Source organism: Osmerus eperlanus, chromosome 15 (assembly GCF_963692335.1).
Source record: "Osmerus eperlanus chromosome 15, fOsmEpe2.1, whole genome shotgun sequence".
Taxonomy (NCBI): Eukaryota; Metazoa; Chordata; class Actinopteri; order Osmeriformes; family Osmeridae; genus Osmerus; species Osmerus eperlanus.
The window spans coordinates 9,935,078-10,079,256 of NC_085032.1; the positions used below are offsets into that span (position 1 = coordinate 9,935,078).

The 144,179-nt window shown below is 41.3% G+C and overlaps 1 protein-coding gene across 2 annotated transcripts; it reads left to right on the forward strand.

Annotated features, from left to right (window-relative positions):
• The first annotated feature begins 16,957 nt into the window (after positions 1 to 16,957).
• Positions 16,958 to 109,801, forward strand: LOC134035142 (cadherin-18). 2 transcript variants are annotated; one of them, XM_062480002.1, is made up of 12 exons: positions 16,958 to 17,260; positions 69,703 to 70,261; positions 77,886 to 78,180; positions 82,316 to 82,435; positions 93,196 to 93,363; positions 94,164 to 94,351; positions 94,714 to 94,967; positions 96,804 to 96,940; positions 99,056 to 99,177; positions 100,712 to 100,829; positions 106,038 to 106,289; positions 109,235 to 109,801. In XM_062480002.1, the coding sequence occupies exons 2-12, from the start codon at positions 70,028 to 70,030 to the stop codon at positions 109,756 to 109,758; spliced, it is 2,412 nt and encodes an 803-aa protein (XP_062335986.1). In that variant the 5' UTR covers positions 16,958 to 17,260; positions 69,703 to 70,027; the 3' UTR covers positions 109,759 to 109,801. The 2 variants fall into 2 exon arrangements, with proteins under 2 accessions (XP_062335986.1, XP_062335984.1); XM_062480000.1 differs by lacking the exon at positions 16,958 to 17,260 and adding an exon at positions 57,758 to 57,920.
• Positions 109,802 to 144,179: the final 34,378 nt, after the last annotated feature.

Below are 144,179 nucleotides of genomic sequence, written 5' to 3' on the forward strand. Positions count from 1 at the left end.
ACACTCGTTTTTTGGGACAGGAAATCAGAAAATGTGTAGCCTGTGTTTTGGGACAACAAAAATGTCACATGCCAGATGATCACTGTTTTTGAAAAGCCTGGCCATCTCTGGCTGAAGCAGATTGTTTTTTAATCTAGTCCTTCAGTGAGGAAAACATGGCACTAAATTGCGGGCGACCTGCATTGACCTCCGTCACTCCCGCTTAGTCATTAGCAGATGCTACGCTCATTTATCATCATTTACACGTTTACAGAGCAGACCATCATGCCGTAATGAACCCTTGTTGGAGTCAATCCTTTGTCATCATGACATCTACATTTTGCAGCCTCCATGGGCTGTTCAATAGAGATACTCATTCTTTGGGCCTCATGTACTAACGCTTTTGCGCCCACTTCAGGCGTATTTGTTTCGCAATTGGCGCATAAAAGCATGGCGAGGTATGTACAAACATGCCGCACTGAGGTAAAAGCGCAGACTGCTTGTCGCTGGAACTGTAAATGGCAAATTTCTTTTTTCCGTGTCATGCATATGCATTCACGGGAGGGTCAATGGGAAAGTGGGAGTTTCTCATAAAGAGATGGGAGGGGATGCGTTAAGTGCGCCTAATTATGTATTCTGCGGTATGTACAAAAACCGCCTGTGAAAGCGCACCTCAATTTTGCGGTGAAAATTCTCCACCTGTTAAAAAAAGGCGTAAACCAGGATGCGCATATGCCTCCTAGTGAAATGGCTGCCGTATCCCGAGCAAGACGAAGACATAGGCCAAATGATTTTTGCCACAAGGATCACACTTTTTGAGTCGATTTCGTAATTCGAAATCATTACGCGTTACAGATTAAGCAGCCATGCAATATTACAGTTACTGGAAGAAATCAAAGATGACATCGAATCTCCGACTCAGCGTTCACATTCCATTCCAGTTGTTCAACTCCTCGCTACATAACAAATATTGGCATCAGGATAATTTCAAACAGTCATCGCTGTTTTGACTTTGGTGGCTGATCCATGATAGAAAGAGAGGAGGCCCATTCAATTGCACGTTTAAATGCTCGCAATGTACGGTATAGTGGGCGGAGAAAGTCGCTGATTACCCGATGAACTACAGGTTTCGTAAATACGACATAAACTGAAGTATCACAGCGTGCGCAGTCTGCGGTTTGGCCATGGCGCTATAACGCTACGTTTGCGAATGTACGTACATGAGGCCGTTTGTGTTTTAACTAGAACAGGCCAGTTTCAACATAAAAGTACTGTATGTGTATGGGTGGTACTCAGATAAAAAATTAACTTTGATCAGGTCAGGAATTTAATGGCTATAGCCAAACTGTGGCTTTGTACTTAGTATTCTGGTTTTAGGCGTTTCGGAGAAGGAAGTAGACAGGGCTTCTGTATTACTCAACAGTACCTGGTGAAAAGCATTATGGGTAAAAGTAATGCACTTCAGTATTCCAGCACAGTCCTGGAAGTGTGGTAGGGTGGCTTCTTCCTCCACACAGGAATGATTGATTTACATGACAAAAGCTGTATTCAGAGCGTGTCTCTTTCTGCAGCTATAGATTTATGGATGCAAAAATATCTTCGGAGGTCAAAAAAAATCAGCATAGAATTTAGAGAAGCTAGGATCCAACCACTTACTTAAACCAACCGTAGTGTGTGAGGCCCTGAAATGTTATTGATGAGAGTAGGGAAATGCATCATAAAATATGTAATCTTACGGAATATGATTTATAAAAGCGCAAGAGCTCATTAAAATCGTAACACCTTCAACACAACCATTTCACAGCCAATGTGATACTCATTGGACATCCCAATTTAAAATTTTAAACTAAATACATGTTTGCCTATTGGTCCCCAGTCACACTCTATTTGCTCTTGTTGGAAATTGTATAGAAACTTGCTTTAGTCCCACATTGCATCCTCTACAGTTTGAACGAGATACATAATTAAGGGGAGTCAGGTGGCAGAGCGGTTAGGGAAGCGGGCTTGTAATCAGAAGGTTGCCAGTTTGATTCCCGGCCGTGCCAGATGACGTTGTGTCCTTGGGCAAGGCACTTCACCCTACTTGCCTCGGGGGAATGTCCCTGTACTTACTGTAAGTCGCTCTGGATAAGAGCGTCTGCTAAATGACTAAATGTGAGTCACACATGAAGGGCATTTTTTTTACATGAAATTATATTGTGGATGTTCTATTGTACTAGTGGGAAATAAACTCTCAGATGATGTAGGCAAGTGCAGCAGTATATGAACAGTGCAGCATAGCCCAGAAAAGTGCTGATCCAAGAGATTGCAAATGAGGACAATATGATAAATCTGTTGCCAAAAACAACTCTAGATAATTTAACCTAATTATTTGCTATATTGTAAACATTTGCATTGCAGTATGTTAAAGGATCACTGTTTCCCAGAAGCTCATCATCACTGGCACATTTCTCATTTAAGTCACAATTTCATGGGATACAGATTGTGTACATTGTATCTGACTATAACTTTATTTGACAGAATGGCTCTACTAACCTAAAACAATATCCATCTTTATCATAATGACAATACATTGTCTGGGTTGTATTGTATCGAATAGGAATTGGGTTGAGAAATCAGAAATTACATACCACAAAAACCTGTATCAGAAAGTAGATGTTACGGCCACATACATCTCGTACATTAGAATGTAGATTTTCCTGAAATAGGGACTGTTGTGATGCGTAATGTGATATTTTATCGTGCCATCCTCAATTGAATCAATACTCAACATCAATTACTCTATGTCCCAATTCTTCTCTGATTTATATTATGTCTGTTCAGTCAGTGTTGGTACATCACCAGCTCTCTCGATGTAAATGTATTATTCCCAACACTTCTGTGACCTAAATGCTTGCAATTCTCAAATAATATTATAATGTGATCCAAGAAATCTATATGCAAAAGGGCATCCCATGGCACATCCAATTTTGAGAGAGCCACAGAAATGAACTGGATTACCATTACAGAGCGAAACTTTGCACATTTGAGGGATTAATTTTTCTCTGCAGTTCACAACACAGCCAACCTCTCCCCTCCCTTCCTCCCTGCCCTGACTGACTTCAGCCATTGTGTTGCATAAATTCAAATAAGTCTGTGAAGCCTTTCTTGTCACCAAAATGCCGTTTGTGCTGCTTCTGAGGCACTATCATAGCTGGGTGCTTAAGCCCAGGCAAGGATTGTCATGATCAGTCTTTTTTTGAGGTACCAAAAGTATAAATATGATTGAATGCATAACAATTACAACAAAGTATTTTTTACTTGATGTGTTTCATAAAAATAATATCAAACCAATTACAAATAGAGCAAAAGAGCAATTTCTGTTGGGTACTAACGCAGAGTTTGAAAGCACTTTTGATTGTGCACAATTCCAGAAAGTTTAAACAGACAACTCTAAATTGATGTTTGTGCAGTTGTTGTTTTTTACATATTGGGTTGTAACGGGATGTGTCACCATGGTTTGGTAGCAATCATATTTAAGAATCTCTCTGACAGAAACCTCTTTAATCAAGTTATGTTCTTAAGAGGAATTCCCAAAATTAAATCAGAAGTGATTGGATCAGCCTCCAGTCAGTTAGAAAAATGAATTGCTTGAGCTATTGTATATTGCTGCTAGCGACAGTAGCTACACCAACCCAACAGTACATATCAAAACATCCCGATTACACATGTCCAAAACCCAAACTAATTATTGAAACAGGACTTGAACTCTGAAGATCAGGATAGTTGAACAGAATAGTTTACCAGAATAGTTTTCTTTTGAATGCCTGTAATTGTAACATAACCATAGCTGTTAGCTATTGAATATTATCTCAATGTGCTTGAAACACAACAAGTTCACAGTACTTAACCCTTGTGCTGCCTTCGGGTCACATGACCCAAAGGTTCATAACGAACCATCGTTGTGCCTACCCAATTTTACCCAATACAAAAACAAATAAAAATAATTTTCTTTTAACCTTTGCAATGTGGGGGGTCTGAGACAGCCCAACGGTTAAAAGAAAAGGCTTCACTTTGTTTTTGTATGCGGTAAAGTTGTCGCAATACGACGGTGGGTCACAATGACTGATGGGTCAGAATGACCCGAAGAGAACACAAGGGTTAACAGAAAACTCCTATGAAACCCATTTTAAAACAAGGCTGCATTTTATAATACAAATGTGTGCAGGTTGCGGCGACCCCAACACATGGTGTCCACGGTGATATTTTTCCTCTGAATTTTCCCACACTGTTGTCCTTCCTCAGAGGGCAGCCAGGAGCAGTAATCAGCCACATCAAGGCAACAGAGAGTCACGTTCTCACCCCATCCTGGCCAGGGACATGGGCAGCAGAGCAATCTGTTCTGCATGTTTTTAGTTTGGAGTTCTTGGCGGAGGAAATTTGTGAGCAAGAAGAGAACATACAAACTCCAGTCCCTGGAGATAGCCAAGTAAATGACACTATGCCTCTGTAGGCCTATACCACTAAAATCCATACACAAATATCCATGCTATGTAGACTTTGGTTGATTCAACTGTGTGTTTGCATAGTAACCATGTCTGCTTATTTCCAAAAGGCTGAGACACAGTGTCACTAAATTAAATACAGGCTTGGATTACAGCTTCAGTCACTCGTGTATGTTAAGTTACCGGTAGTCTGTTTCTCTGGATACTGATTTTTTTCTGCTTCCAATGTGTCCCAGTGTAACAACAGGCTTACTGTAGTGCTGTATTTTACCCTCATGTGTTTTAGTAGTTATAGTCCTCCTCGTAAATCTGGAGCACTGAAAATCTCACAAAGCAGGGTGCTGCCTGGAAGCGGGCTGAAAATATTTTCATGTCAAAAGCAATCTAACCCTGCTTAGATGTTGAAATACTTTTGTTTCATTACATTTACATGTATTCATTTAGCAGACGCTTTTATCCAAAGCAACTTCCAAGAGAGAGCTTTACAAAGTGCATAGGTCACTGATCATAACAACGAGATAGCCACAAAACATTGCGAGTAGCCAAAACATGAAGCACACATTGTGAACAACCAAAATAAGTGCCAAAGGGAAGAACCATAAGAGCATGTAGTTAAACAAGTTACAATTAAACAACATGAACTGCTATAAGTGCAAGTGTACCTGTGGAAAAAAAAGCAAGCAACAATAATAAAAACAATATATCACAGCGAGTACAAAAATGTAAGTCAGTTACCACTAACCACAAGAGCAACAAGTCTCTAAGCAAGAGTCATTGTGATCCTTGAGGAAACTAACATCGGGTCAAGCGAACCATTCCTAAGTACCGTTGTACTCCCGGAACAAGTGCGTCTTGAGCCTTTTCTTGAAGGTGGAGAGACAGTCAGTGTCTCTGATGGAGGTGGGGAGTTGATTCCACCACTGGGGGGCCAGACAGGAGAAGAGCTTGTGTTGGGACCGGGCGGTCTTGAGCGGTGGGACCACCAGGCGGTTGTCTGAAGAAGACCGTAGGTGACGGGTGGGGGTGTAAGGCTGCAGGAGAGACTTGATGTAGACGGGTGCAGTCCCGTTCACTGCTCGGAAGGTCAATACCAGGGTCTTGAATCTGATACGGGCCATGATAGGTAGCCAGTGGAGAGAGATGAGGAGCGGGGTAACATGGGAGCGTCTGGGTAGATTGTAGACCAGGCGGGCCGCTGCGTTCTGAATCCTCTGAAGGGGGCGGGTTGCACATGCTGGGAGACCAGCGAGCAGCGAGTTGCAATAGTCCAACTTGGAGAGGACAAGTGCTTGGACTAGCATCTGGGTGGAGTGCTCAGACAGGTATCTCCTGATCTTCCGGATGTTGTAGAGGGTGAATCTACACGACCGGGAGACCGCAGAAATGTGGGCCGTGAGGGAGAGCTCGTCGTCCATGGTAACCCCAAGGTTCCTGGCAGAGGATGAAGGGGTCACCGTCGCAGATCCCAGGGTGATTGAGAGATCGTGGGAGATGGAGGGTTTAGCCGGGATGATGAGAAGTTCTGTTTTGGCGAGGTTCAGCTGGAGGTGGTGCTCGGTCATCCAGGCGGAGATGTCTGTGAGGCAGGCCTCAATCCTAGCTGAGATCCCCGGATCGGTCGGGGGGAACGACAGATACAGCTGCGTGTCGTCAGCGTAGCAGTGGTAGGAGAAGCCATGGGAGGTGATGATTGGTCCAAGTGAGGTGGTGTACAGAGAGAAGAGGAGGGGTCCAAGGACGGAGCCCTGTGGGACACCAGTGGAGAGCTGGCGAGGGCCTGACAGTTTGCCTCCCCAGGAAACCTGGTAGGATCTTCCCGACAGGTAGGATGAGATCCACTGGAGTGCAGTGCCAGTGATGCCCATCTCAGAAAGTCTGGCGAGCAGGATCTGGTGGTTAACCGTATCAAACGCTGCAGAAAGGTCCAGCAGAATGATGACGGATGACCTGGAAGCCGCTCTGGCAGACTGGAGGGCAGTGGTGACTGAAAGGAGGGCAGTCTCTGTGGAGTGGCCAGTCTTGAAGCCCGATTGGTTGGGGTCAAGCAGGTTGTTCTGAGAGAGAAAGTTAGACAGTTGGTTAGATACAGCACGTTCAATTGTTTTCGAAAGGAAGGGTAACAGTGATACCGGTCTGTAGTTCTGGAGAACGGCAGGGTTAAGGGAGGGTTTTTTGAGTAGAGGGGTAACTCTAGCCTGTTTGAAGGCAGAGGGGAAGGTGCCAGAGATAAGAGAGGAGTTTAGGACATGGAGAAGAAAAGTTATGATGGAGGGGGAGATGGTTTGAAAGAGAGGGGAGGGTATAGGATCAAGGGCACAGGAGGTGGGGCGATGAGAGAGAATGAGGTCAGAGATCTCTGCCTCAGACAGGGGAGAAAAAGAGTTTAGACATTTAGTTGGGTCAGTCATGGAGGGTGAGAGGGTAGAAAAGGTGGGTTTAGGGAACCGACTGCTAATGTCGGCGACTTTTTTCTCAAAGAAGGAGGAGAAGTCGTCTGCTGTCAGGGTGGAGGGAGGGGGTGGGGGAGGTGGGTTGAGAAGGGTGGAGAAGGTAGAAAAAAGTTTGTGGGGGTTTGAAGCAGAGTTAATTTTGTTCAGAAAGTAGAGGGTTTTAGCACCAGTTATGTGAGAAGAGAAGGATTTGAAGAGGGAGTGATACTTATCAAGGTCCAGACCGCCTTTGGACTTGCGCCATCTCCTCTCAGCTGCCCGAAGGGTGGACCGTTCTTCATGAATAACATCCGTAAGCCACGGGCAGGAGGGAGAAGATCGCGCAGGCCTGGTTGACAGGGGACAGAGAGAGTCAAGTGATGCAGTTAAAGTGGTTAACAAGGTGTCGGTGGCAGTGTTAGTGGGGTGGGACGAGAACTCGTCAATGGGGGGGAGTGTCGTGGAAATTTTGGAATACAGTTATAATGTGTGTGTTTCATATATGAGGAACGGAAGTCTAAGAAGAGTCAACTCCATTTGGTAGAGATGCCATTTGCAGTTTATGACACCTGGGGGGAAGAAACGGCTGGTCTGGAGACAATGTGGATTCAACTGTATTCTTATTGTGATCTGCTGCTCTGACCCTTCCTGTTGCATTGGGTGGGGTTAATCAAATACTTGTTTGAAGTGCCCACACAAAGGACAGTTGACCATTTGACTGGTGAACCCCTGTGGTTTTACTATCTACTGGTTTGGGGAGAGAGGCCACATTAAAGAACCGTGGGAACTTGATATGAAGTCAAACTGTCACCAGAGATGTATTGTTTCAAACTGTCACTGAGCAGTGCTGACCAATCAACAGAGTTCAGAGGAATCATTTGATCTAAAGTTTATATAAGGCAGGGTTTTATGATTGTTCTTCATCACTCTGGCGAACGACCTGTGGCTAGCACTTCCTTCGTTATGACTGATCACAAAGTACTTTGTTAAATCTTGATTTGTACAAGCAAAATAAATTTATTGTAACCGCCATCTCTTGACTATTCAAATCTACACAGTGCCGCTAGAATTTTTCCATATCAGGAGGGAGGATGTTACAATAGAGGAGAAATGGGAGGGGGATAGGGAGCGGAGGTTGCGCCGGAAAGTTACAAGGGGAGGGGAGGTAGAAGGAGTTGGAGGGAGAGAGATAGAGAAAGCTGTTTCAAAGCTGTTTACTTTAGTCTTACTTAACCAGTGGGTTTGAAAATGTACTGTAAATGTGTTTGTGTGCAAATGTGTGTGAGAGAAAGACAGAGGAGAGAAGAAACCTATAAAAAAACGGAAAAAGTGAATACCTGTTAAAATAATTGGTAGACCAAATGTTTCATCTGTCACTGTAGACCTTTTTCTGTTCAGTCAACACCTTATCATTGATAAACCAACTATCCTTACTACCTGAATTGTATTTTCATCATGATAGACAATTATCCGGTCAATACAATTGTCAGGATTTTGTATTATTGCATTTATTTAGTTAAATTACATACATACATATATTCATTCAGAGACAGACAGACACACACACACACATACATGTTTTAATAATCATTCATTTAAAATTAGGCTTTGGCACTGTGTGGTTAGATATGAAACTTGTGGTTAAGATTGGGCAGATGCTCAAAGTCCCAATTTATCCACAATCCCTCAACTCCAATTGAACTTCCTTTATGGCACTGTTCTTTAATTTCTTCAAAACATTTGCTGTATAAAGCTCAATGTATTTCAGTGTAAATCTATACAGCACATTATTCCAACGTGCATCTTGTACAATTCAGAATTGTTTTCCACTGACAATGGACTGGACTAGGAATCTGGACATAAATGTAACAAACCAATTCTAGGCCAGTCAGGGCAGGGCTCTGCAAGCGGAGAGCATTTACCTGCCATTATTTCACAGTGAAGAGGAAAGTACAAAGGGACTGCACAAGCACAAAGAGAATATATCAGTATACTCTCAAGCACAAGAACAGTAATACCCGCCAAGAGGCGAAACACAATGGTGACAGTTTAAGAGGACGGCATGTTACAAAAACACGGGCATATAATGACCACTGTAGACGCCGGGCCAGACCCTAATCTCCCCAGTTGACAGTGGAAGTGCCTCTGCATATTCAGAGCCACGGGAAGCTCTTCTACTGTTCCTGAGGTCTATTTTCCCTCCAGTGTTGTCACACAATGTAGAGGAAAGCAATAGAGACCTGCCTACTTGAGTCAATGCCCACCTGTCTGCACACCGGGAAGCATCTCAAAGCTTTTTATATAACATATAAAAAGTATTATATATAACATATAAATATTATTCTAGTCTAGCCTCCTGCATTAAGCCTAGACCTGGACTCAAAATAACTTAGACTTGACTCAATCTCTGTCCAGGAAACCATATGATCAACTCTAATCGTGAAACATGTGTTTGCGTGAGTGTGTACACGCGAGGATCCGAAGACAACTCGCCAACACCAAGGTTGCAGGTGAGGTAGGAGACGTCTACACATTCACGCCTGGCTATCATTAGTGCCAGTTGTGTCCCAGCAGGCCGATAGGAGGCAGACAGCCATGACAGTCCTGGCTCCACCGCCTGACCCTGCAGTGTGTTGACTAATGGCCCTATCGTCGCTCACTAAATCTCCCAGGCAGAAATGTGTCGCCCAAACCAAAGGGCCCAGGGACGAGGGCAGCAGAAACCCATGTCAGTCCCACCCACGTGAATGCGTCCCTGATGTGTTCTTAGCATGGCTGCCTGAGACCCATTTACTTGTCATGGTGAAATACCCCAAAAATGAATTCAGGGATTATCCCCATCAACGGAACACACTAAATGCTAACAATTATGAATTTACTGAAATTACTGCTATACACATTATTTTCTTCCAATAAAACAAATTCACACAAATGAAAAAGCCAATAAATGGTATTCTAAGCGAGCACACACACACATTCAAACACACACACAATCACTACCATGTTTATGGATAATGCACTCTCACCATGATTGAGCCAGGGGGGATTTGGAGAACCTCAATTAGCTGGGGGTAAAGTAAAGTACAGGGAGATTTTTTTATTTTTTGCGAGGTGAGTGGCTGCTGGCTAATACAGTGGGAATGGGTCACTGATGTGGGAGTAGGGAAGGCAGAGAGGTAGTTCCCGATGCTACTGATTGGCCTCAATCATAGAGGGTGATTGGAAGGCAAGATGATGGAGGGGCTCATCGGAGAGAGTCTGCCTGTTCTCCGCTCTGCCTTTTTAGTACGCCTCACAGATTGATTTATTTTTGCTGGTGCCTTGGCTTGGTTGAGAGACAGGTTGAGAGAGAGTGTGTAAATAAAACTCGGACACATACACACACACAAAAAAACAACAAGATGTAAACAAGAAACAAGCCCACATCTTCCCCTCACAAACTGACAGTTGTGTGCACATGTTAACAGTAATGAAAGCAATTAGGAGCAAATAACAACACAATCAGAACATCCTGCAGGAAAGTACATCAAATAACCAGCTCTAAGTACACCACATTTTACGCTTATTGGGATTCATTATCCAGATAATTGACATGTATTTCAAATGGTTGCATTGAAAATAGCTTTGTATTTCAGAAAATAGGCTGACAGGACCTATACCGTACAGTACAAATTTATCGTTATCGCAACAGGTAAAAGCTAAGCTACATCAACAGTACATACAATCTGACAATGACCTTTGGTTTTGTTAAGAGTACACAGAAGTGAAAACACAAAGTGTTTTCACTTCTGTCACTCATCACATCGCCATACCCCTGCCAATGAACAGACACACTGGTCAGCATAATCACCCTAATTAATTATAGAGTGAGTCGTCGGTTCTTTCTGGAGATATGCAAGTCAGCTCTGCAGGGAAACACAACTTCAGGTGGAAATGTCGCACCATGATTACATTTTACTCCACAGAGGAAAACCATCTGCATCCCCTTTTGGTGACTAATTCCTGTGTCATTAGTAATGCATGAGGTCACTGTTGAAGGAAGACCTTGCTATTTAAATAACAGTTTTTAAATTTAGATTTAGAATAAGTTTTGTTATGAATGTATTCCATTAAATATCAATGTCACTTATTGGATTGTACTGTACATCCATGTCAACAGTTGTAATTGCAGTTTTCTATCAATATCTATTTATTCAAGCAACCATAAGCAACAATCTGTCCATCTGCAAATTGAAAATGGGTATCTGCAAACGAAGGCCATTTCAACAAAAAGGCAGGAATATTTAATATCCCATGCTAAGAATAGGTTCTTACATTTCAAGTTCCAAAATAGAAAATAAATATGTTTGCACAATTCAACCTCAAATGCAAATCTTAACAACTGAATTGTAAGGCCCTGTCAAGTCCACAGCACATCTCGAAAGGTACATCATCATGTCAAAAGCATTGTCCCAATAGACTTGAATAAGAATATCTTATTCTACTTTCTACAATCACCCTGGGATCTGCGACGGTGACCCCTTCATCCTCTACATCCTCACTGCCCACATTGCTGCAGTCTCCCGGTCGTGTAGATTCAAGCTCTACAACATCCGGAAGATCAGGAGATACCTGTCTGAGCATTCCACCCAGCTGCTAGTGCAAGCACTTGTCCTCTCCAAGTTGGACTACTGCAACTCGCGGCTTGCCGGTCTCCTAGCATGCACAACCCGCCCTCTCCAGAGGATTCAAAACGCAGCGGCCCATCTGGTCTTCAATCTACCCAGACGCTCCCATGTTACCCCGCTCCTCATCTCTCTCCATTGGCTTCCCATCATGGCCCGTATCAGATTCAAGACCCTGGTACTGACCTTCTGAGCGGTGAAAGGGACTGCACCCGACTACATCAAGTCTCTCCTCCAGCTCTACACCCCCACCGCCCACCTACAGGCGGTGGGGGTGTAGAGCTGTCTATCTTCTTCTGACAACCGTCTGGTGGTCCCACCTCTCAAGAGCGCCCGCTCCCAACTAAAGCTCTTCTCCTGTCTGGCCCCCCAATGGTGGAATCAACTCCCCACCTCCATCAGAGACACTGACTGTCTCCCCACCTTCAAGAAAAGGCTTAAGACGCACTTGTTCCGGGAGTACAACGGTACTTAGGAATGATTTGCTGGACCTGATGTTAGTTTCCTCCAGGAACACAGTGACTTACTGAGGGACTTGTTGCTCTTGTTGGTTAGTTGTAACTGATTTGACTTCTTGTACTCGCTGTGAATTATATTATGGTTGCCTGCTTTTTCAACAGGTACACTCTGGCACTTGGTTCATATTGTTTAATTTGTAACTTCTTTAACTACATGCTCTTATGGTTCTTCCCATTGGCAGTTATTTGCTTTTCACAATGTATGCTTCATGTTTTGGCTCTCCGCAATGTTTTGGGGCTATCCCGTTGTTATGATCAGTGACCTATGTACTTTTGTAAAGCTCTCTCTTGGAAGTCGCTTTGGATAAAAGTGTCTGCTAAATGAATAAATGTAAATGTAATGTACTTTCCATATTTCTTTCAAAAACTGTTTTTACAGACAACTGGCATTTGTGATGAAAATATAAACAAAGTTGTGATTATGGTTGATAGTCTAAATCATTTGTGAATGAAGGATGACAGGAATGGATGCTATATAAAGAAACTGGAGAAAACAATGAAGAGGTGAAGGAGGGGGAGAATTGGAGCGAGCTCCAGGGAGAAGCAGAGACATAGTGAGGCCTTTAGAGAGTTGTAAAAGCATTATGACAGCTTTCAACAGATATTGTCCCTGCTGCCCTAACACAAGGAGGCCAGACCATACTGGTTCCCTAGTTACCTGAATGCAAGGCTATTGGTCCTCAATACAACTCCATACAGTTATACACAAACAACACAAGAGCCTTGGTTTCAAACTGGATACTTTATAGTAATAGTGAAAGTGCTCTTTTTGGATATTCTTTAGCAATGGTTTAAATATAAACATATAGCTAGTATGTATTTGTATTGGTTAATACATTTTATGGTAACACATTATAATAAGTCAACGCTTTTTGGCATTTACAAAGTGTTAACCAATAGTTAATTAATCCTTTATAAAACATTTGGAAACATTAACAATACATTATTAAATAGTTAATAAGTTTATATTAAACACTATGTTGATCATTAATAAACACTGTTTAATATTATGGATTTTATTCATAATACAATATAAGGTGTTTGATAACTGCATTATCATACTTTAAAGACAGCTTGTTAATATAGTTGCAAACCAGTAGTTTAAAAGGTGTTAGCGGTACATGAGCTGGTATAGAAAGCATTAGCAAATGGTGAACAAACCATTTACATTACCTTTACAAAGCATGAGTAAATCACTAACAACATATTAACTTATGTCTTTAATTAAAGTTCGCCAAGTGGAATACATTATGTACACTAATACTTAGCAGATATCTTAACAAGTATTTTATAAAGACTTACTAATGATGCAACTTCTGATTAGTAATGCAAGTTATAAAGCATTTACTAACTGTTAGTTAAGGCTTTTGCGTGACCTAATCTAAAGTGTCAACTATCTATGCCTTATTAAACATTTATAAGTTATTTATTAAGGTATTCTTGTCCATTCTCGAACCTCACATTCACAAAGGCTGAACATACGTTTCTCAAAAGGAAACAGACACAACACAATGTGATACTCAAAATTACTATTTTATTGAAGTAACGACAGGCATGTCTCACTAGTACTTACTACTTAGCTCTACTACAGTAACCGAGAGTGACAGCGGTCGATACGTTAAAACCTCAGTTTGATAGCTATTTCCCGGCATGACCGAACGGTCGAGGTTAGTAAGTTGTTTATTATATGCCATTTTTAGCTCTTTCCATTTAACTAAAACATGTCGTTTTGTTCAGCTCTACTCAAGTCTTCTCACGGTGTGTTTCAGGTGTTAGCACCTAGCAACCAATCTGAAATATGAGCAACCAAACCTAGCAATCTGCCTAGCGCTTGTCGTTTATCTCTCTGTGTTCACACTTTTCTGCTCTTTCAGAAAGTTAAGAATTTCCTCGTCGCTGTTGATGTCTTCATTGTCATCTGGATAGTAAAACTCCTCGATCTTCATTTTGAAGATGACATCAGCGGAGGGCAATATGAATACGTATCAGACCGCAGATGAGGTCAATACGCCATAGATATATATAGACCATGAATACGCGGCTAGCATGACTACCCATTAGCCAATCAGAACGCTCGTAATGTTGTCGCAATTGAACCAATATGCTGTTCTTATTGGTCCAGAAGACGTTCTCAAAAGAGTTGTTGATATGTTGCCTTGGAGATGTAGTGACGTCACCAGTACAAGTGCAGCTGATTGCTCTGAGAAGATGGCGTCTGCTCCAGATTCGCCGTGTTTGATTTGGAATCTTCCCACATATTGTTGTAGTATATAAGAAACCAAATGTTTACTCTTCGACAGGTCAGCAAACGCTTTGTCGCCTCAATTTGTTAAAACGATTTGTTTGTAACGTTTTAACAAATCTCTGCTTTCAAAGGCGTTTGCAGACCTGTCGAGGAGTAGCTAAACATTTGCAGTTTATTACAGCCATTTTTTGGAAAATAAAATACAGCCTTGGGTAACCAACTTTTATACCAATTCTAGTGTATTGCTTCTTAATGGAAATAAAATACTATTTTATTACCCAGGTAAATAAATTAACAGCTATTTCTTCTAAAAAACAAAAACACAAAATCTATATAGTCTATAAATACTTAATAAGGCATAGATAGTTCACACTTTAGATTAGGTCACGCAAAAGCCTTAACTAACAGTTAGTAAATGCTTTATAACTTGCATTACTAATCAGAAGTTGCATCATTAGTAAGTCTTTATAAAATAGTTGTTAAGATATCTGCAAAGCATAGCCTAGTGTACATCATGTATTCGACTTGGCATACATTAATTAAAGACCTAAGTAAATTATTGTTTTTAGTTGTTAGTTATTTACTCATGCTTTATAAAGGTAATGTAAATGGTTTGTTCACCATTTGCTAATGCTTTCTATACCAGCTCATGTACCATTAACACCTTTTAAACTACTGGTTTGCAACTATATTAACAAGCTGTCTATAAAGTATGATAATGCAGTTATTAAACACCTTATGAATTGTATTATGAATAAAATCCATAATTGTTAACAGTGTTATTAATGTTCAACATAGTGTTTAATAATAAGCTTATTAACTATTTAATAATGTATTGTTAATGTTTCAAAATGTTTTATAAAGGATTAACTAACTATTAGTTAACACTTTGTAAATGCCAAAAAGCGTTGACTTATTATAAAGTGTTACCCATTTTATTTTTTCCTTTTTTTTGACAGTGATGTTTATGGATTTAACAACATTTTGTCTTACAGTGTTATTTCCCAATAGGTAGATAACGATATTTTTGAGTAAAAATAACTCCATCTAGCTAAGATGCAAATGAGCACAAGCAGTGATACAAGCGGTGTGAAAAAGGAGAAAAAAAAACACATCCGTGTTGTTAAACAAGTGTCTTAAAGCGGCAACGAATCGTTGCAGGGAAGCAGACATGCCCCCTCCAGAGTGTCTGTGTGTTACCCCCTCCACGGTTGGATTAATGGGCCAATTGATCAACAAGCCGACTGGCGTATGCCGGAGAGCGCCTGATCACTCACCTACAGCATGGCCCCCACACAGCAGCACCAATCAGCGCCTGGCTGGGGGGAATGATTACAGACGCTCGGCTGGGCCAGCAGAGAGGACCCACCGCCGCCTTGCCCGCCTTCCTGCCTCCTCGCCTGTCCCCGACAGACTTGATGTGGGAGGTGGGGGCGGGGGATGGGGAGAAAAGCCTTCACAGCACGAGAGGTATAGATGGGTTCAACAAGGCAGAAACGTACCATAGGGGATGAGAACGCAGGTGTTAAGCTCAATCACAGAGCCAAGGGCATGCTTGGAGGGAGACAAATGCTTCTCAACTGCCGTCAATATAATGATGCACACCTGAAGAGACATGGCGGTAGATGTTATAGATTGAAACAAAGATTGGGAGGTCTGTGTGTGCGGGTCTGTGGACAGCTCGACAGGAATGAAACATGAATACCAAAGGCTAGTATTACCAGTTATTGGATTTCAATATGGATGCGTTGAGCAGTCTCGTGTACGTGTGGCTCAACCACGGAGGCTCAATCATCAAACTGCTTATGGTAAACGACAAAGAGGAACACACCCTCAGGAGTAAATTACCCTAAATATTACACTCCAATCAAAAGCCAATTTCTACAGTTACAGTAGTAGACCTCAATCTGTTTGGGGGATACATATTCAGGATATTGAGGCTTGAAATGAACTAGTCTTGTGAGTGACAGTGTAGACATGTCTGACACACTTTTCACCCCACATTTATGATGAGATTACCTTTGAAGGAGAAAATCATTTTTTGTTCAGACTCAACATTTGTAGCCACATTTGTAGGGCACATAGCAGGAATACACCACTAGACTGGTATGTAAAACCTTGCACCCAGTTTAAAGCTATTCCCAGTTTACACCCAGCTTAAAGCTATTCCCAAACATAGAGAGCGCCATTAAATATGTTTGACCAAAACACATAGCATACCTTGTGTCTTGGTCTGCTAAAAACCTGCAGAGGGTAAAAACTGCTATTGTTTTCCTAAGTTGTGTCTACCCTGGGATGCAGGCTGCAAGGAATACTTCATATTGATTCTCTGTTTAAATGGAAGACTGTTATAGCTTCCGTCAGGCTAGATTGATTATACAGTTGGGGAATGAGTGTGTGTGCAACGCACCAGGAGGGAGTGAGCGAGAGAGGTGGGAGGAGAGACACAGAAGGAGAGGGAGAGAGCGTTAAGAGAGAGTGAGAGAGAGCAAGGCGAGGAGATGAGTGTTCAGCCGAGGAATGTGTTCACGTACTATCCACAGCTTCTCATCTTTCCTTTCCTTTGTGCTCTGCTTCTCCTATTCTACCCACCCCCCCCACACACACACACACACACACACACACTTCCCATCCCACCCCTGGTTGAGCAGCCCGCTTGCGCTGCTTCGCTGCGACCCAGCCCTTCCGTGGACAGAGCCGCTTGATTCATGTGAGAGATGATTCACGCCCCACAATCCAGGGAGTGAGGGCGGAACAGGAATCCCTCTCTTCACATCCATAATTCAGCGCTGCTGTCTTTTCGTCCTGCTCTTTTTGCTTCTCCTTCCTTCCTTCCTCCTACTACAACCGCTGTCGTCGCTGTGGTTACAGCTGCCACTGCATACAGTAGCTACCTGAGGTATCTGTCAGGCAAACCTGGGGCTCAACTTTCAACACTCAGGTAAGAAGGAAAAATAAAGTGTTCCAAGTCTCAGGGCAGCTTAGCCGAGGAGACTTTGACATGCCATGCTCATGGTTTCAGTCTTTTGAGTGTTGATTGATTGTTGTTGGTTGTCTTGCCAGTTTGGAGAAATTAGAGGTGTATCATCATGAAAAGTCCTGTGATTCTTGTGAGTGAGAGAAGAAAAAACATGGTCTTGTGTCGATTCGGTCTCCACCCTGACGCATTGAGTGAAATTAGATCATGTGGGTGCCTTTGTCTGTTATAAAGTTATACCCCCTCCTTCCCTCCCTCCTTCCCTCCCTCCTTCCCTCCCTCCCTTCCTTCCGTAGGTATGTATGTATACCAATACAGCAGGGAGGGCAGCAGCTTCCTGTCTGTGTATTCACTCTCTTAACTCTTGGTGGAGCTCAAAGGAAACCAGACAGCGGCACCTCTGTACGATAAGAGCTGCTGCGGGAGGCTATCACCTCCTCTTCCTCCCTCTTAGTCTTCTTGTCTTTGGGACATGGTAGCTGAAGTCCCGATGCTTTACAGCATGTTTGCAGAGTGTTTCTACTTCTAGGTTTAGGGTGAATGGGCATTGAGTGGGTCTTCGTCATGCATAGGAAAATGTGGCTGCCCACTGGGGCAAACACTTACATCACACCTAAGTGAATATGGAGGGGGAGAGGAGAAAACACCCGCTGGTCCTTTGGTGGTTTCAAACTGTGTTCCATGTCGATTGATAACTGCTTGCTACCGTCACGCATGCTCTTATTTTGGATGATGACACGCGATATGCAGGCAGTGAGGAGACTGCTGAGGGTGGGCAGTGGGGTGGAGAAAAGGGCAAGTTGTGATATTTTTGTGAGATGGTCTCATATTAGATACCCGGGAAGGTGTTGGGTGCACTAAAGCCAAAGTCAAAGGTAGAACTGCCAACACTGTGGGACTTGAAAGTGACTGTGACTGAGATATCGTCTGGATACTACAGTTGAGTAAAGCACACGAGACGAGACTGGAATAAGGTTGTTGACAGTAAAAAGAGTACATGGATATGTCTGACCAAATATCAGTGCTCTCTTTACCTTCTCTGGACCTCAGCCAGGTTGATTAAGCGACTCCCACAGTGTCAAAATGCAATGTGAAGCATATACTAGCAGACGATATGAAATATTGACATCACTTCATTTGTGAGTGGGATGTCATGGCTGAGGCTTGCTATTCTCAGATGCAGTGTTTCGCAGGTCCAGGGTTGTGAATCACATATAGTCGTTGATTAAAATGCCCTCAGCAGATGAGTACTATTACACAGCTGCTACTTGCCATCGGAAGGCAATAAGCGAACACGAAGGCAAACACAATCCAATTACTGACTGCATGCTTTTGTACTATCAGGTGTTTAAGCATGTGTTTTGACGCTGTATTCTTTTTTGAACTGTACAGGGGCTGCGTATCGTAATATGCAGTTGAACGTAATTTATCTGCTCATTGGTTGCTTAATGACTCTTCTTATTGATCTTGGTGTGGTGAGAATAAGCTAAACAAGGCTTTCATACTGAAGTGGTTCAGCCTTCATTAATCCTTGATGATCCATTCCAGTGGAGGTACATAGCTGGGGGGCGTGTGATCAATGAGTGCAAGTTGCAAATACGAATGTTGTGAATCAGACGACCGGCCCTCACTTCCTCTAGCCAGACCCCATGCTAATGCATATATGGCTTAATGGTAACAGAATATTACCAGACACTAATCACACTCATTTACAAAGTGATTTAGCCTCCACATGATAATGAGCAGTCTTTCTTTCTCTTCTCTGTCTCTGTCTCTCTCTCTCGCTGTGCTCTGTCTCTCTCCCCAATATCGTTCTCTCTCTCCCTCTCTTTCCTTCTCTCAGTTCATTTTCTTTTCATCGAGACTGCAGACCATTAGGGAGATGATTCTCCTACAGATTTCACAGCAAGGTACGACACTGAGACAGCAGTGCTCTGGCTCTGAATGTTCCACATGAACAGTCTCTTTGGGTGGGAAAATCACATTTTACCACCAGCTGGCTGCAAGCCTTATGAGGTATTTTATGGAGGTGTGGGAGGGGGGGGGGGAGATATATATATGGGTGTAGTTTTGAAACTGTCCTAAGGTGGCACTGTTTTTTCAAGTAAGATTCATCCCACATTACACTAAAATTCCCATCCATTTCCATTGGTGTCTATAGATGAAAGAGAAGAATAGAAAGTTCTGCCAGTGATTCAAAATGTAACAGTTTCCAGCTTTGCAGTTATCTTATTTCATTAGCAATTCACTCACAGATTCACTCACAGATGCTCTATTTTCTGCACATCATCAATGTTTTTGTGAGAGGGACAGCATCAGTAGACATTGCATGAAGAAGAGCTAATTCTGGTAGCATTACATGACACCTCTGCAATGTTCTGCCTCTAACTTGCCTCTAACTTGCAATGCATACAAATGCAATGTCAACTTTGGATGGTGCTACCTAGTTGTCAGACATCAAAGACCTGTTACGTAGTAAATCTATTTTAATCCTCAGGAGACACGTATTTGCAGCTAATGGCACATGAGAAATAGGTTTTGCCTCTCTTTGCCAGTTCTCAATTCCCATTAAATACCCTTCTACAACCTATTAGACAGTTTATAATCATTCTCGTAAGATATTAACATGCCGGCTGCACCAAAAGCAGTGTCAGTACGATATGTGATCAGGGGTGGTTTTACAGTATCTCAAACTATTTGTCAGCTATCAGTCCATGACGATAAAGATCACAGGATCTGCAGGGCAATTCATCGCCATATTTTGATACCCAAAAGTATAGTGCAGCTCCGCAGGCAGCAGCAGTAGCTATCTGTGTGACCTCATTTTGTCATATTCAGCTCTGTGTTGAGTCAGTCCCCAAAAGACGCCCTGGGATTTGAAACATTTGTGAACACAGAAATCCAGAGAGCACCAGAGGACCCAAGAGCCACTTTACGTGCTTTAGTGGGGATAAGAAGTGAGACAGGGTAATAGTGCATATCCATGGCAGTGTTATAACACGTGCCCAATGGTTTGAGTGGCTTTCTAACTGAGACCAGACAATATTGAAGATGGCCTCCATCTTTGCCTGAATAATGATGCCTGAATGAGGATTCATCATTATCCTCCATTTGCAACAGCCACAACCTTAGGTAATTTCACACAGTGGTTCCTATAAATAAAACAAAGTGGCCTTGAGTAGGGGGAGGGGACTCATATTCATGTGGAGCTACAGTCTATAGCCATGACCTATTCTGTTTGGCCAATGGGAAAGAGAAGTATGCCAGTATGATTAATGGGGATGATTACCTACTCAGAAAATGTGGTTTTCTGGCCCAGCAGCTCCACTTTTTATGACTTAAACCTGGGGCAAGATGCTTCATCATGCCTCATATTCTGCAGACAAACCTCAAAGACTCTATGCTGGAATGACCAAATACAACCTATTAAGCGTTTTACAGCCGGGCCACTGGGAACCGCAAGAAAACTTGACGTGGTTTATAGAGTTGGTTATTATCAGCAAAGTCTCTATGGGTTCTGACACTAAGTCAGTTAAAAAACACACTTAAGATCAGTATGTTACATCAAACATCCATTTGAGAGTTGTACGGGGTGTACATATTCTGTCTGTGTTTTTCACCCAAGAAACTATTCAATATGAAAGAGCCACTGACCAAATAGCTCAGTATCCTTTTGTATGTTTCCAGGTTGAAATCAACACATCATTTGCAGTGTTCAGAAGACAGCCCACTTGCTGTGTGTGTATGTGTGTGTGTGACAGTGTCCATGTGTGTAAAAGAGAGAGTACTGTAGGCCAATCATTAACCCACAGTTAATTTCTGTCACACAGTGCAGCTCTCATTAGAACCCAGGAGTACTCCCACCCTACACTAAACGACTCCATCTTCCACTGTGCCTGAAAGGTTAGCCCCTTAAAAGGTTACGTCTCCCCCTGACATTTAGGTTGATGACTTATTTGGTCTTGTGTTTCGAAGACTAGCTTGTTGTCGCCACTTGGTATTAGTCATGCTTTACACGTTAACAGGATAGAAGCGCCATGTGAAGAGACCATTTGGGACAGTTTAATAATGGCTGCCTTGTAAGTGACCCGTCAACATTGTGGGTGGTGCATCAGCTCACTGTGAAGATAATATACATGCACTTATTGCAGCTAGTATATATATAAAATGTGCATACAATCTATACACAACTGCACAACTGTGATTCTTGTTTTTCATACCATCAAGCTCAACACAACGTTTCTTGTACTGTTTATCCGCAGACATTAGAGATAATAATGTTTTCAGAAATGTGTTCTTTCCAGAATGTCATCTAGGAATCAGGCTTAGGAACAAAAATATCGGATGTGCTTGGCAGCTTGTTTTCCGTACCCTAAACAGCTCAACAAGCCTATTTTTGCTCGCCGAGTCACTCAAGCTTGTGGTGCATGACAGGAAGTCTTGTTGTGGAAAGCGTGGACAACAAGGGTTTGTTAGTGTTTACCTACGGCACAATTCCTTCCCTTAGGAAATGTGTGCTGTGATGAATGGTTTTGTGAAATGTTGAACTATTATGGAGAATTAACATGCAGCCTTTTAGCTTTCACAGCAGCCGTTACAGGAAGTTAGATTTATGTATGTGTATGTATGGTGGCTGTAAGTCATTGTTTTGCCCTTTTGGTGGTATTGGATGACTCTTCAGTGTGTAGTATACATTGTTGCCATGTAAGCAAGGAAGATTCAGTATCAGTGGAATTGGTTTATGCACATTTACAGATGACCTTAAAATGACCCAATTCTGCCCTATCTCAGTTACAGTCCATTCCACTGAAATTGAGAGATTTGGATCAACGTTTTCAATGTTTTTTTTTATCAATATTCAGTTTCTTTACAGAAATAAAAGATGCTGACAGATTCTATTGTCTACTGGTAATATAGGATGAATTATTGAACATTCTCTTTATTGTAGAAACTTTTATTAGCCTATTAATAAACAAGGCTAATAGAACCATTGATTCTACAAGTAAATCTTATTAAAAACCTTTACGAATGACTGTAGATGTTTCCAAAATGTTATCATTGTGGGGCTTTTTTGGACGCTGTACTTTTAATATTAAATTGTTATATGCATAACTCAAAATCCTAAGAATATCAAAAAGATAAGCACAATTAGCATTGAGTCCCATATAGAAAATTGAAAGCTCAGAGGCAGTTTTATGGCTCCTATCCATATAGACTGATGATAAAACATTATAAACCGTAAGTTATTCTTAAAGTGCTGAAAATGTACTTTCCCACTTTGAATTAAGTCTCTAGGCACAAGGACTTTGCTTGAAAAATGAAACTGGTAACTTACAATTGAACAATTCCGACATAATATCAACCCATTACAAAGTGATGTGTGGTAGATAAATGACTTAGCCACTGAGATAAAAGTTAAACAATCAAGTTCAGAATTTCATTGATTACCAGCCAGTCGAACAAATAAAGATTAGGTCTCAAATCGTTTTAATCTAGTTAAAACTTACATTCTAACAGAATCATTGTCAACACCATGTCAAAAGTCATTCTACTGTAGAAGTAAAGTGCCATGATGTTAGGAGATTGATGCACACAGTTTGACTATTTAGTCCAGGAAATGAGGAAAAAGGCATTATGACATTCTGCAACAGGTCTGGAACTCCTGTAGGGATTTTGTGTATGAAGACACGTAAGCTATGCTGACTGACTAATGTTGTGTTTTGTGTATCATTATAGAGAAACAAACTACATAAAAAAGGTATATTTGACCTCTTGGGCCTACATAAATGTGCATGATGATACAGAGGCATAGCCGGGATGTCTTTTTGAATGTATTCCTCAGCCTAATGACTGCCCATCAAGTCTTGGAATGGCCAAAATATGTCCCTCTTTATTACTCATGAAGCACTACCGATTGTATTTCTCACCCTTGAGCAGATTGTATTAGGTTCAAACTATTAGGACTACAGCGCCACTGATTTCCCTGTAGGCACCGGTTGAACTTTAATTAATCTTTCATCTTTGCCAAAACCACTGCTTTGAGGTGCCTTAATGTAACACGCCATAGGATATTAAAGAGTGGAAATGACGAGCATTTGAGTTGACTAAGGCAGTTGAACCTGGGTCAGTACATTTCTGATGAAGTTTCATTAGGATGGAAAATTGCATTTGAAAAGTTCATATTTCAGGGCAGGCAATGATGTTCTCAAACTTGATCTCCGTGTCACATGATTGTGGTTTGTAAATAATTAACAGTTGTAACATTGATGATTATCAACAAAATACACATAATGCACTTTTACAGTAAATTCAATGACATTTTAAAAAATTACATGTACTCTATGTATGTAATGAAATCTCTTTTTTAGAGAGCTATAGATCTATGGTCACCAGTTTTCCAGAAACACCTGGCCATCTGACCTTGGCTTAGGAATTCAATTATGGTTAGCTCTTGTCAATAATAAAAAAATAAAAGGATACAATGAACTCCAATTGCAATATTTCATTAGACACATTTCATTACCGCTCTTTTGTGTTGCACTTTTCTCTCATTTACCATAACCAGTAAACTGCCCATAGGAGGTAAATGTGTATACTTCTGTTTTTGCAAGATCCATGAAACCATCGCTTATTGCAGCTCAATGCATTTATATTTATTTCTTGTGAGATCCATGGCTCCATCACTTGGTAAAGCTGAACATGAACCCATACATCTCAACACATGAACTTCACGCAGACAATTAACTTTCAATGATCTGTAATAAACTTTGTTAACACCATTATATTAGTGGCAATAATTCATTTCACTGATAGGGATAACATTTTGATTACTGTTCCTGCAAACATGTGAGGTCAAACACAGAAGGGTATGACATTTTTAAGCTCATTCAAGTGTGCCTGCCCACTGGCCCTCCGTAGCTTGAAAAGAAAGAGCAATGACAAAATGAACCATGTTTGGATAGTCACAGCTCAAAAGAGTCAAATGGACAGTTAGCAGTGTTGTGACAAGGCTCACCATTATATTGCGGTCTGATGCAACTGCTCTGCAACTCAACTGAAAATGTGACTGACAAAAGTGTAAGTGTAGCACTGGGGTGGACCATCATTGGCTTTATCCTGTGACCTCTGTAGCAATGTCTATAGTCATCTGAAGCTAATGAGCTAATAGGCTTGGTTTTTGTAAGCCTCAAACGTTGCTGCAGTAATACTTAGATGCAGACTACCCAGTTCAAACAACTTGATCTGTTTAACCATGAATGGCCTTGTCTTCAGAATCCCTAAGCTCATTGAAAATAAACATGTTGCAAACTTTGAAGAGTGGGAATTTGCTATGGATTTATTTTCCTTTTTTTTTAAGCACGCGTTTGTTTATCTCAATGGAGTAAAGGCCAGTCATGGTGACAGCATGTCAATTTTTAGATCAATTGTTGCCTTTCTGCCTCCAGTCATTGCATGGCATTACCATAGTAATGACTTTAGGGTCCTCCTTAGAATGTGGACTAGCACTCTGACCAGTAAGTGTAAAAGAAATTTGAACTAAACAGAAAGATAAAATAGATGACATTCATGCTGAATTAGAGTACATCACAGTATACATCATTCTATAGTTTAAGTGACTTAAATGATTTAAAGCGTACTTACTTTTCACTTGAAATGTAGGCCCTGTATGTGGTGAAAATATAAAACTGGTTGTGTAACTGTTCTACTATAGTAACCAGTATTGCCATATAACCAGTCAACAAAGGAGTAGTAACCAGTATAACCATATAACCAGTATGGGGGTCAGATGGCTGAGCGGTTAGGGAGTTGGGCTATTAATCAGAAGGTTGTTGGTTCAATTCCCGGCTGTGAAAAATGACGTTGTGTCCTTGGGCAAGGCACTTCACCTTACTTGCCTCGGGGAGAATGTCCCTGTACTTACTGTAAGTCTCTCTGGATAAAAGCGTCTGCCAAATGACTAAATGTAAATGTAATGTATTGCATACCCTAAATATACAAACACTATGACAATGTTATTCCTGTAAAACAAGAATGGGTCTAATAACAGAAAAGAGCAGTTGTTTCACCCAATGTTTATTATTATGACAGTCATTAACCTGGCACAGATACTATGTAGAAATCCTGAGGAACCAACATAAGGCTGTGTCAGTTCAGAGTACAGACAGTGTTGTGCGGAGGGAGGAGGGTGGGGAGAGATGGAAGGGGGCACTGATTGAAAAACAATTCATTAGAAAAGGAAATGTGTACGCCCATTCACAGATGGTGGTGAGCCTGCCATTCAAGATGGGAATTGAATCCAAGGAATGTCCCTCCGGAAAGAAGCCTGTCTTTGCTGCCAGTCAGAAATTTGGCATTTTCACACTGTAAGGTAGGCTCATTGGCTCCATCTCCATTCTATGCACATAGGGACTATCCATGGTCAAATAACTTCTAGGTAGCCATGGCAATGTTATATTTACAGTTGAAAGTCCAGAGAAATTTACTGAGCAGCAGAAAGCTGCAACATTGTCCTGAACTCATCGTTTTAGTTGAATAAAGCTTGATCATCTTTTCAAAAGTGTGTATACGTGTGTTTGTTTATTTGGCACAACAATTATTATTGATATGTCATACAGACAGGACTTTTGCATTCCAATCACTAATGATTTATTTTCTTGGCTCATGATGCAATCAGTAAGAGAAGAGACATGTAAATTATATATTTCTTTGTTTGTGTTATTGGGAAAGGTACAGTCTGTCATTTCATCCTTCCTTTCATTGTTCCAGGCTCTGTTTGACAGCTGTGTGAGACTATGTGAGATCCACAAGACATCACCTTGAGTCACCTTAAACCAGGATGACTAGCTGATTGATTTCTCTCTGCCAAATCAATATGTCCTTGTTCATTCCAGCCTGGCACCGCATTCTGAATAAGTATTGCCCATTTTCCCTTTATTTGTTTTGTTAGTGCAAAAAAACAAAACAAGCGACAGTGGGAGACAATGACAGGAAATTATCAAGTGTTAAAAGAATGCCACCCCATCCAAAAGAAAACCTTAAACCTGATGAATAAGAACTCTTTTGAAGTCTGTCTTGCTATAACATTCAAGTTTCCCACATTACAATAAGTATAGATTATACAAATCACGTCATGAAACAAGTCAGTTTGTGCCACTGCCAACCAACAGGCGGCAGTACAAACATACGGTCATGTGTTGGAGCAAAGCATTGAACTTTTTTCTTGGTGGAGGTAAAGGATATCGAAATCGAAAAATACACTGAGATTTGGAACTATTTCTCAAAAAGCCAAATCAAGCCTAATCATTATCGCCTGTCTGCTGCATCAAATTAGGCCTCTCTGAGACTCTGTGGGCCTCTGTGAGCCTCTGTGGGCCTCTGTGGGCATCAGGGGACCTCTCTGGGCGTGGGCATACTTGCCTTATGTGTTGTTGTTTTTTTATGTGGATGGCAAATAGTTTTATGTGAGAATAAGAAGTTAAATGAAGAAGTATGTGAGATGATGGAAGTTGGACAAGTAGCAAAGACAAATGTCAAAGGAGGAGGGCGTACATGTGACCAAGGATGTACTCTATCCATGTGATCCGTTTTTTCAGATCCTCTGCATCCCTTTGATGACACCACCCATGTAGAGGGGTTTTTGCAAATCAATCACAACTCCAACAATTTCCTTGAAGGAGGTGATTGCCTATCAACCCTTACCCCAAACCGAATTATATCTAGCCAGAGTTCCTTGCTCGTCATATTACATGCACCTCACGTACGGTTTCTTGAACAGTGCTCTCATGATGATCATTGATCCATTTAGTAAAGATTAGAGAAAAATAAAGAGAAAAAAGAGAGAGCTAGAGAGAGACAAACTCTCTCTAGACTAGAAGGTTCTATATACTGTACATTGGAACCTTATGTAATCTGTTTTTTATTAAATATCGGGCAGTAAAAAAAAAGATCAAATGAGATTTAGGTTCTTATTAACGTATATGTGCGGCTAGTCAAGTCTACTCTTTCTGGAATTCATCACATCCGGTTAGGATATGATCGGACAACCTAAAATGAACAATACATTATCAATACCTTATTAACAGCCATTGCATACCTGGATAGATTACACTGGAGCATATCAGCGTGAGATAAAGTGTGATTAAATCTTACCATATGTTTACATCAGTATGCATTATAGACTTTATGATCCCTCATGGAATTCCGGGATGACTGTTCAGCATTGCCATTGACACTACCTCTGCAGCCTCAAGCACCCTTTGCAATGTTTCAGAGATCAGCCTGTGAGTCTTTCCTGTCATGAATTTTGTGGTTGTGGGTAGTTAATGTTTATTTATGTCCATCGTTTTACTATCCATGTCTGTTTCACATTTGATCTTAGTAAACAATATGGTAAATAGGTTCCAGTGCATTGAAATGTCGACAGTGCAAAATTTTCACATATCTATTGATGTGCATTACCATGTGGTCTCAGAGGAGTCCAGTGGTGGAAGCTGCAGGCACCGTCATAAAGCTGAAATGAAAAGTAATGAAAAGACATTATTCCTTTATGCTGATCCTTTCGGCAATGGCTCGGGGGCACATCTGAGGTAGCAGGTATTGTTTGAGCCATGCTGTGCACCACAGACAGAACACCTGCATCTTCTCGCTGGTGTGCACACCATGCATTTTTCATCAATGTGAATCATCTGTTATTTTTCCCCTCACTAAATTAATGTTAAAACCCCTAGTGCCTGGTGTACAACAAAACATGCATATCTTATGATGTTTAAAAGAATTGACTTGAGCAATCGATGCCTGCTGATATACTTTACATTTATAGGCCTGTTCCCTTAGAGTACTTGCCATGGGCAGCATGCTTATGGCAAGGACACAACCATATAGTTCCCTTGTGTGGTATGTGAATACATCTATCAAAAATGATGACATCTGTAGGTACACACACTTTGAAATCAATCAAACTTATGAACCAGATATTGATTACAGTCATCCTATTGGTTTAGTCTCATATAACAGATTTAGACAAGCAAACACTTTACTAGATGTAAATTATTTTGGTCATGTGAGACAGAGTAAGCTATGTCAATTAGTGTTAGGATCATTTCTCAAGTAATGCACAGAGTTGTCGGATTCAAAGAAAGTACAATGGTTTAATGCTTGCCAGCAAGGAGACAAATCTGATCGCAATACAAAGTTTGTCTGAATCTCAGGTCTTCATGTAAGACCTTTTAAAACATATTGGTGGGAGTCTTCTCCTCTACATATCATCAGGATCTCCTGATGTCGTAATAGCTCCTTCACATAAGTGTCAAGCAAATGGTCAACAGGCCTTGCGTCTCCACCTAGTCCTTGTCACACAGTATCTCCTTAAAACAACCAAAACCCCCAACATCTTTTAGTCTTAATAAATGCTCATCCTTCCCCCAGGGTGATAAGAACGCCTAGAGTTTAGTTTGGGCGGCTCTGTTATCTGCTGACAAAGAATGCTAAGCATCTGTACTGTTCAGTATAAAACATCACATTCTTAATTTCTCCGACAATTAGATTGAAGATGTGCAAAGCTTTATTGAGACTGATGAAGAAAGTGTTTTGTCTGTCTCTTCATTAAAAGAGTGACTAAGTTCAGTTGAGTTCTGAATATTAATAAGTATGTGCAAAGCTTTATTGAGACCCAACCCTGTGTGTTTGAGGACGTGGGATGAGCTTGGAGTTATCTCTATCGAAAGGATTGTTCTAAATGCAAACTTTCGCTGTAGTCATTCTCCTTGCTTGTATATGCTGTGTTTTTTCAGACTGAAGTCAGATGAGATCTATGATAGGTTCAGCTGTGCTGAATGTCGCTAGGTTTTCCCTTTCAATATTTCAGAGAACTTAACCCTCACTGAAGGTGTGATGCCATAAAATCAGATGTGCATTGGTACATTTCTTTCATGCACCCTCACCATCCCTAACCATCATCTCAACAACAGAGCTGAACTTGACTATAGCATTAGCTCAACTAAAATATAGCATAATTCATCAATGTGGAATGTGGGAAGGGAAATGTATACATCTTGCACACTCATCTCTATGAGCATCTTGTAAATAATTACCTGCTTCCACCTGCTGCTCATACCTGTTGTGACTGGTGAGTGGAGATTGTGGTTTCTACATGCAGGCAGGGGCATCGGTGAACACCCACTGAGAGACACAATGAAACACTTGTATGAAGCCATTCTCTGTAATAGCTAATCTCTATTGCCATGGGGAGAGAGAGGCTGCTGTGTGTGACCCTTTAGGGCTCAATTCAGCTCTTGAGGTCTGTGTGGTGCCACTAGAATTTGTCCATGTCAGTCTGGAAGTTAGGAGGGGAAATGGGACTGATTCCATATTCCATATCCCCTTCCTGTAACAGACAAAAAGGCAATACATGTGCAGTTAATTCAGAAATGCTGTGAATTGTTTTGTCATATATGTCATATATGTTTCACAGACATTAGATTATTTAGATATGTTTTGTCAATGTGTTGACATATGAAAATAATTACAATTTATCTTGAAATGAAAATCCAGAGGACAAATATAATGTATGTCTCTGTTAAAGTAATTATATGAAACAGCAGATGTTGAATATGTCATCTAAACTATTAATAATTAATCTCACTAAACAAATACACACACAACACACAGTGTACCAGCAGTGGGCCTCTACTGAGTCCCTATATGAATGAATAATTTCACTGATGTCAATACAACCATCTACAGTCATATATAAAAAAAAGAATCAATAGCATGCCTTAAGCAATTTTTTTATACCAGGAAACCATAGGACTCAAAATAGAGATATCCATTATTGCCACACGAAAGGAGAGGAGAAGCATGACAACTGTATTAAACATGCCTGTGTTTGTTCACTTATCCCATGTGGGACTCTAGGAAGTAAAGGCTTAGCATACGATGCGTTGGAGTCAGTCTGTCAGGCTCTCTATCTCCCCGGGCAAGAAAAAAAGCAAACTTACTGTAGACTCTGACCCTTGTGTTTATCTCTGATCTTGTCTCCCATCCCTCCAATCTCTGTGAGCGACAGACTCAGTGTTGTAGAGGATGGAAGGACCTCAGGGAGGACGGTCCTAAACGCTCCATGTTTCCATAGCTTGCTATGTTTTCATATTCCATCTCTTCCCATCCCTTGGTGAGGAAATATACTTTGCTGTTCAATGTCTGCCTTGTGACGGCAGGGATGTTTTCAGACAGTGTGGCAGTGCCACAAACAACTATAGAGGAGAGGGGGTGTCATGTTGTGTAACAAGTCCTACACATTCAAGGATGAGAAGTTATGTATTGTTGCATATTCTTTTCTTCTTTTATCCCAAAAATGCATTAACACAATGTTGTGTCCTACTGTATGGATGTAAAAGTGAATAGCAAAATTGTGCACAAAAACTGACAGGTAATTGATGTGTCCTAGCAAGATAAAACTCGAACTGGCCAGGCCTTGACAACTGAAATCCATGACCACTCCCGCCACACCTTTTCAAGTCAGTGATGGATCACAACACATGACTTATGATTCTTCCAGCAGAAACCTTTTGACATTCCCTGTCCTGCTTCGAGCCATGCCCAAGAGTCAACGTCCGCCTAAAATACTGGTACAGAGCCATTCCACAGTACCGCTGAGCAAGAGATGAAGACGGCTGGGTGGGCTGAACAGGGAGACAACTAATGTAATTATTTTCTGTCCTCCTTCGTCTCCCTGCCTTAAACTGATTGCAGGAAAGTCACAGTAGCTACAAACACACACGCACCCGCCCCTTTCCCTCATACACACATAAACGCAAACCCCTCACAGACACACTGCTGGAGGTCAAAACAAAGCAGGGCAGCCGATATGAGAGATTCGGATGACAGAGGTGTACGGCACTGAGCTGTAAGAGCTATGGGGTGGAGAACAGGGGAGATGGATATAGTAAATAATAGCCCTCTCATTGATAAAAGATAGCAGCTGACAAATCAGAGACTTTCAGAGGAGGAAGCCATAAACTCCGAGAGGAGGCTAAGGACAAAGCACAGTGTGTCAGACTGGAAGGAAAACTGGAGTGAAACAGTTTACAAAGACAAATGGCACAACATGGTTTCAAGAAGGACATATTGTCATAAAAAATGCACACATTAAAGAAAGACACATTGAATCAACATTTACATAAACAATCCCACAAAATGTCCCTTTGACATTTTCACCAGCAAAATAACAAATTTTCTGCTGTGACTCTGTGACACTGAAGCAAATACTATTGTGTGCCGGCTTGCAAGAGAATGCAATCGCACTACATTGTTACCATGCTGAGACAAGCTCCATCTGTTTCTTTGTTTACTTCATATCCAGTTAACGTGTTGAGTCACACAACAAGCAATCCTTAAGACTGGTATCTGTTTGTATTTGCTCCCATATTTAAACATTATTTCCCACCAAATACATTTAGTTGTTTATGAATAACCAAATACTTCATAACATTTGCAATAAAGTATACTTAAGTGATTTTCAAAAGCATACATGCTATATAGTTGAGTAACAAAAGAAGGTCCCTCATTAACATACATGTAAAACATGAGTAGAATGAATCCTGTGCCATCCACAATAATGAGAATGACAATAACACCATGGAATCCCAAGTCATAGAATCATATTTTCCTAGAAACTAACCACAATCTTAGGCAGTTCTTTTTTGCTGGTAAGACAATTCCTTGGAGAACTAACGTCTCTTTTAGCTCTGAGCAGATGATGATGATCTGCTGCTCTGCGTTCTAGCACGGCCTATTGACACATGCTATTACGACGTGTTTAACGAATGACCTAGCACGTAACCCTGCTGTAATCGTCTGTATTAGCCTCACCAGAGCAGACCTCTTCCATCAGTATGTGGCTCTCATGGATGGCTCCCATCCAGCCCTGGAGACTAGAGACATCAACCCTCACAAAGGGGACAGAGAAGGAGTTAACAGCATTGTATTTAAGCATCATACATTGCAATTAGGCATGCAGAGCTGGCAAGTATTTCCACTTCCCATGTATTGGCCAACCAAGGGTGGTGGAGGTGGGGGAGGGGGGGTGACTGCGGGGCAAAAGGGCGATGTCTGTGAGAATCAGCAACAAAGTCATCCGCCGTTTAACGCCAGTCCAGCTCCCTTGCTTTTAAAGCAGATCCCTCTCCCAGGCTCATGACCTTGTCTAGTTAGTGAAATTAAGTAGCCATGTGTAATTTCTCAGGCTGCCAGAGCCGTAACTTCCTTAGGTGTGAAGGATGCAGAGAGCCATTCACTGTTCAATGAAACTGAACTAAGTCTCTTCTTGAATTCTGTGCCTTTGAAAATAAACATAAATGACAGCGATGTAGTGTAGGGAAAATAGTCCACAAGGAGTCCACAACCGCAATTTCAGCATTGACGAGTATGAATAACACACCCAACAATTTCAGACGTATATGATTGTATTAGAGGGAATGCTGGAATAGTAGCACACCGTGCACTATGGACGAAGGGGCTCGTAGCAAGCTTGGTAGCAAGGCCGAGCCTGTCGCGGAAGAGGCGGTTAGCCAGCCAACCCTGGCATCCTGTGAACACAAGCAAGCATCATTCTCTGGAGTAAGGTGAAGATTGACTGAATAGGATAGTGGCCAGTTGGAAACTCAAGGTGTGGCAGATGAGTCGTTAGGGTGACGGCTGACAGGAAGCAGGAGCAGATCCCCTGGGGGTGCCTGAATAGAAGGGGAAAAGCTAAGAAGGGGAGGGTGGGAGGGTAACAAGAACGTGAGAACCTTAGAACAGGATGGGTATATATATACAGAAGGAGATAAGGGGAAAGGGGGGAGTAGAGGTGTGGTCTTCTCAAGGAACTTTAGTTATGTCTAACTACATTTTATGAAGAAATTACAATAATTTTTCAAACTGAAAATAGTCTCATTTAGTATGACCACTTTGTAGCTGAATGCTGACCTCAATGTTACCAAAGATGGCAAAGTAAACTGCCCTCACACAGAAGCATACAAGTATCACCTCACAAGAGCACTAGCCTTGAAATGGAGCAAAACATAGTTTGAATATAATGTAATTTAGACCCGCACGTCAGTCGGCCTGACAGCTTCATCCATCATTGTCAACAAAGGGTACATCAATACAGGCCTCAAGGTTTTGCCAAATGATACTTGGAATGTGAATGTCTCACTCAAGTGTCTGAAAAGATTGTGCGAAGAACAGAGACAACACTAAGTTAGAGTGACAGAAAACACCATGCTGTCCTTATTTTGATTTTGATTTTAATCAATGTGGCTGAGGACCATCTAAGAGACAATAGACGAGGGTACCAAAAGGACGGAGACAATGCACCTAAACAAAGTTACTTTGCTTGTCTGGTTTCTTACAGTTGCTTGGCTTGACTGAGAGAAACCAAACAGATGGCTGTAAGCCAAAGCTGGCTAACATTTGAATGTTGCAGTTGTCTTTGTTAGAACTGAAGTATAATTAGGTAATACAGCAGCTATACCTGCTGGCTCTGTGACTATTGGATTATCAAGACTGTATGCATGCTGACTGGAGCTGACAAGGCAGCCTGTTTGTTTTCTCCCTATCATCAAAAATGTTAGATAGAAGTTGTTCTATTCACGTTTTCTTTTGAACAGGATCAAACCCCGAAAAGATCTTCCTGAGAATCCTTGATTAATACTTTTTTCAGAGACTTTCTTTTGCTTTTAGCTAAGGTTCATGGTAGCAACTTCAAAGGCCTCACCTGCCTTTCATCATTTAAAAGCTGATGATTACAGAAACCAGTCAATTAAAGGAAATTAAGACTCATTACAGGCTAAACACTTATGCCAATGTGTATCCGGACATATACTGAACAGTTAATCAAGCTTGATCTTTATTTAGAGTGAAAATGTAACCCAAAATTGTCTTCTTGGCATCTCAGTTGGTTCTGTTTTGTTTGATTGAATCTTTAGAAATTCCAGCTTCTGTAGTTTACTAGGGTGCAGGTGACATTGTTAATGTGGTGTCCTCTCTCCCAACCTCTAAGCTTGTTAACAGTGTCCCTTTGAAAACACTTTTCTGCCCCCTTGCAAGTCTGTCAGTCTCTGTGACTTTTGTCTTGTTTTTGTTCCACCTTGAACTTGTGCCTTGGCCCACAGAGAGCCAGGAAGCAGATTAATGTCATTCCTTTGAAATCTCAGTCACATAGCAGCACCACCTCAACCATGAAAATAAATCTCCACTTTCCCATATGTCAACACTGACTAATGTCCACTGCCAATACCCATCCAGATTTCTTTCCAAAATTGAAAAGACGTGAGAGAGCAATTCTATAAGAGCACAGTCCACTTATCTTACTACTAGTCTGGAAGTGAGTTTACAAAATGTGGTGTTTGGGGAGGGGTAAGACATGTTTGCAATTGAGTAACAGATTTTATATTAATTATAATTTATAATATGTATTTATTTTTTGTGAATGGTTTATGTTGATTAACTCATAAATACAAGGTAGACTGGGTCCATTTCATGGAAATTGTCGTTGAATAAAGAAGGGATCTTTTTAGATTTTCTCATTCCTACATTTAGTAACACGTGCAAAAGTATAGAGCCATTCATGTTTAGGAGTAATGCAGTATCATTGTGTGGTGGAAGGCTGCCAAACTAGAACTTATTTCGGAACATAAAGTTTATTTATTTGCTATAATCACAGAATACTTACGGGGAATTAAGAAAAGAGGAACAGCTTTATGAGAAAAAAAAGAATGTTTTCAGTTGAGTGACTTATAATTCAGCCAGATGTCTATTCCATAAACATAATGAGATGCAAATTGAAGTTGTCACAAATAATCAACTATGGCAGTGTACTGCAAATTATTATTTGTGAGAAAAGGTGATTTTACCTCCATGTGTTTGGAAATCTTGGACTCATTTACCTGATTCAGTGTAGATCTTTGTAGTGTAGTTGCCTGCCATTATATTTTACTCTAGGGGGAATCAAGAGCTTTGGCTGGTCCCTTCGTAAACCACCACACTTGGGGAGAAACTTGAAATGACACAGCCACAAGCTTGTTTGGTTTCCTAATACAAGCGTTCTTGTGTTGGATTTGACCCAAAATAGCAAGCTATGCTAAATACATCTTTACAGCAGGAGATAGAGGATGACACTGGAACAGTGACACATTGCAAAGAGTCTTCCTCTGCATTTTTAAGCAGCCTGTTACTTCAACATGTTATAAGAATTCAACACAGAAATGCTGCATACTGTTACAGTATGCAGCATTTGTAAGCATTTGAAGAGTATTGTCACTCTACAGTAGAGTGACAATACTCTTCTGTAACATTTCAGAGGTAAGGGACACTTGACTGACCCCTGGGAGATCAACTGTCAACTGTAAAATTGATGTGTCCGTTTTTATAAATGGTTTTGACAAGAAAGCTTGAACCTACCTCTTGGATTTCACTCACCAGTAGCATTGAAAAGCTGCATGCCTTGACCTTTTATGTTATCAACAAAAAGGGTGACTGCTGTTTGCGTGAGTCTGTGTGTGCGTGTGTGAGTATGCATGCATGTGTGTTTCTACAGTAGATGGTTGTGTCTCACAGTGTGAGCATTACAGTAACATGTCCTGACAACCTAAACTGAACAATGTATTTTCATGCAAACAAACCAGTCCTTATAAAGCTTTGTGTTGGTCTTTGATCTGAATTATTGATACAAAATCATTGATTCCATGAATTAACAAACATTTGGTGAGACTTTGGAAGTAGCAGTATTGGTCTGTGTTTGTTGGAGTGAAAAACGATTACATATTTCAAGACATAAAACCCAATTAATTCAGGTTCACTGTGTACAAATTCCATGAAAAATAACAACAAAAGGCATGTGAACAACAAACAACAACAAAAGGCATGTTAAGCACACCCTTTGTTTTCTAAATGTGCATTCATTAGACTGAGACTTGAAGAGCTGTGAAACTTCTGGCCACCAAGTTGGCGTGTGTGAAGTAGATATGTTTATTGAGAGGCACATTGACACGTAACCATAACCTACATCTCATAATATGGCTACACCCTCTGTAACCATAAGATATGTCATTTCTGCGTATCATGGCAAAACTGTATATCATTGGAAGAACTAGTAAACTGTGCTGCATGCTTGCTCTTTATGCCTTGGCATAAAATGGCAGGTTGTTTCTTGTAGATGCTAAGGACATTGGCATCCATGCTGAAATCTGCCTTCAAAATGCAACGGGTGATTAAGTAGAGTTTACTAATCCAAATAACACACACGAGTTTTGCAGAAGTAATGCCTTAAAATCCACCTCGCCCCAGGCACCTGATGGTAAATACATTTTTTAATGTGGGTAAAAAACATATTCAGCAGGCCTAGTTTACCTAATTAAATTGAGCTTGTCACATATACCAATTTGCTTCAAATTTTATAGGGTATTACAAGGTTTTAAAGTAAAAATTTTAAAGTGTGAGAAACTGAAGGATATTTGGACGTGATTGATTACATGTAGTACATTCAAAATAATAATGGCTGGTTTTAAGACAGTACTATACATGCACATTATATTAGTGTAATGACACAAAGAAGACCCTGAATGAACCCACTTTTAATTGGACATCATTAGAGGCTAACAGGAAAGCACATTTACTCATTTAGCAGACGCTCTTATCCAGAGCGATTTACAGTAAGTACAGGAACATTCCCCCGAGGCAAGTAAGGTGAAGTGCCTTGCCCAAGGACACAACGTCATTTTTCACAGCCAGGAATCGACCCGGCAACCTTCTGATTAATAGCCCGATTCCCTAACCGCTCAGCCATCTGACTCCCTAAGCAAAAAGACAAAGGACACAACACTTAAACAGACAAGAACCCAAATGTGCATCACATGAAATATGCTGGGCATTTAAAAAAAGCTATTATGTGGGAAGAATGTGTACATTCCAGTGTTTAACGCCTACATCAAACTATGAAATCAACTTTACGGTGGTTGATAGTGACGTTAACAGATGGCGGCATCACTTCTTTGCAATTTATTTAATTTATTACGTTTTTGGCAAAGTCAAAAGAAAGTCAGACTTGTTCTCAAATGCCTTTGATTATATGAATGTGTAGACAGCTTGCATTTTAAAGAGATGCAATGGACATAGAAATGTAGTGGATATAGATTTCCCACAGGATTGGCAAATCTTGTTGAACTAGGTTGGAAATGGTTTATTTATGTCAGAATGAAAAATGCCATATGGTGTAAAGTGAAAATGTGCTATTGTAATGATTTAAACAGGAAAAACTTGTTGGTTTTTCTTCTTTCAGTGCACCTTCCCTCTGAGAAAGTTATGTTTGAATGTGTTTGCAGCATACCCTTAACAATGCTGACCCATCCATTTCTCCACAAGACAAAGTAACAAAATTAATCATCTGTTTGGTGGTTTGTGTTTGGGTTTCATCTCCCACCTGCTGCCGGGTGACTTGCTGTGTCATAGCCTTTTCTTGCCAGCCCATTCATCTCCAAAGGGTTTGAAGGTTAAGCTCTAGCCACAGAATCACCATGTATCATTGATTACGGAGTAACACTGCACAGCTATGAGAATGCAAGTCACGCTGTGCTTGTTCTCCACTGTTCTTTCTAGAGAACCCCGACACATAATGGAACATGCTGGAGCTATAGATCTGTGATACACCATTGCTGTACTGTATGTTCACGTCTGTGTCAATTTAAACTTGCTTGACAGTATTTTTGTGTCTGTGGGAGTGTGTGTGTGTGTTTCAAAAGTGTAGCCCATGCCAGTACTTGCCTCAAGGACTGTCTGTTCTACCCTGAGGTTGGTTGCATATTGAATCAAATCAAATGAAATAGAGGCAGCAAGATGTAATGGCAAACGAAATCTCTGACATACAGGTACGCAAGCTCATCATTTTCAGTCAAAGCCAATCCCAGACACCCCTACTTGATACTTCCCCAATTCACACTTAGCTTACCTTATAGGGATACCTGATGTGCTGACTTCTAAAACCATATCAGTCAAAGTAGCTTGCTAACCCTCACCATTTGTATGGGTCATTATGGGACTGTGGGGTACAGGAAGCATCTCACTTCCTGTGGAAGTCCAAGATTCTGCATACACCTCCCTTAACATCTCTCCTGTCTTCTCCAGACACTCACTTTCCGAACATGCCTACTGTCTTTTTTTCCTCACTCTCTCAAACTATCTCACAGCCGCCCCCCCCCCCCCCTTCCCACACCCCCACCACCCCCATTCGCCCTGCAGCGTCTTTAAACGTTGTCGTCTGTGTTGCGGCGGTGGTGGCAGTAGACCAGCAGGGCCACTGCGGCGGCACAGTGTGCTCCATGTCAATAAGCTCCCGGCTCAGTGGAAGTCCCCGAGCTCCCAGCACGCCCGGCCTGATCACACTGCCCGAGAACTGAAGCTACGGATGTAAATAGATCTGACCGTTGCTCGGCCACAATGTGTACTGAAGAAGCACATGCACCGATCCGTACGAAGTTTAATGGGAAGCCTGGGCCCGCCAACTGAGCCATCGGCTTCTCTATAGAATTCAGTCGTTAGGAGTTGACAAGGATAACAATAAGTGGGCCAGGTCATCATCTTCAGATCAAACGTACAAAATTGGATGTTTGTGATCGGTGGACGGAGGGGGCCTTTTGTCCTTGCAGAACTGTGTACAGTGCAGGCACCACTGCAAGGGAGGGCAGCAGATCAATATGGACTACAGGCTGGCTCCTATTACCCTAACATGATAATGATGAGTGGGATCATCCACTTTGCCACTCCACCCCAGCGCAGGTCATGACTGGTCACACCACACACTCTGTTGTCTATTTTTGTGTTTGGAGTGTTTCACACAGGCCTAGCATAAAAAAACCTACCCAGAAATCCAGGCATCCCAGAGATACGTTGTCTGTGGTCAATGTTTATCTGTAATAAAACATCTTGCTTGCTTGTCTATTGTACTGTACTTGTGGTGCAATATTTGAATGCTGAGTGTCTTTCAGTTCAACTACCTTGATCATATTGGAACTGCACCCCATAACAGCAAATTCGGACATTTATGTTGTTTTTCAGAAAAAAAAGCATACTGTTTCAATTGGTTTTCAATCAGCATAGAAAACAAATTTAGTCGGTAGTTCAAGTAACCTCTTGTGCAGAGTGTTGCTGTGTTGGAAGAGCCTGTCTGCATTAGGTGGCTTAACCGTCTTAAAAGCAAATGTAATTGATAGAAGTGTTTAGACTAGCTGGGGACAGAATTAGCGACACCATTAGCAGGACTGGTTGAGTGAAAATCTGTCTAAAAAACAAAGGATAATTGGAGACTTTTTTTATTAAATCCACTGTAAACACTGACATTGGGGTTAGTCAGCTTTTGAAGCAAGACCATAAAATCCATCAGTGGGGTTCAAAATCCTGTAACCAGTTAATCACATGCAGTTTACTCACATACAGATACGTAGTTCACAGTGGAAACATACTACATACTGTTTTGAGCAGTGCATAAATCAGCATGTTTCATTCCTGTTGCTGTGAACACACAGAGGGAATTTCCAAGAACACAAACATATCCCTAGGTCCTGGGGCTAAGAGGCTTTCTGATTTACTCTGGTAATCCCAAGTGGTAAATCCACGTACTCTGTACAACGACTGAGCTATAACTGGAAGTGTACAGTGCAAACACTAAACAGTAGAAATAGAGTGCAGTAAACTGTGTAGTTATTGTGCATCTTAATTTCACTGTCTGGTAATTAGCCCTGTGTAGTGAGGTCCACAAGACCACACGGAGCCAACATCTTGCCACACCTGAAGAGTGATTCAATCACATCAGAATCAGCCCTTGTGACACCCTCAGTATGCTGATTACCCACCAAACGCCGATGCAAAGGAACCATAGAATGGGGGGGGGGACCTCCCCAATCTACCAAATCAGCCCTCCTGCTAGCTTGCAAGCTTCAAAGGGCCTGATTTAGACAACACGTCTCCAGCGACCATTCGCTATCCGTTTCGGCGGCGATTTGAACAAAGAACATACCTTGATCAGAACTTTTGAGGAAAGTTCTTGAGACTTTACCACAAGAGTACAAGGTGGAGAATTATGAGAGGGATATTTGTGTTATGTTTGTTACTTTGTTTTAATGTTGTGTTCACTGAAATATTGATTCTAGTAACAACTCCTTCTTCCTGAAAGATAACCATGTCATTCTTGGTATCTACACGAAGCTATCATAATAAAACAATCATTCAACTATATTTTGTAACTGTACCAAGATGTCCAGAACAATATTTGAACCATCGAATGATCAGCCAGAGATCAGATCACACCTTTGGTAGGTGTGAAGGAAGGAGGGGGGAGTTGAGAACCCAGCTTCCCCCAATCCACATCTGACCCCAGACGGGTCCTCCCTCGAACTGTATAAAGCCCTAAGATGACCATCAATCTCGGACTCCAGCGAAACCGACCATGGCATGAACGCCATCAGGATTGGCGTTCCAAAGGACGTCGCCAAGCTTCTCCTGAGATTCAACTTCATAGTGAACGCGTCACTATCGGGACGTTTCAACAGAAGAACCAAAAACGCAATTCCAAATGCGACTTCACTGAGATCCCGCAGACTCAGTCACATGACCCAGCGCAGCCGCGCTGTGACTTCAGATTCTTCAAATGGACCTTTGGCGCAAACCGCCCTCAACATCATTGATCAACCCCTGATCAAACGTAACTATGGCTAACGCTCTTTCCTCCTCGACATGGCATTGGCGTGAGCTCTGTTTATGATTTGTAAGGATGTAATCACTGACTGTACAATTTCTGCCTTTCTTTAAGTTAGACCATTTCATTCTGTTCATTGAAACCAATCTCTCATATCAAACCCATAATCCAACTTTTCATAAGATCTGTTTACCTTACTTGAATAAATTCATTGTAAAGATATTTTGACGTGCGTGTTCACTGATGTTACGATTGGCTCTACTCTTAGAACGAATTCATTCCTAAAGATGAGACTGATTATTACATATTAAACATAGGATTCCCTAATGTCCTAAACCAATATTAGGGTGGTGCCCCAGACTTTATGATAAATTAAGTATTTCTATCTTTAAACGAGCAAACCCCGCTACACCTGTAACATCCTCATATTGGCAACAGGTGTTGCTGTGCCACTAATATGCAGAGGTCTTAAATGTCATGCAACACTAACCTTTATCAGAAGTGACCCTGCTGAGCTCTTGTCTGAAAAGGGAATTTACAATGCCAAATTCCATACAAAAACAACTTGATTGCATTTTGTTCTGAAGCAGTGTAGGTAAAGAATCGACCTGTTGTTGTTTTTCATGTTTTTTTTGTTTCATTTTTTTGTTTTAAGGAGATAATGTAGCAGCACTTAACACTAACTAGAAATACTTTCAATTGTGATAAATAAGAAAGGTAAAAGTTAGTGACTGACAGGAAATTGTGATTCCCTGAGATTGGGCTTCAACATCATACACCACAGTAAGAGGAAATGACTTTCATTAAATTACTCTCAAATGTGTACATCACGGTTCTATGGGCCAGACAAATCCCCAGAACCAAGATTGGAGTCTAACATCTCCCACACTACAATACCAAGAAATGAAGTTCATTTTCATTTTCTGCCCATGTACTGTATGTGTCAAGGTAAATGAGATCTGAATATAAGAGGGTGGCAATGTGGCAGTGAGAATATGGAAATGTGGGATGTGTCTCTCGAAAGTATGTGTTGGAATACAAATGTGAAGCAGGCAAGTGTGTGAACAGTAGGCCCATTGTTATGCTTAGCTTAGTGAGGAAAGTTATTACAACAAGCAGATGCTTCAATCTAACGCTCCTAATCCTTCATGTGATTTGATTAGCAAATTGTCAATATCGAGTGAGGTAGGCTTATAAGTGAGTCTCTTTAGCTGGCTTGAACAAGCTTTACAAGAACCCTTGGTTGCACAATGTTTACATTCACCTTGAAGTGGTTCAAAGGCTGGGTCAGCCAACTCCGTTAACCTTTTCAATGAAAATGTCTATGCTCTCATCTTCTAACCTCTGGGCTGTTGGCAAGGGTAGCAGGTGTGTCTGAAGGACATACATGTTAAATTCCGTATCTGTGGATCTGAGCTTCAGATTCCACCATTGAGTAGCTGGATGGTGTCCCGGGGTTATCTTATGCTGGTGGTAGTGACTGTCCCAAGATCTATTAAAGAGCGAGGTGAGAAGTCAGGGAGTGAGAGGGAGGAGAGGAAGTGACACAATTAAAGCAGCCAGCCATCGCATATCCACAGTTGATTTATTACCAATTAAAGCAAATTGACTTAGCCTGGTGAGATTGTCAGTAACACTGCCTCCATTGGATCTTCATCAGTGCTTGTGCTTTGGGGTGGGTTTGGAAGAGAAATGTCAGCCGTTGTATATCAGGATGCCTGCAGATGTTGATCCAGAATGAAAACAGAAAATATAGTATTGAGTTATAATTACTCTTACTAAAGTGTGATGGTCAGGTGTCCACACACTTTGACCTTCTATTTTTTTGAGTGAGGAAGTAACAATTTCTTAATTGGGTGTGCTCAAGCCTTCGGTGAGAGCACAACCTTTGTTCTCTCACATATATATTTATTATTATTTATTTTTGCCCCCCTAAACCTTTGTCAATATTTGGCCTACATAGACAACCTAGGTGTCAAAAGTTTCGTCTTGGTAGCGATTGAGTTGCTTGTATTTTTATTTATGTTCCGTTGCATGGTTTAGGCTGAAGTTAAGTTTTTGTGGCGAAAAGTGAAGCTAACGGTGGCTAATTTGCTAGCCACAGTCACTGACGTTACTAACGTCACTACGTCACTAACGTCACGAAAACACGCGTGACTACCTTTGGCAGAACATTCGTTTCGCATCTGTTAACTTGGGGGATAGCTAGGCTAACTATAGCTTTACTGCAAGGCAGCTGCAGAAACGCCACAAGCAAAGAGGCCAGGGTGATAACTATTTACTCATTTTACTTTGTGATATGACACACAATTGTGATGTGTAATGTACAATATAAGCTGATATTATTAAGGAAGTACATCTACTTTCGGAAACAGTAGTCTACTATTTCACTGAAGTATTAGCATCATGACATTAGCCCGTGTTGCCCGGGCAACACATACTACAGTGGTCTATGATGTATCTGTTTTCAATCGTTAAAATAAACATTCCTCACATATACATTTTCGTTGTAGGATTTATTCTGACATTAGTAAACGATTTGTTGGTGAAATTACCATTACCTGTGGTTTCAAACCAGTGTAGCTCACTGCAACGCTGTAGCTTATGCGAGACACACTACAAAAACATCTACAGTACTGTACACAGCTGTTTAGGAAGTCAAACGGCGACAGAACATGTTCGGCACTCCCCTTACTTAAATCAAAAGTCTATCTAACTACTAATCTGAACTTCATTGCCACAGCCTAAACGTTGTCAATCTGTTCATGAAAATAATTAATTTCAGCCTAAACCGTACAACGGAACGTTATATCCAATTCAACCAACGCAATCGCTACCTAGAGGAACACAGCAGTAGTCTAGTACTGTACCGTAGTAGTACAATTTACCGGGGCAGCTTCTCCACACAGGGCTATATCGCATTTTGCATTGTTACTGACAATTATCGCTACCAGTGAGCTTTTTATGAATGAGCGATTTTCCACTAAATAAATGTCAAGCTTATTTACGTTCTGGGGGGCATATTTTCAGTTAGCAGATGGTACTGTTTGAATCGCGATTCTATCTTCTACTGCCGGGTAACGTTGTAGAATAATCTTCAAAGGGGGTTCTTTATTAATGAATGAATGCAATGAGTAGGCTAAATGCCTGAAAATATCATGAGAAGGGAAAAACTTAAAATGACGTTTAAGTCATAGAGATTAGGTACATTTTTACACCGGTCTGCCAAATTTATTCGTTTTGATTCAACGATGAGGCTGCCTCTTGCAGGGGAAATGAGAAGACATCTATTTCATTCTACACTTCACTCATATTTTCAGTTGTAAATGAGCAGCACAAAAACAAGCTTTTAAAGCTATGTCATCTTTATAAATAATAAGTATGCATTTTTATATAAAATATACAGAAATATCAGTTGTAAAAATGTCATTCAAAAACGGACCCCTGTGCAACCGACGCAAGCAAGCACACCCTACAATTTCCCCAGAAATTGTACCCTCTCTAGTTAATATTGTCATGCTTACTTATGTACAGACTGAGAAAAATACCCTTCAGCCATTTAGAAACAGTGAATTTTATAACTTAAGTCTAAGTATAAGTCTAGTATCATTTTGGAGACAAGAGATGGAGAGATGTGCCTAAATGCTTAGTGATTCACTGCTGCTTTCCTCTTTGAAGCAAGTGACGAGGGGAATCTTCAGTTCTCCTTCTTGACAGATTTTGTTGTTCCCATAGCAGACCCACATAAACCATAAGTGACTGGAGAAGGTTGAGGGAAATTGATGGAGGCAGAAGGTTTTTATAGGTCAAGATTCACAACCTGCCATCCCCACATCACTTTTCAGGGTGAAAGTGTTGTCATGTAGACTGGACCGGGGCCCTATTAATTTACACTGCTTCACAGCGATGTGTTGCAGAAGAGAAATATTGCCAATAATCTAGATGTGTTGTAAATTCCAAGCATTCCATGCACATATGTTTCTCTTCTCCTCTGATATGGATAAATTGAACATATCATGTAGATGCCTTGGTCATGTAAATGTTGTGTGGAAGCAGTAAATACAAATATTCATAGATTAAATGTCCAAAGTGACAAATTACTACATTACCTGAATAATAGGCAATCGCTCATTTGTGAATAATGTTGCAGAAGAACACTGAATGGAGAACAAGCCTAAAGACGGAGCCACATTTCTCTGAATTTCACATAAAGACAGCACTACAGAGCAAATGTAAGCAAAACTTGAAAACATAGTTACTTAAAAAAATGAAAGAAGCTCCAGTTATGCCAGAGAGCACAACCTTTATCTTTTCTTTGGAAATCCATTTCCAACCCTCTTATCAAAGTCCTTTTTATTCATTTATCATCCCTGGGTCTCCTTTGCCCACTGTCTGGAGGACCCACTATCACAGTGGATGTTTGCATTTGGCCAGTCATTTCTCATGTTTGTTAATGGACAACAGTTCATCTGGAGGTGACTGATTTCACAGAATGAACTACAGTAAATGAACAATTCCAGAGGTCATCCATTTTCTTCAGCTGCTATGCATATAATTTACAAAGAAAAGATAAACTTCTATTCACCAGCTTCCAACAGCCCCACCGGATGCGCTATCACATCTGAAGATGAGGCTTCTCTCACAGGAGAGAACTATGCCAATCTGAAAGCAAAGAAAACACAAGGAATTGTGTTGTCTTGTCAGCTCAAGATTGGCTAATTGTTGTTGTTACTGGTCCTGTGTTTTAAGTTAGCAAGGACCCTCATCTGAGGAAGCAGCCGATCAAGTCTCCGTTTCAGAGACAATGTGACATAATTTGTGTTAGCTGCGTGTCATTCTCCATGTGAGGATTAAGGCGTATGGTTGTCAGCTCAAATTGCAACTGTGAACTGAAGCAGAGAACAAGGCAATACAGAGCAATGTGTGTGACATAACATGAGAACACATGTGCATGCACCTATGTGGAGCTGCAAGGAACTGATGACGAAGGACTTAACATTTGTGTTAAAGTAGAAAGTATGAGATAGGACAAATAAAAACATCACATAAAGCTCATGAACTCTAACTCTCATGAACAAACTAATAGTAAGATTGTCACAACATATTTCAAAAAGCTTAAAAGGGAATGCTATTCAACCAGTTAAAGAAAGACACAATGAAGTCTGAAAACATCTACCAAGAGTGCATCAGGGTCCAGAAGGCTATTGTAGTCATCACTGTAGTGGTGGCCTCACTTAACCACATCTCTCCACAGACTCTCCTCTGCTTAAAGGCTCTTGCCATTTACTTCCCTCTATCTAAGACTGATGGACAGCTGCAGTGAGTGAGTGAGTGAGTGAGTGAGTAGCTGTGTTTCCCCGCTAACCCTGCAGGCTGGAAAGCTACCCTCTTGCAGTGAGAGCACTCGAGACTGCAGGCCTCTCAATCACATCTGGTGATAAAGCACAAACGCTCCAGGAATTTTAGATTCTTCATTTACAAACTTTGTATTTCCAAAAAGAGGTAACTGGAAAGTAACTATAACATCTAGGATTGATGTTGTCTGTGCCTTTTTCCCTCAAACAACCATCAAAAGTTTTATCAGAATTAAAAATGGTTATAAAATGTTTTGTTTGTATAACATTGTGCCGGATTGCCCTTGCATTTTGTCATGGGAAAGCCCTGGAATACGGGTAAACTCAAAGCAAAAAACTTTTGCTTTTATACTTAAATCCAGATTACCTACTTGTTGTGTCACTGCTCAGGCCATATGGTCAGATTTAGGACGGGTTCTTTACCCTTAATCTGAGGACCAAATCCTCCAGGACCGGACAATAAAAAGTCTGCTCAGTTTACTACCTGTGCACTGTACTTTGTCAATTATAAAGAGTACTTTCTTCATCAGTGTTTTAATTTCTGCTAACACAAATGGCTTTTGTGGTGTCCCTGCGTGCCCTGGCATCTGTGTCTGCACATGTTTTCCGTGTGTGAGTGTACGTGCTTCTTCTGTGTGTGCATGCTTACAATATCCTGAAGAGCTCAAACATAAACCATGTTTGTGCCAACCTCTCTGAGGTCAAAGGTCTTCAATACCAAAAAACAAGGTCTCAAAGAATTGCAGCAAGGATCTAGCATAGTCTACTGTTTTGTATTCATCATCTTTGACTCAGAGAGGTGACATTTTATGTGTTTACCATGAGAAAGTCATCCTCTGAGCATGATAAGGCAAAGAGCAGATTGCTTAACTTCCTGCAGGATTTCCTTCACAGAGGGAAAACGACACAAAATGTAGTCAACATACTACATGCCCATCAAAAGATCTTTTCAGAAGGCTGAGGCTGGAATTTTCTGGAATTTGATTATATCTCTATCCATCTGGGTAATTTGATATATGTAGTTACAATACATTCTATATGAATGGAGCAATAGCTGTACATCAATCACCGTTTGTTCTGCACTGTTCAATGGCACCGCACCAGTCCTGATATCTTCCATCAGTGAATCTGTAGCTATGTGACATGTTCCTATGACAGTTCTCAGATCCTAGCTTTTTATTTTCTGGGCAGCAGATTCTACCATCTGCCTTCAACGGCAGCAGAAGGGCCCAATAAGAACAGTCTTATTTTGGATCTTGAGGGATATTGTTCAGAATTTAAATCACCCCTAAATCCCTCTCTGACGGAATGCGTAGAGATTCTCTCAGGTCTCAAATGGACGAAGCCCCGGGACAGGGCAGCGTTCCAGGCGACGCTACCCACCTGACAGGGCCCCATAGCCAGTCCAGCCAAGCTCTTGAGGTGCCAACATTGCGACAGCTGCAGACATCTCAGCCACCCGGGTCTCTGTGACGGAGGATCTCCCCCTGCCAGGAGGACAAGCTCATTGTCTGGCTGCCTTCCCTCCACAGGACCATGGAAGATCACTGAGACTGACAGAGCCCAGGTAGAGTTCTCAGGAACAGGGGGGTGCCTGGGGGAGGCTTAAGGCAGTAGCAGAGCAGGGAGGATCTCTACAAGAGCAGTAGGTGAAAAGCCATCTGGTGAGCCTCAGAGCAGTTGGCTGATTGTTATCGCTGGGATGTATTAATTAGGGAAGCGCTGTGGTCGAATCCACATCTGGTCATACAATGTGTCACCAGTATGGATAGCCAAATTGGCATACCCACAGGGGTTGCACTAAGTAGGCATCTCATTGTCCATAACAGTGCCCTGTGCTTGTCCAGTTAATTCCCTTATACAATGGTATGGTCAACAGAGGACTCGTTTGAAATGATCACCAGCTATTCTGTATTGGAAATGATTGCACCAATAAAATGTGTATTAAACGCTATGCGGTGTCCTATGCATCGTGTGGCATAGGTGAAGGATGCTGTAAGATGGTAGAGAAGCTTTGCCTAGGGCTTGTGAACCAGAATGAGCTGCATGGGTTCCTGCAATGGTCCTCTTTATGGCAGATGTGGACCCTGTAGGAGCTCTATAGCATGGCATCAACATACAGTTTGAATTCCACCTAGTACACCAAACCTAACATAGAACATGTTCAAAGTCCATCTGGCATCCTGTACCCTAAGTATTATATGTCCAGATTGGAAGTATCATTGAAACATGGATTGGATTGGATTTTTCATTCAATGTCCCTACTACTCAGCAATCTCTTGATTTGATATATTTACCTAAAATGATGATGTGGGATTAGCCACAGAATTAACCGCCACTCTGTTAGGAGCTACAGCTCTTTACTGTGTTTTCCATAGTGTCCAACACATTATTTGCTTGGGAACTTGTCTCCAAATTCTCATACTGTCTGAGTCTGGGCTGTAAATGCAATTATTCAGCATTTTACAGTTAAATGAAGATATAAAAAACAACTGAGATTAAGATTGCCCTTAAATAGCCGTTACCGAGGATTCTAAATGACTTCTCTAACCCTTCACCTTTCATTGTATTGGTTGGACGGGTAGAGTTTAATTGAGTGCCAGCTGATTATACCGAATAGCTCTGATTCAGACATTATTCAGACAAATGTTCTGGTAGAGAATGCTGGTGTGTGGTTACACCCACAACTTGTTAGTGTACAGAGGGGTTAACAAGTCAATTGGGTCTACTGTCTAATGATTAGTCCATGTGCAAATAATAATACTTATGGTAAACTGAATGTTAATACAAAGGGCAGGTCAACAGTGTCAGAATTGTTTCTTATTGTAAGAAGTGGATAATTGTGGAGAATTTAGGAGTACAGGCAAAATAACATGGGTGCTCAAGTAGCTGGCATGTTTTATGTTGGTTCTGGTGTGATCTCAGGGCATCTGAGAAGCTCTTTGTGACAATATTTGCAAAAAGGGCCAAAAAAAATTGTATTTGAAGATTTGATGTGGTTTTAGGATTGGATGACAGAGGATTGGATTGATGTTGGCTTCACTTTTAACCTGTTGAATTGAAGGCCCTCTTTTCTCAGTGTCATGGAGCGGCCTAATGTCTAGCATTACATCACAACACTAAAGGATCCCGATGGATAGGATCAGTTACACAGAGTACCAAGGCCACTCCCAAAGGCCAATAGAGTACACGGCTAACATATTTTTCTTCCTTGAACCAACCAATCCGCATAGACCTGCGCTATTTAAAGCCTTGCTACTGGAATGTTGCATTTTGAAGGATTAAATGCCCTTGAGGTAATACACCAGTCTAAGATTGAGGCAAGGCTCACTCTGATCTCATGTTGAGAAGTGTTAATCTTGGGGTGAAATGCGTCCCTTTCCAATCCCCCACCCTCTCTTACCCGGTTGTCTGCAGAGCTGAAGTGCAACAGATGGCTTCCTGAAGTATAACATTGATTAGATATAATTGAATTGTCGAAATGAGGTTCTGATTTGTTTCAAGGAAAGCAGTTGCAGGCATTAGAACACCAATGAGCATACAGAATGTTGATTCCGTGAACTACTAGCCTACTGGTTGACCTTTGCTCAACTCGACCTACTAACTGAGCCCAGTAACAAAGTGAGAAGCTTATGTCCCAGTATTCCCTTAGTGCTACAGCACCTTGTCGAGTGTGGCTGTATTTAGCAACAGACACTGACATGCCTGACCTCTGTCAGTGAGATCCACAAGCAGGATTAGCTTGTGATATGCTCCTGATTCCTTAATCCCAGCTCTGTCTTTCAAAGATTACCACAGAAGAATCACCACAAGCAAGAATGAGGAAACATTTTCAACCTGTCCCCAAAACATCTGCATCCTGTTATCATTCAGAAAACAGCATTACAAAGGTTATTCATTTTGATCAGCAACACCATTGTTACGATTCTTTAATAGTATTGCATTTGTTGAAATAGCTGTTGGAGACAGTGGCTTTAAAATATTAATGGAGTTACTTCTATCTTTTGCAAACATTTCTCTCATTAGGTATGGAATACACCCAATGGTGTAGTGTCATGCAGGAAGTGTTTCCTAGTTAGTTTGTTCAGTAAAGAAAGTAAACACATCCAAGACGTGTCAATGTCACGCCTAAATTTGAGCTGCGGTACGACCCAAAGCCATTTTATTTTACAAGCCTGGCTTTCGTGGGAGGGGAACATAATGAACGCCACCTCCAGAGTAGGAACACATTGTGTGGACGAGAGGGACTGAAGCTGATCCCACATGCGGATTGAGAAGCTTGCAACATTGGAGATCGGTCTTGCATCCCAGTGGGAGGATATTCATACTTTCCAATCGAATAGATGCAAAAGGTGGTGGAAGACGATGAAGTCTTCCACTCATGATGCTGAAGAGGTCAGTGCCACTGGATGACCTTTGCAGAACTGCCCACTAGCTGTTAGTTGATAACATTTGGCTTTCACATGAAAGACCCAAGTAGCACGAAAGTGGCATTTAATTTAGCAGGGACAGACTATAAGGAAGATTTCAAGGCCTTTTGTGTATTTGAGGAATCTTTCCCCAAGTTAACCATTTCCTTAGTCAAATTAATTTTATATGTTGCACTTTCCCCTCAACATTTCCTTTGCTGTTTTAGTCACACAGAAATGAAACTTAGTTATATTATTTGTTCAGCCAACATCCTGAGAAATACTATTCCAATCTGGGTTAAAATACAGTTAGTTAGTGTAAACAACTTTCCAGAGAGTCAAAAAAAATGATTAGGTTCCATCACATGCAGTAGACATGCATGCCAAGTTTACTGCCTTTAGTGAATTCATAATTATTCAGTAGCCTGCTGAATTCTGTGTCCTTGGGGCATTGTCAACAATGTTAATGTCTATCATCAGATTCAACATGTTCCTGCCAACCCCAATGCCCCCATCTGACAGCTGAGGTGCACAGGTGCTCCTTCAGGACCTTGTCTTCAGTTGAATGGCATCTGACAAAACAAATAGGACTCTTTGAATGCTCTTCAGCCCCCCGGCTCAGTCATAGGGGTTGATTGGCACAACAGCTTGAGAGAGGAACTAGACTTAAGAGCGTAAAACGAATACTTCTTACTGTTTCAATGATGATGTTTTTCAATTTATCTTTAAATTAATAGAGTCTGTATAATATGCTAATAGAACACAATGTTTTTTTTTTTACCTAACTAATGCCTTGAACTACTTGTGACTAATGGCCAGAAAATCTCTAAGAAGTCTAAACTTGTCACCAGGCCTATTATTGTTGGATTTGATAGAAAGAACCAAAGACAAAGGCTGACTTCAGTGTTATGGGCAGATTATTCTAACTGTTTCATGGCATTTTATTGAATTCATTCAGTGTTTAAACATTTTCATTTTAAAATAAATTATGTGGATTTAACTTCAGAAGTACGTTTTTGTCACTTTTAGTCAGACAGCTAAAAAGCTGAAATTATCATCTAAAAAGTACCATGTTCCTTTGCAAAATTCAGAATTGAGAAAAAATGCTTCTTAATACTTTACTAAGCCTAAAGAAACCTACAGTATTTCTGAGACTAAATCTAATGTGAAAGTCACATTTTATGTCTTTTGAGATGATAGTACAAGATGGATATGTGTAGTAGTTACTTGATATCTGGCGCCTCTTCCTAGGTAATCAATGTCCATCTATAGTGGATTTGTTTTGTGTCTAATTTTAGCACCAATGAAACTGTAGATATGCTATTTAGAGTAAAAGCAGCATTAGCGACACAAACGTCATCTGAATCCCAAAAGTTCATTGAAACATGTTGCTGTGAACTATTTCAGCAAAGCCATTTACTCTGGGCATTTTGGAAAAAACGATTACCAAAAACTGTTGTTTAAGTTAGTTTCAAACATGAAGGATGTGAAACGTCATCAGACATGTAGTCTCATGTTCAGCTTTTATTACTGGGAAGATTCAATGGCTTTGTGGTTACTTCGCCTGGCCTGATCCCTGAAGTCCTGACTTGGATTTCATCTGCAGGCTCACCACTTGGACTTGGTATTGATTGTCTCCTTGATACAAAAGGCATAGTGAATCACCAGACAGCCCTCAAAGATAACTGTACACAAGCCTAATTTGAGTTTGGCTCCAGTTTGATGGATTGTGAAAAAAAGAAAAGAATAGCACTCCAATATATACTTGTTAGGCAAGGCAAGGAAAGTTTTTTTTGTATAGCACATTTCAACAACAAGGAAATTCAAAGTGCTTCACATAAAACCATTAAAAGCATCAAAACATAATGCCAAAGAAAAAACAAGATTCATAATATTTGTCATATTTGTCCTAATAATTACCAGTCAATAGTCATAATATTAGACTTTGAGGATCTTACATTCAGAGGATGTTTGATACCCTGAAACTTGACTGGGCAGCCCATCACAAGTGGTTGGTGTATCATGAAAGGTTACTAAACTCAGCTGCCCCCTTCAGAATCTGTGATACCATGACAACCTTCCCGTTCAGAGAGTTACTGGTGTGTTATGTGTGAGTCACACACAGTATGCAGCGGCATCCACTTAGGTAGATTTCAAACGAGGACATGGTAATACTGTTACTTTACAGTGTCTAGCCTGATGACTTTAGATTCTGAGTTCAGGCTGGCAACAGTGAATACCAGGACTGTAGACCTTTCTGGTGGGCTCTGTGTGTGTTTTGCATGTTACTGTACCTGCTGATGAGAGAGAGACCTTTTGCAGAAAAGGCCAGACAGTGCCTGAGGTAGTGCCAGGGGCAATGTATGACAATCCATTGTTAACTTTCCTTGTTTGCAGAGTTTGCTATAAGATCTCACTTCACCACCAGGCAATTGTGAAAACATCCCTAACAACCAGTGATACATTTCCTTTCCTATACAAATTATACAACACCATAACATTATTTTCATGACAGCCCCATGTCTCCCAGTTGCTACAAGAATCTTCCTTTAATTCTCTGATGGCTGCCAATCATCAGAAGACACCCAATGGTCTCCTGTCATGCTTCATTAATCTCTAAGAGTGGCAATTACTGCCTACACTTAAGATGTATAAGAACAACATTTATTCCAAAAGCATGTTTCCTGTCAAGGTAAGGGGGGCGGGGGGGGGGGGGTCAGGGACAAAAAACATCCCAGTAGCAATCATTATTATTCCTCCACTGCCCACTGATCAAGGTTACTCTAACGTTTTGACAGGGGGAGTAACAGTGTCCCGCTGAGCACCCCTTGACCTGCAGTAAGGCCTTAAGGTAGAATGAGAATGAGGGCATCAGAGCACGACTCATTATTGCATATTAGAGAAATATTCAAGGTCATCAGAGCATGAAGTGGTCTTTTTATGAAGACAGAAATGTCCTGTGTTGGGCATAATGACTGTGCCTTTGTGTGAGGCAAAGTCTGTGCAGTACCAAGACTTCACCAATCACACAATAGCTGCAGTAATACATCTGGGAGGCATTTTGTTTGATGGGCTGCTGACGAGTATAGTCTTTGAGGGATACGGATTATGGTAATATCTCTGCATTCGATTGGAATAATCCTTTCAGAGTAATCAACAATATATCATAAATATTGTTTTTGTTTTTGTTCCCCCTTATTAGACTCAAAACACATTAGTTTCGTTTTTACTGGGTAAATCAATCAGCGCTTGTTTGAAAGAGATTGGATTTTTCCATATACTTTGGAAAGATTCATATTCCTTGACCCAGTTCTGTAATTGTACCTCCTGTTTTCATTAGCCGTTGTTCAATCATTCATTGGATGTTCGGCAGGTCTATTAGCAGTTATCACTCTTCACTCGTCTGCCTCTGCACTCACAATTTCCTGTATTTACCCATTGCTTAGACTAGCACCAAAGTAAACTTACATGATGCCAGTTCTGTGAACACTTGAACGGCAGATGATCAAAAACGAGTTTTCCTTGAAGCCTTTGATGTTAGGCTGTTAACAAGGTCTGTCGTTTTCTGAGAAAAAGTGAAGGGGGTTGTAATGGCGGAAATTCAAGCGGCACTGTGTAGATCTGAGTAGTCAAGAGATGTGGGTTTATTACAATTTATTTTGCTTATACAGATCATGATTTAACAAAGTACTTTGTGATCAGTCATAACGAAGGAGGTGCTAGCCACAGGTCGTTCGCCAGAGTGATGAAGAACAATCATAAACCCCTGCCTTATATAAACTTTAGATCAAATGATTCCTCTGAACTCTGTTGATTGGTCAGCACTGCTCAGTGACAGTTAAGACAATATAACCCTCCAGGTCAAGTGACCAAAGTATTTTGATGTCACGGCTCTTTCTCTAAATGAGGACAGTAAAGATACCCTTAATGAAACACAAACAGGACACAGGACACAATCTTCTCGGCCAAAAGGTCAGGGCTGCTAGATCAACTGATCCATCTACCCATCTCCCTTTAGGCCACAGAACTCAAACATCCCCCAACCTCCGTGCCCCTAGCTTCTCAATCAGGCATCATAACCCAACACCATAAATACCTTAAGACCAACTGCAACATCCATTTGTTTAAACACAACCTCAGTCTATTAAAAATACATTCTTAGTAACTATATCAAAAAATGCCATCACAGGGTGTATATTTACCAAAGTGAAGTGACGCACTATTCACATGGTTTCACAGGGAAATTCCATACATACAACCCGGATGTACTTGGAAATTCTTATTCTTATTTTTATATACATTTTATTTTATATTTAAATTGTTTTATTATTAGATTGTTTAGTTCTTAGGAATAGTTAAACTTCTGTACCTTTACTTAAATTAAGATTCGTATATGTTTAGTGTTTGCACCTCCCTGCCACAGTAAATTCCGTGTTTGTATAACATACATGGCGAATAAACAGAATTCTGATTCTGATTCTGAAATACTTTTCATGAAGTAGGTCACAGACTCTGTGAATTGGTCATCTTCACACTCAATGTTAAAGTGTCATCACATAATGTACAGTACATGCATGAATTGCATATTATTTTGCCATGAGAGTTAAATCTAATTTGAATAAATCTTCAAATTATGTTTGGTGTTGTGTCAAAACTGACTGAATACATGTAAATAAAGTGAACGTATTGTAAGCACTATCAGCCCGCATCTCAAAATATAATCATGCATTCTTTCCTCTTATTTTTTCTACATCTATAAACAATCAGTTATTGTGGAAAATGGCTGGTCTTTGAGCACAGACAATACAATTACTTGACATACAATGATCTCAGCTGGAACACAATATGTTTACAGACTGAAAAAAAACTACCTATTTGTTTGAAGTCAGCCTCCATTTGTTTATGCCTGGGGAGAGAACAAAGGCTTATGAAATCACATTATTATGTACACGTGATACAATGGTGTTACAATGTATCAATGGTTGTTTATGGATGATTGCAGGTTAACCTTGATGGCTGGTCTGGCAGACATAAATTAGACAAGTTACAAGAGGCTAACATTATTTTACAGTGGCCTGGTGATGTGTCTCTCCTGGCACCTCTGGAGCTCACTGGGTTAGCCATTTGTCTGTGTCCCCAACATGTCCCACACACCCACTCACCCAAACCAGTAGCTTGAAATGAGATTCACTTGGCTGCATAATTTCTCAGTTCTGCTTAGCTGTGATTAATTGGCTAAATGTTTTTTTTTATGGAGAGGACCTACCATCTCACACATTCCTTCTGTACCTCACACAGCCTTCACACACACACTGTTAAAACAGCAAAGAGGCAACAAGGTCCAAACCGCGACAGCCATGTCTTGAGTCAAGCCTGTCTAACACGGCGTATCATTTAAGACTCTTTTGCAATTAGCTCCCTTGGTGAAATTATTTAGAGAGCTGTCATTAAATGGCTATCAAGGAAACGGACACCATGCAGAGAAATGGCCTTTAGATCAATACGCACAGAACCCTGAAAGACCCCGGGAGCAGGCTATTAGGGAGACGTGTTCTATGCAGAAGTCTTCCCTGTCAGATGGGACTGAAGCCTTTCGACCCCCATCAATAAAACATCAATGAGATCCATTCATCTTTCCTCTATAAAAGCACATGCATGAACTGTAATTGTAATACATTAGTGAAAGTATAATTATATACATAAACATATGTTCATATATAGGCTATACTGTATATTAACTTTCACTATTTATATCTTTATTATAACCATCAACTAGCTAAGTGACTAAAAAGGTCATTTTTGTGGACTGTACAGTAAGTCCAAAGATTCTATGTAAAAATGAAAGGGCACATGGAGAACATTTTCTTTTGTGAAAGCAAAATTATTCAGTTCATTGTTCATCTGACAGATCTGTTTTACAGTAAAAGGCGAGAAGAGATGTGTTTGAATTATTTAGCAGACAAATAAGCAATCTGTGTAGAGAGATGTGGCTCTAGATGGTAAATGGAACAGAGGCACTGTGTTGAGGAGTCTGTGACGTCTTTCATTCCCCTCTGTCTTTCAATGTCCGTTTCCCCCCTCCTCTCATCTTGGCCCTGGCCTACTTGTCTCTCGAGCCTAATCTGTCTCTCTGCTGAGCGCCCTCTTTGCTTTATAGACCTCCAACACCCTCAACTTCCCCCACTTTGTACATCCTCCATTCTCTCCCTCTCTTCTTGTCTCCCTAATTGATGGGTGAACACTTTGGAGTAGCCCTCCTTCCATCTCTCCCAATGTTTCCATGATCCTGAAGGGGCTCTTTCTCTCAGCTGCCCATCTCCTCCACCTCCTCTTTCACTCCTCTGTTCATTATTCATTAAGTTTCCCTTTGGACCCAGAGAGAACGAGAGCAGCAGAAAACGAATTCAGAGGCGGACTCCACAGCTAGCCCTAGGGTACCTGTGTGTGCGCGCGCGCGTGTGGTGTGCGTGTTGGCACCGGCACTCATTCGAGGGCTTGAAATTGTCCGTGCACGATTGTTAAAAGGACACAGAGAGACGTTGAGAAACAGAAAGTGTGGCAGGAAGAATAAAGATGTGTGAGGTGATAGAGGAAGAGAGAAGGAGAGGGAAAGCGAGCTAGAGAGAGAGAGAGAGAGAGAGAGAGAGAGAGAGAGAGAGAGAGAGAGAGAGAGAGAGAGAGAGAGAGAGAGAGAGAGAGAGAGAGAAGAGAGAGAGAGAGAGAGAGAGAGAGAGAGAGAGAGAGAGAGGGGGGGGGGAAGGTAGTGTGGAGACTAAGAGGCTGGTGGAAGCCTGACAGACATGAATTGAACTCCAAACTGACCAATCACGGCTCAGCTTCTCCTTGAGCTGCTGCAGTCGGAGAGCCGTAGCCGGGCAGGATTGGAGGATGGCTCGTCAAGCGCTCACACTCACTTGTTCCACGGCGCACACACGCCAGAGTGAGAGAGAGAGAGAGAGAGAAAGAGAGAGAGAGAGCGCGAGAGAGAGAGTAGGCTCTCCTCCAGCTAAGCTCTAAGCCCTAGAGAGACTGAGGAGGTAGAAAGAGAGTGAAGAAATGAGGAATGCATTGAAGGTCCTACAGCGTCTTCATAGAGCAAGAGCTGTCATGAGTGGTAATGAAGAGATTCCCAGCAGGTATGGAAGACAAATTTAACTTTCACTAAGGCTGCCGGTTTTGTACTGTTCAAAGTGTGTGAGTGAGAGCTTGTAGGTGTGCGTGTGCACTGTGTACATCCTGGTGAGTGTTTGTGAGCGCGTCGTTAGTGAGTCTTGTCAGTGCGAGGCTGCGAGCACGTGAGTTTTTCAATCTCGCTCGTGCAAATGTGTATATTAAGTGACGATAAAGGAGAGTGAGAGACGGAAGCACAGGAGAGGTGTGAAGAGGGGGCTTCATCTCCGGAGTCCTTTTTGGGGATAACGAGTTCTCCTGCAGCTTTTCCTGGCTTCTTCTGTCTCTCCCATGGCGAGCGGTCCATAAGCCTGGGTAGAGTTATGGATCGCTGGCGAGGAGGGGGGTGTTATCTGATCTGCTCTGATGCATGAGCTCCGCTCCTATGAGCCTACACAGAAATATACATGTGCTGCAAGGAAACAGGAGTCCACTCATCGATTTCAGCCTTTTATTAGAGGTCTTTCTCCACGTCCGATTCCATAACTTAACTGAGGTACGAAGGGTCTGATCAGAAAGACGTGACCCTGGAGACATTCGCCATTGAAGATAAATGTTTTCAGTCTGCTTAGCAATATTAGACCCATAGAATGTTTAGTATGCTGCTCTGAAAATACATCTGAGGCCACTCTGACACCATTTTGATTCGAAAGCATGTAGCATAGCAATGTTTGAGTTAATATTAACAAATGTTTTATTGCTGTGGGTTACAATTGACTGTTCCCCTAAGTTGATTTATTTGAGGGGTATGGTGAAGTTGGTCATTTTTGGCCCTTTGGACAAGGGGAGTAAGCAGAAGGGTTAAAGAGCATCTTTCTCAACATCATGCCAATGTATACTGGGGCTGAAGTTTCAATATCAGCTGTTGGGATTTTTGTAATACATTTTTTTCTACAAAGGTTTTTTTCACTCTTACTGAAAAAAAGAGCATCTGTCTGCCAGAATTGAGGCACTCTATATTTATCACAACTCATGAACAACAATCTCTCAATTCTAGACAGTTTTTTAAGCATTTCTTTAGGAATATAATGTCCCAATTGTCTCAACATGCACAGTCAATTCCTTCTCACTACAACCATGGACATTCAAGGAACAATAGTATGTGACCTATCATGTCCCCACTTTAGTTTAGAAGATTTTAGACCTTTTTTAACAGAAAACAAAACCATGGGAAATGGTGGAGGCTCTTGCAGGAGGCTAAAATGGCTTTTAATTCTTCTGCCGGCTCTGCAGAGACTGTCTCTGTGTGTTCATACTGTTCTTGCTTGTGTGTGTATGTTCATACTGTGTGTGTGCGTGTGGGTGTGTGTGCGCAACTAATGAAGAACTAGGCTTCCTATTAGTTGTACTGGATATGCAGAGGTGTTTGTTCTCACCAAAGGATATACTGTAAATATATAAATCCACAGAACATAATATTTATAACAGAATCAGATGGTCATGCAGTTGATCTGTCACCAAGCAGTAGTCTGTGAGCGAGGATATTGTACATACTGACTTATGTCCAGACTCATAACAGCCACATACAATCTCACTAAGTTGACATGTCAGGATTTATATCTACTGTGAAAGTACCATTTAACAATGTCATTAGGACACTGTGGGCGTAGCCAGCTGTCTCTCATTCCCTACCATAGAACATAACTCACAGAAGCACACAAGGATGTGCTAGGTTCCACTATGTTCTATAATATGGACCCTGGAGAAATGGTTCATGCCTAATAGGATACAGCGGTGACATATATTGAAGGCTGGAACACCTATGGGACTGTTAATTGCCATCGTCTCTGAGTGAAGTGGGTGGATGATCAGTGGTTGACTATTCAAAACAAAACAATATTACAACTGAACGATGTTGTCTGGATGTTGTGTTAGAGTTGGTGTGAAGCTCTGGTTTGTACTGTATGTGGCTAAATGCACTGCAACGTCCGACAAGGATTAAGTTCACCTACAGTATTGTTTTTGGAGAGCCAGCTTTGAGTTGGTAAACAGCAGGACTGAACAGCGGTAGCAATTTCTCCATCTCCTTTCTTCTTTTCACTTGAATTGATCAAATTCTAAAAGTTGTGGAAGTTCTGAGCGAGAAGGGCAGAAAAATACTAAGAACTGCAACCAGCAATGATAAAGCTGTACATAGCATTCATCCATTTCCATTGAGACTGGGAATGAACTCTTCAGATGAGTTTACACAAGCCTGTCAAGTGAGGAAGCAGGAGGGCACCAGCCCTCCTGTTTTTACACTAAACTGTCTTTTTCAACCTAAATATTTTCAGAATTGGATCTGTTTGAAGTAAAACTCAGATATGAGTTGATTCTAAAATTGAAAAGAAACGGTGAAAAATGATTTACAGAAGATTTCTATAACTTGCTATTTTTGGACATTAAGATTTGTCTCCTTGTTCTTTAGTAATTTACAAAATGCCCATGCATGGGGGACCTTTTTAAATGTCTGTATTGATCTATTAGAGGCATCAACCTTGTAAATAAAATAAAATTTAAAAAGAATTATTAAAAACCGTCAATATTGAGAGATTGCCTCCCTCTTCTTTCTCACCCATTCACACACAAAAAAGATGAAGTCTTGGCAGACACGTTTCTGCCAATCAGAACTCTGAACAACACTCATGTTTATACTGTGACAGTTGACATTAATAGATTTAATCAACCACCTTCCTACCCCATCCCCAGTAAATGTGTCATTAGAAACATTTGAATGACCTTTTGTGTACATATCTAGATTTTGGATGCATTTCTTGAGACACACAACCTATTCTGGATCCTCTGAAGTTTCAGTATGGTCGTGTCCGTTGGTTCTGCACACCCTAACCCTACGCCATGAGCAGTCGCTTAATTAACCACACAGTAACAAATAACAAAGTGGCCTTGAATAGTGTGGAGACTGAGATAACAGTACATGTGATTGGTTTGGATTGGGACGCCACAGGATATGAGCCTAACTTTTTGGTAGTATATTTATGGCTGTTTCCCCCATCTTACGTAATACAAACACATGTTAGAGCAAAGAGTGAGACATTGTGCTGTACACCCTCCTGTATGGCTTACATGCTAGATGATGTGATTCCTGGGAAAGCACAACTTACAGTCCTTATTTCTCGTTTTGACTTATGTTTAGACACAAGGCACTACACTGAGGCATCCACTGTGGTATCATGTCAGGTCCTTGCCTCAGACAGCCATGAACCCAATATGAAATGGCAGACTAATTCTCCCAATTAGCCAGCTAAAGGTCACTGAAGGCGCTGTGTAATCATGGCGGTTGCTGTCTAAGATGCAGAACTACAGAACAGTGGAAGGAAAATGGCAGCATAGTTGTATGATGGAACAAATCTTATAGTCTCCAACACGCATCATAGTTGTGCTTGTCAAATAACCTTCAAAGATTTATAAAAACATTTGAAGAAGAAGAAACTTGTATTGGTTATGCAGTGGGACATACACGTCCTGCAGGGTGCAACGAGACATACACACTCGGGTTTGTTTTACTATCCTAGCGAGGAACACCCATTCACTCCCATTCAAAATGATGTCATCCCTAACCCCTAACCTTAAACCGTAATGCAATGAGCCTAGTCTGACCCTAAACCCCCTAGAAACAGAAATTGAGTTGCAGGGCCCAAGGAAATGTCCATAACAATATATTATTTTTCTTAGTTTACTATCCTAGTCAGTTGGGGAGTGGTGAGGCAATCAGGCTAGTAATCCAAAGATTGCCAGTTCGATTCCCGGTCATGCCAACTGACGTTGTGTCCTTGGGCAAGGCACTTTACCATACTTGCCTTGGGGGAATGTCCCTGTACTTACTGTAAGTTGCTCTGGATAAGAGCGTCTGCTAAATGATTAAGTGTAAAAAATGTATCCTTGAGGGGACTTCTGGTCCACGATTACATTTTTTCCTCTGCATTTTCCCATGCTGTAGTCCTTCTTCAGAGCCAGGAGCAGTGAACAGCCACGTCAAGGCAACTAAGAAACCAGTCCAAGTGCTCATCTCATGCCTGGCTAGGGGGTCGGGGGAGAGCAATCTGTTCTGCTCCCTTTTCAAGGGGTTCTTTTTGTGGTGGAAACCCTTTTGAACACAGGTTGAACATGGAAATTGGTTATAGGAAGGCCCAGGACATAGCCTGAGCACCAAAGAGTGCTCCAGAAGGAATCAAACCCAGGACTTTCTTGCTGTGAGGCAACAGCCTCATTGCCCTGTGCTACCGTGCGACCTAAGGAATTCAGTGGAGTTACTCTGGTATAAATGTGATGCCTACTTTGCGTTTCAAGCAATATTAGAAGACAGAACAAATATCAGTTATTGTTTTGATGGGTTTGAAATGTGTGTACTTTATGTAAAAAAACTGAATGCGTTGGCAGACAAAAGTACAAAATAAAGAAATAGGGGGAATAATTGGCAATATGCTGCATGAATATTTCATGAGGCATTAGGGGAATGGATTTCCCTCTCTTCTTCATCTCTGGTTTGAGAGTGTTTGCTCAGACCTCTTTTCCTTTTTAAAGTGCTGTTAAGAGGCACCGATCATTATGTAATCTTTGTGCGTTTCTGCTGGGCACCCGTGGGATGCCTGCCAGTATTTTATTTTATTTTATTTCTTATCTCTGACGATATACAGTATGTCTCATGGATACATTCAGAAGGAGACACCTTTCACACCTGTGAGTTCATCCACTGTAGGTTCCTTCTTATCCCACCTTCCCTTCAGCTCTCCTCTACGTGAGGTTGAAGGAGAAACAGTCAACAGCTGTCTTTACCCAGTAAGATGTCTGCCGCTTTTGCAGACACTATGTTTTTCAAGAATATAGCTGAGTAGACCGAGTAGTCTGTTCGGCAATGATGCAAAGATGCATCATGTGGCATGAGTCATAAATTCAACTAACAGGCTAGCCAGTCACTCAATCACTCAATCCCCCAATCATTCAGTCACTCAGTCACTCAGTCACTCACTGACTCACTCAGTCACTCACTGACTCACTCGCCACTTTTGGAGTGGAGCAGAGGAACCTTGATGTGTTCCACCAATAAAACATCAGTGTGCCGAGCACCTAGCTGTCAGCCCGTCCGCGCCCCTTCACGTGCAATGCAGAGGCGAGGGAATGTGAGACAGATGCTAATGAGGCAGTGCCAACGCCCGTCAGAGAGGGGCAGGGGGGGATCGGGGGGGGGGGGGGGGGGGTGTTGGAATCGTAGACAATTTGCAGATCTAAACTGAATGTGGGAGCCACCACACATACACACACACACAGTCTTGCTTACCTCACCCGCTATCCTCCACACAACTAATGTATCTCTGCTGACCACTCAACACTGGTACTGCCTTTGTCAGGCAGCCAATGAGCGGAGGCATACTTGTCTGTGGAGACCCCCCCCATGCACACATACATCTTTTCTGGACACTTCAAAAGAGGAGCAGGGGTTGGTTGGGGGATGGAGGGACTGTGAAACCTTACACCTCTTGTACTCGCCTCCGCACTCATTCTCTCTCACTAGGGAATCCACCTGGCGGCGTGTATGAAATGCTAATGTAGATGGCCCTGGCACAGCTTTGAGGATGGATGCAAGGGCCTTTTCTCCTCAGTAAAAGCAAGCTGCTCCGTGTATTTAGCATGTGTAAAATGGTGGAGGATGCCAAACTCCAGTAGCCTTACCCTCTTTTTAAGCTTCCCAGACGTGAAAAGAATTCAACGCTGCAGGTGATATGAATACATTTACCACCCTGTCTTTTCTTCTTCTTCTTCTTCTTCTTCTCTCTCTCTCTCTCTCTCTCTCTCTCTCTCTCTCTCTCTCCCTCTCTATCTCTCTCTCTCTCTCTCTCTCTCTCTCTGTCTCTCTCTCTCTTTCTCTCTCACTCTCACTCTCACTCTTTCTCTTTCTCTTACTCTTTCTCTCTCTCACTCTTTCGGTATTATCAAAGGGATAATCAAGGCATGAAAACAATGCATTGTGTGGTGCAGTATTCCATTAATTGTTTTACAATGTGCCCTGTGTTCTCAGAGACATTGTTTCCTTTTTTCTGTTGACTTTGTTCATTTTGTTTTTCCCCCCTTCCTGACATGCAGCGCACCTGCATAATCATGATGGACTCTTGTCTACATTCTGCAGCAGTACTGCAGTAGGAGTGGAGAGGAAGAGAGGGAAAGGGAGAGACAGAGAGAGAGAGAGAGAGAGAGAGAGAGAGAGAGAGAGAGAGAGAGAGAGAGAGAGAGAGAGAGGGAGAGAGAGAGAGAGAGAGAGAGAGAGAGAGAGAGAGAGAGAGAGAGAGAGAGAGAGAGAGAGAGAGGAGGGTGGGGAGAAAGAAAAAGAGAGATGATGATGAGAGTTGAAAGTAAATAGTGTATTTTTCCCTGCAGTGGCCAGCAGATGGGTGCTGTCTGCATCATCCTGGCTATCCTACTCTGTATGATGTGAAACCAAGAATACAGCCATTAAACACACAACAGATGGGATGTTTCCCATCTTTTACTCTGTTCTCATTAAGAAGCCAAGCCACACATAAGACGGATAAGGAGTGGAAAAGATGTTTTTTCTGATTTACCATCTCTTTCAAAGGTGTCGTTCAACTCGTTTAACTTGGCATATCAACACGACAAAATGCATGCATTAGTGGGGCTTGCACATCTAAGGGCCCTCTCTGCCAAGGAGAGGCAGGAAGTCACTCGTAGAAGACAGGTGATCATGACTGACGCAGGGTTGGGACAGATGGCGTGAAAGAGAGACAGAGCACAAGGCGTTGTTGACTTTGGGAGAGGTGGCAGGCAGGCAGGCAGGCAGGTGTGCGGGCGGGCGGGCATACAGGTGGGTGGGTGCGGGGGTGGTGTGAGGGTAAGTGACGCATGCAGTTCTGCCCGCTTTAGTCAGGGAAAGTAAATTCAGCGACGGGTCTAATTACATCATGGCCTAGTCTGTGTTGAATTAATTACCCACAAGTGTTGGAAGATATTCAGACACCATATTGCGTAGGCCTGCATAGGCCTCTGTATATTTAGATGTGTTTACACTTTGACTAGTTTGATTTACCTTGTTAAAGCAGTCTAAGTCTGCCTTCATTTCTAAAGCTCACACCTCAGTTTCAATCCCTCATGGAAAATTCTTCAGTTGTTATTCCTGTAGGACAGGAAATTTGAACAAACTTGAAGATTTCAAGTTTTATTAGATTTCAATTTCACTCACAACATCCATAGAGAACAGGTTATCCTTTTTTGGATGACGTGAAAGCATTTTCATGGAAACTATGCACCTTGTAAGGAATCAAAACCCTCATTAACAGCAGGTGCTAGGCTGTCAGCTTCCATTAGACTTTAGAGAGATTCAGAAAATATCATTCATGCTGTTGCCAGACACATTCTTGCTGTTATGAAAATGTGTTTATGAATATTCATAATGCGTTTTGATTTTTTTCTTCTTCAGAATACCATTTCTGTGAATCTGGTAGACTTCCAAATCCAATATTTGGAGTTATATCTGAATACAAGTGACACATATATAAGATCAGGAAGTACCCTGTGTTTTTCTTACCTCACACAGACATATGACTATAATTTTAAGAAAAGAATGTATGAAAAAACATTTATTACATAATTGGTTGAATTAAATACAATTTGGCTTTAGATCAACAGGGATGGACATCTCCCAAGTAAATTATGTTTTTGTTCTCTCATCCTAACTGATGTATTTTGAGGTGTGTATCTAAACTTCACCATGGCTCTAAGCCTGACAATTACTGATCTAATACAGTTTATTAAGCCATTTCTAATTTTATGTCAACATTCTGCAGTGACACGTGGAATCTGCCGTAGCACTGGAATTGTATTCTATTATCTGATTAGCAAAAGGCTCTCTCTTTCTTTTTCTCTCTCTCCTTCAATAATCCATCATTCTCTTTGCTTTCCATACACTCTCAGCTCAAGGGGCCTTGACATGAACCTTAGAACTGGGCATATAAATGGGTAAAGAAATGGTTGTGTTATTCCATTTGAGGTTGAAAGGTGAACACTTAAGATCCTCTTTGGTGTGGCTCTCTTTCCCCATTTGGCTCTGAAAATAGAGCAGCCGTACAGTGATGTGTGTTTGATCCAGAGCCCATCACACCTGACTGCTGGTTGACATGGCAGAAGGTTGACACTTTGAAATCGAATGCAGGTGTGCTCTTGGTGGGAGGTGAAAATCCAAGCCATGAACGGCAGTCGGTAGGGTTCTCTCTCTTTCTCTTTCCTCATCCAGTCGCCTTTTCCTTCCTTTCTCTTCATCTCTGACTTACCTGCCGTTGGCCGTCTGCATCATACATTTGCATCATTAAACTCAAAACCGTCAGTCATGTGTGCATCTTTTCCAAGAACACTGAGCATAAACACACTGCATGCAGGCTTCTGAAGCCTACCATCCTAATGACAAAGCCAGCTGCTGCAGATTTCATGGTTTTCTGAGTTTGGTTTTTACTTACAATCAGCATGATAATCAGACAATTAGAGCACTGATTGAAGAGTAACTCAGGAGGTACAATGAGATAGCGGGGGAAATTACGCTCTCACACTAAATCTAATAGGCTACATGCAGTAGGCTACATGCAGGTGGATGAACCAACCTATAAGCATACCATTTTATAAAGGTATTTGATGAGGTCTTGGGACCAATATGTGAGGAGACAGCTAGGGGAATCCCTCGAACATGCTCTAAAACAATAAATAGATCCAGATAAAACTTGGAAGCTAGTTTCTGAGGATGGAGGAAATACATTGCAAACTTTCACTGTGACAGTGCATTGTGCTAGATTTGTTTATAGTTTATATGCATCCGTGATGATGTGAAATCATGTCAGAGATTTGCGATGTGGGATATTTGGTTCACATTACAGTTTTTCTCGATTGGTTACACACATTTTCTGAATGCATACCTCATACTCTCAGAACTCTACACACAAATTAAAAAAACACACGCACAATGGGCAAAACCCCTCACTTCTCCTGCAAAATTAAACTTAACATTCAAAACAATGTTATTTAATTTCAAAATGGTATTTTGTTTTCAAATGACAAACACAAACCATAATATGAATAGACATTTATAAGAACCATTTGAACACTGATGTGCTCAATGTAAAACACTATGATGAATGGAAAACACTTATTCTTCATTCATCATAGTGAGTTAGGCCTTTTTTTGTTCAGTGTTACATTTACTACAGACAGTACATACATACGTGTGTTGTAAAATATTTGAGAATATTGTTTTTATACTCAGAACACAGAAATACACGGTAACAAATATATTTTACATATATGTACACAGTGTACATCCCAACCAACACAAAGTTGCACATACAGTGGTTTACATACAAAACAACCGAATAATTTACTGTATAGTGTATACAGTTACATTATTATTATTTTTCTTTGTATTTGCCGTAATTTTATGGCGTTATTTTCTAGGACCATGTTCATGATTTCAGTTTCCTGTTCAGGAGACAGAAGGCGTTCCCGACCACCTTGTGTTGGTAATCTTTCAGTTCTGCCAAACAAATAGTAAAATACTGTAAATACTGTGTAGGAATACAAAGTAGGAATACATTTTCCAAATACTTGAAACATACTTTATTTTTACAGTCCTACAGAACAGTCCACAGGCAATACTGTACTACTGTACTCATTGAGTACTGTATTGATATGCAGTAGGCCTACTGCAATTTTGTAGTGAGAGTAGATTTCTTACCTATTCTCATTTCGGAAAGTCCCGATGATGGATGCTACAGTGTACCTGCTCAAATTTGGCTGTACTCTTTGCCTAGCCTCCCTCATTGTTAGACCATGGTTGACTACATGGTCAACCAAAGCGGCTCGGATCTCATCAGAGATTATGGTCCTTGGCCTTCCTCATCCTCGTCCTCCCTGTCCTCCTCCTCTTACTCTCACTCCTCTGCCTCTGTTTCCAATGTTGGCATCCATTGCTCAAAAACAGAAAAGGTCACCTGTTGCCCTTTTATTCTAAAGCTCTGATTGCTAATTGTAAAACTGTGTGACAGGTGTTTGCCCATGTGATGAGTCAGTGTGCGTATTTGAATGGCAGTGTGTTCTTTGTGAAAACAAAAGATTTTCTTCAAGAAAATTGTGCCAATTGTGTGTAGTGTTTTGAAAAAAGTGTGTGTTAGAACTGCAATTTGAGTGTAAAGCAGGAATTGTGCTTGTAGTTTAGCACAATTGGTTCATGGGGTTGGTGCATGAGTTACATGTTGTGGTCATTGTGTCTGAAGTACCAGTATTTGTGTGTAAACAATTGAGAAAAACTGTAATAGCCCTGCCCTAATCCCCATTGCTACTGAGTAGGTTTGCCTCTGAGTGACAAGAGTGGCACCAGGAAGTACTCCCAATAACCCATCCCAGTTGCAGCACATTCTCCTAAACTACAGCTGAGCGGCATCATTTGCATTTGGAGATTTCTGAAACATGGGGATTAGTCAAGGACTCCGAGCATTATTTTAATCCATATATTTTTAAAGGGATTCTGTGATTATCCTCCACAGAGTGTGTGACGGTTGTGACTGCATTAAAACCTAATTCCAGCATTTTCACAAGTTGTCAGATTACATTGTAGGTGATAAAACGCTAAGCAGTTGCCTTTGATGTCTGTCAGTCTCCATATCCCATGTACACTTCAAACATGTATTTTTCATTATTCTTACAATAATCTCAGTAAAAGCCCTAGTTGTACAGGAATACTTAGTGAATAATAGATTTATGCTTTTGTCAAATGGAACAGTGGTAAGGTTGCTGTCAATACTTACTTATTTTGTAGAGGATGAACACAGAGATGCATATTTGTCAAGTACAAAGGCATCAATTCAGTTAATCTTCAGCAACAGCAGCAGTTACGTATTTTGACCTGCACAAAGGACATTCCTGTAAAAAGAACTTGTCTGTGCAAGGGCGCTAAGCATTTATTCAACAAATGCAACTGTGGGCGTTCTGTAATGTAAAGCTTCTGTGTAGAACTTAGTATAGTCTACTACACTGGATGTATTATCATCAGGAATTAGATGTAGGCCTTAACAAGAGGAAATGTAATTGTACAGATCAATATAATAGAAAGATATTTTGAGGAGAAGTTTCTTTATAGACAAGCAACAAGTGTGTACAAATCCACATTGTACAGCAGCCTAATTGGCCATTTAGTAAAAGTATATTTCGATTTATCCAATCGATGGTTCTAGCTTGGATACGATACACTTTGTATGTCCTGTATTTTCTGTTTTTTTAACCAAGGAACTACAGAAACTAATGATTTCCGAATGTCACTGGCATGTCTTTCAATATTTTCACTTTGGACAGCCCTGTGTTGTCCATTAACAGGGATCCAACTTCTTTGGGGGATATTGTTTACCTTATTTGCCGCCTCACCACCTAGCCACAGACAAGCTTTGAATAACTAAACTACTTGTTACATTCAAAGTTGTTTTATCTCACCTTTGCTGTAGGTGAGGAGAGGAATGCTAAGCAGTTACTTTCTTAATTTATAGTATTTGTGTTATATTTTTACTTTGGCCTCTGTGTTATGAATTTTTATGGGTTTCAATTTATTTGGAAGAATTTTGGGTACATGTAACTCGAACCTGCATAATATTAATGTTGAGTTTCTCTCTCTCTCTCTCTCTCTCTCTCTCTCTCTCTCTCTCTCTCTCTCTCTCTCTCTCTCTCTCTCTCTCTCTCTCTTTCTGTCTTTTTCTATTTGCTCTTTTTTAGGACATACATAATGGTGTACGAAGTCCTCTACCGTCTCTGCTAAAACTGTCTCTAAGTCTTCATTTACCTGCTGTTTCATCAAGGCCTTGGATGTTCAACCACAATGTAAATAGACACGGACAGTTTCCCTGCATCAACACCTGTAGGCCATGAGCCCTAGAACATCAATCAGGACCACGTCTTTTTCAGTTGGGATTTAGCCGTGCCGCCATCCCAGACCGGTCTTCGACGCTGCGGCGGTGGCCAGTGGTGGTGGTGGAGGCGGTGGAGGAAGGACCTTCATGCACCCAGACGAAGGGATTTACTTACAAACACCCACTCCGCCATGAGGCTATCCACCACCGCCTGTCTCTGTCCCTTCCTGATGTGCCTCTGCTTTATTCAGAGGTTCTCTGGGGCTAGCCACCTCTCCAGCTCCGCCAAGGTACCGGCCAGGAACCACACCAAACTAGCCAATGGCGAGACAGAGGTGCACCACAGGCCTAAACGGGGCTGGATCTGGAACCAATTCTTTGTTTTAGAAGAACACATAGGACCGGATGCTCAATATGTGGGAAAGGTATTTATTGTCTCTTTACTTTGTGTCTCCCTCTTAGTTCAGATGGTAAGCTGTTGATGCCAGAAACCATCTCTAGCTATTCCTGTTTTTCCCCTCCTCTTCCCCCATGTTGGGTGGAAACGTGTTATTATGGCAGGGACAGGTTTGTTTGTGGAGGGGATTGCATGTTTGTAGTCCAGGTGTTTTCATTCTGTCTACTGATGTGGAAATAAAAATCTCGCTCTTGTTTGTTATTTCACAAAGAAGACGTTTGGCCAGATTACTTCTCATGACAACTCGCAATGTTTTATTCAGGTTAATTAAGGACTCCCATCCAACGCTTAGCACTTTAACTCTAGAAGAGGCACTGGAGAATTGTATTCTTTTCTGAATAGCTTTCCACATCAAACTCTTGAAACCTAAAACAAGACTCCCAGCTCTCGGTAGGGGATAAGGCTTTGTAGCAAATTGGACAATAGTCTACGTGAGTCCTAGGATGTCAGGTTGGATTACTGATGAAATATGTCATGAATCTATTACCTTTGAGCTCTGAGCTGTCAGAGTGATTGATGTCATATAGAGCAAGTGTAGCTGGAGATAGCCGGGGTCTCTCTCTCGTTCTCAGAGGGTGAGAGCATGTCCCAGCAGGTTGAGTCTGTGATGGCAGTGACTTGAGTTTGTCGTTAGTTCCCACAATAAGCCACAGGAAACTGGTTAAGTCCGCTGCTTGCAGATTGCCATGCTGTCCCGTTATCTCCTGCTACGTGGAAATGTGTTTCTCCACTGCAGTGATCATTATTCTAGGCACTCAGGCACAGGATAATCCCCTGCAACTGCACTCAGAGAGAAAGAGAACGAGGAAGGCGGATCACTTCTCTGACTGCACACGTGTCTGTATTTCAACAAGCGCATGATGAGAAATTAGACAGAAAAGAAAACTGATAGGGAGGTGGAAAGAGAGTGTGAAAACCAAACACTAGAAATTGGATACCCCAAAAAATATATGACCAGAAACATATAGGTTACTGTACCATGACAGCTGAGCACGGCATTGGGTATTTGTACGACAGAGTTGCCTTGTTGACAGTGCAGAGAAAAACATATTGTCAAAGGTGTTAATCATCGATGAAAACATGGCGTCGGTCACGTTAGATGCATGAGCAAATGTAAAAAATCCCAAGGTGCCACCAGAAACAGTCTTTGAGCATTAACATTGCATTGTAGCTGAAGTGGTACAAGGGTATTAGTGAAGGGATTCAGAGCTAGAGAGCATTCTTCTATAATGGCAGTTTATCAGACCGTTAATTGCATGAAAGACTAATTACTTTCACGGATTATATCAACATTAAATTCAGCCGCAGTGCTGCTTTGAAGTCAGTGATTGGCTGGCTGGCTGGTTGATTCTGGCACATTAAAATAGTCCTGGCTAGCTCCTTGACTGCATTCTCTTCTCCGTCTGTACTTTCAGGGTAGATGTGGGAAGGGCTGGTTGTGGCAGGGGGCATGAAAGTGGCAGCAAAGTAAATACAAACAGATAATCCGCAGGACGATAATGATGCAGCACTAAGAAGCAACGTACACATTATTAAGGAATCAATTTAACACACATGTTTGGAAGAAGATGAAGTCTCCAGATGTTTTGCTTTAAACATTTAATTACGTGGGCTGGGTATTACTGTGCCACGTCCTATTGTGGCCAGGAGATGGAATGACCCTTAATTAAGCTCAGACATAGGAGGATTAATTCTTTCACACATTGTTTCCATCATGTTGCTTGATTAAAAACTGTAGACCCAAGCAAGCGGCAAAATACTATTCCCCTTTAGGGATTGGCAAACCCTTTCATATGTTGATTCTTCTAGAATTTTCACTGAACCAGAAACACATCTCCACTTACAACATGAAGGACTGTAAAAGCGCATCATAGTTTCCTTAAGGTCAAGCCTTGTGTAAACTACAGTAACCACATGGGAAGCATGACGGCCATTGGCCCACGTGATGTTGCCCCCCACCCACAAACATCCTCTGTTCAAACACAGAAGTGGACGTGGAAAGGACCAAAAAACTCACCGGAGGAGGGCCAGCTTGTCAAACGTGTTTTTAATCCCCCTAGAGGTGTCCCACATAATCCCCAGTGACAACCCTCTGGGAGCCCAGGCATTTGGGAAATGGCAGGTTTGTGTGTGAGTGAGAGGCAAATTCTGAGCCAGTGACAGGCCTTGTGGAGATAGTCTCACTTCCAGACAGGAGACGACACACTGGGCTTGATGGGCGGTGTTGATGTCTGCGTGTCACTCATGGGTGACATGCGAGGCTGGTCAATTTCTAGCTTTCAGTCATGACAAAGACATTGCCTGTGCAGTGGAGCTAGCCTGCTGGTATGGATGGTCAACTTCATGAAGTGTTGACAACATTCTCGTTAGTGTGAGGTTGGTACTGGGGAAATGATCATGACTATGGACATGTTCTATGAAGGATCTATTCAGATGCTCTAAATCTGGCTTTTTTTTAGAATGAGCTTTATCCTCCAGAGACCCGTGTCATGGTTTTCTACCTAATTTGGAAAATGGCACCAAGTTTCTACAACACAAATAACAAGTTTCCAAGCATGTAACAATAATTCAGACCATGACAATTGCCTTTAATTAACCTGGGAAAGTGTTGTGGACGATGTCTGACAGATCGGGTGCTTCAAAATAAGAGGAATCGCCCCCATGCATGTCTTACTTTATGTTCATTTGCAGAGCAAAATGCCAAGCTCTAGAAAGGTGCCCAAATGTTTTATTCATACAGCTATAAATGGATTGTGCTGTGACAGAATCAGGCAACTGTCTTGTACCTAATGGTTCAACGGTAGAAAAAGTGCAGTAAGGGATTTACTTAAATTGCTTTTCTACCACATTTTGCAAAATAGGAGCATAGCGCTGAGAGTTCTGAATGCTCATTACACATTGAGTGGTAATTTAGAATGAAATAAAATACACTGTCACAGCTCATGTGGGTGTGCATTTGTAATAGTGATAGGAGAAATAGCTCTTAGCATTCTCCTTTTTTATAATCAACAGACAGTTACTGTTTAGTACAGTTAGGCAGCAATCAATATGGTAGACAAAAGCAAGGCACATATATTATTTTGCTATGCCGCAATACTTTTTTGTACCTGGATTGTATCTGTGTGTGTGCAGCATGTGTCTGTGTTGAATGCATCTTTGTGTGTGTGTTTGCTTGTGCGTGGGCATGCAGCTCTGGTGTGGAAGCCTAAGAGTATCTGAGGGAGCAAGATAGAAAGAGGGATTGATTTTTCTCACCCTTCTCTGAGGCCATTTGGATTAGTGCACACCCTTAGTCTGTCTAGGGCCCATGTCCTGTCAGTGATCCGGTCAGCTTACGAACTTTCCAGAAGGCTCGTCTTTGATGGCCCAGAGGGTGAAAGCCCAAACATCATTACAGTAAACAAGTATATCGGTCAAGGCCAAGTAAATTACTATATATTACATAAAGAGGGAGATCGTTCAGCTATTGTGATGGGCCCCAATTTAAGACTTTAAACATTGACATAATTGATAGTCTGGTCTGTTTCTCCATCCTCCCATATCCAAAGCCATGCCTGTACTGTCGCTCAGCATATTATTGCTACATAGATCCAAGTTTGGCTTGTTTGTTTGCGAGTTGTAGAACATGGCTGCCGAATCTTGAGGTTTCCCAAATTTGATTTGCAGGAGTTTTCATTTCTGTGTCATTAAACCTCAACTTTGAAATGTAGGAAATCGTCCAGACTAGAGCCTCGCTATTAAATGAGTGTCAAGACTGATTCCCAGACTCTAATAATTGCATTACTGTACATCAGGAAGTCAACCATCCCCACAGGAAAGACGTTTCATTTGACTTCCTCCTCCCCCCTCCTTCTGTCTCTCCCTTGCCGGTTGCTGCAGAAGTCAAAATAGAGGACAACCATTAGGGCGGATCACGGAGATGTGCATCAACGGCACGTCTTTATCACGCCCTTGCCATCGCCCAATCTCCAAACGGCTCGGTCATTAGCCTTGTACTCCATCATCAAGGTGCCGCTGACTGTGACTGTTGCGAATCAATTGCGTAGAGAGCGCTCGGGAGGATTTGATTGGGGGTGGGGGTTGGAGGGGGGGAGCCTGGCCAAAGCACAACGATAATCAGACAATCAAGCACACCCACATAAAAAGTGATTAAGTCCTCTTGAGCGAAGAATAAGAGCTGAGATTTAATCAAAAATGAGCCCCCCTCACTAATTGCAAGTATGAGGCCTTAGCACTGAGGCTCAGCCCCCCTCACCCCCCCCCCCCCCCCCCCCACACACACACACACACACACACACACACCTTCTCCTTACCCTTTACTTCTGTCCCTCCCCTAGGTTCTCCGCCTCTCTCCTTTTCTTCTTTCTTCTATTCACCTTCCCTCATATCACCCCGCCCTAGTTTAATCCCTTCTTTTGGTTAAATAAGTAGACCCGACATTTCAGGACACACACACACTTGTAACCATATCGCTGGCAAGTTGAAACTTTCATCTGTAAAAGTTCTGTAAAAGGTTTTTCACCCACCCAAATTATTGAGTCCATTTCCGGAAGGATATATCACCCAAGTGACGGGTACAATGTATTGACACACATATTAAGAAAAACTGATGAGTCCAGATCATCACAACCCAATGAGTGGAGCTCCTAGCGATATAGAAGATTGACAGACAGGCGTGCTGTGTTCTCTTATTAAATCTGTCTGGAGCTTGCCTGGGGATCGGGCTCTTCACACCACTGACTTCAGAGATCCAGATTCTTTAAACTTTGGAGTAATGCACTGGCTGCAAACTGCCAACAGCCAAATGCCAGTCATCCACTCGTCTCGTACTAAATAAACTAATTGTGCAGAGAGAAAAAGGGGGAGGACTAAAGAGGGAACGAGAGATAAACAAAAAAAACTTTCCAGCGCCCTACAAAGGCAAAGAGGCTCTTCTGTGCTTTTATGGGTTGCAGAAGAAAAAAACAAGGTCACATAGGCCACCCACACTGCCTCAGCGGCCAATCATGACATGCTTCATCAGATGATTTTATTCTGGCCTTCAAGAAGCGCTGTGAATTTAAGGGGATTTTCTTCTTTCCTTTTGGTTTGTATGAGAGCTGGCCCACACAGACCTCCTGTTGGGGTGGTGCAGTGGTTTTACTCTTTAGCCTCTGTGTTTCCCACACACTGTGGTGTGTTGAGCTGTTCTCGGCCCCGTTCCGTGGATTAACAAAATTGACGTTAATTACATTCAAAAGGCGGGAAGTCATGAAATTTTCTGTATGATCATCATTAATGAACTATAAATAAAAGATCCCTGTGCTGAAGTCAAACGCGTTCGAATTTCACTGCATTCAGAAGTGAAGGCCTGACTGAAGCATTCTGTGACAGCGCACTTACAGATTTCCAAATAAGGTCAAATAAACCCTTGGAGACTGATCTGAGTTCAGTTAAACACTTTAAACCTTTTACACTGATCTACCTACTTCCTTTTAGCCATATGTCTTTATTGTTTTCATGCACAGTGTCACAATGCTGTTTTGATGTTTGGATTATTTGTCGTCTGACCTGTTTTGCCCTCAATTCTTTTTGAAGCTTCGGTAAAAAAAACAATAGTTGTGGTTCTTAAAGTCATGAATACCTATGAACTTTCAAAAGAGTGTGTGTTCAAAAGGAAAAACGCACAATTCAAAGGGTCACTTTCCTACAAATTTCAGCAACGACATTTAAAAGTCAAATTTAGGCCAAATAAAAGTGATTTTGAAGCGAAATAGCAATGTATCAGGGGTGGGGGGCGTCCCTTGTGAAATCTTGCCAAGCCTTACCTCTGTGTTTCCTGTCTGTGTAATGACCCGCAACCTGTTGACAGTTTTATCTCCTCTAGCTTTGGGAAAGCAAGCCATAGCCACCATGTGCATCAGTGGTACACCACCAAGCGTGATGTATTAGCTCCTGCCAAAGAAGTCAATGGCTAAATTAGCACTCTGACTGCAGGCTAAATGAAATTTATGTGCTTGTGTCGAGGGGTGTTCCTTTGGACACGATTGTACTGTAAGTGCTAGTTCGTGGTGGTGTACTACCTCCAAAGTAAAAACTGTATTTCCTATCTTACAAAGATACAGTCTGTATGCTTATTTTCAGAAAGAAATGAAGAATAATTTGTTAAAAATGGAAAGCTCCTACGATATAACACACTTCCTGATGTTGCCAATGTCAGGTACTTGTAAAAGGGGGATGAATACAGTCATTCTTAGGTAATAATGATTGTCAGTGTATTGTCCTTTTAAAAAGAAATCACAGTTTTGTGATAGGAGGAGGTTCAGCCCCGCCTGATTAAAAGTGCCCTTTCCACCATGTTTTCCTGTCCTATGAAGCGGGTGGAGCTAAATCTCATTATTGATCCAGGTCTAAACGCACAACCATTGGATAAGTAAACAGAGTTGATTGTGCTTTTTCCTCATGGTGGTGGTTCATAACGCCTTAATCCTGCCACTGATTAAAAGCAAAATTCAATGGGAATTTTGACTCCCCATCTAATTACAGGCTTGATGTTTACTATAGAAAACACAATTGAGAAGTAAGTTCGTAATCAGTGAACAGGTTATTAATTAGTGATTCATTTCTTAGTCACACGTTTGATTAGATCTGGCCACAGAACCTTCCCTTGTTCAACTTAACACTGGGCGATAAAGAGGTAGGTAGGGGCTGTGGTTCTAGAAATGCACAACTGCAATTAAAACCAGATGTGACCCATACGCTGATCTTATTTTGCTAATTTGTGACTATCCATTATACAGGGATCTGCTATTGCCATTGCAAATAAGTTGACATATGTAATGTGATTTAAAACATTTCCAATCGGAAGGCTGTCAGGGATGTGTGTGCTCAAAAGCTAGATACTGACAAAGTTATTTTAGTTGAGAAGTTGTGGACCTGAAAATAAAGCATTTAATGTTCAACACAAAGGAAAAATGTAGAATTAGTATAAAGGTATTTTGTTGGAATCGGTCTTTGCTTTACTCCTACTGTTCATACTGTATCTCTATTGAACTTGAGGATAATGTAAATTCATAAGATTATGATTGTGTAGTGCCCTGGTTTAAAACTGCAAAGGACACTTTTTTTTAATAATCTATGTTTGTAATGAAGTTTTAACTAAAATCTGTAGAGTAACTAGCATGAACAAACGATCGTGTTGAGAATAATTATGACATACATATTTAGATTTATTCCTGTGCCTTACTCTTTGGATAAAATAAGTTGTAGAAAATACATCTTTAAGAGTTTTATAGATTTCACGAAACATTAAACCTTTGTCTCAAAATATTCTATGCTTGTTTTGATATTCTACGGATCAGATGCATTTAAAAATGAAATTATATTATTATGTTATTACCTCAATCAATCTGAAGTGAATTGTCTCATATTATCATAACTCTGCTAAGGTGTTCAGATGACTGTTGGACGTGAAGGCTGTATAAACTCTGAGGTCATCCCTATGATCAGCTTTACACACAACTTTGTTTTTGTGTAAATGAGGAATGAGGATTGGAGTAGATTACATCCATGTCTTCTGAGAACTCATGTTCTATATCTGGTTTCTCTTCCAGCTTCACTCAAACTCGGATAAAGGGGATGGATCAGTCAGGTACATTTTGAGTGGAGAAGGCGCTGGAACTATATTCATCATTGATGAAGTGACGGGAGACATTCACGCCACCAAAAGTCTGGATCGAGAAAGGAAGTCACACTATGTCCTGCATGCACAAGCTCTCGATCGCAACACCGAAGAGGCTCTGGAACCAAAGTCAGAATTCATCATCAAAGTCCAAGATATCAATGATAACGCCCCCAAATTTCCAGATGGACCCTTTGCAGCTACTGTGCCTGAGATGTCTGCCCTGGGTAAGGACAGACCAGTGACCTAACAATTTCACTTCTAACTCTTGTACTGTTCACAGTTTTGACAGAATGAAAGACTTAACATTTTAGTTTGGCATGAAAGGTTTTGTGTATTGTGTTAAGGGCTTCCCAACCCTGTTCCTGTTGGGCTACCATCATGTAGGTTGTTATTTCAAAACCAGTTTCAACACACATGATTCAGCTGTTCGATCGGCAAATGATGCTGGATTAGGGTTGAAATGAAAACCTACAGGATGGTTGGCTTCCAGGAAGAGGGTTAGGCAGCCCATTATGCACATCACTTATGTAGGACATACAGATAATACACGATAATTGTAGACATTAAAAATAAGCTTTTCTATGTATCCAGGCACCATGGAAAGCTGTCAATCATTTGAAAGAAGAAGAAAAAAAAGATCACAAAATGGTTCTACTGAGTGTAAAACCACCCAATATTCCTTTGACCTCGTTTGGTTTTTGATCCATTGAACATGTCCAGCCCGTGCATGCCAGCAGACTTTTTCTGGTCTTGAACCCCCCCCCCCCCATCTGAGACAGTTGCTCCTGATGTGACCAGCATCATGTAGCAAGAGCTTTGTTTATGTCTTTATTCTCCCTCTTTGCTTTTATCTCGGGTGAACAAAAGCCACCCTTCTGACCGGTTAGTCTGATTATAGTCAGAATTGTTTTAAAATACATTTACATTTACATTTATTCATTTAGCAGACGCTTTTATCCAAAGCGACTTCCAAGAGAGAGCTTTACAAAGTGCATAGGTCACTGATCATAACAACGAGATAGCCACAAAACATTGCGAGTAGCCAAAACATGAAGCACACATTGTGAACAACCAAAATAAGTGCCAAAGGGAAGAACCATAAGAGCATGTAGTTAAACAAGTTACAATTAAACAACATGAACTGCTATAAGTGCAAGTGTACCTGTGGAGAAAAAAAAAGCAAGCAACAATAATAAAACAATATATCACAGTGAGTACAAAAATTTAAGTCAGTTACCACTAACCACAAGAGCAACAAGTCTCTAAGCAAGAGTCATTGTGATCCTTGAGGAAACTAACATAGGGTCAAGCGAACCATTCCTAAGTACCGTTGTACTCCCGGAACAAGTGCGTCTTGAGCCTTTTCTTGAAGGTGGAGAGACAGTCAGTGTCTCTGATGGAGGTGGGGAGTTGATTCCACCACTGGGGGGCCAGACAGAAGAAGAGCTTGTGTTGGGACCGGGCGGTCTTGAGCGGTGGGACCACCAGGCGGTTGTCTGAAGAAGACCGTAGGTGACGGGTGGGGGTGTAGGGCTGCAGGAGAGACTTGATGTAGACGGGTGCAGTCCCGTTCACTGCTCGGAAGGTCAATACCAGGGTCTTGAATCTGATACGGGCCATGATAGGTAGCCAGTGGAGAGAGATGAGGAGCGGGGTAACATGGGAGCGTCTGGGTAGATTGTAGACCAGGCGGGCCGCTGCGTTCTGAATCCTCTGAAGAGGGCGGGTTGCACATGCTGGGAGACCAGCGAGCAGCGAGTTGCAATAGTCCAACTTGGAGAGGACAAGTGCTTGGACTAGCAGCTGGGTGGAGTGCTCAGACAGGTATATCCTGATCTTCCGGATGTTGTAGAGGGTGAATCTACACGACCGGGAGACCGCAGCAATGTGGGACGTGAGGGAGAGCTCGTCGTCCATGGTAACCCCAAGGTTCCTGGCAGAGGATGAAGGGGTCACCGTCGCAGATCCCAGGGTGATTGAGAGATTAGGGTTTAATTTGAAGTGTCATCAGCAGTGTTGAGATGGTGGTTGTGCTGACAGCATTAACATAATGTAACCCCCCAGAGGGCCTGTGTGGCTTCTTCTGTAAACAGTCAATACATGCCATGACATCCTAATGCATAATTCTATACAAAGATGCTTGCCTCACCTTGAGCCTGGTCCATGAACTTGTACAGGCCACACCCAGCAAGTGTAAACATGCATGTATTAATCTCCTCTTAGTCAGTGTGATACAAAACACATGATTAGCAAGATCAATGGATCACTGGGATTCGAATAGTGCTGTGCATGTAGGAAGAAAGGAGTTCTGACTCTCCAGGAGATCTTAAAGTTTCCTTGTTTGGCCGTAAACTTCCCCGCCAGTTGTACAGGGAGAATCAATCAACATTGATGACCCGGGGGAAGGAATCAGGGACCGCGAAGGGGAAAATAATTAGCCCTTTTCCCGCCCCCTCCTTTTGCTCATGTCCATTAAAGCCATTCCTCTTCAGCAATGGCGTCTGGGGCGTCAAATCGGCTGTAACAATCAACTGTCCTCACACTCCAGAGCACTAATCCCCCTGCGTTTGTCAATACCAGCGCTCTCCAGCGCAGGAAGGGGCTGTCTGGGAGTATGGCGGCTAATTGGCCGTGATGTTCTTTTTTTTTGCCCTGTCTAAATTGATTCACTGGGCATGTGCCAGGTGCTTTGGCATTGGTGTTTTTAAACTCTCCCGTTCATCTGCAGAATACAATTTTGTAGTGCAACATAAAAGGGATATGAAAATTTTCCCCTTATGCCACAATTGCACCAAAACAATGAACATCCAAATGGTATACATGTTATTCATCCCACCATTCCATGGTTTCTGAGGATACCCAAAGCCTATATTGTTTAATCAGACATGGTAATCAGTGGGCTTGAGTCAATATTGTGACAATCTGCAAATATTGATCTGAGAGTTGAGTTGATAAGGCATTTATTGCAAATATAACGCTCATCAATTCCCCTCCTGTCCTCAGGCTACACCTCTCAAAAGTGACTAATTTCCAGTCGGCATCGTCACCAGTCTGAAAATACAGATCCATGTGTCCCCAGACTACATTGGCATGGAAAAAGTGATTTTGTATATGAGTGGATGTGCATTTTTCAATCCATATTACATGAAAACTCATTTATGTGACTTTTATAGAGGTATTCAAATTCCTCCTGCCTGTTCTGTTTGGATTAGAAACTTTGTCGAGACACTCTGGCACATTCTGAATTCCCAAGAGCCTATCCTAAGCTCTCCCTACTACAATTACGATAGTACTTAGTTTGCATCACTGTAATGCATTATTTGAATTTTAAAGTGTGTTGTAGTCAATGAAAGCATACACAAACCTGTCCTAACCAATCATTGTAGGAATGCTGCTTTAAAACTTCAAGTACCTCTAATATTTATATTCTGAACATACATTATGCACTCGCACAAGGTTTAAGAAAACTTGGTGGAAGGCAAAAACAATGAGCAAATGTGGCATGGAGCGAAAACACCAACAGACACACACATGCTCCAGTGTCCACCAGTTACATTTTTCCTCTGCCTTTTCCCGTCCCATTGTCTTTCCTCCGAGGGCAACCAGGAGCAGGGATCAGCCAAATCGACCTGGGGCCAAGACAACCGGGGGCCAAGTCCGAGTCTGATTTGTTTGACATGTTTTTATTGAGACTCTTGAGGTTGAAACCCTGTTGAGCACAGGGAGGACACAGTAAGGCCCCCGAGACAATGTTCAGTGCCCCACCTAAGCATAACACAGAAACTTCTCGCTGTGAGGCAACAATGCAAGGTGCGGTACAGGGTCAAATTTACTATGTTTAAGATGCCCTGACTTCAGATATTTAAAGAACTGTTGAGCGTTCAAATATAAGTTCTCTGAGGGATCTGTTTGAGAGTTCACATCTTTCTTTATTGTGGATTGCGAAGTATTGTAGGTGGTGAGTAAACTGAAATGAAAAAATGACTCAAATCGTATAGCTACTATTTAAGGTTACCAGAACTGAGCTAAACAACAAAGTAAATGTTTTTCCTGTTACCAATACAAATCACCAATGGATAAAAGGCTGAAAACTCTCAACATCCATTCCTGTTTCTTCCTATTGCATATTGCTTTGGCTCTTTACAAATGCATTTTCTAATTTACATTTATCAAAAAACAGTTTCCTTCACTTTGCATATTTCTTATTACAGGTCACCATTAAGTGTTGTAAATATCCATGTTGTTCATGTCAGTGTTATGAGTAATGTCATCTCTTAATGTGCTATATGCTGTAAATTACTTAGCTGTGCATGCAAAATACACTTCGGTCTAGTTTTGACCTAAATGTGTTCCTTTCAGGTACTTCTGTGTTCCAAGTTACTGCAACCGACGCTGATGATCCCACCTATGGAAATAGTGCAAGGGTTGTCTACAGTATTCTTCAGGGACAGCCATATTTCTCTGTTGATCCCAAAACTGGTAAGAATACCATACATTTTCCCATTACTGGAACTTCTAAACCAACAATGCGGATGTCCTTGCAATGAAAATAATAAGAGCTATGAAGCATGACTTGTTATGATGGCCATGGGTATTCTAAAGTTCTGCTTTTCATTGTTTATGCTTGTTTACGGTCATGTTATACACCAAAGCTTATTCTGACAAAGCACTTTAGGACTTTATGGTTATGGTCTCTCTGTGATCATATAAAATAGCTGTAACCAACAGAATAACGATGGGGAGCAGTGCTGCTGTGGTTATGTTTACAATCACAAGTATGTCCGTCCAGGCTAGAATTTCCCTGTGGGTTTGCAGAAAGCCAAAGCATACAGTACATGCTCTTACAGAACCATTGTCTTTCTACTTTGAAAAGAGGAAGTGCTTAAAAATAGTCTCTGTTCAAAAAATCCTCTTTTGTTTGAGAGAGTCTTACAAGAATCTATAAAATCTTAATGAGCAAACCGAAGTGCATACTTGTGTGGCTGTATGTGCATGCATGCAAGCACATGTTATACCTTTGTGCATGCAGTGGTATACTAGCCAATGTTTTGTTTTGTTTTTCTGGTAGAGCAAAAAGACCAACTGATAAAGTTCTGGTATTTATGCTGGCCCCCACAAGACTAAGCAGCATCAAAAGAAAGACTGGAGAGAAAGTGAGGGACATTAACTGAAAAGCATTGCAGCTTCACCTCAATAGAAAAGTCATTCCACTGTTTTGCAACACTCTCCTCTGTCTTATGCTTTGTTGGTATGAACTCTCGTCTGGAATACAGCATATGGTAATGACTTCAAATATTCCTATCACCCAGGTTGTTGAGATCTCATCAGAAATCCGTTATTTAGTGTACACATCTCATTCTTATTCTGTGCAAGTGCAATGGCCGTGTACCTCTCTGTGTGCAGCTGTGTACATGTGGTCATGTGGTCATGTCACATGGGTTGTTTTGTTTGTGCTGACGCTGCATCTTGTCTGCATTGCAATTCAGCATGGGGTAGCATGGGAAGAGATGGAACAGGAATGCCATGGAAGGGTTGGCCAGATGCTACAGCTGAACACTTTCTCTTTCCCTCTATAGTTATATCCCTATCTCTCTCTCTCTCTCTCTCTCTCTCTCTCTCTCTCTCTCTCTCTCTCTCTCTCTCTCGCTCTCTCTCTCTCTCTCTCGCTCTCTCTCTCTCTCTCTCTCTCTCTCTCAATCTGTCTCTCACTCTATCTCACTGTTTTGTATCTTACTCTCTTTATCTCTTACTTCCTTCTCTCTTACTCTCTGTTTCTCTATCTCTCCTCTCTCTCTCACTCTCCATTTCTCTATCTCTACCAGTCTGCTGTAGTTTCAGCCAGAATCCACTGCTTTCCACCACACACGCCCACACGCAGATACACCACAACTTCAGACTCTAGGGTCATAGGGCACAGTATGAACACAATATGTACCTTACAGAATCTGTAATATTCAAACAGAGGCCCTAAAGTCTGTTGGCCCAGAGCCGCGTGCAAGAAACGCACAAGGTTGCAGAAAGCTCTTTGAATCCATTCTGGAGCATGCTATCTTGCCAAGATATCTTCCTTGCCAATGTGGATCTGGTTCCAAAGAAACAATTCCAGTAGCACTGTGGTCGTCTTTGGCTTTCACGTAATGCCTAGCAGATCAAAAGGTGTGTTGCTGTATGTTTATGCTTTGTGATAGCCACTGTTGGCCTGCTGAATCAGAGAAGATCTCATGTAAGGTCAGATGGGGTAAGATGAGGTCAGATGGGGACAGTGCTCATGTTGAATGGTGCCCCCTGAGTTCTTCATATCGTATCTCACTGGGATCCCTTACAGAGTGTCTTTAACCTGTTTACGCTCCTGTTTCGCCCGCGAGACAAAAATGCTGCCTCCCCCTTCCTCAGTTACTACGCACTAAATTCTAAAAAATATATTTTTTAGACGCTACACATGTTATACATCGTTGGAAAGCTACGATTCTTGTGCTTCCATTGAAATAAACCAATTCAAGATCAAGTCGCAATAGCAAGCAAAGTCAACGTCTTTTTCCGGTGAACATTCCTTCAACAATGCCAAAGAAAAAAGTTGTACTCACCCTAAGTTGTTCAAATAGGTCCAGGTGTGCAAATCATGCCATCAAAACTTGATCTGCGTAAGTCCCAAGGGTTCAAAGTATCTAACCATGTAAAGTAATTCGTCCAAATACAATGTTTTACGTTCATGAATAGCCATTATCCTTTGTTTCATTATGCAAGTTAGCCGACGGAAGAAACAACTTGTTCACATAAAAGTGTTATTTTCTCCGATTTATCAACGGAGTATTTACAAAATGAAGGTCTCAAAATGTCCGTTGAACCCTCCCCTTTTGATTGACACCTTGTTCGACCCAATAGGAGCTTCCATGCCCCGTTGACAGCCCTCTAAAGCCAACTAGGTCTGTGCGTCCAGCCCCCCCCCCGCCCCCCCCCCCCCACACTCGTTCTAAACAAATTTCTCGAACTGGCTTCGACTGGCTCTGAAATTAGCTCGTTAGCCTTGTAGCTGACAGCTAGCTGAAAATGCCAATACCTCATTTGTATGCGTCTGTGGAGCCTTCAAAATAACAGTCGATTGCGCAATATGGTTGACAGAATCAGTGTTCTTTGTGCGCCAATCCTTGGAATCAGATAAAGCACTCCAATGTGTTCATGCTTCAGTTTTTGTGTTTCAGTATTACTAATTAGGGATTTAGCTATTATATATGATATTTCTAAGTACCAGAGATGGGCCAGAGATAACAATTATGAAAAATAATACCTTTTTATTTGACCTTGACCTTGGTTACAAAGGGTCATTTTGGAGTCTCCAAAAGACCCTTTTAGAAAATTCCTGGATGTACTCTTATAAAAACATGTGTCAAATATGAATATATTGTGGTATTATGTTTGACTTTTGATTTGAATTGGGTAAGGCTTCAACCTGTGGTCCAATTTAGTCTTCCAGATAATACCTACCACCTCTAGGCCTCTTCAGGCCTCTGTTTTCAAAACAAAATCTAGGCGGAAATAGAAATTTTCACTTTCCTTGTGTTCAAGCTTCTATTACTCAACACTAGAAGGACTGACAGGGGTCCTGACAACAGGGGACATAACTTCAGAGTGTCAGCTTTCAAAAGAGATCATTTACATGCATGTACTCCAAATGGTTCAAGAACAGCTTCCAATTTACTTTGGGTATGCTGTTTAGGCGTTTTCAGGCAAATTTAACAGGAACATGAAAAGGTTAAGGCTGTTTGAAATTTTTATTTATTTATTTATTATGGATCCCCATTAGTCTACACCATGGTGGAGACTATTCTTCCTGGGGTCCAGGCAAAACATATTACTTAATTAATATAAATACATAAAATGCTGTACAGCATGATCAATTATCACAAAAACACAGACTTAGAAAACAACATTTACATTAAAAGTAAAATAATACCTGAAATCCCTTAAATACCTAAAATAATAATCTAATCTACTATAATTTTCTTTCTAATTATAGCTGCCTTAAGTTTCCTTTTGAAATCACATTTATTTCGTGTTAGAGTCACATATGAGGGGAGCACATTCCAGTATGCAATGGCTCTGTACATTACTGTTTTCTTAAGTGCATTGGTTCTGGGTAGAGGAAAAGTAAAGTGACCACTTATTGCCTGTCTAGTATTATAACCATGTCTCTCATTTGCAGGTAGCTGTAAATACAAACTGACAGGTTTCTGTGAGGAATACACATTATTTAAAAACAGAATAAGGCTACATGCCAGTCTTTTATCCATCCTCATCCATGACAGCCTGGCATGCATAACCTCCACACTACTCCTAACAGAGCAGTGAAGTGCCAGTCTTGCCACTCTGTTCTGAGCAAGCTGGAGTTTACTGAGTTCTGGCTTTGATGCACTAGACCAAATCACAGGACAGTAGTCCAGATTTGACAGAACTAGAGATTGTATGACTAGTCTAATTGTTGTGTTAGTTAGCAGATGAGCACTCCTTCTAATGGCATAGATACCATTAATCATTCTCACCACTGTATTATTAATCTGAGTGGACCATGACAGTGTTTCGTCAATAGTGACACCCAACAGTTTAACTTCTTTAACCTGTTCCATAGCAGCACCCTTTAAAGAGAGGCTTAATTTCTTATCTGTCCTGAGAGCATATTTAGAGCCTATTACCATGCATTTAGTTTTTTGGACATTCAACTTCAATGCTCTCTGACGATACATACATAGTGAAAGTTGACCCAAATCCACAGAGAAGATTAAAATAAAACGATAGGCGTTTAGCAGACGCTCTTATCCAGAGCGACTTACAGTAAGTACAGGGACATTCTCCCCGAGGCAAGTAGGGTGAAGTGCCTTGCCCAAGGACACAATGTCATTTTGCACGGCCGTTAATCGAACCAACAACCTTCTGATTAATAGCCCAACTCCCTAACCGCTCAGCCATCTGACCCCACTACAAGTTGGTCTTTCTCTTTTTACTCATGAAACATTTTTGAAAAAGAAAAACAACTGACTAAAAGTCTGTTACTTTACAAGAGTCGGCTTTTTTAGATCTTTCCCCCTGGATATTGAATCACAATTGAGGACATCTCACTTGTCCTAAAGTCCTTTCATTGGTTGTGTGTCAGTTTTAGAATACATTACAAGAACCTTTTATCAGTGTTCAAATCACTCAATGGACTGGTGCCTGAATACTTACTAAAGACATGCATACTGAATACTGAATACTTACTGAAGACATGCTTTTAATGTGTGCTCCCTCAAGATCACGTAGGTCCTCTGGTGCTGGCCTTTTACTGTAGTTGTTCCCTGGTTGAGGACAAAGAACTACAGGGAGGCGACCTTTAGTGTTTGTAATGGTCCTCGCCTCTGGAACAGCCTGCCAGAAGAGTAGCGGGCATTGCATTCACTACACACCTTTAAAAGAAATACAAAGACACCTTTTTAGCTTAGCATTCTATAAATGTATTTAAATGGAATACTTAAAATATACCAAATAGCCAAGATCACGAACATGAGGCCAGTGATTCACTAAACTGGCGATGAGTAGATGACAGAAAACCGGGGCCTGGAATAAACTCCAAACACGTACAAACAGAACAAAGATCCGGCCTGGCCTAGGCCGGGGACTCAACCCTTTAGCTGTTAGAGCATCGCAAGCCAAATTATTATATGAATTGACTAAAGGATAATTATGTCACATTATACAGGTTAGTTCCAACCAAGTAATTTGAAGAGGCATTCCATGGTATTGATAATTTGAAAAACAATCAGACATTGAGACAGGTGTGGTCGAGTAGCAACTGTAGATAATGTGTTCCATTAGCAATAAGATGGGTTTTTAAATGGGAGGTTGTAAATAGTAGAATCATTGAGTACACAAAAGTTGGACGGACGGGAGGGATTCAAATCAGAGACTCCTTCATTGCTCTTGGGAAATTGAGGAAGAGATACACAAATCAATTCACTGGAGAGCAGAGAAATGGAAGAGCTACTTACCCGCCTGTTTCTTCCTTGCCAATTTTTTCTTAATTACACAGTAGGACAATCGACATGTTGTCTGTGGGTGCAAGATGATTGTGGTCATTAGGCTAATAGATCAATTCCAAAGGCAAATATATTTGCATTATCATTCAGAATCTGATCAGAATGTCAGCAAACCCCGATGGAATTTTGTTGCACAGACAAGGAAGATTGTTGAAAGCACCAAAAAAAACATCCACAATCAGTCAATCCAGTCACCTCTCAATCAATATCTATTCAGGCAACAAACAGGCTGTCATCTTCTCTCTCTCTGTTTGTAACTGAAGGTTCAGAATGTATTTTCCTGAATGCTAATATATTGCTTTTTTAACCCACTTATGTTGTGGTACTCTGCAACACTACAGCAGTCTGGATACCATAACTACAGAGCACTCTCCCCCCTCCCCCTCCCCCTCCCCCTCCCCCTCCCCCTCCCTTTCCCTCTCCCTCTCCCTCTCCCTCTCTCTCTCCCTCTCTCTCTCTCACTCTCACTCTCTCTCTTTCTATTGCTTTGTCTCTTTTTCTGTCTTGGGCTCTCCCCTTTTCTCCATGCATCCACCCATGCCATTAAGAATAATGTTGCACAATAGCTGTAACATAGCCGTTAGACAGGAAGAAGTGTGAAGAAATTAATCCAACAACTAAAGATGTGTTGGAATCATATAAATGATACAATAAGTGAACGTGGCATCACTTTTTACTTTTAATGAGCAAGGGAAATGGACTTGATAACGCTTTGAAAATCTCGAAACTGCAAGTTGGCTATTTTTTTTCTTTTTCTGACATTGAAAAAGAGACAATGATTACATCCTCTCTTTCATAACCAGGTCATTACTCTCCTATCTCACCCATCACCTGCCAGAATCTGTCACTCTCCCACAGAGATAGCAGAGGAAATACCTCTGAGTCTTGAATTCTGATGACCCGACCCCAACCCCTCCCCATTCACCCCTCTTCACCTGGATCCCTTAGCCTTTTAAGTAGGTTAATTTCACTGCTGATCTGGGATTTGGAAATGTTGGACTCCCAATAAAGGAGCTGACACAGATCGAGGCGTTTTCTCAGAGCCTGGATTAAGTCCTTCCCCCAATTGGATCCACTTAAATGCTATCACTTTGTTAGTCTGACTCTGAATCCCTCCTTACTCTGCAATGCATGCAAGGACAGCTTGTTAGCATGCAGCACACCGTTGGTGGCTTAAACTGCTTAATGATTGGGGGACTGAAAAATATAGATTTCATTTACAGTATATTTGTCCAGACTTCTGCAAGTTCACATAGTAAAAACACCTCTGTTATGTTTGTTTATTATAACTTCAAAGCAAACAAACTGAAACTCTTAAGTACATGACACACACATATCATACAGAGGAAACAAACCTGTCCAAGTATCTACAAGTGCATTAGTCCCTCACTTTCACAGGCCTTGTAGTTTAAGAGAAGCATACCATATTAGAGAACTGTGTGGACTCTGGACCCTAGCTCCCAGCTCCTGAAAGCAGACGCTGGAAGAGAGCCTTAGTAATCTTCCATAATCCTTTTTGTTCACCCAGGAGATTGTCCTTCTTTAGAAGTTTCCAGCCAGACAAAGAGGTGGATAGGGTGATGGTATCAACTCTAATAGACTGGGGAGGTTGAGGAAGAGGCTAACCACCTCACTCTGTCAAATGGACCCAAGTTCAAGGAAGTCAGTTCTTTCTCAATTATTTTCTAAATTAACAGCCCTGCTTCGCGGAAACCTAAAGCTTGAGATTGTGAGAGCATTTCGCTGCTGGTGAAAGTCAGAGAGGGAGATGGTATTTCTGTTCAAGTGTCAAGATGCTTTTCACAATCATGAATTCACCACACAAAGATACTCGTAGGGACAGGTTAGAGAGCAGACACATGGTCTGTTTGGATGTGCTCCTTAAAACATTGTGTTGGATCCCAATGCTTATGTCTTAGAAGGGATTTGTAAAGGAATACACAGCCTACTGAGAAAAGGCATTTGAGTCTACTGTGCAAGGTATTGGAACATTATGCCTTTTGTTAGGCAGTTTGGAATGTTATGTCGGATGCAGCTCTTCATGGGCATCTTGAAGAGCTGCATTGAGATTCATGTTTGTTGTATTATAGTCACGTTTTCAACAATTCAGCATTTTTACATTTGCGGTTTTGTCATCCTAAAGTCCTGCCACAAAAGTTGTTAGTGAATTTGCTGGATGGAAATGTGTTCAGAGCAAAGAATACTGCTAAACTCTGAAGAGAGTAGACGGATTAACAGAGTAGAAGAAACAAAAGAGACATGAGAGAATATCAACCTAGCAGGTTGACAATTCAGATGCCACATACAAAAAGATAAGACAAAGTGTAAAATACACCTGCCTTTTCAGTTTGCGTGGTGTGCACCCTGTTTTTAAACAATATCCAATGAGTGATTGCTCGGGGGCGATATGCCTTTGTGAGCAAAACGGAGAAAGGGGACTGGAAAGGTCATATCATCTGTCTCTCTATTGTTTTAATGGAAAGTGTGGCTGTCTGCCAAGGTCTCAGTTTCTTTATAGAAGATACTTACAGCTTTAGTAAGGCTAAGACTCCTGTTAATAACTTGAAAATTCCTAGAGCTTTTTGCACATACTCTCACATGCATCGGGAAGTATGAAATATCACAAGGTGGTGAACATGAGATGCTTCAAAAGAATGAACAGAAAAGGTTGCATCATACATGTGTGCCAGCTAGTGGTCTACATTTTTTACCTTGTACTCAGTTTTGCCTTTTGAAAGGTTACATATATGTACATTCTGTACTTCAACATCCTGCAAGACAGTGTACCATGTACCAGACAGTGTACCATAGATTAAATGCATGTCGAGCAAAGCAGGTCTGAGGTGTTTTTAAAAGGCCGGTACCATAGGTGAACATGCTTCTCTTTTGTACTGAATATTTCACATTTACACATGGCAAGCAGGTTTGAAAAATCATTTTGTGTTTGTCGTCTCTTTCTCTGATTGGAGCCATTGTTTTGTTGATCAGCTGGCAAAGAACAGAGACAGAGGGGTCGCCTAAACTGTTTTATCCCCCTCCTGTTCCTGTATGGCAGATGCTTTGTAACCTTGCTTCCCCTGGATGTTAATACTTTTGGCTGTCTTGTTTCTTGACCCACTTCTAAAGATTATTCTGCCCAAGGCCTGTGGATTTGTTTCAGCCTACAATGTCCTGAAGAATCTGAGAAAACTGGGATGAAAACGATTATTAAAGCCTCTATTGTCACAACAGGAAATGACAGAGCTTGATATAATCAACTTTGAGCCTTGTTTGTTGACTATATTTGAAACGACAATGCCATGCAACAGGATGGTGTTCATATTAAATGAACTGTGAACAGCAAAACCTTTGAGAAACACAGGCTGAAATATGGGTATAGTTTGTTGCTGCTGTTTTGGAAGTGGTTTCAGGGTAAACGAATAGATGGGGAATTATTTCTCTTTATTGAACATGTAAAAGAAAATAACATAGAACAGTATTATTATGCATACAATTTGTGAGGTACATTGCATTTTTTGATCCTTTTTTGGGGACACATCCCTTTCTGAGGGCTATTATAAGAACCACCTGTAGACATTCAACTACCCTACTCTTATTTTCATTTGATAAAATGTGTACTCAGAGACCAGTAGTCAACACACACACTTATTTTCAAATACTGTGTTCTGGCTTTCCCTCAACCATGAGACGTTGATAAATAAAATAAATCAAAATGATATTGCACTTTCAGTCAAAAATAAAAAAACTCCAGTCCACATATTCAAACTGAAAATGACATTATCATTGGCAGCTGTGGTGTCAAACAAAGCACAGACACACGAGCAAAGGCCATTTTGGTCATGTGATAATGCATTTCCATCACTGTAGTGATCCTGCGGTTCTTGGTATTGTTGTCATAGTAGAAGGTTCACAAGTTCACCAGAACACAAGATTACCAGTGGCTTGAGGTTTTGCCTCAGGGGGGGAAGAGGTATTTTGAGAAAGAACTGAGTAAACCAACAGCAGATTAAATCAGTCTTCTGTATGTCGTTTACATTGGTGAGATGGTAGGAGGACCCACACAGTGCCACAAACACACAGAACTTGGTACACACTCACTCACAAACCGAATGTAGTGTTGACATGGAGTATTTAGATGATTTGAACTTTCTTACCCAGTAATTGCTAGTGAATAAGTGGCCTCTCTTCATTGTTTTGATAGCTTCCTCATTACCATGGTCTTAGTGTATAATGGCCACCGTGTAGCCATTTGTGCTTTCCCCCGGTGAAAGTTCATGACAATGTTTTCTGTGTTATTGTAGTGATAAACATGATTGAATGGGTGCCTTGGAAAGCAGCATGCTCCTTCCCACCAAGGTTGTATTGCTATTTGAAATATAATGAAAAGTGGCAAAAGGCTAACCTTGGCAATGAAAGACTGAGAGAATTAAGAATGAAGGAATACTGGAGCAGCCTATTTTTATGGTATTATTCTTTTATATGAACTGTCAAACTCTATGATTATTTTCCACAAAGCCCTTGATAAAAAAGAGGGTTTTGTGGGGGACAATAATGGTATATCAGTTTAACTTCCAAAACATTATCCCGTCATGAACCATTTTCTCTTGTACTGGTGAATAGCAGACATAGATGTCCTTGTCCTTTGTTTTGTCCTCTGTTGTTTTGTACGCCTTCTTTAGATGTAATACTACTGAATGTCGACCAAAGCTTATCCTTTGATGTATTGAAGAGCTTATTTGTGACTTGACCATTAAGTGGCATTCTTACAGATTGAGTAACACAACTTTTCTAGTGTAACTAATGTTCATATTGACTCACAGGGTTACATTTGATATTTACACTACGATACAGTCTTTTAAATTATATCCTGTGTAGGGCATCGTTGGTGAAGAAGTTATCTGACCTTGTTCATGTTCATCGTGCTGTAAATAAAAGGTGGTAAAGGTGGAAAATTGTGATATTAAAAGGTTTTTAATGAACATGACCAGAAGCATTCACTTCTACCCGTATTAAAGTTACAGTGCAAAAGAAAACCACATCAGATGCCACAGAGTATCTACAAATGTACTCAAAAGGATGCTTAGGTGAAATATCAACGTGATTCCCATGGTATTATTACTTGCATCGGAACCAATTCAAAATCTCCTCACATATTTTCCCACTCTGCATCTGTAGGAGTCATCAGGACTGCCTTAGCCGAAATGGACCGGGAAGCAAAAGAACACTATGCTGTAGTCATTCAAGCCAAAGACATGGCAGGGCAGGTGGGAGGATTGTCCGGTTCCACCACCATCAACATCACGCTGTCAGATGTCAATGACAACCCACCCAACTTTCCCCAAAGTGAGTCACCACCAGCTTCTCTCTTGTTTCTACTACTTTCCTTCAATTATGTTTTACAATAATTTCTGAATCTTCAGTAAAATAAATGGTTGACATCTTGCACATTATTGGTGAAATCTTTGTTCTGTAAACAGAACCCCTCTGTCGAGATGATACGAAGCATTATAGCAATATGGGTGGTATCATGAAATAATTTTATGTTTTTTCAAATAACATTTTCTCCATTTAAAACAGTAAATGTACATGTAAATGTACATATCATGTAAATGTAAAATTTAGACACTCCATATCGTACGCATGGATTATGCCTCATTTTAACATGATTCATCAGCCTAATAGCATTGCAAGGCTACATTTATATAATAATTCAGTTTTAGATAATTAGGAGAGGAGTTAGAGAAGCATTCATGAACTTAATTATGTAAATCAAATCAATGTATTTAGATTTTTCTAAATTTGGTCTTTTTTTAAATAATACATGATACCAATTTAATTGCAGATTTGAAGAGCGTTTTGTGTCCAAAGAACCAAATTATTTGCAAGACACTGTTCACTCAATATTGTTCACCTCATGCTGCACTCAATAAACTATTAGTACACGACAAACACATTGTTCTATGACAATTTTACTGATGTTAGATATACATGTCTACACTTTTAAAGTGCCATCACACACATACTGTACGGCAATACATTTACATTCAATTTTAATTTTCATTACCTTTTCTTATGACTTTTTCTCTAATAACACCTTAAGCCTCTTTCTCAATTGTTGTCTTATTTTTTCTTTCTTTTCACAGAAAACTACCAGCTCTATGTGCCAGAGTCGGCACAAGTCGGTAAACCTGTGGGCAAAATCAAAGCCAATGACGCGGACGTTGGCGTTAATGCAGAGATTAAGTACAGCATCATCAACCCTGAGGGAGCAGCCATGTTTTCCATCTCGACCGACAAAGACACCAGAGAGGGGGTTGTAGGCCTCAAAAAGGTAAAGTACTTCATAGAAAAGCCATACATTTTGACAAGGTCATATGGCTGTATATGCAAAGCACTATCTCTATGTGAATAAGCACGAATGTCTCACATCAGGGTTTGATCTTTTGAGATAGATGATGAGATATTGGCCAAGGGCTCAGTTTGTGTGTTTGGGGGGGGGGGGGGGGGTATTATTAATGTTGTGTTATGTTACTTAAACCCCCCTAATGTTCACACCAAGTCTAGGCCCTTGATATTGGCAGACCTTATATAGTATACTATATTGTGATATTTTCTTATATGTTTCCTGTGGTATATTCAGTCTGTAGTACGTTCCTATGGCTAACCTTTGCTGGCACCTTTTCCCATGTACAGCCACTGAACTACGAGAGAAAGAAGACTTACACTCTTCACATCGAGGCGGCGAATACAAAACTGGACTCCCGTTTTTCCTACTCTGGCCCTTTCAAAGACACCGCCACCCTTAAAATCACTGTAGGAGATGTGGATGAGCCCCCCGTCTTCTCTATGGACTATTACATTATGGATGTGTATGAGAACGCTGCGATTGGCACAGAAGTGGGGGCTGTAACAGCCAGGGACCCCGACAGCAGGAACAGTCCAGTCAGGTAAGAGTCTCTCTCCCAAACGCCTTTTTGTGAAAAACATCCAGTTATTGTCAAAGCCAGTGGTGGACTGGGAAAGGGGGAGGGGGGCGATGTGGTCAATTTTAAGTGGCTCTACACACTAGAATTATCTCACTGTTCAATCTGAATGTTCTTATTTGCCTGCCATGCACCGTCGGTCTCGCTGTGCTTCCTGGTCTTGCTGTCACATCCTCAGTTCTTTTTTATATATTTATTTTTTCTCTCCATTTCAATGCAGACTGTATGGAAGGAGCTACCACCTAATGTCTTTTGGAGATATACTGCCCTTAGTGCACATCAATAATTTGCAATCTTAAGGTCTTATTACATGATATAGGATCTTGGTTTGGTTGAATGCCTGCCATGCGTGGAGCCCAGGGATTTCCTCAACAGAGCCTCAGTCTCCCTTCTTGTTATTGTAGCCATATATCTTTCAGTCATATTTTGTTTTGGTTTTAAAACGGCTCTTTCAGCATCATGTCAGTACAAATGTTTTATACATTGGCAGAGGGGCTGGGGGGTGGGGATTGGGGGGGGGGGGGAGGGATAAAACGAATGCATGATTCACGTAAGAATCTTAAGATATCTGAAAGGGTTTGCTGTAAACAAAAAGGAAATCTGCATATGAAAGAGTCCTGGAGTCTTCCTGGTGGGATACCTCCCCCTCGTCCATTTCTGCAATGTTCACTACAGACAGGAAGACAATAGGAAGTGCTTGGATGACATCCATTTGAACTAAGAAAAAAATGAAACAATTCATGCTCGAGACTCTTCCTTGTGTTGGCGTTGAAATGCAGTAGGGACAGATATCTTCCTCTCTTTGATCAATGATGTTTCTGTTATCTTCTGTTCATGCATGGAGAGAGAGTTCAATGGATGCAGGCCAGTTTGAACTGACATTTAGACAGATATGACTCTGTGATTGACTCACTCTGAAAAGCCAAACTAAGTGAGAAGTCTTCCCAACCCTCAGAGAAGGACAACTCTATTGGCAACTTCACAATTGTGTGTAATAGAGTACTACAATTGCATTGCATTTTAATATATATAATTTTGCCACAAACTCTACACACCAAGCATACAGATGTTTCTTTTCTCCAAAGCGTTCCCAACCACTTGCTCTACACTAGCTTTTTCAGTTGAGATTTGAAAAGTTTGAAATGCTCCCATGAGTTTGAGTTTTTCATGAACCATAACAGCATTATTTTGTATCCCAGCTAGACTTGTAAGCAAGCCATGCTGAGTGAGATTGATGCAATCCTTTTTGCTTCAATAATTCCCTTTTCATCTTGCAATTACACATTTTCACCATGTCAATTGAAACTTGGCACAATACAAGGTTGAAAATGACTGCTGGATGAGAGGTATAAACATGTCATTAAAAGACCTATTAACAGGTACACAGCAAACTTACATCCATTCAGTCATAACAAATGTAGCAAGACCCAATTCACTTTCAACGTTTTCCGCTGTCACAAATTAATTTGCTTATAGAAAAAAAGCCATTAGAACAATCTTCACACAATATCACACAAAACCGAGTAAGCAATTTCCTTTTGAAAAGGCCATGGACAATATATTTAATTTTTGAGCGGTATTTATATTTTTTTCTCACCCAGTGTTCACAAGTCTGATAGACACACAGCATAAATGAGGTTTTATAACGATACAGCAAAAACTATTTCTGTAAATGTTCCCCCAAGTTGGTACCTGGTGAAATGGCTATTCATTGTGATACCCTTCCTTGAACTGATTTGAACATGTTTTTATTAGGCCCCTAAAAGGCGAATGTGTGTGTAACTCAAAATCTAAAAACAGGTACTCCATGGACAACAGTGTGGATGGAGTGAGGTACTTCAGCATAGATGAACAGAGAGGAGTCATAAAGACGACCCAGACCCTGGACAGAGAGGACATGCCCTGGCACAACATCACTGTGATGGCCTCGGAGGTTGGTAGGTACCCAGGTTACCATACCTACATGTGTGTGTGTGGTCGGGTGGGGGAGGGAGGGAGGGAGGGAGGGAGGGAATGGTCCTGTAAGTCTATAGTAGTTTCAACATGTTGTTGAATTGTGAAACAAAATATGTAGGTATATGAGGCACTGCTGGTTTGCAAAACCAGGAAATGCTTAAAATACGGATTTGGAGGGAACGTATTTAATAATTAGCTTTGCATTGAGTAGATCTTTTTTTAAGCTATTGCCCTTTTTTTACCCAGTTTACTAAAACCTGATCTACTAATTGTTCTAACTTTCAGACTAATAACGATAATGCACTGACTTATGAGGGTACTGCGGGTACTTTTTGATCAACTATATGTCTTGGTGTGGTAAAATAAGATAAACCTACAGTTTACATGGAAAGTGTTCAGCGATTATATTTTTAGATAGTGATAGTTCTGGGAAGGATATTACCACTGTAACTAGTAAGATTCAAAATGCAAACCTACATTATGGAAACCAAAACATGTAGACCAAAGATGAATTCCCTATGGTTTGGCAGGGAGAAAAACGTGTTCAACATTGATACCAACTCTACTACATATAGTATTGTTGATGTGAAGACGTTTACAAACAGCTGCTGCTGAGGAGTTGGATTGCCCAGAATAGCAATGGCTGTAATACTATCACATGATTCTTCCACTAAAGCTTAGACTGTTTTACAACATTAAACATGTAATGAAACAGCACAAAGAAAGAGGGATTTGTCTGATGGGTGGCAACATGACACATTTGTATTTGAGATAACAAAAATAACAATCAAAGAAGTTTTCATTTTTGCCAGTTTATCCAGGATGCTTTTCTTACAAATTGTACTTGTGCCTTGGTGTTTTACTATTTAACCAGAAGTTTATGTAACCAAGTTTGTGTAGTAAAAATGAACAAGCACTGCTTATGGCTGCTTTAAATCTTTGGATGCATAGATTACAAGACAAGCACCACTGCTTACATACACAAATACCAATAATTCATAGACTTTCAGACAGTAGTTGAGATGTGAGTCAACTGGGCAAACATTATCATTAGAAATGCTAACACAATGTGACATTATTAATGGTGAACAAGAGTAATTTACTGAGGTTATTCGTTTATTTTGCATTTTTATAAAAGCTGGTGAGATAAAATTGTGGGAATGTATATCAATTATAATTAGGAATGATAAACTAACAAATGGAATTTATCTCAATGTTTCATTGCCCTGTATTCTTGATACTATGCTGGAAATTAATTTTATTATTCAGGCCCAAATGACTTTCAGAATTCCTATCAGGTAATTTGGCTAATTTGTAATCACAATTAGACAAGTCCCTCAGCAGTTGATGGAAGGTATTGCATACTAATGTGTCTATATCTCATTGCCCTTCGTTATTATTCAGAGATATAATAGCATGTTTTAATATTGATTATTCTGTTTAATGATTTATGAGTTATATGTGGCAATCATGTATCTATTATGTGGATATACACATTTTAGCCTTCTGGACCACTGTAGACACAAGAACACAGTCAATGCTCCCATGATCCATGGGTGAGCGCAGGGCAGTGAGTGTCAAGCTGGTTATTTTCAGACAGATTGTGGCACTTTTACCCATAATAAGCAGCCACACATGGCCTGGTGTTGTGTGTGTTTCTCTGTGCGATACGTAAAATAATTGCTCAAGTGAGTTTTCAACCTGAATGATCCATCACAACAAATGAACAACCACAACAAAAATGTCAAGAAATATGCTATCTGGGAAATTCTCGGCACACCACTGTGTACTGCTATGCCATGCCCAATAAACCACCTTAAAAATAATAATGCCTAAATGTGCTCTACACAATGAGGTTTTCTTTAGTAATGAATTTAATGGAGGAACAAGGAATGTTTGTAAGTGCATGCTCCTATCATGGGTGTGATGTGGTTCAAGTTTCAAAAAAGTAAAGTCACTAAATGCTGTTTCTTATGTCATCCCCTCTATTTTTGTTTACCTTTGTTTGTCTGATTATCCTGCTGCTCCTTCAGCATACAGTAATTACTCTTCTTCTTTGTGTCTGTTTGTGTGTGTGTGGATATGTTTTCCTCCAGATAACCCAAGCCTCCTTAGTCATGTTACCGTTACAGTTCAGGTCCTCGACGTCAATGATAATCCACCTGAAATAGCCACTGATGAAGAGGTTATTGTTTGTGAAAGCTCAAGGCCAGGACAGGTGAGCATCGAGTGTGATTCTTGACACGCACATACACGCCAACTGTATTCACAAACCCATAAGTACCAACTTGTGCACGAACCTAAACACACGCACGCACATACCTTCACGTGCACACACATTGAATATATCCACACACACACGCACATATTCCTCAAACAGAAGTGCTGAGAGCCGCGGATTATCTACAGTCGCCTCTCCCCAGCTGGCTGGACGACATGCATTATGCAGAAGACTTGCTGTTGTTTCCCCCAGCAGTGTTTGTCCGCTCTCGTGTAGACCCGCTCAGAGAGGGGTGTAAGGAGAGGGAGAGGGAGGGAACGAGAGAGAGAGAGAGAGAGAGAGAGAGAGAGAGAGAGAGAGAGAGAGAGAGAGAGAGAGAGAGAGAGAGAGAATTTGTCATCACTCCTTCTTAATACAAATCCAAGCAGCAAAGCATAACCACTCTGACTCACAGTTTCTCTCAATTTGCTTTGGGTACTTTCAGATTTATTTGAATGAAGGCAGCCAAGACGTAGGGCAATCAGGGAAAGAGGGGCGAGGAGGGGTTCAGGAGGGGAGAGGAGAGGGTTAACGTGAGGTTGTGGATCGGGCGAGTCACTGTCCAATTAAGCCTAGGGATGCTTTTGATGGCACAATCAGAGCCAAGTTAGAATGTGGTAAGATCAGAAAGTCTGCTTCTCAATTAAAATAACTATTTGTCAAGGTCATATGAAAAGATCCATGTGTCCAGGCTGTCGGTACCTACACATGAATGCATTCTTTTGTTGGACTGTACAATCCACTGGACAATCAATTATCACAGATGCCAAATGTCACAAGTGCAGTTGACCACAAGGTTAAACTATGAGGGTCCCTATATAGCTCTCCTCTCGTATATAATGGGGGTGGCACACACCCCCCGACCCCCCCATCCCACCCCCACCTGTGGTGGCAAGGTCTGGCAGGTGGCTTCTCTCCCAGGGTGACTCTCCCTGCACTGGATCTCAGCCTCTTACCAATTAAGGGTAACAAGATGACACAAATGGTAAAGGGGTCAATGTGAGAGGCACCTCTGTCACGTCTTTGATGCTAGCTCCCTCTGGCTACATAGCATTCCCAAGTCCTGTAGTCTCCTACTATTCTCCCCCCCCCCCCCTATCATGTAAGAAATAGAAGGCTGGTCCACAGTAAAAAATAATAATATTTTCTCCAATGAATTGATGCTGATATAAATGTTCAAACCCTACCCACATATGATTGTTTTGACAGTCTTGAATTTTCGCTCTTGTGTTTCTCTGTAGTTTTCTTCTTTGGGAAGTGTTGAGGTGTGGTTATGCCTTCGATGGCAATGTTCTGTATGATGGTATTGATTAGAATGGTTTGTTCGTTCGTTCGTTATCTGCCGCTTGTCCGGGGGTCGGGTCGCGGGGGCTGCAACCTAAGCAGGGTTTAGGTTGATTAGAATGGTAATCATGTAATAATTGGTATTTATTGCTGTATGTAGGTGTTAGAGGTTTTTATGTATCTTTTTATGTCTCAATTTGAACAACAGATAATCCAAACTATCACTGCATTGGATAAGGACGATTTTGCAAATGGAAAGCGATTCTCCTTCGCTTTGCCTAGCGAAATACCGGTTAATCCCAACTTCACCCTGAAGGACAATGAAGGTAATTACCAAGTTCAATATGTTTCCGGCATTTCCTAGGAGTTTCCTTCTGTTTTTTTTTTTTTTTCTGCTCTGTCGTTGGGGCATAAATCCCCACCAAAGCATTTACATTCCAACATTCAACACCACACAATATTTTCCAAAGACTGTAATTACTAATGTGGACTGTCAATTCCTCTATCCCATGTTGACATGTGTGGGGCCCCTCATATCCACAGGATATTCTTCTGGGGGGGAGTGTTTCATAAAACACTGGAGCCTCGGTAGGGTTGGCATGTTGGGCCGTTGTGTTGTCAAAAGGATTACCTGCTCAGTTCCTCTTCTTCCTCCCCTCTTCCTTACTCACCTTATTGTGTGGCGGCAAAGGCCAGTGATGAGGGTAACCATAGCAACTGGCCAGGTCTCAGGTGGATACCTAGCCCCCAGGTTGGTCTCAGTCTGCAATCACAAGGCTTTTAAAGCTCTCAGCCAGACGTAGCCGGGGTAGCCCAGGGAGACGAATCTCTCCAACGCTCCTCCTTGGATGAACTGCCAGAGAGAGAGAAAGAGAGAGAGAGTGAGAGAGCAAAGAAAGAGAGGAAAAGATAGAACATCAATGTGATAAAAGGAGATAAGTTGAACCCTAAGTCCAGCAGCTTCCCACCACCAACCTCTGCTAGCGTGCTACGCCCTTAGTGCTGGTGCACAGCTTGGTTTTATTGTATTTTTAAATTTTTTATTTAAGTGGCACTCACTGGGCTGCATCACCTTCTCTACACCCTGCTTATCAAGACGCGACTGGTTCAACAGCGATTGCCAACTGAATGTTGATTGCTTAACCACCCAGGTTTAGTGGTGAAAGCCGAAAGCAAGTCAAATGGAAACACACGACAAAAGTAAAGAGAAAAAAAAATGACATTGCACCCAACTGTTTTTGATTCTGTTTGAATCTGTTTTTTGACATTAATTATCAGCATGCAGTACATCATCATTATTTTAATACTCTTTTGCAGCTTAAAAATCTGTTATTTCAAACTTAAAATCCTGTTGTTCTGAGTATTACAAAAATATAGGCTTTGAATTTGTAAATCAAACACTACATTACCTGAGAAAGTGGTGGCAATTTAAGGAAATGTCCCAGTGGAAAGTTGTAGAGTGTGGTTGAATGTGTGACAGAAAAAGAGAGAGTCAGATTGTGTGATTCTACCTCAAATGAGTTAACTCTAACACACACACACATTGGAACCTATGCTGATTTTTCACATCCGGCTGCTCAATTTGCAGACTCACTCACACCATCATTGAAAGTTGCATCACCATAGTTGCAAGCTCTGGCAGTGTTTTTGTTCTTGAAACAGTCTTCTCTCGCTCGCAGTATCATATTTAGCGCTCATATTTAGCTCTGTGAGGTAAGCAGTGGGAAGATACTATGATGTTGGCACCGTTGTTTGATAGGGTTAGAAATTCTCCTGACGAGGTACTGTGTGTGTCCCTTTCAACCCTGATACGCTGCTCCACAGTCGGACAGTCTTTGGAGAATTCATGCCAGTCCTCTAATATCATTATCTGTGTTGTGGAGATGACGATGAAAAGACCATGAAACTACTGCTCCCCATTCCCACCCCCTTCCTGGCAGACCCCAGACTAACTGCATCCCCCCCCCCCACCCAGACTAACTGCATCCCCAGACTAACTGCATCCCTCCCCCACCCCCCAGACTAACTGCATCCCCAGACAAACTGCATCCCTCCCCCCCCCCGAGACTAACTGCATCCCCAGACTACCTGCATCCCTCCCCCCCCCGAGACTACCTGCATCCACCCCTCCCCCCCCCCCCCAGACTAACTGCATCTATGATTTGTTGCTGCAGTGTGCTCTTTTTTTAGAACGAAAGAAAGAATGAAATGCTGTGTGAATTTAAACTGTGAATTGATTGTGATTGGCCTTTTGCACTGGAGGTTTTACACTCTTTGTCTGTCTGTCTCCCGCTCTGAGAGACGCTCCAGTGTGCTCTGAATCTCTGGCAGCCTTGGTTTGGCTGACTTAACATTTGCGAGTTTTAAAACAGCCATTAACTAAAGCATTACAGCTACTTCAGGAGCCAATTTTGCTGTCTGCTCATAACTGCACCTGAATCCCTAAAAGCTATTACTTGCATTTTAATCCCATTGCCAGCCATTCCATGGGAGTCTGGTGAAGAGTAGTTGCAGCTCCCTTTCAAACGATCGAATCAAAAAGCAGGCGTTTATTATAGCAACAACTGGTGTTTTGCTTTTAACAACAGGACATGAGCTGCTTGACTTGAGTCTCTCTCACTTTGTCTCCTCGTTTGGTGTGGAGGAATCATAATTATCTGTCTTAATTTCAAGTCCACACTCACCATTGTGGAAGGATAAGTGCTCAAAGGAAAAGGCCAAATTTAAGAATTGAACATTGTTAAATAGTCATGTTTCCAGTTCATGTACAGAAAGCTGGAGACAAGAGTGTTCTTTGAGAATCTTACAAGCATTCTTTGTCCATAAAGCTCTTGCAAAAAACAATGCAAAAATACCCACTCTGTGTTTGTTGCACTATTGTTATTCTATGCTAAATTTGACTTTTATTTCCATATTCTGTTCCATCTTGTCGTTGGTGGCATTTGTTTTTTATTATGTAGATAATTGGGGTGTGTGATCTCTAAACAGCTCAAATTCTTAAACAGATCAGCTGATTTTTATGGCATATTTCTTGTGTTTGCATATAGAGAACCTTTTAAGATCTACACTAATCCACTCAGTTGAAGGCAGATCTGTCAGGTTGTTGATATTTTTTTTATGAGCTTAATAAGTCATCCAGACACCTCAGTTCTTTTTCTATCATTTCAGACCTTATTGTCTAAGGTCAGTGCTCTCCAGAACACACTGTATCTAGAATCTACAATCTGTCTTCATTTCCCTATGCTATTTTAACATGTTACTGATAAGCAGGCACTGTTTCAACATCAAAATACATCGAATTAATCTGAAACTAACAAATCACAATTACCAAAAATGTGCTAATGTATTCGAGATGTTCTAAATGACGAGTGTTCTATAATCAAAGCATTGCCAAGCTTAGAAACTGTTTATTCTTGCTGGTATCAGTTTACTTTGTGTGACAGTGTTGGATACGACTGATTTTCCTAGACTTCATTCCTACATCTAATTAAAATAAGGGTAACTATTGTTAGTCCGGACGGAAACCAACCTCATAGTCCTACTAAATGTATGCTACGAGTAAAATGTCATGTAGATTTCTTTCTGACATGCTTTCTTATGCTGACATCAAACTAATTACATACTTACAGAATTGCATGAGCCATAAAAAACAAAACAATACATGACATTTGAACGCTATGCATATGTTGGCATTCATTAAACATTCATTATTGATTTGTCAACCAAGTAAAATGTCATTAGATATGTTTTGCACTTGTTATCTTTGTTCACACATGACATTATCTTGGCTGTTTGATAGATAGGACCTTAGCCTGTTCTTCAGAAGAATTTGAAAATATGCTGAACCTGAAACAATGACAACTACTGTATCATTATCAAATTACAAACAGGAACAAATGAAAAATCCAATGAACAAGCTGTAAACTGCCAATGGCTCATTTGTAAGTGATGACTGTGAAGCTCTGAAGAGCACGTTTCATAAGATTCACGACAGAATAGATTAAAGGCAATCTCTGTGTTTTTCTTACCACTGACACAACATTTGGTCCTGCCAAAATTATATCCGTTCCTCCTTTATCCTCTCACACATCAATTTCGTACACGGATGCATACGCGTTGCGTAAAAGATGTCTCACTCAGTGCAGGAATGCACCAGCGAATGGATATGGCAATGGAGAAATTAAGCCAGTTGCCGTTGAGTGGCTCATACTTCTGCTTAACGAACCCAATACTGAGGGAATACCCATTGGTTCTCCACACTGCAACCATTGCACACAGCAGGGGCTCGGTTGCATAACCAAACTTGGCACATGGAAAATGAAGCCGTGGACAATGCATGAACCTAGGCATACATCCAGGTTGAAATTAGCTACATTATAGAAAGGAAGTCTTTTTTAGGAAATGTCAACATTTAGACTACTTTTTTAACTATTTAAGAAGTCATGGGTCTTTGGGCCACTTGGCATAACGAGAACTAGGAAATAACACAGGCAAACAGATTCTCTCTTGCACTGCTCTTCCTGCTCCCATCTGTTTACAGATGTGGTAACGCTGTGAATCACAGTTAATAAAGCTGGAAGAACGTGTTGTCATTCCAGCTGTCTGTCATCATTCGGAGATGGAATAAAGTTTAGAGTGGGAGGTGAGGTCTCAGTGCAGCTTGACACTTTACTGTGGCACAAAAAAACGTTTACAGTCACACTCTCCGTTACTCAAATCTAAATACTGTTTACAGTTTGAAATGCATTTTCAGAATAAATAATTAACACCCTACACTGCACAATATTTGAGGTAACTAAATGGTGGGAAAAAAATCCCAAGGCTGAAGTTACCTCTCTATCATATTGACAACATTATGAATTCATAGGCTCTGTCTTCAATTCTGTCAGTTTTCATTTTTTTTTTTTTTTAAGCCTTAATATTGAATAATATGTGGCGTTAAATGACTAACAGCCGTATACAGGTCTATATGTCCTTCATTCATGGGTATGTTTATTTCCCGGGTGGTTCAGTTTTGCTCCATGATGCGTGAGGTGGTTGGCCATGTCTATGTACTGGAAGGTTAAGTGAATGGTCTACCTGGGTGAGAGCCAGACCAGATTTAGCTGTAGGTCTTTATTCCTTCCATCTCCTGTGTGTAATTTTCTCTCAACCTACGTTTTCTCTCATTCTCTATTTTACAAAATCTCATCTTGAACCTTTTTGCTATGGGTAGAATGACACTGGATGTTCAAGGTGGCCTGCTATATTGGCAGGCATGTTATACAAAATATCAAGGGGAAGGCAAACAAAACAGACAAAATGCCTAGGAAAGGACTGAAAAGAAAGAAAGAGTGTGATTTGGATATTTTTTTCATTCTCATCAAAGTATATCATTTCCTTTATTCTTTCAGTAATGGTCCATCTATTAAAGCATGGTCCTCCACTGTGGATAGAATGCAGGCAGAGGAGACACAGCCGCTCCAGAATGTCATGGCTCATATTCAGCCGTTTCCCATCAAAACATCTAATTTACCGTTCTGTCATATTTGCAGACAGCACGGCCAGCATCATAGCCAGACGGCGGCGCTTCAACCGCTTGTCCCAGGAGCTGTATGAGCTACCCATCGTGGTGTGGGATGGCGGCGAGCCCTCACTGAGTGGAACCGGCACGCTCACCCTGCGCGTGTGCCCGTGCCAACGGAGCGGGAGGCTGCGTACCTGCCAGGGCGAGGCCTTCCTGTCCTCGGCAGGACTCAGCACGGGGGCTCTCATCGCCATCCTGCTGTGCATCGTCATCCTGCTGGGTAGGTCTGTCGGGCGGGGGTTGAGGTGAGGCAGGAGAGATGGAGGAAATGAGACAACCAGAGGAGAGATGCCTGTGGGGGGGGGGGGGGGGGGGGGGGGTCTGTGGGGGTAGGAGAATTGGTTGGGGGATAGTGTAAGAGAAGAGGAGAGGAAAAGAGTGGAGAGGAACAGAGAGATGACAGGACAAGGGCAGTGTAGGAGAGGGATGAATGGAGGGGTGAGGACACAACTGGAATTCAGAATGAGAATGGGGGAGGGTCTGGAGGATAAAGAGAGGGAGAAAGGGGGGAAGTTGAGATGGAAAGTGAAAGTGAGAACAATGCATATTTTCAAAGTGTAGAGTAGCTGTCAGTGCGTTGTTAAAGCATGAGAATTACAGGGTTAAAGAGAGAGAGAAAGAGAGGGAGGGAGATGAAGAACACTTGGATATCATATGGAAATCTACGAAAAAAATTCATGGGGGGGCTAACAGAGTATTTTATTTATTTTTTTACTAATTGTGAATCTATTGCTACCTACTAGGGGTAATCTAAAAGAACACTAGTTTGGTTAGATAATGTTCGTATCAATTAGGTTTAAGAAACAAGCTAGCTATGAAGCTGCAAATGTGCAGTAGAACGTTAAATATGCACAGCGTCATAATAGTCTACCATCAGGACGTGTGGCCGTCATCACCTGTACCTGCTCAGCTTATATAAACCGTTAATCGTCTGAGATCAAAGAGCATTCATCAAACCTGGCACAGACAACAGCAACATCAGTCGCAGTGTCGATGGTAGGGGGGGCGGGGGGAGGGGGGGAGGGTGTTGGTGCACCAGCCAAACGCAAGCAAATAGTCCTCCTGTGTGCAAACAGAACAGCGGTAGGACACAGGGTCGGAGCAAGAGCGTGCATAATTAACACTGGCGCGCTCACACCAACACACACACTTAAGCACACACACAATCGTCCTCAGCGTTTATCCGCGGACACCGGTGCGTGAAGGTGATGCATATTCATATCGGCAGCAGCCCCATTCCACGCAAGGGTTGTGCCGGCTAACCAGGGAGGAGAACAAAAGGCCATCATCACTGTTTGGAAGTCAACACATGAGTGAGAGACAGCCCCTGCATGACTAATCGCCTTCGACATGAGACTGAGACCGACAGAGCAGGAGAGTTCGAGAGAACTGGTAGGGAGGGGGGAGAGATAGAAAGAGAGGATTGGTAGGGAGGGCGGAGAGATAGAAAGAGAGGATTGGTAGGGAGGGGGGAGAGATAGAAAGAGAGAAGCATCTGGACCTTATTACAGGGTGTGGTGAGCTATTGAGGCTGGTGAGAAAGATGGAGATAAGGTGATGAATGGAGTGTGAAAGAAACAAAGCCTTTCCAGCTGAGAGAGAGAAAGAGAGACAGAGAGATATAGGGACAGAGATAGAGTGATAGGGAGAGAGAGAGAGGGAGAGAGAGAGAGAGAGAGAGAGAGAGAGAGAGGGAGGGAGGGAGGGAGGGAGGGAGAGAGAGAGAGAGAGAGAGAGAGAGAGAGAGAGAGAGAGAGAGAGAGAGAGAGAGAGAGAGAGAGAGAGAGAGAGAGAGAGAGAGAGAGAGAGAGAGAGAGAGAGAGAGAGAGTGCTCTGTAGTTATGGTATCCAGACTGCTGTAGTGTTCCATAGTACCGCACCATAAAAGGGTTAAAAAAGCAAACACAAAGGTTTTAAACCCCCCAACTGTCACAAATAGATTCTTCTTCTGAAATACATTCAACATTTTAATTTTGTCAATATGTTCATGATTTTTCTCTTTTGCAATGTCCTGACATTTCTCTATAAGGTGTAAATGTAAGAATATGACTTGCTGCTGAAAAGGAGCTGGAAAAGACAACTTTTTACTGGGAAATGACCTTGTAAAAAGTTATTGTGCTGCCTTGTGGCCTGCATTTCCTCTCCTTCCTCTGTCTCACTCTTTCTCTCTCTCTCTCTTAAGTGAGTCAGATGACAAAGGTGCGGCCTCTCCAGAAATGAGACAGCTCTCACCTTGCGTTTATTAAAACTTGTTTCATTGTTTGGCGGCCTGTCTAAGATGTCTATTTCTCATCTAAATATAGTTTGGCGTTACTGTAAATGACATGCAAAGGTTATTAAGAGCAGGATGTCTACCACCTGCAGTACGTCTTTCTCAAAACAGTGTGATTTCCAAGGCACCATCCATACAGTATACTATAAAGAAATTAAGATTTTGCCTTTTATTTAATTTGATTGAATGTTGACGGTGCTACTATTGATGGTACACATCAATGTACACATCAATATTGTATATTACAGAAGAAAAGAGCTCAATGTTCTGTCTAACTTTCTCAATTGAAATTCCTTACCCAAATTTCATTCATCTGTGAGTAACAGTACAGTACACGTACAAAACTATACACAAATATATTGTGTCACAGACACAATATATTTGGCCCAAATCAATGTTGTATCTGCTCTAGAGATGATAATGGGGAGACTCTCATCACCCTATCAGCTTGCGTTCAGAGAATCATCATCTCAGCCGATGCTAATGATGGCTAATGTGTATTATTGATTTACAGCTCTTCAACGGCTGAATAGCTTTGTTGCCCTAATGGAAAAACGGATAAATATGCACATAAAATAGGTTTTCTTTTTATTTAATTTTTTACTTTTATTTTGTTGGTTATTGACAAACTACAACTTGTTAATCCATTTTGAGGGACAAATTTGCTACCAACACAGCAGCACATGGAGAACGGCATCAGCGTGCAATCAGGATATGACACGTCTTAACCATGTTGAAGTCCTCTCTAATGAAGGAATGTTGTCTAACTAAGCGCTTCATTGACGTCCCTCTCATTATTGTTGGTTTACCAGTTGTGTCCCAGCCCCACGCAGACACATACTTCCCTCACTAACTGATCTCCCCCCATCACGACTCCTTTCTTTCTCTTCCAGCCATCGTGGTCCTGTTCATCACGTTAAGGCGGAGCAAGAAGGAGCCTCTCATCATCTCGGAGGAGGACGTGCGCGAGAACGTGGTCACGTACGACGACGAGGGCGGCGGCGAGGAGGACACGGAGGCCTTTGACATCATCGCCCTGCGCAACCCCGCCGCCGCGGAGGAGCTCAAGTTCCGACGGGACGTGCGTCCGGACGCCAGGCGGCGCGGCGGCGGCAGGGGAGGGCCGTCACGTGGACGTCCCAGCCCCTCGTCCTCCCTGGAACTGAACCAGGTGGACGTGCAGGAGTTCATCAAACACAGACTGGTGGAAGCCGACGTGGACAGCAGCGTGCCGCCGTATGACTCCCTCCAGACGTACGCGTATGAGGGCCAGGGCTCACCCACTGGCTCCATCAGCTCACTGGATTCCCCCGAAGCACACTCAGAACAGGACTACACTTACCTAGACGATTGGGGGCCGCAGTTCCAGAAACTAGCAGAACTCTATGGAGAGGAAGAGTTGGAGGTGGTGACCTAGCCTAAACTTGCGTGTTATTTTGCTGTTTGGGGTTGGGTGAGTGGGGGGGGGGTAGTGGGGGTGGAACCAGAATGGCTCTCTTCTCTATCTCTTTTCCTGGTTTCATGAACGATATAAACAGAACCGAGATGCTTTCAAACTGTTACGGTTGCTCCAAACTTCTACTGTTTCCATTTGACTGCCCTGTTTTTTTCTTTCTGTCCTTTTGGATCATGGGTCGTCCACACCGAGGAATTAAATGATCAGATTTTGTGTGGGGGACATACAAGAATAACGGATAAAGGAAAATAATATTTTCCCTGGTGTATATTTTTTATTGCTCAATAAAGTCCTGAATTCCACATGAGTGGAATGTATGTGATGCAACGTCTACTTCAGTTTCTTGGAGAGGATACACACATTACATTTTATTTCAGGGGAGAACATAATATAAATTTTCTGATCATTTGAAGCACACAGTCGGTTCCAGGGCATGGAACAACTCAAGTACTTGAAGGATGTCAGGCGAAATGTAAAAAATAGCACATCATTATTTTGTTCCTGATATATCATTGTAACAAATGAGAAAAGGACCATTTCACCCTGTACAACCTGAGGTAACTCTACATAACAAAACTGCAGTAACAAAAAACTGTACTTATAAGCAAACATCAGATTGAGGTGGAATTGCATCAGTTTTTGGTGGTATGTTTTTAGCTATACAGTGCAGGCCTGACGCCCGGCCTGGCTCCCCTTCCTCTCCTATGGCCTGTCAAGCTCCCCCGGGCCCTTGGGTCTTGCGCTGGTGGGGGCCTGGATAAAGGGATGAGAGGTTGATGAATATTTCAAAGACCCTATGCTAGCTGCTCTCTATCTCTGTCCCTCTACCTCACTCTCTCTTGCACTTTTCTCCTCACTCTCTCTCTTTCTCTGTCTCTTACTCTCTGTCTCATTGTCTTTCTTTCTCTCTCCCTCTTACCCCTTCGGATGAAAGACCAGGGGGGAGGTAAGGCCCCCATGACTTTTCACATTCGTGTCAAGACATTGAAACAGGGGTACAGTCCTAAGTTATGGGTGATGGGAGAAGAATTTGGAAAGAAGCGAGTGAAGCAGCCATTGATATAATAGAGGGAGTAGCTTTCCTGCACACTTTCTTCTATGAGCAAATGTAAGTGGTGTGTGTGCACATGCATTAGTGTGTAATGTGTGTGTGTGTGTGTGTGTGTGTGTCCAAATCTGCCTGAAATACAAAATCCTTTGCCAGCTCTCTTTGATATAGCTACAATTAACACATTTCATCAAGTGTAATTAAGAATCTCATTTAAATAGGAGGTAATCATTTTGACCTCCAAGTTTGTGTTGGTCAGGCATTGAGCTCCACAGCCTCCAGTGCCTGTTCTAAAATATCATCAACCAACAATCTTTTTCTCATTCCACTGCACTGTACACAGTACAGTAGATGGCCTTCATAATGAAGTCTCACTCATTCTTTTGAAAAAAATATTATTGGAAGGAAGGTTAACAAATATTTCATACCTGACCTGCCAAATTAATCTACGAGCAATTAGTTACATGTTCGTTAATTGAGCGTACACAAACAACCTCCTAAAATATGAGTTCCATGTCATTAATTAATACAGTGTGTTGTGGGGTTGGGAAAGGGGGTTGAGCTAGCAGAAATAACCATGGTAAAGGAAACCAGAGTGAAGAGGTCTACATCTGAATTGATATGTTGCTCACTGAATAAAGAAGTATTGATGCCTAATCTGTCAGAACAGATTCCATATGTTGTTGAGATAAGGCGGCACAATATTTTTCAAGCACTGCAAGGATGCATTCTTGAAGAAATATGTGGTAAGGTTTTCTGAGGAGATCAGTGCTGCTTGCAAGGCAAGGCCCTATATGCCACAGCACTGGATACAACAATAATTTTGATTTTGTCGTCGTACAATTTGTTGTACATTTTCTAGATCCTATATATTAAAACAACCTTATCTAAAGATAACATATGCAGCTAACACTCAATTCCTATGGACCTTGTTGTTACCATAGGTATATTGCTATGTAGTTGCATGGCAGTTAATGTAACCCTAATGTTCTTAATGGAAAGTGTTGCCAGGTCTCTCTCTTTCTCTTAAAACCAACGTTATCCTAGGATTTGCAACCTAATACCTCCAGTACCAAAACTGGTTCCAGTAGGGGCATTTGATAAATAAAGAGATGTGGGGATGTCACTCATTTCAGCCCCTGGACAGGTTTCAGTTGTGATGTTGTGCCATTGTTGTTGCTGTTCAGCTGTGTTTGAAACAACGGATGTGTGTGTTGCAGTATAGTTTGGGTTTCCTAATGAATAATGAAGGCATTAACTTAAACTTCAGTTGGTTGATTTAATCTTTCAAGCAGCTAAAGCAGTTAAGATTTGGTTGTAGTGTACAAATCGAGCCAAAATTGTAAATAGTGCTTTCAAAAGAAAGAATGGAGGTTGGTTAAATGGATGGGTTACACAGTAAACTACATCCCTACACTAAACATGAAAAAGATGTAAGATTTATTTATTTTTGTTGCCAAGTTACCATAAAAACATTAACGTTAACTCTGACCTTCTACTTCATGAAGGGTTGTACTTGTGTTTTCTTGAGCCACTGCATTACATGTAGCAAATAATTCTGACCATCAGGCACAAAGGCAGCAACATATCACGTGGTACCATTTAGAACATGCTCTCCTAATACTACATTGACAACAATCGCCCACAAAATGGAGGACAATGATAATATACGACTGGGAAAATTTCAAATTAAGGTTCAGAATGCATGTGTCAGAAAGATTGATGACCTGAAAGAGCCCAGTAAACTTGCTCTCGTCGGTTGTACACTTCAGCAACGGGTGACTAATTTCAGCCACCCCACCATTTTCTGGAAAACGGCCATCAATATGAGATCCACAGTCTAGAAATTCATTTATTCATGCTAGACATCATGAGGTTCAAAATGAAAAAGCCAATGAGGGAATGTTAATATAATGTTCCAGTGAATACACCCCTGATCAAGTGAGTTACATAAATAACTAAGACTATTCATTTCTTGCCAGAATGCTGTAGAAAATCCCCTTCTCTCATCATCACAAGGGATGAACATTACAGGAGAGATGGTAGTAAAAATGATATTATGTTGTCATAACATCTTGAATCACTCCAACTTGTGAGTAATAGTACAAGTATGCCTGCTTTAATTTGAAACAGTCATTCTGAATTTCATGAATATACAGTATGTTGCTCTCATAACCAAGTGAAAATAAATAACCAAATAAGATGGACATGAGGAAAATGTATAATTTATATGAGCCTATTGGTAATCCCAACTTCATATTTGTTTTCATGCCCAAATTATGCATGTTTAAATAATTCAGTGTAAAATGAACTACAAAGGTTATTTAATTTTCAAGACAATAACTCAATAATATGGAATCATTGTAATCTTGAAAATAAAATAAACGTTGTTTATTTCATATTGAATCAAAACATATCACCACAAGAAGGGAAGTATTGTATTTCCGATGTCCCTCTGGTTGTGTTCACTTTCTGCTGGGTTTATAGCCGAAGGACAAGTCCAAGTGACATGATTCATTGATGTTGCAGGACTCCATTTAGTAACAAATCTTATCTTCCCTTTTTCTCATATCTCCTTTTTGTATTGTTCTTTTAATTTTCATTCTTTATTGTGCACTTTCTTTCCTATGGCTAAACCCTTCACTGTAAATGCACCTCTAGCAAAGAAACAGCACAAGTTAGCTACTGCCATACTGAAGAGACCACAGAAACATCCAAACAAATTCCCTTGTCTCCTTTCTGAAATGCATCATCAACCCTTCAAAGTTTCTAGGTTTTTAGAAAATGTCCATCCCGTTTGGTATTTGAGAGAAAACGTTTGATCACCTGTCCGTTTCTACCCGTTGAGAGAATGATGATGCATTCTCTCCTCTGTTCCTTACTGACAACCCTGTTGGCCATGACAGGTGCGCTAATTTGTCTTCGAAATAATTGGAAATTAAGAAGATAATGAGCTCTTTAGGGAGACACTGGTGAGACATTGGGAACTGTTTTTTTTTACTGAAACACCATCAGACAGGGGGACAGAATATAAAGCACTTTTGATTGATTTGGCTCCATGACACGCATGAGCCTGTGATAGAATCCAAATTTGCTAAGTATGTAGGCTATCATTACAGTTACTCAGCTGGGATACACAAAAGACCCAGAACAAGACTTCTGACCTAGAGACACGAAAGCTGGCTATTAGATATCATGTTTCTAACATTCAACATAGCATACATTAGCCCTCTGTGACATGCTTGCGTGTAAAAAGGGCTATACAAATACAGTTTGATTTGATTAGTATTTCTTTGTAGGTTAATGTGGTGCTACGTGGTAGGTTATGTTTCCATTTAGTGCTCTGAACTTTTTAGGGCAGTAGTGTGGTGTAGTGCATGTCCTAATTGTTGAATAGGATTAATTTAAAATTTAAAATTTAAAAACATATTTCTTCTCTGCTGACCAGCAGAGGACACATTGCCAAGAGAAACAAACAAATGCTAAAGGCAAATGCAAAGAGTGATCATCAATGTTTGCTGTTCTTATGTAGATTTGTGTGGCACTCTGGGATTTATTACATCTCTCCGACAGGGAGATGAAAAGACAGTAGGGGCCTTGAGGGATGTTCCCTGCCAGTGCTGTCCACAGTTCCTGTGGCGTCTATGTGGTTAGGAGAGAAGTGTGGCTATCTCTACCCTGAGCCCCACCACTCTGCATTCCTTATCAGCATGTCAAAGTCCTATAACATCAAAGTCTCACATACAGAGCTTCAGAGGCCAATTGTCTGAAATTGAGCAGCGATGTGAAGGTGACTGCTTTTGCAACCCATCAGAATGTGCTACCAGCAGTTACTGCGCAAAAATTAGGGCCAGCCCCACATATTTATACTAGGATAGTAAAATCTGATAATGTAGAAAATCATTTGTATTCTCCAACATACAGTCATGACTCCCATAGTTGTATAAATGAGTGTTTTGGTTTAAATATAGAATACATGTTATGGTACAGCATGATTATATCCAAAAATATTGAAAAGGCTTCTTCACCAGTGTTTACACATGGTTATCTATTTGATCATTGATGGAATGTGTTTTTATGAAACCCTCAGTAAACAGCAATGTTGCACATACGCAAATTGAGATGGATGAAACCTCTTAAGCCGCAAAATATTTCTCCAAGGAGGGAAGGCGATTTAACTGACATTTTTTACTAACACTATGCTTCTGCAGGGTTCTCAAACCGACTTCTCGTTCAATACACGTTCTCAGGGGAATGGTTAACTCTACTTTGTGTATGTGAGCAACATATTAAAACTATACTGCGCTGGAAAATCTTGCCCCACTTCCCTACAGAAGCACATTTCTTACTCTATCGCCTGGTAGTACGATCTAGTCCCAGCTGGGTATTTGAATCTCAGAGGATAATTTCTTTAAGAAAATCTCTTAATAACATGATATTATATATATAATATTTATAATAAACATGTAATTGGAGATCACTTTATTATAACTTTCACCCTCTTTTACCTTTGAGACAGTATTTTTCTGACAAATGCTACTGTTGTAAATTCTGTTAAGAATGCTTTGAACACTTCTATGTCAACCCAACCTTGTCTCCATTTGAGATCAAAACCCAGAACCAAGTCTTAACACAGTTAAGACAATGGTTGTATAAAAATGTCAATTTGAAACTGTGAATGGAGGGATGACTACATTGCAGCACATCCAACAGAAGCAAAAATATATTTTTTGCTCCCACTGTCAAGTATCTCAAGATAAACTAGAGAGGGTACAATTTATGGGGAAATTGTAGGGTGTGCTTGCTTGCGTCGGTTGCACAGGGGTCCGTTTTTGAATGACATTTTTACAACTGATATTTCTGTATATTTTATATAAAAATGCATACTTATTATTTATAAAGATGACATAGATTTAAAAGCATTTTTTTTTTGCTGCTCATTTACAACTGAAAATACGAGTGAAGTGTAGAATGAAATAGATGTCTTCTCATTTCCCCTGCAAGAGGCAGCCTCATCGTTGAAACAAAACGAATAAATTGGGCAGACCGGTGTAAAAATTGACCTAATCTCTATGACTTAAACGTCATTAAACGTCTCATGATATTTTCAGGCATTTAGCCTACTCATTGCATTCATTCATTAATAAAGAACCCCCTTTGAAGATTATTCTACGACGTTGCCCGGCAGTAGAAGATGGAATCGCGATTCAAACAGTACCATTTGCTACCAGAAAATATGCCCCCCAAAACGTAAATAAGCTTGACATTTATTTAGTGGAAAATCGCTCATTCATAAAAATATCACTGGTAGCGATTATTGTCAGTAACAACGCAAAATGCGATATAGCCCTGTGTGGAGAAGCTGCCCCGGTAAATTGTACTACTACGGCACAGTACTAGACTACTGCTGTGTTCGTCTTGGTAGTGATTGCGTTGGTTGAATTGGATTTAACGTTCCGTTGTACGGTTTAAGCTGAAATTAATTATTTTCATGAACAGATTGACAACGTTTAGGCTGTGGCAATGAAGTTCAGGTTAGTAGTTAGATAGACTTTTGATTTAAGTAAGGGGAGTGCCGAACATGTTCTGTCGCCGTTTGACTTCCTACAGCTGTGTAGATGTTTTTGTAGTGTCTCGCGTAGGCTACAGCGTTGCAGTGATACACTGGATTGAAACAACAGGTAATGATAATTTCACCCACAAATCGTTTACTTGTAATCTAATGTCATAATAAATCCTACAACGAAAATGTATATGTGAGGAATGTTTATTTTAACGATTGAAAACAGATACATCATAGACCACTGTAGTATGTGTTGCCCGGGCAACACAGGCTAACGTCATGATGCTAATACTTCAGTGAAATAGTAGACTATTGGGTGTGCTCTCGCCGAAGGCTTGAGCACACCCAATAATATATATGTGAGAGAACAAAGGTTGTGCTCTCGCCGAAGGCTTGAGCACACCCAATGATCAGCAGAGACATATGAAAGGAAACAAATGAATAATTATCACGATTAATGGAAAATACAGCCTACATTTTCAAGACAAACACATCATCAAGATCTTTCAGTCAACATCTTTGAAATGAATATGCTAATATTGATATATGAATATGCTAATATTGATATATTCCTGTACTGGTTAAGCAAAAAAACTATATTTTAAAAGTACACCTCGTCTATATGTTATTATTGTCCTCTTTTCAAATATTTTTGCCTCACTGTAATCTTTTCCTGAATTTCAACATTTTGCTGATTGCCTGGTTGATAATGATCTTCCCCATGTTGATTACCTCATTAAAAAAAACTAGGTTCCACACGTGGCAGAAGGATATAGTTATTTCAATCAGAGCAACAGCAACTCTCCAGCTAGCTGTGGAATACATTCAAAAAATAAAATAGATAAAGTTTTGAATACAGAAACAATCTGGAACCAAGCTCTATAAAAAATGCAGCTCGACTGAGAGTAAAATGTATATGTTGCTTACAGATAAAACAAGAGTGTCTTTTGGGTCTAAGATTAAACTGTATATACATAACCTATTCACACAGGGAGTATGACCATACATTAATCCTAATTTCTGCTCCTTTTTGTACTTTGGACTGTACAGTACTTTTGTAAAACATTGTACTCTGAGAGATTCCACTAAATTACACAGTGCCACAACATGAAAAGAATGGTCTAACATTGGCTTTACTTTTTATGAACACATGGTGACTGATCTGCTGACTCAGATGCAGAGGGGATTTATATTTATGTGTGTTATTAACGAAAACCATCGGCATCACTGTGGGATGTCAGCTTCCATTTGCTCATCTAGTCCCCTTCTCGGCTTGAGTGAGTGTGAGGCGAACTTTTTTCCTTTTCTGCTGACTAGAGCTCCTTTACCAAAGTGAGGCATATTAAAGACAACCTCATCTCAATTTGGTCTCGATCCGTTATCGGACTTTCAAGGGGAAATTAAAACGTGTTTTAGGAATGATTTAAAATCAAGCTTTACTTCCCAAAACTTTCACTGGAATATCATTTTTTATAGTAGATGTGAAAAGCTACTCTTGCAGATCTTGATAGATTGAGATGGGCTCCGTTACAGAAAAATATATAAATATAAAAGGTTTTTGCCCTGTAAAATGAATCTGCAAGAACTAACTGTAGGCTCATGGCTTTAGTGTGGATTGAGTTTGTGAATGCATGAGAAACTGATATAAAGTACCACAGCGCTTTGAAGACATTAGTAAAATGGCTGTAGGGGGCATTTATAAGTCTTTAAGTCCAAGATTTATCGCTGCCACATGAACCCTATACCCCATCATATTCAATTCAAACTGCTCTTCCCCCTCCCCCCACTACAGTCATCCCATTACAATATTCACCGAATTATTACCATGGCAGGAAATGGATTTGATGACAACTTAAGAGACAAATATCACTTGAGCCAAATTTTCACACAAGGGATCCGACAAACATGTGAGTGGTAGTGATGTACTCAAAAACACCGAGGGCCCTTGTCAGTGGATTATTAAAAACTAGGGACTCCTTGGTGCTTTAATATCAAAAGCCCTACAGTCACACTTTGAGAGATGCAACTGCAGGGATGAAATGTACGGAATGGGAGAGCCATCTATTTACAGCCCTGTTTCTACCAACCAGCCTTATATATGAATGAACACATGATTTTATTCTTATATAGTTCATGAGGCAAACTGAGTAGCTATGGTATGATGCCTGACAATCCAACTACAGAATGTTTGATTACTATAATAGCATGGACTAAAGGGAACAATTCCACCCTTTTACTCTTGAAATCACTTTGTTGTGTGCCAAGAGTACTGCTTGTTTGGATATAAAGCAAGCTTGTTGAAGCCACAGACCACTGCAGAAGTTTCTAGTCAGGACAGTCTGGATACTTTGCTGCTGTTTTTACTACTGTTACAGTATCAGTAGATTCAGACAAGGAGACAAGATACAGTACCAAAATATTGAAACACAAATGTGTAGAGGTCTAGAAAGGATCCATGTCCAGAAAACATGATTGTCACAGAGACAGCGAGTGTATTCAAGGCTTATCTTCTCATTTTTTTTCCTGGTAACTGATCAATCTACACTCCAAAAAATCTGTACCTTCATTTTCCATTCATTGTTTATAGTGCAATCACCACTGATTGGCTTCACAAGCTAGAAAAGGCAGTACTCCAATCTCCTCAGTACTCTCCAATCATCAGGGCACCGAATGCATCTTAAATTATATAGTGTTTGTTTGGACACTGACGTGAAAATGCCGCCTGTTAGGTGACAACAACATGCTCAGAGATCCACATTTTTCATTGTTGTTGAAAATAAATACTTACATTCATCTGTCCACACAAAAACAATTACATAACAACAAGTAAAATATTAAAAATGTTTAGTAATTATAAAATTGAGTATTCTGTTCAAAACATTTTTATTACATGTTTTTTTCCTGCATTTATTTAACTTGTATGTATGATACATTAACTAGTATATGGATGTATATATATATATATTTATACATACAATCATACACATATACCTCATAGTGAGGTCATAAGTGAGGAGGTCCTGAGCATTTTACCTACCCTACATGTTATATCCAATTTCACATACTTTAGACTTGCACAGTGTGTGCAGGAAAGTGGTCACTTTTATGAAGATCTTGAATGAAGTAGAGTACATACAAAACAGCACATGCTATGCGCACACATCATTCAAGGTTCTTGTAGAGCTTTTTTCACATGGGCTGAACGCAAATAGAAAACCAACAATTCTCTTTGCTGTTGGCACTTCATTTTGTTTTATTCACGAGTTTGGAGAAAGAGATTGGGAACAGTAGATTATTATGTGGACAGCGAGAAAAGAGAACTTCTCCACTGAGCAGGCATCAGTTTATAGACCTGTGGGTGTCTGGGGTTGGTGTCTAACTGAACTTACATCATGATGTACGATGCAACATACGGTGCCAAAGTGTAAAGAGGTTTATGCAATGTTATGTAAACCTAGCCTGTTTCCTACAGGACACAAATACAACACAATGTTAGTGGAACCCAACATAAAACAGTATATATACAGTACTGCATATTAAATGAGACCCTTGTAATCCATAGTATCACCTATCAAGTGTATATATACTGTATATATGTATATATTAAAGAAAGGTGTGAAAAAACACACAAACAGCCATAAGTTTGTCCCGTCATACATCGGTGTTGACTTTGCATTAGCATTATTTATATCATAAGGGCAAAGGTCACTTACACTCCATTATCTCCGGTGGCTATTCAATTTCTGTGGGGTGGCCATGCGGCTGGCCTGTATTTATGTGTGATTGTGTGAACAGGGTGCTTCATTAGACCTCTCCTGCCCTGGTTCCCAATAGTACCTCTCCAAACACAATAGTCTGGCTTATTATATCAGTGGTGGGTCCCCCTGACCAATCCACAGAGGGGCTTGACAGCTATACTCAAGCTGTTTGTGATCATGGCCATCTGGGACCTTTGTACATGGTCACTCCTGCACAATGGCTCTCAGTGATAAGGTATTTCCCTCTCTCTACACTTCCTGCTACCCGCTTCCCCCCTCCTCTACCCTCCCACTTGTCTTGATTTCCTATTTTCTATCTCTCCTTTGCTCCAATTTGTTCACGGGTCCTCTCCATCGTTCGTTTTCGTTCACCCCTGTTTTCGTTGTGTGTTTTATAGAGTTAGACAGGGCTCAGCTCTGTTTTGTCTTGCCCACACCTACCTGTGTCTCTCTGCCCACCCACCCACCCAGGCTCCCATTTTCCTGGTTCTCATCCTCTACACTATATTAGTCTTCCTCTTGGCCTCTTTGTGATTGTGTGTTTCCTACTCGCCTAAGCATCTTCTGACTCTTTCTCACGCACAATTTCTCCCTCACATATCGAACATGCGGCCATGCTGACCCTCTCACACACGGTATCTCTCTCGCACCCCCCTCCCCTCCCCACACTGTCGAGTTGCCTCCCTTGTCCTTTTCCTCTCTCTTTCCCTCTTTTACCCACATCTCTGTCTCCCTAGCTCTCTCCCTACCTCAACTCACTCTATGTTTCTCTCCTGTTCTCTCACTCTCTTTGTCTCTCCCTCCCTGCCTCCCGCAGTGCTGGAGCTGTCTGGTCCAACACCTGCACGGTCCTTGGAGAATGCTGTCTTACATTCTGGCTCTGCCTCCAGCAGGGAGGAGCATAGAAGGGCAGTAACAACATCAGACATATGCTGCTTGTCAGCAACAATACTGATGCAACATCACTTGAAACGCCAGATCATAATGTATTATCATTTTTCTTGCTTTGAGTACCCCACCCCAACCCTGTCATGTGAAGCACTGCTTGACATGCAGGGCTAGGGAGTGCAGGGAGTAGGACAGAGCCAACTCACTTTTAAACAGGGACCCTAACCAAAGCTAACTATGACCACTTCCTAATTAACATTTAACCTTAACTATAACTTTAACTGTTACATATTTAAGCAAATGGGATGTGCAATGCATTTACATGCATTTTACAGAAATAGATTGAACATACTGACTGTAACGACTCTGAGTGACTGTTTCGCTGAGATCTATGGTATGGAAAATGACATTTAATGCCATAACGTTTTGAATAGAAATGCTATATTTAACAGACATGCATCTGTGCTATCAAGAAAAGTTTTAAGGATTAAAATAATAAGAAATGATTGCAATCAGTCCTTGAAAGGTGTGTCGATATTTTAGTAGGTGTTCTGGTGCAACACAAACAATCAGAATTCAAAGACAGTCTCTGGACCAATTGGTTTTCCTGTTGTTTAGTGCATTTCTGAGATGCCTAAACATCACATCTGAATCTACTGAATGACAATATGTTGCACAGCTCCTGACCTTGCCTTTGGGAAAGTTGCACACTCACACCCAAACAAGGTAAGGAGATGCACACAGAACTCTAGCCTCCTAGTCCGTGACACAGCATGTCACAACCTCATCATTGATTTTCAGGTTAATTCAATTCATAGAATATTGTTTAACCTCTGAGTTCATTGTTCACCAGTTTGCAGTGCCACCTGGCTAAGTGTCATAATGTGGTGGATTCTGTGTGTACACTCTTCTCAGACTTATCAGCCATCCTTCTTGTCTGTACCCTAATGATTAATGAGTCACTGAGACCAGAAACTTCTTTGCTAATGTCACTTTCGCTCTTTGTGACCGTGTGTGCTGTGCAATGTGTATTGTCGTACAGTACACACACTGGAACACCCTCTTCTGTGTGTATGTACACACTCCTTACACAACGTAATCGCAGCAGATAATCACAACTTGTAATATCTGGCCATCGAAACACCACAGACCTAAAACAGATGTCAATTACGAACTAGGTGGGATTTGAAAGCTAACAAGTACCATTCTCACAATGGAGGATTGGAATGATTATGTGTGTAGCATAGAGAGAGAGAGGTTCGCTCCATCTCCTTTTCAGTGGGTCGTAAAGGCAGCCAGACTTTGGCGGTAATAGCCTCTCTCTGCCACGGAGAGAGAGCAGTCACATATTAATGAATGCTGTTATTTGCATGCACAAGCGGTTTCTGAGGGTCTATCAAAGCAAATTACCTTATCTGGAGTGAACGTGACCTCACCAACGACTGGGTTTTGTAAATAAGCCATTATCCATCTAAAACATAATTACATTGTTAATGTCGGTGCATGGAAGGCCCCAAGCCGCCCCCGACTAGATACCTACCTGAGCTTTAATTGATAAACTTTGCATACTTTAACGTTTTTACAACACCAGGGTGGAAGTGCAGCTTGATTAATGAGGTCGAAGAGAGCATGTGCAGAGTGAGCAGGAGAGAGAGAGCAAGAGAGAAGAGGGACAAAACAAAGGTTACAGTTAGCGTCTCTGTTTCTAAACATCACTAAAATGGCGACCACAGTAATCTGAAGTACCATGCATTAACCTCTGGTATACGCCTAGTTGATCGGGTGGTCAAACTGCACAAATTAATCCTTAAGATAGAAAAAAAAAAATCAAAAGAAAAAAGATCCGACTGCTTGTGTATTTAGACATGTCACCGCTAATTAGCTGTTGCCGTCTCCAGTAGTTGGGGAATAATCTGAGTGTGACTGTTGCACATTGTAAATAGCCTCATCACTTCCTATGTACACTGGGATTTGCAGACAAAGTCTTAGTAAGTGGTTTTCTGTTTCAGGAGTTGTTTGGTTTAGATTTCAATGTGTGTTTGGAGAGGGTGCCATAGTACAAGAAGATTGAGAACATATTCTTTAAAATAGTTGGTTGAACTTTGCCAGGCTGAAGTAACTGGTTGTCTCATAAGAGAAGTATAATTATGTCTCAATTGAATCCCCTGCCAAGGCTTCTTTGTTGTGAATGAAGGTGATTTTCCCAACTTTAAGTTAATATTTAAATTGAGCGTTCTTTCCTTGGCGGAGGGTGGGGGATGTTACCTAAGATGCAAACAGAGAGGGGAAGGTGAGGTATTACAGCAGCCTACATATGCTACATTCTGTCACACACTGAGACTCATACAAGGTGCTCACCCACGGGCCTTCTCACCTACCTTCCAATGTTAATGACTGTTTTTGTTTAAATTCACTCCTTTAAACACACTCGTTCCATCGGTCTCATGTGACTATATGACTATAGTCTAGAGTGATTGTCGACAACATGGTGGTTCAACTAACCTGTGAACCTACATGAGACATAGAAATTGCTTGAATAGGACAGTTCACATGAGCCACACCATAATCCACCAGTCAAACCATTTTACTGAAATGTACCAGCATTAAGACTTGCTGTGCCTAACCACTGCCAGTGCAGACATAATGAACAAAATAATTCATATAACACAGCCTAAATAAAGGAGGCAAGACAAAGACTCAGCTAACAAGCTGTCGTCGCAAACATAAATTATGGTTTGGAATCCATCAGCGAATGCAATTAAAGCAAGAGGAAACACAAGGCATGCGACCTGCTGTTTTTGTCACTATGTGTTGAGTCGAGTGGAGAGCATGCCTGCTTCCCTTTGTGTGATGAACAAATGTGATACATCCTCAGTGTGTTTCACCTGCGCTCACGGTCTCCACAGTCAGCCAGATATGCTAATGCTGTGTGTGTACTGTATGTGTCTGTGCATGTAAAGAGTATGAGCAATCATTCTGTCTAGTCCTTCCCTCTAGAGAATAGTACATAATGCTGAGGTATTTTTGGTGCAGGTTTCTCCAAATATCCCACCGTTTGGGAGTCAAGTGCCAAACTTCTGAAGTGCTGGGTAATTAATAGTAAAATGAGATTAAGCTGTACGCTTCACTAGGTTGTTTCCGTATTGGGCTAACAATGTAATATGTGTCCACTAAAGCCAGGTAATGTAGTGAAAATTACTGTCCAGAATATTAAAGTATTACATTTTTTCATTATGGTTAAAAGTTGGCTTTTAATACAGTAGCAGCCTCACATTACAACAACCATCAAGCCATTGTAGTTAATTAATTCCCCAATTTTTTAGGGTTCAGTTGTCTGATAACCACTGCATGCTTTGCACCTGTGGACAATTAGGAAACCCTTGTGTAAAATGACAGGGTTTGTTTAAAATACATTATAATAAGGACATTGCATCGATCATGCAGTAGGGAAAACTGAATATGAGAAACGTTTAAAGGCTCTAAAGCAACAGATACTGCTGTTGACAGAGCTGGAGGTAGGTAATCTGACAGTACAATTTGGAGAGTCAAAAGCTTCCTGGTATTCTGTCAGTTTTTTAGGTTGGTCAAAAACATAAAAGTGTATCTTTTCACAAATACATCATAAATCTGGTCCCCAGAATGGAATATCAAACGAAATCCAAACTATTGATGTTGAATATAGATGTAAGTTATGATAATGGCTGTTATCGTAGATTAATGGGATTTGGACTATTTTTTGTTCCTCTAGGAAGGTTATCCCATTTAAACAAATTCCTGGATGCTGCTAAATGACTAAATGTAAATTCCCCTTCTCTTTCATTTTGGGATCAAATAAGAGGGATTGAGACTGACACTGTTGGGAATTAGGGAATCTATATTTCTAATCTTTTAAGGTGCAATAATACACTGCACGCTGGTATCATCCAATTACAATCCAATTAGAAGGGAAAATCTTTTGCTCAAGATGAAATACCCTGATTAAATTGCTTTTTAAAAAGGACTCAGAATGGCAGGGTGTCTGGCATTGAAAAGCTATTTAAAGGTTGTGATTATAGTGCAGCAGCTGGAATATTTGTTCTGACTGACCATGGTCTCTGTTTATGTAACATTCAGCACAGTTCACGATTCCATAAAACCTTTGGAATACATTGTTTCGTGTTGTCACCAGTGGTGGACAAAGTGAGGAGTACCTCAGTATTCCGTGTCGCAACCATTGTTTTTTCTATTTCACAGTCAGGTGGTCATGCTCGCAGATATGTGGCATTCACACCCAGGATAACCTATATCCTGCAGGGTCGTAACCCCCAGGGTCGTAACCCCCGGTGCACAGACAGGATATCTGTCTGTTATAGACGCTCTCTGGGATGTATTAACAGAGCATATCATTCAGTCTCCTTTCGCTTGCCAGTCCCAAAACCACAGCTGGGAAAACCTATGTGGACTTCTGCAAGTCTCATATGTCTGAGTAGAATAAACACAGCAGGGAAATTCAATGCATTTTTACAGCAACAAGCATATTTGCCTTAAAACGCACTTGGCTAATTCAGTAGTTACGTAGACTGGGCACATTAGGTATTGCCTCAAGCTAAGCTTTCGAATGTTGAACAACAGGAGCAAGAAGCTTCAAGCCTTTAAAGCTATTCGTAATGAGTTGCCACGCTAGTTTTAATAGCTATCACTTTTTAAGACGATTGAAATCAAATTTACAGCATTGATGGTACAAAGAGTGTCTTAGTTTAAATCAGTAGTGATAAATGCTCTTTGTGCATGACACACTTCAGAAATGGATTTCTACTCAACTATTTATATTTGAGCAAATCTAGTCCAATGCATGATGACAAAATAAAATGTTCTGCATTCCCTTAATAACATTACAATTCAGCCATTGTAATATTAAAGAAGTTGCAATGTTCCACTGAAATGTCTGGAAAAGACAATGCAATAAAACAATCTGAGTAGGCTTATGTGGCAGTACCACTACTTGCCATTTCAAAGTAGCCTACAAGTGCAATGCCCATGGTGTAAATTTCAGGCTGTGACTGGTTTCTAGTTCAGTTAGACAGTAAATAACAGGTGAATCACCGTTAGCTGCTAAAATCACTAGGTAGATTATGCTGTGGTAATGATGGATATAAAGCTGACCCACACTTTTCCCTCTCTATGACCTCGAACAGGAAACCTATCCTTAACTCTTAACCCCCCCCCCCCCCACGTTGCCCTCCTTTCATTCCGATGTGAACAATAAAATGTTCAGACAGAGATTCCTGGAATTATAGTTATATATCTATTACTGTGGGTGTGTGACCTGCAGGCCAATAAGACATTGGGGGAAAAAAACTGCATGAGCGCTCCAAGCCCACCCTGATTTTACTCCGAAGCGATAGCCGACAAAGCTAGTAGCAGAGGAAGGAATATAAATATAGGAATAAGGGAAAATGTAGGGAGTGCGAGCCAGCAGCAGGGATTAGCATGATGCAGACAGCTGAAGTTGCCAAAAGAGCTGTGTGAAAAGTGTGAGAAGGCCGGGTTGGCCACCTTTCTGCTAGGCAGGTAGTAAACAAATGTAAGCTACATTTTTTGTTTACTAGCAAGCACAAACAATGGAACTATTTTCCAGTTTGTTTCAGATATTGCATTTTGATACATACAACTCAGGAAAAAATGTAGTGACCACAGCACCTTTTTCTTTCCTTTCCAAAAACGTTGAGAAGGAAAACTACTGAGTGAAGTGTGAAAGAAATTTTGGGCCTATGTACAATGAATGTGTTTTAGGATAAGTTTACAGTTGGTTAAGAAGCTTGATACAATGTATGTTGATTAAACTCCATTTGGTAGAGATGCCACCTGTAGTTTTATGACACCTAACTAGGAGACGTGAAGTCTAAGAGACAGGAAGTCTGGGTGACCTGAGAGAGTTCTTGTCACCTGGGGGGAAGAGACAGTTGGTCTGAAGACAATGTGGATTCAACTGTATTGTTCTAAGGATTTAACCAATGACAGAAGAGATTTGGTATAGCTGCATGTCTGTAGGATGGACCAATGACTTTTGAGAACTGTAGTATCTATAAAATGGTCTGTTGAAGAATGTTCTGGGTGGTTCAGGGCCATCAGCTGGGTAGTGCTGGTGGGCTGGATTCTCCTGGTTCCATTCTAGAATGCTAGATGGAGCTGTATAGAATTGTCTTTGTTTTATTGTCTTATGTTTGTGTGTCGATGATGTTATGTTGATAACGTTATTATGTTCAAATCTACGTCAAATAAACATTAACTCTGTACTTCACCCGACTTCAGCTTAAACGATTGATTCTCTCAAAAACGTCCACGACAGAAGAACAGAAGGGTTCAATCTAAAAGGCCACTGCAAGTGGAACCCTTATTTTACTCATAACTTTCCTTATCTAATTATTTGGAAAGGGAAGAAAAAGGTGGACAGTGGTCTCTTAATTATTTCCAGAGAAGTAATGTATAATAAAATAGATAACTGTGCTACTGTAGAACTGCTAACGCTCAAACAGACCTGTCAAACAACAATGGTGGAATTAAAACAGTAGTAGTAAATAGAAATGGAACTCACTGTCCAAAGAGGATGGTAAAAAAATTACTTACATATGCATTTATAAAACAGACAGTAGGGATGATGGTTAAAGGTTGTGTATGTAATTGGCCTATTAAGCGGTTCTTTTTCCTTCCCCTGCGTCAGTGTATTGTATAAATACTGTGTTATCAGGTTGTTTTTCAAAGTTAATGCAATAATTAAAACATTTTATTAGAGCATATATATGGCATTTTGAGCCATACACTATAGCCAAACATGCTACAAAAAAACATATGATGTAGTACAGACACACACAAGAGGTAAGAGACCTATTGATGTCAAAACAGCAACCTCGACCTCTAAGATTCATCTGGATTGTCTATCTTCACAATCCATTCTGCCAGAGGCCACGGTTACTGCTCTCCAGTTAAATAAATAAATAAAAATGCTTTGAATTAAAAAAAATAGATTCAGCCAGCCACAATCACGTCCTGCCATGTTATCTCGGGCGACTCATGTGACACACGACCCTGTGGTAGTCACCCCAGCTTTGGAGTTCATCGATTGGGACTTGTCATTCTACTGTAGAAAGGGATGGTGGGCGGGAGGCATTATCCCTGCTTATGTGCTGTTATTGCCAGCACATCGCTGGGGAATCCTTTTAATGAGGGAGGGAGACAATAAAGTTATGCCACACACAGGCACACAGACATGCACACACATTGATTACTGGCTCTAGTGATCACATGTTGATCCATGAGGAGAAACATCCCGTGACTAAATAAGGGCTCCAGAAACATGTGACTACATGAGCATTCTTGAAACCAGTCCACAGAATGTGGGAATGGTGATCGTCCTACGTTGACAGGAGTACAGCATCTCCCACTAACACAAATGGAGGGTGTTTGACTTAAGTCAAAGCTGGGTAGGTGCTTGTATAGCTGAAATCCAAACGAATGTAGCTATTTTACAAACCATGAGACGTTACACAGCTACAGAGCAAAACCCCACCAAAGTTGTTAGAATAATAACTGGCTGAAAAGGATTATTACCATATACATGACTGATTTTAGTGTCTGCATTTAACAATAATTGTTGGATTAATTAGGGCTGTTGTCTTACCTTTGGTTAAATGGTTTGTGTGCATGTTCGTGAGGCTTTGATCAGAATGACACTGACTTTAAAGTGAGCTGAATTTCCTTTAGGGACATAATGGGTTTGACTGACTGGGAGAAGGTGATGTAGATGCTGTCAAGATTAATTTATCCGTCACTGTGAATCAGTCAGGCCACAGTAACTTTGACAAGCTAAAAGAGGGGGATAAAAAGATACAATGAACTGAAGCAAACAGGGTCAAGCCAGTGCAACAAAACATTAGATTTGATGGAATTTTACCGTTGAGGGAGGCTTTCTTCACTCCGCTGTTGTGCTGGACACGCTAAACATTTTCTCACTCACAGACACGCACACCCGCATACACCCACACACAAACACACACACACATACTCTCACACACAAGAATGCTGTTTTATGTGCAATAAGAAGTTTGATGTATGAGGTATAGCCAATTGAGACCATACAATAAATAGATCTAGCCAGACATGATGTGTGTATGTATTCTGTCTGAAGGGCTCTACTGCTCTGGGGCATACCACCTCCACAAGTCAGACAGTACCATAAATATCACATTCATTCCTCCATTGACACAACAACACAACAGATCTTGCAATGTGGCCGGATCATAGTTTTTCCTATTGCATATATAGATTTTCTCTGTTGCTGTTTATTTCAATGCCTGTCTGTAAATGAAAATGCATTTGCAATTGAACTGCGTGTCTTCAGTACAGTTGTTAGTTCAAATTTCAGGTTTATTGCTATTTACAATATAAGTATATGTACATTCAAATGATTTGCGCATACTCCTTTGATAGTGTCTTTGCAGCCTATCTACACCTATAATAATACAAATTCTAAACCTAGAACAAAAACCTACAAATAACATTTAGTACACAAATAATAGAGCTATAATAAATAATCTAAACCTACAATAAAAATGTCCTAAAAAGTCCGTATCCATCTGTTTGTAGTATGATGTAAACACATTTCAAATTAGTAACAATTAGCCAAAAAGGAACAAGTTAACCATTACTTTTAATTGTCATGATCTGTTAATTATCAGAGTGATAACCAAAAATTTACAATTAATCAACAATCTGATAGAATCAAACCAAGCTATATCAGGATGGATTTTGACCTACTCTCACTAACTCACTCACTCTCACAGACGCATACACATACACACACACCTACCTTCTGGATTCTCACTAGTTACTTTACATTGACAGAGTGGACCACTCTATCACTTTTTACTTCAACCTACCAGAGCAGTAATGAGGTATTTTCTGTTGAGCACACCATATGTAACAGATACCAATGGCCGTTCAGAAAGAGAGTGGACTACAGTCATAATAAGGAGGTGGTGGGGCTCCCTGGTAGCGCACTGGGTACAAACAGGCTGAGGCCCACACATAGTGGCCCGGGTTCCATTCTGGCACGGGTCATTTCTGCATGTATTGCCCTCTCTCTCTACCATTAATTTCCTATTTGTCCCTGTCACCGTCAAAAAACTATAAATGCCTAAATGAAAAAGGTGGTGAGATTAATCACCAGATCAGCCACAGTCAGGGACATCGATGCCGGTTGGAGTGAAGCCTGCTGATCTAATGAGAGACTGTTTTAACAAGGTATTTTTTTTACAATATGTTTCAATTGTTTGGCTGCAGTCTATTTGGAATGGTACAAGTTGTAAAACTGCCATTTTCAAGGTATAACATGAAAAAGGATCAATAGAAGACAAGCCTCCACAATCGATGTGGAAAGTTGATCGGAAGAGTTAAGTTTCAACTAACTTTGTTACTCCAGAACAGAAAAAGAGAGAGGATAGTTGAGACAGGGAAACTCTTCCTCAGGTCTGTCTGGTAACCTCAAACCATCTGTCTGCCTTTCAGCTCAGCCCCTGTGTTTGACTACTGCCCAAAATTGACAAGCGCTACAGCAAAACTGTGTGTGCGATGTCATTGTTTGTTTGTTATGTTATCTTATTGGAAAATTGCCTCCAGCCTGTGGTCTGTGCCTCATCAACCATCTCTGAAGGAGGGGATCCCTCACTGAATGGCTCCTCCTGAGTTTTCTTCCATTTTGTCTCTCTTTCTAAGAGTTCTTTGGAGAGTTGTTCCTGGTTTACTCTGTTTGTGGTTGGTTATAGGTACTAATTTGTGGGACCTTTGCGCCATTGCTTGTAGGAAGGGCTGAGCAGTAAAGTTTGATTTTAAGAACATATGGAAAATGACAAGACAAGTCATCATTACTTGCCCCAGAATGTCTGCTCCTACACAGGTCTCAGAGGAGCTAACTCTCGCTCTCTCACTTTTCTTAATACACTAAGTAACCGTAAGAGTACAGGGGCACCGTGCATTTGCAATGCGCCCAATGTAATAACTAGTTCATTATAATACGGCATGCACAATTAGAGCTCAAAATTCATGATCCAATAAAGTCGGAGCGTCAACCATGATATTATCTCCCTCTAAAGCAAAAGGGCAAAGGACAGGATATATTATCCCTGCTATAATTACCCCCAGAACAGCATGTGTGTAAGTAAAATCATGGCACAAGAGAGAGGAGATGCATATGTTTCTGGATCTATATGCTGTCTTTTAGTTTGTCACAGCCCTGCTGACTCAAGAGTCTTGAAGGGCTAATTTAGTGTGAAGGACATCTGACCGCAGCTGGTGTTTCATCCCCTTTGTAAATTGAACCAATTGTGATCTATCATGCTCACGTAACACGTGAATAAAAACATATGAAAGGTAGAAAGTAATGCACATACACAACATTCAGTCAGTGATTATTCATGTGACATCCGTATAATCTTCATTTAAAGCTTGGTCTCTTGAGTGAGTTCAATGTCATATCTGACAGATACAGAAGCTAGCTGCCAGATTCATGGGTGTTGTTCCTGACATCCAGGACTGAAAGTGATGTAGGCAAATGTATACAACATCTGACACACACAGCTGACAAGGAGGCAGAAGTCTAAAGGCTTCTGTCAATGCTTCCAGAAATTGACCTCATAAAGTAAAGAGCTGAATTCTAAAAGCCACCATCTCAATCTGATGGACTTTGGAATAGGCATTTGTAACAATTTTTTATGCTTCCTGAAATGGGTTTCTTGTTGTTTCTCATTTCAAAACAGACTAGTACATACCAAACAGTAGCTTCCAATTCATCATATAAGTACTTTCCAGTCTGGGTGGATTTGTTGCACAGGAATTGAGGCTGTAGGTACACATTCACCTAGAATTGTTTTGCTTTGAGAGCATATTTCCCTGTGGCTTTCCTATCTTTGCCTAGACACAGCAAACACATAATTTTGGTGAAAAATTAACATTCTAATTGTCATCTACCGTGTCAGAAACTTGAATACTTGAAAAAACGATATGTCTGTCAAAATGTTCTTGGAAAGTCTAACTTTTTAATCAAGGCTTGATAACCATGTTTTCATTAGACATTTGTACCATTTGTACCCTCACGTCATCTTGTGTTTTAGATAATAATTGGCCCTTCAAATTTCCTAAATCAGATTTGAAAAAAGACAAGAATTAACCATGGCGAGACTTCTAAGTGGGCTGATCCAACCCTGCCAGTGTGTGATGCAACATACAATAATTTTCAACTTATTATGTTCTACCCAGATTCACTGTAGCTAGCTAATAACCTGATCTGCCAGACGGCTAACAGCCACGTCGCGTTGGTTGATGATTTTCAATTCAAAGGACAATGATTTAAGAGGTGTCTTGCACTGCCATACCATGCAGTGTTCAATATCAAATGAGGGAAAGTAATTACTTCTCAGGCCTTTTCTGCTTCTATAGTTGCAGTCAGGAAACTAGGCATGACTCAGCGAAGCTAATGGGGGACCTAGAGGAACTCATCTAAGACCTGGAGGGAGAGCCTTCCTATGAAGATACTCTTGAAATGAATGGACGTGTAGATCTTTCATCTTCAATTGCCTTTTTAACAAAGATGTGGAGTTCTGAAGCAGAAGTGAAAGAGAAAAAAGTGGAGGAGAAAGAGAGAAATAGAGGCTACCATGCCGGCAACAATTTGGTTCACATGGTGGTGATATTGCAAGACTGTTCTCAGTTTCAGTCTCTGTCTCTCTGTCTCTCTCTTTCTCATTCTCCATCCTGCACCTATTCTCCCACAAAGAGAAAACCTGACCTATTTAAGGTGTCTTTCCCATATTTTAGGCTTATTTGTCGCTCTCATTTTTTATGCGTAGAGCTGAACTTCAGAGGCGCCGCTTCTGTGTTGTATTTTGTAATGTAACTACCATGATCATTCACATTCATTATTTATTCATCGGTTAAACAAACAAAATTCAAAACAGCTGCTCAAGAAACCCTCTCTGCTCCTTAAGCTGTTTTGGTGTTTTTCCTTTCCAGGTGTTGTTGTCATTCATAGCTCTTCGTGTCATTTGGTCAAAGTTTTACCTCATGACTTCTTGGTATCAATAAATAGCCCAATAATAAGGAGCTAAACGTCTGGAAAATCTTTTCCAACTGGGTCAGTGTAAAGTTCCACCTTGTGGGTGCTGGGAAGGAATCTGGAGCTGAATATTAAAGTGGCTTTGGAGCTCTGGCCCTAGCATGAAAAGAGTCATAATTGTTTACTCTGCTGCAGGAGTTGAATTGCTAGCAGGGGCTTATCCTTATTATGTGGCTAGCTGCTTGGCAGTGGAGAGAGGGAGTGAAAGAGAGTTGGGGAGAGGCCTGTTTGCCCTGCTTCCCCAGAGGGCTCTCAATTCAGTACCAGTCTGATGGATGCCCATGCATTTGTTCTTGGGTTTCCACAGGCTGACGGTTCAATGCTGCAGCAGCCACCATCTGCATTTTTAACGACTCTTCTCTTTGTACTTTTTCTATCAAATGTACCTGTGAGATATTTTTAAGAGTTTGGCAGCAGTTTTTATTCTGCGTCAGGCACTGCGGAAGAGTACCTGAAAGGGTTTGGATTTGAATGTGACTTTTCTTATACGTTAGGTTCAAGCACAGCTGTGACAGTTTTAAGCAGTTTTCAAATGTTTCATGGTTGCCTGTTTAGAATACATTTGGAATGTTGTAAGTTATACAACTTTCTATCCAGATTCAACCTGTCTGAATGTTTGAATAGGTGCTCAATTGTATGCATAAATACACACTAGCAACTTGCGTGGTCTAACAAAGCAGATACTTTGTTAATGCAATTGTGAAATAATTAAACATGACCTAATCAGACTATTGTGCTAAATAATAAATCATAGTGACTTGATATTCCATCTCCCAGAACGACCCAGAACTTTCCATCAAAAGCCAGTGATTATAAATCAAATCAAAGTTAGTAGGGGTTAGGGTTGGCAGTATTTAGCCAATTACTGAAAATCACGTTTGCACTATGCATGTCAATTTAACCTGTGTTAAAGTATAATACCTAGTGATGAGAGGGAGACTAGGATTTGACAACTGGTTGGAAAGGAAAATCATAAGTTTTCTGTGTTATGTCAGAAAGATTTGTCCTCAGCCTGATAGCAGACAGCAAACCAAAATGACAGAAAAGATTAAACTGTTAGTAGTTCCACATAGAGGAATTAATTAACATGATCTCATTGTCATCTCACAGTGCAAATTGATAGAGGAGAATCATATTATGATCGCCCTCAGATCAGTGACTCATTGATAGAGTGCCTTTTAAAAGCCTTTGGATTCTCCTATCTTGACTGCCATTACAGAAATAGTGCCATTTGTCTAATGTTGGCAATGAGACCATAGAAGTGATGAATTTTCAGAAAAAGAAGAAAAAACCGAACACAAAATGACAGAAACTATATGGAAAAATGTGACAAAAACATTATGTTTTACTTAGTGAAATATAAAATATATAGATAGATTCACATTAAGTAGGAAAATTACAGTCAACTCTGACCACAAAGCAACTTTTTACATTCAAGGACTGACTCTTCATTCCAGATGAACTGGGCAGATTGGCATCATCTATTCTGTTAATCAGATGCAGTGTCATCTTTAAGTTAAAATGAAATTTGAGCATATTTGCAAGATGTACATTGCATATAGAATTCTAACGTTACACATTTACAACTGAGGATGTACATGAAAGGAGGATTGTAATTGGGTAAAAAACGTTTTTTCTTCCAGTCTGCACATTCTTGACAGCTGGATAATTTGCCATTGGGACCAGACTTCGAGGTCTGTGAATAATCTCATCCAAAATAACAAACTGTTTATCCCCCAGAGTGATTTTACTTCCTCTTTGTTTCCTCCACTTCTGTTGGTGTCCCTGTGGTGCAAATCTCAAGCGACTCGCTTTTTGTCAAGTTTTTCCAATGGGACAATTTTTGCCACCTGAAGAGACACTGTCTACATCAACCAAGAATACCAAAGGCTTTCTGTATGTCAAAAACCTCAAATGAACAATATCAGACTTCTCATATTGTACCATGTTTGACTTTCTGTAGTAGAAATATGTTTCTTATAGACTAGTTTACAGATTTTGGAAAAAATATTGACTTGTGTGTACGTGTGTGAAACAGCATGATGAGTTCCCGCACTCTGCAGCACCCAGTTTGCTATTCTCGTACCTGCTGCAAAAACATTTTTCGTCACATTAAAATGTTCTATTTCGAGGGAAAGTGTTTTGAATGCTTGACACATTGCCAAACAGAATGAGAAAAAGGATCCTTTAGATTGTGTGTGATGACACATGCTCACACATCACTTCCCTGCCGAGGTTGCTACAATCATAGACATATATACATGTCTATAGCTACAATGGCTGCCTGTTTCTGTGAAGACCAGGCACACAACCCTGACCCTTCCTCTTGTGGTACCTGCAGAAACTGACCTTTTTTGCATGTTTAAGATTTTACAACCTGTAGCTTTGTCCCGTAAAAGGACTGCGCTTACAACATTGTTTACTATATTGCACGTATAATTTTTTTATTGTTGATTTTATTAATTATATGTAAATGACAGTAAGTGTTGTTACATGTTATGGATCAGAGGCATTATAGTGGCCTGGTTTGTTCCTATCGGTGGTTGAATCTATGTCTTGACGCGAGCAGTTGAAAGATGGCGAGTAGAAGTGGTTCCAGGTTGAAAGTGATCAAAACATCCATTTGTTGTTTTCCATTTGTTGGGTTACAGATAACGTTAATGAAACATAAAACAAACAATCTGTTTAAATCAGAAGTGGTACACAGAAAGTCACTGCCTTCACCGCATAGCACTGCTCAGTCAGAAAACTGTAGGGGCTCTCGACCACGCCCAGATGCTGTGGCTCCCAGGTCTTAAGGCACTCCCCATGGACTCCACCTTCAGCCTCTCATTTAACCCCGAGGGGAGTAGGGGTTCACCTGTGGACATTCACATTCACACACTAATAACAGCAAAGAAACGTACAAATTAACTCAAGACTCAATGGTTCCTACACACCAGCCCCTAATTATTGAGAATCAAACTTAATTATTTGTGTTGTGTTGGAGCCACTGGAACTATTAAATTAATTGGTAATCCTATAGTACTTGAGACCTAGACTCAAACGTTGGCAGGTCAACCGTATAAGAAAGTGTACTGGATTGAAAATGAAAGGTCGGTTGGCAAACAGATTGACTAACATAGTCTCAGGGAATCATTCAATATCCATTATCATTCTAAGCCTAGCTACCACCTAAAGTACACTCACTTCCTTCAACAAAAACCAATTTAGTCCTGAAAAGCACAATTTCTGTGCGGGGTACTGCATGGGTACTACCTCACACAGTTAAGGAGTAGAAACAATGCCCTGCGTGTCAAAGAAGCTCAATTTCCTCTTCGCAGCAGCCTCCTGATGCAGATAACTGGAGAGAGAGAGAGAGAGAGAGAGAGAGAGAGAGAGAGAGAGAGAGAGAGAGAGAGAGAGAGAGAGAGACAGAGACAGAGACAGAGACAGACAGACAGAGAGAGAGAGAAACCCCATTCTATCTACAAGGGTCACATTGTCTCATTAATTGCTTATGAGTTATCACTTTACACATGTGAAACAGCTGGAAGACAACCATTCAGTGAAAACAGTCCCCTGAAGAGCTCACCCCTGGGGAGCAGTGCACTGTGTTGTGTGCACGTTTGTGTTTAAGCCTTTCTGTGTGTTGCATGTGTGTGTGCTTTAGTGCATTTGTGTTGGCGTGGCTGTTGTAGAGATTAAGCTTTTCTTGGGTTGAAAGCTTGTGAAAAGGAGCAGCCTATTGCTCTGCCAGGCTCTCAGCAGCTCCAGTGGCGGAGGCCACGGAGGGCCTCTCTTATCACCCCGGCCACAACAAGCCAGGTGACTCATTACCATTCCCCGTTCTCCGCAGGATTAAGAGCTTTGCAGGTTAAAAACCACGCCATAATCAAATTATTCAAATGACCCTTTACTTGGCATTGACCTTCACAAGGCAGCGGCAGAGACACTTAGCCCACTGCAAGCAAGTTGCGCCCAAAACCATTTAATTTCTGAGAGCAAATGCGAGCAAGGGAAGGGGGGGAAGGATGTGTGAGTAAGATGGGGGTGTGGCGGTGTGTGTGTGTGTGTGGGGGGGGGGGGGGGGGGGGGCTTGTGTGAAAGAGGGAGATATACTTAAAATGCCTCTAAATTGAGTGTTAATTAAAATGGTTTCCTCTGAGATGGATTCCTCCAATGCCTGATGAGCAAGGCCTCACGCAGTGAGAAGGGAATATATGATCAAAGAAGAGAAAAGGAAAAAGATAATGCTCCCTATCTTTCTGGATTATTGACTTCCCAGGGAGCCTGCTGGGTGACAGCGTGCTCAAAACTGTGGTTGACTTCCCTTTCTCTTACAGAGCTGGTTCCCCCTCTCATTGCAGCTGCCATATCTTATCTGCCTGGGGTCAAAGAACAGGAGGAACCTAAGGCTGAAGAGTCTTCGATCAGTGATACTAAAGCAGTTTCATTTGATCACATGAACAATAAGAGCCACACAGCCATTGAGCCAATTGCAACTGTACTGACAGGTCACTTGCATAAAGCATGTCAACTCTCAAACCTGTTCTTAATGCATTAAATGAACACCAGACAATTGCAAAAAGGTTAGGGTGTTTTTTCTCTCTCTGTCTCCCCATGTCATTACAATATAATACTCAAGAAAACACTACAAACAGCTGACTGTTTCCCCCCATCATTTAAATCGTAGAAACAGTCAACCATTTTTAATTTCTGAGCTGCCCATTGGCCTTTCGGCAATTAGCTGCCAAGCTTGCGGGAGACACCAGCATGAGCCTTGCTTTCAGGGCATGATAAATATTGACTCAGTCTAACTCTTTCTTCAGCTGAGCTAATTAAATTGAGGGTTGTTTTTTTCTGCCTCTGCCATCTTGAATTTGACGTCTTGTATTAATCAATGTCTGCTGTTGTCCTTTCTATGCACGAGTACTCCCCCTCAATAAACAAAAAGGAAAAGTACTTTCTCTGTGTTACCGTGTGCATGCAGTCATCGGCCAGCATAACAATACAATCCCTTTTGCTCATGCAAAGGTGACTTATAAATGTAACTTTTTTGTTTTTGGCTTTGGAGACAAGAGAATGGGGAGCCAGGGATCGAAAACCAGCCAAACTTCAGACAGCCTTTCAACCTTCCATTAATATCAAATGATAGGACCTGGAATGACGCTGTGCACCAAGTGGAGATGAAAAATAAGAACAGGGGGAACCTGAAAACGATCTGTGCAATGCAACCGAACTCTACAAGACTCTTCTTTATATTTTCATCAGGGTTTGTTTTCCTCATGTAGTCCTGGTGTCTGATGAATTTAGTTGTGGCACCATAGCAACACTATGAGTCATCAAGTCATTATGCCTCGTCAGAGCCTGACCATGAGGCAACAACTTGCCTCTTTCTGTGTCATTATAATAGGGGTGGGCCTGAATAGAAAAACATCTAGGCCCCTCGTAATTGACATTGCCCATGCGATGTCAAACCATCTGTCAAAGAATAATATTCTGGAGTTCTGTCAGGCCTATTAGGCTTTGGAAAAGGTTGATTTCCCAAACACCACCAACATGCAACCGTGATATCCATTTACTCACCCCCCCCCCACCAACAACCCCCTCCTACCCCCACACAGTCGTCCTTGAGCCGTGACTCTGTGTTCTGCATTCAGTGAGTCAATAACCATAAACCAAGATCATGAATATGATTCATTTTCGAACACAGCAAATGTAGTTAAACTGATTCAAATTGCTTCCCTCCTGTCCCATACACTCCCAAAGGGAGCCTTCAGACCCCAGGGTTGAACTTAACATGGCCCTATTTTGAAACTTAAAGCCATTTCCTGCTGTTGTTAATTCATGATGGGTCTCTGCTATGGGACATTCTTTGGGGGTGACGTATTTGTTCTTTCTGGGATGACATTCTGGCCAGTCCCCTCCCTGTCCACGTGTGTTGTATTCCAGCATGTGCATTGACTGTAATTACTGTTCCGTGGTGGGGTCACAACCTATATGCAGAGTTTATAATTAGATGCTGTCTATTTGTTGAAGCACGGGGGGAAGGACGGGGGGACGGGGGGTCAGGGGGCACAATTGGCCATTCACTATGGATATACACACATGCTTCTGCCTCCTTGACCTCCTCTTTCCCTTCTCCCCCGCTCTATTCATCTCTTTTTTTGCTCTTCTCCCTTTTTCATTTTCAGTTTCACATTCCAGGAAGACAAAAGATCTTATTACCAACACATGGTGTCCAAAGGTATTATCTAATACTTTCATTCCATCAAGACAACCAAGACAACCTTGTTTATTTTGTAGATGAATCCACCTCCACTGCTCCTTTGCTGCCCTTGCATTCGTTGTTGCATTGGCAATAGTTATGTACATGATCATTACTCTTAAAGTAATATCACATTTCATGCATAAAACAACCAAATAAAGTTGTTTTGGGGTCTTCTTATCTCCACTGCTGGAAATGAGAGCACCACCTCAACCAGACAACAACATCATAGAATCATTGACATCATAATGTCAACAACACCCTAACAGCTTTAATGTCAGAATGAAATATCCTGAACCTTCATGTAGAAGAAGTAAACCGACTGTGAGCATGAATCTGTGAATTAATTCATATTTAACAGATGTACCCCTTAGCTACCACAAAACCACCTTCTCAACATAATATGTACTTCTCCTATAGTACACAGTATAGTATTATGTACTCCTCCTATAGTACACCACCTGACTTCATCAAAAGAGAGAACTGCAGCTGCCCATACACAAATTCAACACATTCTGTATAAACTGTTAGCCTGTGGCTTTATTTCAACCACTGTAAAAAGAGTTACAGAATAACACATCAAACATTCAATCAGACTTGAATGTGTTTCTAATATTGAATGTCAGGGTAATGATGAAGAGAAGCCGTGATTTCCATCTGTGGCAGAAACCGGCAGGCACTTGAGGTAATGGATATGAGGAGGCCGCTCTGGGGAAATATCTGCACCTAATGCCACCGGCCGAGCATGCTCTCTGTCTCTCTGTCTCTCTCTCTCTCTTTTCTCTCTTTTTTTCTTATTTTTCTCCCCCCCCCCTCCTTGCCCACAGCCCATCCAACCCATATGGTATGCTCCTTCCATCAAGATGCCCTGTACTGTAGCCGCAGCAACAGGGAAGACAGCCACGCCGGGGAAGAGCTACATGCACAATTTGATCAACGACAGGACTTGGCGCTTTGATACTGGTCCACCCTCCTCCTCCCTCCGTTTTCACCTCGACAGACACAGCCAGATGGCACAGCACCCTGCAAAGGGAATACAAAGTGAAGAAAAGGGATAACCAACGAAAGAAAGAAGAAAAAGAGAGATATGTCTCTAGCATCGCAAGGTGCCTGCAAACCGTCGGATTCCGTGGTTGGCCGTTGACCCTGGGGCGAAAGAATATAATGAATGTGATCATTTTTAGTAGCTGGGTTGGTGCTGCTGGTGTGGGAGGGGCTGGACCAAGGACAGACCAGTCCTGCTCATTTGCCTGGCACGTGTGAGCCTATTAAGACTGTAAGCTAGCTATCTCCCATCAGTGTAAGTAAGTCTCTCTCTCTCTCTCTCTTTCTCTCTCTCTCTCTCTCTCTCTCTCTTTCTCTCTCTCTCTCTCTCTCTCGGTCTCTCTCTTGATCTCTCTCTTAGTCTCTCTCTCTTCTGCCCTCCCTCGCTCTCCTGCACTTTCTCTCCCTCTCTCAGTTCCCCTGGTCTTCTCCCTATTAGGGAGAACCGAGCTGACTTCCACAGTTCCAGAGCTTCGCCAGCCTTCCAGCGTTTTTTTGACGCTCGCTCCATTCTCACACAAGCTGCCAGTCCACTCACCCTCAGCGGTGATCAAGAGGTGTTTCTTGGAGTGAGAGAGTGAGAAGACAGAAAAAGAATCAAAGGGATGGGCAGAGGACAGGGTGATAGGGAGGCGAGACAGGGCCGAGAAGAAAGAACGGATAGAGAACTGTCCACTCTGATGAACGTCCTCAACCAAGATTAACAGTGGACTGTGAGAAGTGGTGATCTGTGTCTACAAAGCTCCATCCAGCATTTCCAATCCTGCTGAACTAAACAATCACTCACACCAACACGTGTAGCAGGAGAAGCTCCTCATTAGACCACATCCACCATCTTGAAGAGAGGGTGACGAAAAAGCTTCACACCAGGGTGTGTGGAGATGGGTACTCATTGACCTGAAACTGAGGACAGATGATTGTCTGGACACAAGGAGGGTGGGAGCAGAGAGACAGACAGAGAGAGAGAGAGAGAGAGAGAGAGAGAGAGAGAGAGAGAGAGAGAGAGAGAGAGAGAGAGAGAGAGAGAGAGAGAGAGAGAGAGAGAGAGAGTGAGAGTGAGAGAGAGAGAGAGAGAGAGAGAGAGAGAGAGAGAGAGAGAGAGAGAGAGAGAGAGAGAGAGAGAGAGAGAGAGAGAGAGAGAGTGTGTGAGAACGAAAGCCGAGTCATTGTCTGCTAAGGAGAACCTCTTGCACCCGCTGAGGCTGGTGCAAGAGGTTGGACAGGTGACATGTGCAAAACAGGTCCCATGCCATTTTGTTTGGTCCTGTGGTTGACAGTACGCACGAGGGAGGGAGGAAACACGAGGAAGAAGGAGAGAGGGGAAAAAATGGAGGGCGAGAGATAAAAACGGCTAGTGGGAGGGATAGAAAGAGAGGGAGATGGTGAGGGAGAAGAAGGGTGAAAGAGAGCGAAGGGGATGGGGAGAGAGAGGTACAGCAGGGTGTCTCCAGGTGACAAGCCCCCTGCAGGAGGCGTGGAAGATGCTGCAGCTGCTTCACGAGGGGAGGGACGACTCATCCGACACCTCCGTCTGAGATATGGGAACCGACAGCGTGAGAACAGGGTGGGGCGGGGAAGGGACAGGAAACCAGCCTACGAATGGAAGAGGGGGGGTTGGCACCCCTGCAGATGACGAGTCCAACAACTTTGACGTGACATTTTTCTGAAAGCTAATTTAGCGCCCGCTTAATGATGATTATGTCGCTGAGGCCCACACTCATTCCACAATAATGACTTTATACAGACATGTGATTTTACACACATAAACTGATGCAAACAGCCTAGTCTTCCACCTTATTACATTTCAAAACATTGAGCTGTCACATTTGAGGTTGCCAATATTTACATGTCTGTGTTTACACTTTAGAATTATGGGATATGTTGGTTCAATGGTTAATTTGCGTTGCTTGCACTCTCTTGAATTGTGGGAAATGTAAGCCCCATGGTAAATTCTCATTTACCTTCCCAATTGATATCCAGAACTATTTTTTGCGATGGTGGTAGACTACTCTGATTATGCTCTTCAATCGAAATTGGCATATGTCAAGGAGATGTCCTATTTCATGTGGGGATCAAGGAGAAAGGGCAACCCCATCACTGATGCCAGCCCGCCCCCTCTCAGTCTGTCTGTCTGTCTGTGTCCCCCTCTATCTCTCTCTGCCCCCTCTCAGTCTGTCGGTGTCCCCCTCTATCTCTCTCTGCCCCCTCTCAGTCTGTCGGTATCCCCCTCTATCTCTCTCTGCCCCCTCTCAGTCTGTCGGTGTCCCCCTCTATCTCTCTCTGCCCCCTCTCAGTCTGTCGGTGTCCCCCTCTATCTCTCTCTGCCCCCTCTCAGTCTGTCTGTGTCCCCCTCTATCTTTTTCTGCCCCCTCTTTCATCTTCCATGCACGCGTGTAGGCGTGTCACTACTGCATGGCCAACAAATGTTTATTATCTCTCTCATCTCTCTCCATATCACTCTCTTTTCTTTATCTCTCTCTTTCTCCCCCTCTCTATGGCCCATCATCTCCAGGGAAAAACTGCAGGATGCAGTGGTAATGAGGCAGGATGAGAAGGTCACCCCACCCAAGCCCTAACCCCACCCGTGTGCTGTAATGAGCTCTCAGACTGATGAGCTCCGCCTTATTTTCTTCCTTTGAAAACATGTTACATTGTGATGCGTCTTTGTATCTGTCCAGCTCAGTACGTTGGACAATGATAAACTATTTCTGAGGCTGACAGGCCAGTCAAGTTCTCAATTGAAGTCAGGAATTTCTGTGTGTCGACGCGGTCGCTTGGTCACAAACCTGCGTATCAGAGAGAGACGACCCACTCTCTCTCTTCTCCATCTACAGAGCCCGGGTGCCACAGATGGAGTTCAATTATGCAGCTCAAACTGTCTGAGATGGAATATTCACAGAGTGTGGGGGGGGGGGGGGGTATGGGTTGGCCCTTTACTACCAACCTCCCCCCCCCTCCCCGCAACCAACACCCCAGAGAGAAAATAAGTCTGTGTCACACTCCCAAGCCTGGCTAAAAATCATCATGGAAATGTATTTGACACAGGGATGTGACTACATTTACCACAGTGCTCCCTGAAAGAGACATCCCATGGAAAAGAGAGAGGACTCGCCTCGCCACTCCCCTCTCCAGCTTCCTGACACACTGAGTGTTTCTAGATTAGCCTCGTATGAGCAAAGATTATGTATTGCTATAACTAAAATAGCCATTCAAAGAAAATGACGACCCCCCCTCACCTCATATCCCTCCCCCTACCCCTTTAAAACTAGCATCACCAATGGCTTTTAATCACAGTCTGTATTGAGAAACAATATAATGTTCCCAGAAATATCTGTCTGACTGCAGACAGGACCATTTTGAAGCTGAGATAGCAGTTGGATTGTGAGAGGAGGGTACAGTATTCAACTGGTGAAAGCTGAAGGACTGCAAATAGACAGAACGATTATCTCCTAAATGTCATGTTTTCCTGAGTGACTCACTGCTGTGACTCTAGACTATGATGGCTACTGACAGCCATGTGCTTTTTTCTTATTTATTTTATTTCAGACTCAACCCTAGCTCACATTTGCATTCTAATAAGTCACTCAGCACTCCTTTTTTCTTTATTCCCTCCCCCCTTTTCAGAAAGAAAACAAATTGCATTTCAGCCCAGACAAAGATGTGATAATCTGTACTATCACATCAAT

What these genes read in the sequence shown, in the direction of transcription:
- LOC134035142 (XM_062480002.1), top strand. Translation starts at nt 70,028, where the DNA reads ATGAGGCTATCCACCACCGCCTGTCTCTGTCCCTTCCTGATGTGCCTC. An exon ending in AGCAGGAACAGTCCAGTCAG is followed by an intron (nt 94,968 to 96,803) that starts GTAAGAGTCTCT and finishes ATCTAAAAACAG; the next exon opens with GTACTCCATGGACAACAGTG. An exon ending in CACCCTGAAGGACAATGAAG is followed by an intron (nt 100,830 to 106,037) that starts GTAATTACCAAG and finishes TCATATTTGCAG; the next exon opens with ACAGCACGGCCAGCATCATA.